Raw genomic sequence first — 139,018 nt, 5'->3', positions numbered from 1 at the left:
TATTGACTCTGCATTGAAGTTGTTGGGGGAAATTTTACATTTCCTCACCACAGAGGTAACTGGAAGTTCATGCTCCTGTGGCTGCTCCCTGGAAGCATCGGGTCTACCTTATGCTCCAGGAGACGTATCAGCAGACAACACCGTTTTGACTCCAGCTTCCCATGAATAGTTTTTACTTTCCTTGGAGATGGGGTGCACTGAGGCGTGGAGCAGCTCCTCCAAGTGCTCAGCTCTCCCTCCTGCCAGGCCACCTTTCAGGTAAAGATTCAGGTTCTGGGACGAATCACAGAAAATTCTCTTTTGGTCTTCTGTACCACCTTTCTACTAATGTCGTGTGTGACTTTAAGCACTGGACTCAGACTCGTACCATCAAAAATGTCACATGTTTCAATCTTATTGGTTTTAAAGGGAGCCAGGCATCTAAGGCACTCAAAGGATCTGGATTAGAGCTCCGTGCCTCAGTTTCCCCATCTGCTTTCCAACCTCCCAGGGCAGATTGGACAGTGAAGGCAATGGGAAATGCATCAATATGGCCACAATGGACCACATCAGGTACACCAGCAGCTTTTCTCCTCAGCTTCTTCATTCACTTGGTCATCAGCATTTTTAACTCAGATTTAGGCAATCATGCAGTGCTGATTCCACACATGCCAGAATTTCACCACAGCAAAAAATCTGGCTGGAGGTTCACCCTGAAGTTACCTTCACTATTGCCTTTCCAGAGATCATTGAGGGCTTTGATTCATTTGGAAAGGCCCTTCTGAAACCGGGGTCCCTTCCAGGTCATCTGGGGTTGGGGTAGCTGCAGCACCAGGGCTGGGAAGGCATCGGGAGCCTATGCAAGAGAGCGCAGCGCTGACACTTGAGAGCAGAAAAGAGAAGACCGAGGTGGCAGAATTTATTTTATGACAAATCCTAAAAGGAAATTATGCAAAGTAATAAAATAAAGAAGAATTATAAATGAGGACAAGAAATGGGTGAAATATAGAATAAATTATAGGGAGACAGGAAGGTGCAGGAGGAGAATTGAAGGCAGAAGTGCTGAGTTAAAGGATAATTATTAGAAACTGGCTGGTAGACCGAAGGGAAGAGGGGGTTTGGGCAGTGGGTTGGCACCAGAGGAATTAGGTGCTGTACAGCAGTTGTGTGCTTTTGTGCATGGTGGCATCAGCAAGCCCTGCTAGGTGCACTTTGGGGGTGGTGTGGGGCAACAGACAGTGCTTGTTATTGGGGTGTGAGCCCAGAAATCTGGGCAGGAGGTCGCTCTGGCTTCATCCCACTGCCAGAACAAGCCCAAATCCAGGGAAAGAAGGACTGGGTGCCGCGGCTCAGGCAGCACCGCCGTCCTGCGGGGGGCGGCCTGCAAGGCCTCAGCCACCTCCCCGCCTTCTCATTAGCCTCCTCCAGCCCCAGGGGGCCTGGGAGGGAGGTGTTCCCCCCCAGCCTCCCCAGGTGGCTCCCCAGCGAGCCGGGCTGCTCCTGATTTTGTCTCGGGAATCCTTCAGAGAGTTCACGAGCCCCAGGTGCGGGAGGGGGGCGAGGGAAGCCCTCGCACAGGGCAGGGACCCTCCCTGGGTGCAGCCGATGGCAGGAGGAGCTGGTCCCAGGCCCGCGGCCCCAGCTGTCAGTCTGAGCGATGAATTACATGCTATAAGAAGGTGTTGACAGGAGCAGCTGGACATCAGAGAGTGATGAAAAGGGAACAAAATTCATTCCGAGTTCAGACAGACTGGCTCGTTAGGGGCACCGGCGGCAGAGGCCACAGAAACACTGCTCCATCTCCTGGACATCCAAAGAACCGGCTCCCGAAAACGCTGCGAGCCCCAAAAGCACCCAGAGCCCTTCCTCGTGCAGGAGCAACCTCCCCATCCCCATCCCTATTCCCATCCCTGTACCTATCCCCATCCCCATCCCGGGGTGCTCCAGGGGGGACCCTACACATCCCAGGCCAAAACCCACAACACCTCAGTGGAGGTGTCCCCAGCCACCAACGTGCAGGATTTCATTTAGATATCTTCAAAAGAAACCAAATCAAAGCAGTTTTTATCCCTCTTGTTTAAGGATGTAATTTGTATAAACTGTATGAAGAGCACTGGGGGGGCGGGGGGAGAGGGGGGAACGGGACCATTTGGCATCAAAACAATTATCTCCATTTTAATGCAAACTAAACGACATGCTAAAGGGGAATTGTTTCGTACATATGTACAGCAAGTGAACATTAAACCATACGGCTAATAATTAACTGGCTCGACATTACCCTTGCTGCGTTAAATACAGGGGTGTCCCCTTACATTTAATGTACGGAGAAGTTTGAGGACGCGGAGGTCCCGTATGAGATTATTCCTAAAGCTGTGAAAATAACAAAGAGATTTTTTTTAAGCCAAGCTACTTCTTGGCATTCAGAGAAGTTGGCAGAGAGAAAAAAGTGTGGGTCCTTCTCCCACCCCCTTCTTCCCACTCTCCCTCCTTTCCTCTGCCTTTCCTCCCTTCCCTCACTTCCACTTCTTTCTGCTGCCATGGAAAGAGAATAGCAAATTCAGAGAAAATTTCATTGAGGTTATTCAAAGAGTTTTTCATGGATTATTTACACAAGTGCTGTTCAAACAGCCTTTGTCTGAACATCCCTTGAAATCTGCACCCAATCCTTTCAGATTCAAAGCAATAGCTCAGGGGAGACAAAGGGGAGCGGCTGACATGGGTTTCCTCTGCAAGTGAATGAGAGGTCTGGCTAAACACAGAAGGGCTTTGGGATCACAAGCTTCCTTTCAGCCTGGAAAATAAACACTAAGCTGAAGCCGGGCAGCTGTACCTCTGACCAGCCTGCCCCATTCACCACCAAGCCAGGAGGATGGGGATGCTCACCGGCGGGCAGTGCGGCACTCTGTCCTGCACCCTGTGCCCCAGCACCCCAGCCAAGGGACATGCTGAAGTCCCCCTTAGCCTTCCTGGCCAGTGGTAACCCTGAACCAGTGGTGGGCAGGGTGGGCTCCCAGAAACGTTTTAAATATAAAGAACCAGATTCTGCAAGCAGAGAATGGAAGAGGCATGGTGGAGGGAAAGGGTGGGTGAACCAAGGCAGGCAAAGCAGTTGTAGAAATATTACAAGGTCTTCCCATATTCAACACCATTTCATGGCCCTCTCTCCATACAAAACTCACGCACCTACAACTTGCCCATTCCCGGCAGCAGGGGTAAAGCGCTCTCCTCCCTCTGATCTGGGACGCCAGGCACCACAGGCAGATGAAACACCTAAAATGCACAGAAACGGATGAATTAAAATCAAAACAAAAATCAAAGAAGTAATGAAATCTTTAAGAAAGGCCAAATTCTGCTTTAAATTATATGCCTGGCAATGACTAGCCATGGGATGGGGAGGGCAGCATGGTCCTGTGAGTCAGCAGTGCCTGCTCCTGCCACTTGTCCCTTTCTGGACTTGAAGGAAACCCACTGGCAGGTATGTCCTCTTTGAGTTTCCACAGCTTTTTGTTGTCACCTCTTTCAAAGTAAAATGTGAAAAACACCCTACACACACAGTTTGTGTAGACCAGTACCCCTAAGTGCTCTCTTTTGCTTACACATTTTTTTTTCCAACTCTTTCCCTGCACCTCTCCCTCACAGCTCATATTTGCCTGTTTCTTGTTTCGTAGCTCACCCACCATCCCTGTATCAAGCACCAACTTTGTTCAAGATATTCAAAAGTATTTCCCCGAGTAACTGCTGTTGGATTTCAGTGATGAAATCCATCTCCTAGCATTGGCCTTTAAAATCCTACCACTCCCTGGAGAAATCATTCTTCCTCTCCCACCTGTTTCTTCGTCCTTTCAGGTCTCCCCCATCATCCCCACTGGCTTTCCCACTGCCACTGCAAGCCCAGTCTTTTCCTCCTCTGCCTTACTCTGTTCTTCTCCCACCTCCACCTTTCTCACTTTGGTCTGGAAGCCCCCACAGATGTATGCATGAACAGAAATGCACCGCTCAAGTGCAAACTGGACACTACAGCCCCATTTCCAGGTGCCTCAGAGGTTTCAGCTCCACCACTGGATGCCCCAGAAGCTGGTGCAAGAAACCACATTTTGGGAGTAACTTAGCACTGCAGGAAGCTTCTTCCTAATTTTGACAACAGAGGGTTAGGCAAGTGCTGGGTACAGGCACGCAGAGATACTCTCCAGACCTCTTCAGCGGGTGGTGTTATTGTTTGTTCTTTCTATTTTAATATTGATTCCTACAATTTTGGATGTAGCTATCCATACAAATGCTGAACCTCTTGAACCCTGTTCAGCTCTCAGACTTCATGGCATCATGGGGCAGCAAATTCCAGCCTACCTGAGTGCTCACAAAGAGGTGATGGTGTTTTATTTTTCGTCAGCTCTGAACTGACCAGGTTTTCCAGCTTCATTCATCACTAGGAGACAGCCCCCTGCAAAAGGCTCGTTTAGCCCTCCTCGAGTCCCACATAATCCTTGAGTCTTACTGAATTATCATTTTTAACTTTCCTGGAGTGATGCTGCTTGTGAGTCACCTTTAGTGCTGAAGAAGTAGCCTCTCCTAGCAAGAAGATTAAAATCCCATTACTTGTTATTCATGTGTTATTTAATGATATTTTTTTCCATTATGTATTTATTTATTTTTAAGTTGCTTGCTTTGAATCTTGAGTTGCTGTTTTTAATACTAAGTGTAGTTTCTAGTTTGTTTTCCTAATTGGAATGAAATAAAAATAGAATGGAATTCTTTAGTGAGTATTTTTACATTTATTACAGGAATGACAAAAAGCAAACCCCAACAGCCAAACCCCAGTAGTGCACCTGTGGAGGCTAACAGCAAAAAGGCAGCGCCTTTACTGCCTGGAGCAGAGGAAATGAGATTAAAGACAGCCCTGCAGTTCAACAACAACAACAAAAACCCCCTCAGACTGCAAAGTGTCCCTTGCAGAAGCCCATTACCTCTCTCGTAATGATTTGGCAGCCAAGTGGTGACTGTACTTGACCACATCTTGAGGACAGGTTCCTCTGCTTACACAGTTGTCTCTCCGTCCATGGGGAAGATGGGATGAAAGGAGACCTGCATGTTCCGCGAGATTTTTGGTGATGGCCATCTCCTCTTTGAGGGAGGACGTATCTCCTTGGTGACCGGACAGCTCTGAAGATGCACTGCCACGTCCTCATCCAACTGAGGTCTCACAGCAGGGAGAAGATTCCTCTAAACAGTAGGATCAGGACCTGCAAGGAAACCTGAGAAAAATGGCTGCTATTGGTGAGATGGAAACCAAAATGGAAGGTGGAAGAAAGGGCAAGAAGGATGGAGGGGGAAGAGAGAAATGAAGGAGAAGTTTAGAGAAGGAAGATAAATGATGGAGATACTGTAAAGATAGATCCAGGCAGAGGCAGAGAAGTGGGAGGGATTCACATGGAAGAGCCAGAAGGGAAAGTGCTGCAGAAAAGAGCAGACAGGTATGGGAGGAGAAGGAGAAGGATGACAGGGAGGGAGCAGCTGGAGAGGGTGGGAAAAGGCATGGAGAGATGAAGAAAGCAGGGAGGAGAGAGGACAAAACTTTCCACAGACTGTAGTGCAGCAGCCCTCCTGCATCTCTTGGATGCATATAACGGGGCTTGGAAGAATCTTCATTTATCAGGAATTCAATTAAGTGGAATAGTCGTTATTAATTTTATAGGGATTATTTGTACAGGAGAGCCTGGAGTGAAGAAAGGCCTCCTGGAGCCATTTCTCCTGTCAATGCCCCGGGTCAGGTAGGCACTGGCAGCGCAGTCTCACCAGTTGAGATATTAATGAGATGCCTCTAGGTGCAAATGATAGTTTAATAGGTGTTACTTAACGGGAGCGCCCCTCGCCTGCGCACGTTGGCGCGCGCAGCTCCTGACGAGGCTGCCTCCTTGTTAGAATAAGTAATTAGAATGTAGGAACACTCACTTTGACACTTTAATAAAGTGTCAGCCATCATCAATTTAGTATTTAATAAAAATAAAATTAAATATTTACTACGTTTTTATAGCATCATATTTAAAATATATATTCCTCAAATTTAGGTGATTTAAAATGAGGTCCTGCTAGGACTTTGGCCCCAGAAAATAAGTCCCACTATTTCTTCCTTGGGCTTTGTCTGCCATGGGAGGGAGGGACTTTGTTAGGGACACCAAAACCCAGCAGCACAAGGAGGGACGTGCTGTTGTATGGGGTGGAGAAGAGGTTTTCTCTCTGTCTTTTGGGCCTCCCCGTGCTGTCTGGAGGCTGAGGATGAACGAAGTTGAGCAAGTCCACCCCCAGCATCCCTGGGGCTGGCGGGGCACAGGGAGGCAGCTCGAAGGGGGGGCTGATGGAGCAGGTCCCTCCCTGCTTGGCACGGACAAGCAGTGCCAACCCAAAGGCAGGAAAACCTGCAGCATCTCAGCAGAAAGGCAAACCTCCTCTTTGGCAGACCCTCCCTGGGATGCGGGACTCGGGCTGGGGAGAGCTGCCACCGCCGATGGCAGGCAGCCAATGCCAAGGTGTAGGGGAAAACGCAGCTCTGTTCCTACTCCGCTGGAAAAACAGCTTTCCAAACCAGATGTTGGAAAGAAAACAGAAGAAAATCCTGAAGATTAAAGCATGCTTTAAGCCTGGAGGGAATTTGAAAGCTAAAATAGCTTGAGTGAGTTTGCTCCCCTCCTGTCTCAACATCCCAAGTTCGCCCTTCCTCAAGGTGCCCACCTGGCCAAGGACAGTCTGCCGTGCTGGGACCTCGGGATGCCGGTGACACCCCGCTGGCAAAGAAGCCGGACCTGATCCCCAAGACTCTTGGTGGTCCAGCAAAATATCTGAGTGCGGATCTTTCTCACACTCTCCTATCTCTTAAAAGAAAGCAAAGACACAGGAGCCTGACGGCTGTGCCAAAGCAGAGCCCTTTTGGGGTGCACACAGCTCTCGCCCTATGCACATGCACCCCGACTGCACTGGGGCGAGTGTTTTGGAAAACAAATGAAAGAGCAGAAGGAGGTGCAGGTCCCTCTGGTCGAGATGCCTTGGCAACACGGGGTTGGTGTTCCCCAGATAGCCCCCTGCTAACAAGGGATCCTGTCTCGGAGACTATGAGTCACCGCTGAAACCCTGGCAACAATTATTTAAATCCGAGCTGCAACCCTCATGCTCCAGAGCCCTGCTGACGTCTGCTTTTTGGGGGGTCCCGGCGGGGCTGCGTGCAGGCTGCTTTCACCCACGACATTGCTCCTGGGGGGCTGTGAGAGTTGTTGGACCCACCTGAAAGCACCACGAGACTTGTCCAACGTCACCAGCCACCTGGGGCCAAGCCCAGCCCAGCTCCTCAGGTTTTTCTAGGCTAAGAAATCTCTTCTCCCTGGGCAGCAGACCGGTTTTCCCCAGGTGGTGTTTCCTGGAGGGGGTGGCTCTGTGGATTCAGCCCCCAGTGCAGACCCACCTCCTGGACCTTCAGCTATCACTTGGGGGTCCTCATCCAGATTAGGGCCACATCCCCTCTGAAAGAGCAGGTTATATCCCCCCAAAACAAGGCAAACCGACACCACCTCCAAGACACATCTGCACAATTCTCCCAGGATTAAAAATGAAAATTTTACCCCTCTGGAAACTATTTTCTGGCAGCTCTATCTCCAAAACACTTGTGGTTTATCGATGCACACATCCTGATACGCACTCCGAGCATCCTCCGAGCACTTCCCCGAGGCAAACCCCTGGCATTGCTCTGGCGGCTGCCGGCCGGAGCCGAGATGCTCAGCAAGGCACCGGCTTTGGAGGAGATAAATCAGCTGGGGGGGCTGGAGTAGGGCATGCAGGGGGTGAGCGGGGCTGGGTGAGCCCCGGGGTGGCTGCGGCTGCGGCTGCTGGCGGGGACGGGGACGCCGGCGGGCTCCCACGGGTGCTGGGCACGGTGCTCTGGAAAAGAGTGCCACGCTGTGTCCGTGCCGGGCCTTACAGCAGCCAGGCAGCCGGCAGCGATCCCTGAGGCTGCAGCAAAATTCCTGCCCGAGGGGGCTGCAGCAGCAGTGGGGTATCCCAAAGCTGCACCTGCTGCTTGCTGCCAGACCTGGGTACGGTCCCATCGCATGTACCCCTGGCAAGGTCCGGGTGGGCAGAGCAGAGCTGGGCAGCGATCCTCCAAGAGCTGAAGGCACGGATGGCTGGCAGGGCTGGTGCTCTCCTTGAGGCTCTGGAAAGAAAACTTTAAGTTATTGCTGGGGAAAATTGGGCGTGACACAAGAACGGGATAGAAACAAGTGTAACCCAGACCTCTTCCCTTCCTGGGCTTGTCCCAGCAAAATACATTAACTGGCTGAGGGCAGGGCAGGTATGTCAGGAGGAGCACTGAGCACCCAAAGCACAGCTCTGGTGGGACCAGGAGCTGCCACGAGCGAGCAGCTCAGCAGCGACCTGACGAAAAAACAGGATCCCTGGCTGCATGAACACAGGCGTGCCGGCAGAAACAGCACCTTTCTGCTCAAAGCACTAAAAGCAAAAATAAAAGAAAAAACAGCCATCAACAAACTCTCCTGTTACCTTGTTCTCCCTGATGCACACAGCTCCAAGCAGGCACCCACCTCGGCCGTGCCCTGCTCGAGGCTTCCTGCGCTGGTTTTGCTTTCAGCCTGCCTGCCCACGCACCCAGTTATCCCATCCACAGGGGCTGCCTGTCGCTTCCTGGGCTCTTGATGACCGCAGCCTGCCCCTACCCACGTTAAAAGAACCAAATATGTCTTTTAGGGACTCGGCAAGCCCTGTCCCACTGGCAGCACCCATCACCTGGCAGCAGACGAGGCCACTCTGGTCCCTCAGATGCTTTCAGAGCAGTTCACTGATGGAGGGGGGACAATTAGGGACAGCCTGGAGCTCAGCCTGATTTCACACTCCACCATTTCATACTCCTCATGCAAAGCTCGGCCAAAAAAGCTCTGCACCAAAGCATCTCAGCAGCTGCCCACGCTCCGTTCCCAAACTAACACGGCGCCACTTGTCACCACAAACAGAACCCAGCTCTGCAATGGGTAACGCTGGCAGCCTCGCCTCGATGTTTTCACAAGGAAATTCATACGCTGACCTCCTTGGCGAAACACATGGCAAGTGCCTTCAGTCTGGTTTACATCTGCCATGGGATCCTGTTACATTCAGAACAACCCCTGTCAACGCTGAATCTGTAACAATCAATAAAGAGAGAGGTTTTGTTTATTCGTTGTTGTTTTTTTATAAAACGTTTTCTCATTCCTAATTGTGTTATTTTGCTACTCCAAGTTTTGCAAGTTTTGCCATTGTCCCCCCCCTCCCCTTCTTGTTTTCTTTTAGGACAAGCTGTCATCTTTTCGCATCTTTTCACCAGGCCATTGCAAATGTAAAACTGTAAATTGCAGGATTGTGCAAATAGCACTAATAGCATTTGCATAAAAATTGGTTGCAAAGAGCAATTAGCACTTCATTAATAATCAATGAAGGGCCAATTTACACATTGCCCAAAAGCAAATTGTAAATTCAATTTTGTCTATAATTGAGCATTTGGTGCTGGGTAACTATACAATGGTGCCAGAAGAGACGGGCGCAGCAGTTTCAGAGTCAAATCTCCAGTGAGTTCAGGTTTCAAGTAATTCCCAGCCTGGCTCTTTTTGAGGCCAAGCCAGCACCTCCTTCACAATGGAAGGAGACTCCAGGAGGTCCGTTTGTTTCAGCTTAGACAGAAAGCTCACATCTCTGCCTGCTACCATCCCTGCTCACATACAACCCTATTGCAAGGAACATGGATGCTCCTTATACAGCAGAGGTCTTTGACCAAACGCACCTTGCACTGATGCTGTGGGGAAGGGGAGATGCATGAAGGCCATGGGAGAAGTCATCACCAGTACTTAGACCTGCACATCATCCTATTTCAGTGTCAGCTCATGCCCTACAAGTGACACCAGAACCTCCTTTACTTCGGTAGAGGTCCAACATGAGCCTGGTGGGCGAAATGTTCCTATTGAGCCAGTTCATCCAGTCTCCCCTTCGCCACCTACAGCCACACAGGACCTTTCTGGGATATCCCAAATGTCTTCAGCCATTAGGATCAAAAAAAAAAAAACAACACCCAAAACCCAAAACCAAAACCCAACCAAGCAGCCCTGCTTTACCACTCTGATTTCAGCATCAGAGAATTGTTCCTGGGTCCGGATTTGGCCATGAGGAGATGTAGCCCCCTGGCTTACCCTCTAGGTGAACGGCGGCATCCAAAAACCCCAGCCAGCTTAACCAGGGTGACAAATTCCCAAGTCCCAAATTCTTCCCTATCTCATCCTCCACTTAAAAGACACAGCCAGCTCCGTTTCATGAGAGAGTCTGACTCTAAACCACTTGACATCTGAGGTTTTCTTATCGCATTCTATGTGGATCTCATGAATCTGGTGAAAAGCTAGACGATCATTTAGCAGGGGTTGGTCGCTTTATCTATTTTCCATAATAATTTGAATATTATTACAATGGCACCTTTCATCTGGGGATATACATGCACTTTACATATGTTACATTAATTTCACCGATGAGCTGGGGAAGCACTCTTTATCCCTATTGTGCGGATGAGGAAATGGAAGCACAGAGCTGATATACCGCTTGCCCAGTCTCACACAGGAAGTCTCTGACAGAGCCAGGAATAGAAATCACATCTCCCATGTCTTATGCAGAAGAATATCTTCATGTCCCTGCCCAGTAGCTGAGCCCTTAATCCAGCCTAAGACACCTACACAGGACCGCTTTGCAAGAATGGCGCAGACACCCAGTGGCGGTGATGCCCTGCTCCGGGAGGAGACTTCCTAAATTGCTCCTACCTTGAAGGTTGGACGTGCCCTCTGCTCTGGGTGCCCAAGGGGAGGGAGGCCAGCTCTGGGAGCAGTTTCCATCCAAAGTGGATGTTATTACTTGGTGTAACAGGATGCTCGGCATGGGATGCCTGGGACTTCTCAGCTTTCACCCAGCAATGTCCCAGCTCCCTTTTTCCTTGCCTGTTCAAACCACCTTTACCAAGAGATTGAATTTACAATGGACTCGAACACATTTAAATCCATTTATTGCAAAATTACTTTTCAATAATTACATCACTGTGCTGACTGTGTTGCATAATGAAATTAGCATGAGAGATATTAGAAAGAATATAAAATTATAAGAAATATTGAAATACCTCTTTCCCCGTCTGCCTTAGCACAGCCCATAGCTTAACTGGAAAACGAGCACTGCTCCTGGATGGGATTTAAATGCATCAAGTGTAATTTTATAATGTCTTTTATATAAATTAATTATAATGGTTATTGCTGCTTTACATTATTAGATTGAAATTTGCCTCCACTTCAGTGCATTAAAAGAAAGCTGCACCCATTTTGTTCAGCAGTGCCCAGGAAGTTCTAGTGGCATGGAGCCATCCTCCCCGTGTCAGCACCACCGACACGCCTGAAGTTTAGCGCTTCGGGCTCATGTTGGCATTGCAGTGACCACCCATGGGTCCCAAAATCTCCCCTAGAGCCTTGGGGTCAGGCACTGGCACCCCATGGAGATCTTTGGCTGGCATGGGACTTTGCAGCCTACCAAAATTTGGTTTTCTGCATAATCTCTGTAGCAACAGTAGAGGTGCCCAAGCTGATTTAAGCAATCCCGCCCCCATTTTCTACCTGCAAAGAACTAGAGGTGGTAGAGGAGGCTCATTTTGTGCATCCCCACTTTTACATGCACAGTTGATGCTTTTCTAATTTTCTCTTCTGGGTTATTATACACACACACACACAAAAAAAAAAAAACAGTCCAGGAAAGAAGGCAGCAAGCTCTCAGGTAGCTAACTAGGCGCTTGCTATGCTGGACAAACCACAGTCGTGCAATGCAGGATGAAGACACAGCAATATGCTTTTACTGCCGCTTAATCCTCAATAGAAGTCTAGTAATATTCAATTTGTGACATTATTTGCACATTGAATTAATCCAGAAACTAAAGGGCTAATGAGTTACGGAAAGTAGTGCATGGCTTAATTGTAACAACAAGGGCCTGCCGGGCTCCATTTGGTCCTGGTTAAAAATAAAAAACTGCATCCACTGTTCCACACCAGGTAAGCTCTAAAGAAGCTGAGAACAGGCATGCAGCAAACTAAACAATGCAAACTATCTGAAAAGCTGTTCTTTAAATACCCAGCCAGACTTGTCCTTATTTCCATCCTTGCTCCTCCTGCAACACCACAACTTATGTTAAACAAAGCACAGAAAAGCCAGGATAACCAGTGGAAAACAAAACAAAACAAAGCAAACAGTTACCTCTAGAACTATTCTCCATGAAAATAATTGCACGGCTTCCTTATAGAAAGGCTGGTGGAAAAAAAAAGGGGAGGAAAAGGAGAGGAGCAGCCCTTCATCCCACCCCACTGGTTCCCAGTGCAGGTGACTGCTGGTGGCACCACTCTCTGCTCATTTCAGAGGTTGCAAAGTTCTCCCCAAGCCCTTTCCTGGGAAGAAAAGCCCTATCTTCTGCATGGTCTCATAGATCCTGCCCCTTGCCAAGGCCCCTGCATGGCAGAAACTCAATCCTTTCTGTAATGTTCCCAGTGTGGACAGCAGGTCCTTCCAAAGATCTCCTGGAAATCTGACCGAGGCAGGGAAAACAAACATGGAAAGTGGCATATATCCAGCAAACCCGTCCCAAATGTCACCATTGCCCCATCAGAGCCATGCTGATGGTCAGTCCAGGCCAGCAGGTCCTCATCATCTGCTTTCTCCAGACAACAAGACTCAGACTGAGCTGCCAGTGAAGAGGGTTGGAGCCCTCAGCCTTGGATGGAGCTGGCTCAGGAGCTCAGGGGTTTGCACCGTGTAATAGAAAAAGTGAATAAATCTAAACAGCACTTAATTTATTGATGAAGTAAGAAAGACCGTTTAATGTGGAAAACATAAGCAAGATCAATAGCAGAGAGCACAAATAACTAAAGCTATTGACACATAAGTATTTTAAGCCTAATTGCAGGCATATGCACTTTCTAAGGGTATCTCACCTTCTAATAGCACCCTCGAGATTATGGGGTTAATTGATGCAGCTGTTTACTACTGGCTCACGTGGTCCAGATTGGGATTCCCTGGAGGATGCTATTAAACTAAAGTGTTTAATGAAGTACTAAAGAGTGGAGTTTCTAATATTCTCTCCTTGAGTAAGATTGAATGGAAACTGGAGCAAACTTCCCTTCCCCAGGTGGGAACTGCAGCGTGGCATTGCTGTAAATCAACCTGTGCTCCTTGTGGGGACAGGCTTGCCATGCAGGGGACAAAAGGTTGTTTGGGTTCACTTGTTAGACTGAGGGTGTTGGGATATTTCTGCTTTTTTTCCTCCCACGTCAAAGTTAAAACAGACCTACAGAGGCATTCCATGTTTCAGGGCATTTCAACATGATAGTGGTGGGGAAAATCAAGATTGCCAGAAAATAGGCTCTTAAAACCAGCCTCCCCCTTTCATATTTTGGTACCCTAGAGAACCAGGTAGATACCTACATAGGACACAAGTTTCCAAGATGGACAACCCTGGCCACAGCGCACAGCCTCCCTACACCCATCACAGCTTGATTTCGTCCTGCAACGGGAAGGTCTCGGCTCCGCATCCACCACCACCTCCTAGGAGTGGTCCAAACCCAGTGAAGAAACATGTGAAGTAGTTCTGGGGTCTGTTTCTCCTGTTTCTGTACCCGTTGTCATAGGGAATGTGGGATACGAAGAGGTTGGATGGGGATTATCGATGGGATGAAGCTGTAATTGACCACAAGCCGTATCTGTGTCTGCTCCCTGCTCCCCTCGTGTCTGGGACCTCTGTAATTTTGGGAGGATGCTCTTGGAGCTGCAGAAGGGACACTCAGCTCCCAGGGACACGGTTCTGCACAGTGTGGGTCCCACCTGCAGGACCTGCAGCTCCTGGGCCAGGGCATGGTGTTACCGTGCGTGTCCTCACCGAGGCTGTCCAGCAGGAGCAGCACGCCAGAGCTCCTCTAACCCCATACGACATTTCTCCTCCACCAGGCAGGTTTAAGCTGAGCACTTTTATTTCAGCAGGGCCAGCAAACAGCCAGATAGCATGGCTCTGCCGGTATGTGCTAACTCATTAAACAACAACAATAAATGGCTTGCACTGCTCTGTCCCCCCCCAAACTCCACGCTTGCTGCAGCACAGGGCATGGCCAGTGTCCCCTCTGCAGCCACCCCACAGCTGCAGGGGGGACAGCATGGGGACACCGAAGCCCCCGGCACCAGCATTGCAAACTGTGTGCAGAGCTGAGAAAATAAAAGCAGCCAAAAGGCCACGATGGAAAACCAGGGAGAGAGGAAAATTAGCTAAGAAATATGCAGCCTGGATGTCGATTCGCTAAAGAATAATTATTGTCCTCTCACGCGTCTTGCTTGCCCTCCTAACAAATATAATATTTTGGAGAGGACGTGTCTCCCTTTACCACCGCTGTCTCTCTCACGCCCTTTCTCTGTCTCGCTAGCTCTGTCTCTGCCTCTCTGATACCAACTCTGCCAAACCGTGCGATTCTGATGGAAAATTCATTAGTCGTCCTTTTTTTTTTTTTCCTTCCCCGTTTTCCCAGTCAGCTTCGCGCCTGATCTGTCAGCCTCTTCCATCCTGATTATCTGGAGACGCCAATTTCAAAGAGACATCTTAATAGTGATGTCAACGAATTAATTAGATGTGTTAATGAGCTAAAAGCAACCCAAATTAAATTAATGCAGTAATAAGCACAGACAGCAAAATTAGCTCCAATTTCTGTAAATGATTCTGAACTGTACACAACATCTCATCCTGCTAGAACATTACCATCCCCCAAAGCTAATCAAGAACTCCAGTGCAATTAACTGCTTAATTACAAAACACACACACAGCTCATAGATCCAGCAGCAGGAGGGGTGCGCCGTGCTACCGAGTGAGAGGGGAAATTCTCTGCAACAAACGCCGCGCATCGGCCCCGCAGGAAAGGCTGCGTCCCGGCCAAAAGCACCCCCAAGGAGCCAAAAAATGGGGTTCTCCGGAGCGAGGGCAGGAGATGGGGCAGGCGGGGGGGCCAGGAGCACCCCGTGCACCGGGTACCTCCGGGGGATGATGTGTGGAGCCAAGGATGCTCGCGGGCCGTGCCCAGCGTGGTTCCCACATCTCCGCGTTGTTTATTGTGTTTATCAGAGTGGGGGCTGCATGGAAAAGCCTAATTGTCCAGCTCTGCTCGTCTCCCCCGGGGATGAGGGGGAAGCCACTAATAGCTTTGTGGATCTGCTCAGGTATCTGATTAGCGCTAATTGCAGGCGAGAAGAGAGAGGGAAGGAGCAGGACAGGGCGGTGATGGAGGGAAGGGGAAGAGGCTGGTGGAAACGGGAAGGGCGAAAGGGCTGGGGGGGGGACAGAGGGAAATCCTCGGGATGGGGTGGGGGCAAAGGGAGAGGTGAGCAAGGGAATGATGGAAGCAAACAGAAAAAAAAAAAAAAAAAAAAAAAGGGAAAAAGCAGGCAAACAAAGAACTGGAGCCAGAAACAAAGGGAAGGAAGGCGAGACAAAAGGGCTGCACGCTGCCAGGCCCTGCGGAGCAGCCGGGGCAGGAAGGCCGGTGGGGACAACGCGAGCGGCCCTGTCCCAGCCCCGCCGAGCTGGGTGGCACTGGGGGTGGTGAGAACGCGTGGCAGGGTGACACCGCTGAAGCAGAGGTTGTGGAGTCATTAGTCCGCCGAGCAAATGAAAAATATTTGCGATAAAGATGAGGGCAGAGATTCGCTGTGACAAATAGCATCTCTGTGTTTGTCTCTTTTTTTTTTTCCACCTTTTATTGCAATTAGTTCGGTCTGTTAATAAGCAAAGGATATTTTTAGTTAATTTCAGTTCCAGTTAATTGATTCAAAAGCGAAACCCAGCAACTGAGTTAATTGATCCATGCGTCTTATGCCGGAGCGGCGAGGTATTCTCCGGGCAGCTGCTGTTGCAGGGGCTCATGGCGGCACAGGAGGGACGGGGAGCGGGGCTGTGACAGTGGCAGGGGTCAGTGGGGACAGCAGTGTCCCCTGCCCCGGGGACATGCGATGGCCTTCACACACCCTGCTGCCTTCAGGATTTCCTAACCCTCAGCCAAATCACCCCTTTCTGCCTCTCCTGCCCGTGTCGCGTGTCTGCATCTTGTCACAAAATCTTCTTTTTAATGGGAAGACTGGATCCCCATGCTGGTTGGTTTAACACATGGGTCTCCTGTCCCTGCCCTGCTGGAGACCTGCTGCTCCACAGCCAAGGGTACCCGACACAGAGCTGCAGTTGGGTTCAGATTTACATGGTCTGCCCTTCTTTTTGGGAGCTTTGGTCTCATCACAAAGGGCACAGGCAGTCCCTCGAGTCACTCAGGACGAGGTCTGCACAGAGCAAGCTGCCCGGCCACACAGCTACCGTGGGCATGCGTGCATGTCTGGATCATACACAATTTTATAAACTGCAATAAAGTCCGCTGGCAATCAGGCTGATGGCTTTGCAAGTTGTTTCCCTTAGCAAGTGCTGAGCACATCTCCCCAAACACCTTTCAGAAATACCTGTTGATATGTCTCCTGTGTTTTCTGCAGGGCGTTAATGTTCCTCTTGCTTATTCCTTTTGATAGCGCCTCATGCCATTCCACAGCAACCTCATCATTTCCAGGGAAAAAAAAATCTCCCGGGGCAGATGAACCAGAACTGTCACAGACATGAAGAGCACAAGCCAAAAATTGGATCTCACCCTCGTAGGTGCCACGCAAACAGAAGAACACCTGGGCTGTGATCTACGCAAGCAGGTTGGAAAGGAGATGTGAACTGCGACAGTGATAAATGAAGAGGCCCTTGGCTCTCTCTGAGCCGTCCTGGGGACCAAAGAGCAAGTGTGCAGGATCAGACCATCATCATCAGGCAGTTCGGCATCCCTCAGAGTACGCAATGGCCTTCCCATGCACAAGTGCTCTGCAACCCCTCACTTTAAATAGCCCAAGTATTGCTGGCAGCTTCAGGAAGGGAGAAAAGCATGAAGCAACACACCATGAAGGCTACAGAGGAGGTTTTCTAAGCACAAATTTCTTAGGGCACAAAAAAACACGGCTAGCAAAGCACAAGCAGGCATCATGCTCTCAAGGTGGCCCTGCTCCTGACCTGTGCACCAGTCTCCCCAGCTTGTACCAGTGCTGCTGGGGGTCCCATGGTGACCATGAACTGGATGACCCCATGCAAGAGGGCCACCCCCCTGCTCTTACCCCATTACCCTTCCCATGCGATGGTGGGATTTTCCACCCAGCTGTGCTTTGCCACAACTGCCACGTACCTTCAGGTCTCGGAGAAGAAACTCAGAACAGTTGGTTTTGCTGCTGATGAGGAGAGCTAAAGTTGGGCTAAAAATGGCACATAATTGAACATGCTCTGACAATTGTATACCTGGCCACTTCCATACTGCTCTCACTTTGATTTTAATAATAGGAGTTAGTTTTTAAGGCAAATAATGCACTTTCAAGGGGATGTTAAGGATGTTATTTCAGTCTCTGGAGGCTACATAGCTTGGCAATGAGAACTAGTGAGAGACGGACAGACAAATTGCTTGCTCTCTGCAACTGCAGCATAGCTAAGGACCTACCTAATGAAAGAGCCTAATAAAAATAAGATGTTTCAGAAAGCGCACGCTGAAACGATCTTCTGGAATTGGGCCTAATAGCGAGCCCTCTGTGCCAGGAATACGTAGCTCATCTTCATGCCGCTTCCTCTTTTCCCAAGTTTATAAATGGGATATTACGATGCACTATCCGCCTAGAAAACTCAAATAGATGTGAAGTTGGACGAGGAGCTGAGCAGCTCCAAAGCGGTGGCTCCGAGAGCACTCAGCACCCCTCGGCCCCGGCTGCACGGCTGCCTGCCAAGAGCAGCGGGCGCTCGGAGGGGACGGAGATGACTGGGAAAATCTGGAAGGGGGGATACTCTTCGATAACACCACAAATTAACCACACTTCAAAACGTTGGTCCTTGATTTGTCAGCGTATTTTTGAATAATTTAGTGGGTTTGGCAGGTGGCTGTGATATATCATGTAATAAGAAGGGGGAAGACTTTTGAAACAGAAGTTAATACTTTCTGGGAGAATAAGGAAATAATTGTGTCAAAACAAGCCCTAATCACTGAAGTTTACCTGTTTCTCAATGCACACGAGTTTGCAAACATGATTCCCATTAAAGCAAATGAGAAACACATGTATCAATGTGTGTGCCTTGAGAAGAAAATATTCTTCACAAGTGCCTTTCTTGGTGTTGTCTGATCAATCCACCATCTGGTTTTATTTATTCATGATTTCTCAGACTACTACAACAATATTGACATTAAATACAGCTTTGGCTTATTAATTTTTTTTTCATTCATATGTATTTTAAGTCGATTTTATCGACTTTCCCTTGGCTTGCTCTTTTAGCTGTTTGCTCGTGTTCCTGGCCTGCTACTTCATGCCTACCTTTACAAACATTGCCCACGTTTCCTTGCCAGCTCCTTGCTTCTGCTCCAGGTAGCTGGAGCAGAGTAATTTCCTGCTCCAGCTCCTTGCTTCTGCTCCAGGTAGCTGGAGCAGAGTAATTTCCAGCTCCAGGTGCAGTGGATGAGCTGATTTAAGACCCCGTTGACCAGACTGGGGTGGTTCTGCTTGCCCTGGGATCTCTAAGGCCCCATGATGCTGCCCCCAGACCCTGTAGCTCTGCCAAGGGGATGGGGACAGCACATTGACGCCCCAAGGAGACCATCAATCTCCCTAACCCTGGGCATAAGCAGGCAGGTCACTTGTTCCCAGTATATTGTGAAACTCAAGACAGGCAAAGGTTAACTGTATCTGTACCCCCTTTTCTACCTCGTTGCCCCCCAAGGTGCCAGGCCCAGCTGGGACTGCACATTTTCCTGCAACCACCTCTAACTTTGACCATCACTTTTTGAACTGCCAGCTCATCAGGAGCAGGTCTGGGCTTTCAGGAGGTTTCCAAAGCCCCTTCCTTCACCTTGTCTCTGCCTCATCCCAGTTTCAGGCAACGCCGACCACACCAACCAGCAAATACAAGAGAAGGCTCCCAGCTACCGACCACGTCTTCACTCAGACTATAGCCATTAATTTGGAGGAAGATTTTGCCTATAAATAGGTTTTGAGATTTTGGTTCTCACTCTTAATATGCCATCCCTCTGAAAGAGAGCAAACCCTGTCCTACTTCACAGTCCTATAGCCCCAAAAATCTCTGTGTCCATTTAGAGCCTGCCCCTGTTTCCTGTACAGTGTTTTCCCTGCCTCTCCAGTAATCTTTTTTCTTTGTTTCTGCAGCTTTATCTTCCCCATATCCCTCGTGAGTTCGTACTCCTTCCTCCTTGTGCTTCGCTCCCTGATCACCACATCCCCCTCTTGTCATATTCTTCACAGGCAGGGTAACAACCTGTCACATCCATAACCTCTTTGCACCAAAAATGTTCTTTGATCTGTGTAAACTACATTTGATGCTGAAATCCTTGATATTAATATCTTTTGTTTGTGTGTCAATGTTCTCTAGAATCTAATTAAGCAATGTTTTGAGAGCATTATATATGTTTGAACAATTTGGCAGAGCAGACAATATGAGCTATTGACCTGCAAGGATAAACTGTGCTTGCAGATTCTAAGAATTCACACGTGCCTGCTCCTTTATGCTATTTCTTCTGAAATATGTGCATTCAGAAAGAGGCCTTCTTTTGCAATAATCTCTGCGAGGCTTAATCAAGTAACTTCTCACACTCCTCACCGTAATTGCAGCGCCAGTTAGAGCAGGGCAGAACAGAAGCAGATTTCAGCTGGCCAACAAAAACAATAATAAAATAAAACAAAGAGCAAGTTCCACCCCAATGCTAATAACAGAGATTATTCAATCAATAGGCTCTTGTTATGAATGAATAGGCTAAATTGCCTTTGAATGATGTAAAGATTGACAAGGTATAGGTCAGCCTGATAAAACCACTTACCCTAATTTGACTTCAGCAATTTGGAAGGCAGTGAGGGCTGGCAGCGGGGTCGCAGCAGCAGGGCGCAGCGCGGCGATGCTGAGCACGTCCTCGCAGCACCCTGCAGCAAGTGCCACGTGCTTGCACTGGATTGGGCCCGGAGGGGCACTGAGAAGAGGGGAGGGAGGGAGGAAGAAGAGCAGCAGCACATCACAGCAAGGTGATACAGGAGGGAGAAGGGATCTGGGCATGCAAGCCTTGGCCCTTCGTTAAGGAGCTGGACAGAAGGGAGCCCGGCGCATTGGTGATGGTGATGGGAGGCACCCTGCCGGCAGGGCTGGGAGCTGTGGGTTCTGCAGGACTTCGGATGCTGGACTGGGCATGTGTTAGAGATGCAGCCTGAAGAACAGGCATGTTTTGAGCTGTGGGTATAACTCACCCCAAATCACCCTCCCATCCCTCCTACAAGGCACAAACCCATGGCTGGAGCTGTCAGCGAGTCTCTGCTTTCAGCAAGTGCAGAGATCCAGGACAGATAAAATAAAGGGCACGCTTGTACTGGGGAAGCTGATGGACATCTTTTTTCCTGATTTTTTTTTTTAATTTGCTTTTTGGAATTTTTTTTTTGCAAATGGAGAACATTTTGCAAACAAACCCAGCATTGGCAGCCACAGCAGAGGGACTGAGGAATGCTGCCTTGAATTTTCCACCTGCAAACGCAGGTATCACTGCTGTGCCCCTCCACACCACGGGAGTGAGCCCAGGCTTCATTAGCTAATACCTGCAAATGCACTTGGAGGGCACAAAGTGCTCCTTAAATGTTAACCACTACTATTCTTGCATCAAGGTAAGAAATGAAAGAGACAGGGATAGAGTTCAGCCCAAGGACTCTAATTATAGATAAAATATTGTCTTGAAGAACGTATGGATGGAAAGAATAAAAACATACTTACCACCTGGAGTAGTCTGGGTTACAAGGAGCTGATGTGTCCAGAACCAGCACGTTTGGCCTGCAGGAGGCCCAAGCAGCTGAAAGTGATGAAGATGGCACCATGGTGTCCCCACCTGCATCTGTCTGACCCAGCATCTGGGAGGTGGGTTTTTGGGAGCAGGTCTTTGCTGGTCCCCACCCCAAAGCGGTGTTTTTTCCCTGTAAAAAGGGGGATTTGGGAGATCCCAGTGCTGCGGCACTGAGTTATTTACTAAGAGCGGGAGCGAGTGTGGAGCTAAGGACAGATCTGGAGTTTCCTTAATAATTTTGTGAACCACAGTGACCCAAATTAAAAAAAAATCCTTTTTTAATTTGCTGCTTCATCATTACTAAAGCCTCAACTATTTTAGAAGCAGAGGAAGGGCAGTGGCATCCAGTGGTTCCAGCCATGTTTTGGGAGCAAGGAATTTGCACACCAGGATAAGCCTCGGCAAGGCAGCGGCCAAATCTGTGCCTCGGTTTCCCTACACACAAGATCTGTCAAACAGCTACTGTCTTGTGCACAAAATGCTTTCTAAACAGTTCATGAAAGGCCTTACACAAGTAGTTATTAATATTAATAATAATAATTGTTGTTGTTACTAAGCCAACTACAAAAATAATTTTTCAGAGAAACAAAGTGCCCTGTCTCCCGGTGATAGATGGCAGCGATGTTGGAAATTACTCACAGTGTGAATCTGGTTTCCAGTCTGGTTCCTTTCAATAAATTACAGACCCGAGCCCAGAGTGTGCACAGTTTACCGAAGTAAATACAAAGTAGGCAGGAAGTATAGTCCCCCATCAATTTTGCTCATGGTCATTTGGGGTTTTCTCCAAAGTAAATATCCCCAAGCAGTTCCTCAGCATCTTTAGCTGGGGATGGTGTGCAGGGCAGGGCAGCTGGCCCTGGGGCTGTGCATGGGGAAATGGGGGTCCTGGTGTAAATGTGGACATGCCCCATCCACTCCAGCCCACGCACCGCTGCGCCCTTACCCGTCTGGCTGCGTCTCCTGCGTGCTCTTCAATTTTTGTTTTGTTTTGTTTTTTTTCTCCATTTTTTGGGGGGTTTCGCTGCTGTTGTTTATCCGTTAAATTCCTTCCAGATGGGGCTGCGATTTTCCTCCTTCCTTCAAGCCGGCGGCGCGCAGCGGCTGCCCACCGGCAGGTGTAGGGCCGAGCACAGCATATGCCGCGGGTTTGGCAGCGCCGGCTGCGGCGGCAGCTCCCGCGCGCGTCTCGCCGGGCAGCGCTCAGCTGGGACCTGGCGCCGCTCGCAAACACCATCTGGCCTTGGCAGGCCCAAGGAGCCCTTCCCGCACCGGCAGCCTGGATGGACGGATGGATGGACGGATGGACGGACAGCGACAGCCCCGCTCGGCACGTGGAGATGCCGCAGTGCTGCTGGGAGAAGGGGCGCAGGGCAGAGTAAAAGGGGAGGGGGTTGTGCAGCAACCCCTTCCGCTGCTTCCTCGGTGAGTACCGGCACTGGAACCATTTCTGGATGTCTGGATTAATGTCAAGGAAAAATAAAAGATTAAAAAAAAATAAGACGCCTGAAGCCTGTGTGGCAGTCCAACAAACTCCATCGTGCAGATCCTGCGGCTGCTGCAAACAGCTGTGGGGTACGGCCTGCCCCAGGCGCCGGGAATTCGGGATGAACGCCAGCCCCGTGGGTTTGCCTTCCGTGATGCTTGCACGTTTTGCCAGCACCTTGGCCACAGCCCCATCTCCTGTGTGCCCCGCAAAAAAAGCCCTGATCCTTGGGACAGCAATTCTGGCAGGGGGTGACCAGGGAAAGGCTTGCAGCAGCAAGTTGAGCACCCTGCCGGCCCCGCACCAGCGTGGAACCGCCCGAGCTACACAGGGCAAGCAGCACGTTGGTGCCTGCTGAGCTGCCCGGTGCCCCCAGCTCCCTGCCAAAGGGTGCTCGCACCCTCCCTGTGCAGGGGCAGAGGATGGTGGAGGTTTCATTTCCCACCTCGCCTGACCTATAGCCTGGTCAGGAAAAGCGGCTGCTGTGACTCAGCAGGGTGATGCACATCTGGGCTCCCTGCGGGACTCTCCCCAACTTGCTTGCCCACGTGCAGACGCCCTGAGCCCCGCTTGCCCACAGCTGTTGGCCTCCTGCTTGCCCGGGGCATGCAGCCCACGCAATGAGGGCTTGGCGCATGTGCCTGGCTCTATGTCTCCCCGGAGGAGCTGCTCACGATGCTCTGCTCCATCTTCACCAAGCTGTGGGCTCCCCTGCCCATCCCAGCTGTGTGGGAGCTGCTTTGCTCTCACCTCCCGAAGCTCTCCACGGGCCCAGCCAGAATTGCAACTGATACCACCGGGCACCACCTGAGCCACGTGCCTGCAGGCAGCAGATCCCTGAGGTTACCAAAAGATCCAGTTTTACCTCATTTCTGCAGATGAGGTGTTCCAGACCACATGTAAGCAGACGTGGTGGCCTGGTGTCCTCCCCCCCCCCCCGTCAAAACCTCCTGCCCTTTTGCTGGCAGCTGCTCCTGGCCCTTCTCCACCTCCCTCCTGCAGCAGCTGCCCAGTGTTACCTGCCCAGCCCTACAGCTGGCCCAGCGAGGGAGAGCACGCTGCCCTCTGGGGTGAAATGTGGCTTTGAGGTGATGGAGCATCCTAAGAGGGCCCAAGACTAGAAGGTGGTAAAAAAAAAAAAAAATGCTGTGAACCAATAAAGTCTTGCAAATCTCTGAGAAGAACAAGCAAAGGCAAAGCCAACACGGTGTCCCAAAACCGACGCCCCAAGAGATGCGACCACTGAAGCTGCTCTCACCTACTGCCCTCCTGAGGCCCAGCAGTGAGGGGAAGCTCTGAAACTTGGTCTGTCTGTCTGTCTGTCTGGAGAACACGAGCGGGCTGCAGCACCCACCACAGAGGCCTGACGGTTAACTCAGCTGCAGCGAGGTGGCTGCAGAGCCCTGGTGCTCCGTGGTGCCGGCGCTGGGTGCTGCCAATGAGGGCAACACATGAGCACTGCTGCCTTAGAGCAGACGACTGTATGCAGCAGGGCTGGATGTATTTCACCATGTATATCTCCATGCTACAAAACCCAGCTCTTTTACACGCAGAGCAGCTTAAAGATGGGCTGTCCTCCAACTTCACTGCGCCTGGCCGTCCCCTGGGCTCCGGCCAGCCTGGGAGGCACCGACAAAGGAGGAGGGATGACAGATGCTCCCCATGCATGGAGGCAAATAGAGATGGGACGAGGGGAGAAAGAGAGCCTAAAGGGAAAGAAAATGAGCGTGCACACCCACCCGTGCACACAAAGGCAGGCAAGACAAAGAGAGGGGGGCGAGCGAAAGGCCGGGGCTGGAGGAGAGGACCCGAGGCGGCAGGCGAGGGCCGTTCACAGCAGCATCGCGTGCTGCTCCAGAGAGCTGCCCGTTCCGGAGCTGCATCTGCGAACCAGCATCCTCACACCAGCCCCTTGGATAAATATTTATCGTGCCAGGCTCTCTATCACTTCGGTTTCCACCAGATTAACCTCGATTCTTGCAACAAAAAGCGCCCCGATGCCCTGCCTGCCGCGCATGCTGCTCTGACCGTCCTCCTGACTCCCCACGGCCCTCGCTCCTGCTCAGTGAAGGACAGAATTTCCTCTCATCAATCAGGACCGGATTTCTCCCATGCCATGTAAATAATTTAGAAGCACAAGCATCCATGGCACTGCTTATGTGCAACCCAAACCCAGTGCCAGGAATCTTGGGAAAAGGGCCCAATAATATTGTACCAGTCCAAAGTAATTAAAGTGCATCATTACATATAAATTTGTAATTAAACACTTTAACGTAATCATCCCGCACAGCACGATTCCTGATGAATTAATTAAAAGAACTCCAGAAATTAATGTTTTACTTGTCACCATTGTTGTGCTAGCTGTAGCCATCTCCCTGACTATTCCTGCAGCATGTTGTGAAGTAATTATATCATTACTGGGGAAGGGAAAGGCCCAAAGTCCCAAAAGAGGAGAAACCTGAAACAAAGTGGAGACAGCAACCACAAAAGGCAGAAGCAGAGCGAGTCTCCCCACCTTCAGCGCCAGCAAAAGGGGGGTTGTGAGAGGAAGGTGAGGATGTTGGGAACGTCTTGCTGGCACCCACGTGTGTTTGCACGCTCGCCCAGGGTGGGTCACTCACCTCTGCTTGGCCTTCCTCACCCGTGCAGGTGTCCCTCACCCAGTCCCCATTCCTGTCCCCATTCCTGTTCTGCAGGAGCAGGGCAGCCACACAAAAAAACCACCCTGCCCCGTGTATGTCCACCCATTCCCTGACTATTCCCCCCACTGCCTGCACCCCCCACCTGCCCCTCTTTCCATCTGACACCTCTTCCACCCAGACCTCCCCAGCTCCCTCCCTCGTACCCTCCATCCCTCTGTGTTTCATGTTCTCTTCCCCGTCCCCACCTCCAGGCACAATTTGGTGCCCCTGGGTCCAGCCACATCCCCCCATCCCCACCAAGGCACCACCAGCAGCATGCTGCCCTATCCCGGTGGATCCCCAGCCCTCATCTGCTAGGGTGAAGGGGTTAAAGCTGAGCCTAAATTGAATCATTAGATGCAGCGGGCATCGCTGGCCGTCTGTCTGTCCATGCGTGTGTGCACGCATACATCTACATGCAGTGTGCAGCCCCCCATGCCAAAAATCCTGCCGGGGGCTGTGCAGCGCGATGCACGTGGGATGCTCCCCACAGCTAGAGCCTGGGCTCTAATTTCCACTGCAAGGAAAATGTGCAGATAAATGCATGTATAGGACGGGCGCCCATCAGCAGGCACACCAGGACGGGCTGCTCAGTGGTGGGTCACCCACGGGTGGTGTACGTGGATGGAGCCCCCCTCGTGGCTCCTCAGTGGGATGCCCGTGTCCCCGCAGCACTTCCAGCACTGTCCAGACATGCAGCTCCACAACCCTCTGTCGCCAGCGCTGGAAAATCTCCCTAACCTATGGCTGCAGCACTCGTGGTCTGTATTTAAAAGCCACCAGTAAGTAAGGAACTCTCCCGTGGTGTGTTTTCCATGAATGATATTCCCAGTGCTGGTTGAGGAGCTGGTTACTGCTCCGTGTCCCCCAGGAGCATCCCGAGCACCACCTTGGGTCTCACCCAGATGCACCAACGCTGCCACATCAGCAAGCCCGCCCTGGACCCGGGGGCTGCTTGCTCATGCAAAGAGGAAAGCAGGAGCAGACAAAGAGATGCCACTCATCTGCCGTGCCAAGCCCCGGCTGTGTCTCCACCAGCTGTGCAGGGGCCACAGAGCCACCTCCCTGCTGCCTCCCCCAGCCCCAGCTTCACCTTCACTGTGGTTGTTGGCTTTGGAATTTTTCTTCCCCTGATTTTCTCGGGAGCTGCTGCAAGGCCCAGGATGGTGAGGGTGCTTTCCACACGAGGCATGGACAGGCACCCAGCAGCTCCCTCTCCCAGGCTTGTACCACGTGTGACTCGGTTTCCCCACCCAGACAGTACATGTAACCAGGGCTGTATTAGTTAATTTGTACAGGTCTTTGAAAAAGAAAAGTGTTTGAGGCTTTACACACTGCCAGTGGGAACAGATCAACAAGATTTCTAACCCTTCTGAAAAATTAAAGCTTTTGCCAATTAAGCTGGCTAACACATGGATGTGAATCTAAAAACCTCTTGAGTTTGAGACCACGACCAAAGCCTCCTGAGAACAGCCTCTCCTGCTGCTCCTCGGGCTCATCTGGGTCAGAAACGTGTCACAGAACCCAGCTATAGCCGTCCCAGCAGACACATGCCTGAAATGTAACTGGGCTGCAAACAGGACTGCAGCAGGGCCACGGCTCAGGACATCTATCCAGGCAGTGCTAAAGTGCAGATAACGTCGTCTCCTCAATTGCTTGAACTGGTATTGCAGAAATGTCGCTGCAAAGCGTAATTCCCTTTAATTTTGCAATTAGCCCTCTAATTTGAGTTGCAGCTCTGATGCCACCAGCTATCAGCGATCTCCACATGCAGAGCTGTGCCAGCGGATGCATTGCCTACATTCGGGCAACGTCTATGGCTCCAGTGATTAAATCCCCACTTCTTCTCCTGCTCTGGGCTGCACCTCCACTGACACTCGCTTGGATGAAGCCGGGATTCGAGTGCAAAGTTTTACACGCCGTAAAGCAACCTGCACACCCTGCCCATACACCCCTGTTGGGCAGGCTGAGCTGACCAGGAGCAGCAGCAGCACCCAGACAAAGATGCTGGCACCAACCACAGCTCACCTGAGGGGAAAGGCATCCATGCACAAAGACTTGCAGAAGTCCCCGGGCTCCCCTGGAGCCATGCAGACTATTGGAAGCTGCAGGAAAACAATGCCACGGCGCAGAGACAAAGCAGCCCGAACAACACCATGATGGATGGCAAAGCAAATCGCTTGATACCTGAACGTCGCCATCCTTTCCGGGCTAACGTCCACCCTGGCACGGCCCCGCTGACTTCTGCTCAGCCACGTGCAGCTCGTTGTGGTTCACCTGCAGAAAGCAAACCCATCCCCTGTGCTCGGGATGCAGCCCTGCGCCGGTCCCTCGGTGCTGTCACCGACATGTGGCACAAACACCGCTCTGTAGGCATGGGGATGAAGGTGCTAAGGACACACTGAAAAGGATAAAAGTCATGTGTGAGCACATAAAGCACGTGGGCTTAACCCCATTGCACAGCCCTGGGCTAGCGGACGAGGGCAGACACCCGAATTATTGCATAAATTGCGGAAACTAGGAGCTACTCAGCACCCCCATGTGCGTGCAGTTGCACTGATGGATACAAGCAACAGGCAGGCGCGCTGCGATGCACAAACCCACATCAGACCTGGGCACCCGCTGCTGATGGAGCCGTTTAGCCCCGCCAGTGCCTGCCCGAGAGGGTGGCACTCTGCACGGGAGCCTGGGGATGCCAATTAAAACCGTCACTCTCCAACAAACCGTGCAAGCTGTGGTCAGCCACTCGGTCCCTTGGTGCCACCGTGGGGATGGGAACAACCCTGACACCGCTCCCCATGCGTGGTGGGTGCAGCCTGGGGGGGCCACCCCGTCCCCTTGTACACACGTACCCTGGGAAGGGTCTGGCTCATGGGGCTGGGGACCCCTTCTTCACCCTTCCCCGGTCCCCAGTGGAAAAATTTACCTTTCGGAGCAAGTCCAAGATATTAATTAAGATAAATCTACCTCAATTTTGAGATTCTCTTATCATGTAATTTATCAAAATTATGTTAATTATTTCTGTAGGGCAGCAAAATTATTACCTCTTCCGTGTCTGATTTGTATTAATATTCATAATTTAATAATTCAGCATCCAAGCCATCTGGTTTGGGGAGCCACGCTCCTTCCCCTCCCTCCGCCAGAGCCAAATCGCCCCAGCCTCTCCGCTCCTGCGCCGCTCCCCGACGGCTCCCAGCCCAAACTGTGCCACCAGCTCTGGCACTGGCATCCCCCCAGTGCCACCAGGGGGGCCGTGGAGGGGTCCCGTGCCCCTGGGGACGGGGAGCAGCCCCTGCCCCTGTGCCGGGCTGAGCCTCTGTCACCGGTGCTGTCTCAGCCCGGCAGGTGAGCGCAGCTGAATTGACATTTTCCACACTTTGTGATTTTTACACTGTAATTTGACATAATTAATGCCTACATTACTGCTGATAATTTAGCTAGTTAATTAAACTCGGAGGAGATAATTAAGGAGAGGCTACTGCTTGGACTGCTAATTGTTTTTGTCATTATTTTAGGGGCCCGACAGCTGCCGGCTGAGTCATCCTCCCCATCAGCTGATGGCCGCACGTGGCCGCGGTGCCGTGGGCGCAGGGCTCGGGGCGAAGCAGCCCGGGGGCTGCCGCGGCTCGGCCCACGCAGATGGTGAGCGGGGGCTCTGTGAGCGCACGGTGCCCAGTTCGGCGCTGGAAAACAAGAGGACAGATGTCAGGAGGTGTTTGCCGAGGAAAATCTGCGTGGTGGACGCAGGGGAGAGGCATTGAGCATACCCAAGGTCTTCTTCCTCCGGGTCATCAGGCCGTGATGCAGCCCACGTGCCTGGGGGGAACGCCAGGATATTTGGGGTGACATGGAACAGAGACACCCACTGCCTGGCCAGATGGAGAGCAGGGCTGAGACCTGCAGTTCCCAACGCATCAGGGCCACGTGCTGCAGGGAAGGTCCATCCACCCATCCTCGTCCCCATGCACGGCATCGCTCACACCGCCGGCTGCATCCTCCCGTGCAAGTGGCACCGTGCAGTGCAGCAGCGGCACCTGCTTCCTTCTTCTTGGGTGCTCTGGCCTCATCTTCAACTGCAGCTAAATCCCAACGCTCACTGAAAGCGCCAGCAGATGGGCGATGGCCCCATCTGGTCCCTGAAGAGAAAAGCGCATCGTCGGAGCTGAGCCCCTGCTCCCCGCTGCATTTCTCGTCTTGCAGAGCTCCTGGCAGCGCGTTCCCACCTCATTGCCCCAAGCACCCCATTGCCCCGTTTGCTCTTCAGAAAGACTTTGACAAAAGCCCCGGCCCCTCTGAGCACATGACACCAGCACGGAGATCGAAATTTGCATCTTTTCCTTGCCAGGCTGCTTGTTGCCCCATGCTGCTCAGCAAAGACCAAAAATCTCCAGGTGGGAGCAGAGCCCACACCCTGGGGATGGTCAGGAGCTGCAGGAGCACAGCACAGCCCCACAGCCCACAGGGAGGAAGGCACAACCATTCCTTCTCCATGGCCGAAGGCCAGCTTGACATCTCCATCCAGAGATTAGGAAGGAGACCAGTCACTTCCCAGTTCTGGCAAATGCCCTTCAAATAATTTGATTAATCATCTTAGCCCCACTCGGCGCAGTTGGCATCCTCCAGAATCGAAGCCTCTCCTGCAATGCTGTGTCGAAAAACCATGAAGCTGCTGTAAAGGCTCAACCAAGCATGGCCCAAGGCAGGAGCTGGTATTCCAGAGGCTGTGCACTGGGTTGGCTAAATATTCCCTCTAAATATCTCTCCAGCTAGCAGTCAGAGACATGAGATGTGTAACAAATCACACAGGAACTGCTTGCCTTCTCTCACTGTTAGGAAGAGGCACTTCTTTTTTTTCCTTCTGCATTTCTATTTATCACAATGAAAAAAAAGTGTCAAAAGGGCTTTATATTCTCGCTTTGAGCAACAGCATTTGGACAGCCCCAAGGATAACAAACTCAGCAATCATGAAACAGTAAATACTCTGTGCTTCTGTAGGCCCTTTTGTCCAAGCATCTCACAGCACTTTGCAAGTGTTGGCCCCAGTCCTGCAAGGGGCCATGCACATGGATCATCCCATACAGGAATTTATTCGCTGGGCCCAGCAAACCCCATCCATGCAGCTCTGCAGGGCTCTGGAGTCATTCACCTCCACATGCTCCAAGTCAGCTGCTCCACCTGCACTCGCAAGCGCATCAAGAGCTATTTGTTGGTGTCCAAGTCTGAGCTCCTGGGGTTGTGTTTCCATTCTGCAGAGCTCTCTTCTTTGTCATTGCGATGCCATCCCTACCACAGGAGCCCTCAAAGCCCAGAAAGCAAAAGAAAAATAAGATAAACCAAACATGCTCTCTTTACAGCGTGGTGCTTTTTCACAGGCTCGTGCCTCTTTGGAGTCATGCTTCAGGATTTCTATACTTATTTTCACCAGAAGAGAGCCATTCCAGCACTACAGCACTCAGAACAGAATAAACCCAGCTGATCTCAAACTGCTCCAGGAAAACTGTGGCAGGGAGAGCAATTTGCCAAAGTCTGCAGCAGCGCAAAGAATAACCCTCAAACATCCTTGCTCCCAGTGCCAGAGGGACAACCACGGCCCATGCCAGAAACCATATCCGTGCTGTGGACAACGTGGTCCAAACAGCCTGGGGTGGGGTTGGAGTTTCTGCTGTCATTGTTTTCTTTCTTACAATCAAGAAGTTTTATTGCCTCCTATACTGCAGGACAGCAACACCGAGAGCAAGTCCAACCCTGCTATTCCCCATCAGCCAAATTCTGGTAGTTCCTAAAGCTCCTCAGTACTAGGGACACCAACACCATCACAGAGAGCCACATCCCAAAGCCATAGTCCAGTTAGGCAACATATTCCATGTTGGCCAACGGGGAGTTACAGCTGGGCGATAGGAGAGTCACTTTTCTTTGAGGCACGAGCCTGACCTTGTTGAGACACCAGGTTCATCACCAGTTTAGGGACAAAGGAGGCTACACGAAGAGCCCTGGGCAGCTCAACTGAGCAGGAATCTGTCCCCAGAGGTGCCCAGGGGTTTGCTGGCAACTTGAAGGCATCCACGGTGCCCCTTCCTCCGCGAGGAAGGACGCATTCAATGCACTCGGTGTTCTATAGCTGAGCAGCACAGCAGCCTGCAGGTAAAATCCTGCCGGATTTCAAGCCACCCTTTAACTTCTCACTTCCATGCTCTCTTACAAGGAAATGAATATCTCAGCTCAGTCTGGTCCGGCATCCTCGTCTCAGCAGGGACAGCCTCAGCCCGGCCTCCCCTGGCCCCTTTTCCTCCAGCAGACACAGACACGGGGAGAGTGCCCTTAGTACTGGAGCGGAGCGAGACGCAAAGCAAGAGCATTAGGGGGAATGAGAGATAGCAAAAGCACAGCCGTATCAGACATCTCCAGGCAAGATAACACGATAAATAATCAATCAATCCCTACAAAATCCTTAAGTGCTTGATGTATCCTCCTGCAAATTGAATCACTTCTCCTACCAGGAAGTTCTCTCTTGTAAATAAATGAGAGCAGAAATGGCCCATATTGAAAAATAATGTTGTTAAAACCACTGATTAAGTTTTACACAAGCATATGAGAGCAAACTAAAAGGTTTTAGCTTTTTAATTTAAGAAATGAGGAATATGATATAATTTCAATTTGTGATGAGATAAGATGTTCTCGATATTGTGGCTTCAATTGGATTATATCCTAATGTACTTTTATAAAGTGTCAGGCTAGCTGCAGATTAAGGTATGTGTGTAATATTCTTTATTAACAATTTAATGGACTTGCTTTCACTCTATCCATCTTAATCAGTGTTTCCAGTCCACCTGGGAGATCTAGTTAGTGCAGAACCTGAAACTCCAACCTGATGAAAGAGGGAACTCAGTGATCCGTCAGTGTCAAAAACAAGAGGGAAGCACTGATAAAAGACTGCCGAGGATCATCTTTAACCTCCTGTCATCAGCACCACTCCAAAAGCTCTCAACAACCACTCTTGGAGTCACTCAATGAGACATATGCCCTCCTCAGATCTGCATCCTTCCCCTGCCAGGATCTTAAAGGGGCTTTTGGCAAGGCAGGACTTCCCGAACCACAGCACGCAGTTGCCTGATCCTGAGGGACCCGCTCCTGTAATCCTATTTTACAGTCCAACACCAGTGCAAGCGCAGCCTGGTTGTGCAGGCTCCCCACAACTCTCCAGTGCTTGTCCACAGCCTCTGCTTTGGCGGTTAGACGCTTCCATCTCATTTCCCTCTGAAATTTATTCATGACCAGCTTCTATCTGCATGTTCTGGTATCAATATTGGCCTTTAGCTTAACCAGCTCTTCTCCCTCCCTCGTGTTTATCTGCCTGTGCAATCACATCAGCCCTCAGCCTTCGTTCTGTTAGGCTAAATAAGCTCTGCTTGTTTCGTTGCCTTTCACAATGGGACTTTCCGATACGTTCTCCGCTCTCATGACCCCTCTCTGCACCTCTTGCCGTTTTCCCAAAAAGCCATCTCTCCAGGTAGCTCCTAGCCCCTTCAACCCCTTTATTTCAGCAGCTACTCATGCTGGCTGGCTCAGCACCATGCTGGGAGGCAAGTCAAAGCCAGGACAGCCCCATGAGCATCCCCCTCTTCTCAGCAGTCCCTGATAACTCAGGATTTCGGCACACGCTGGCTTTCATTCAGGGCTGTAACACAACAACAGGAGCACCCTGGTTATGAGGACACCAGAGCTGCCACCAGCCCCGTGCAGCCCCTGCTCTGCAAGCACCCACCTCTCCCACCCACAGCTCGTTGGGACACCCCAGGAGGGGTAAGCCCTCCACTCTGATCAGCCCTTCCAGCAGCAGCTCTTGGTGAGAAATTGCTATTTCTCTGGCACGCTGACCCACCACAGGGCGGGCAGGACAGCTCATGATGCTCTGCACGAGATCTCGCCACCAGCCGGAGCCGCCTCCCCCTTCCCTGCCGCTCTGACTGCCATGTGCATGCACAAACAGCGACTTGATGCGCGAAACCAGGAGCAGCAGCCTGGTAAATAATGGCCAATCAGGAAAAAAATGTATATACATCTCATCTCCTTTAATTCCCTTGCAATGCAATGATTCGGCAAGGGTGGGTCGGTCGTAGCTGCAGGTGCTCCCGGACTGGGGAGGAGCACAAAAATGAAGTTGTTTGCGGCTTTTGATTCCATCCCTGGAATTATTTACAGCTGCAGGCAATATTAAACTATGTAGAGCAAGTGTCCTCATTTACATGCTAATTCATTTATACCCTCTGGATTGATTTCTCCAATTCATTTTCAGCCCACTAACTCTTCTGATATGAATTATATTATCACCTCCAGAACGGCAGCAGGGAAATGTGACGAAGCCACCCCAGCTCTTCTGATCTCTAATTGCCCTCGCAGTTCAGAGCCAGCATGGCCAGCTGCAGCTTCGCCTCCTGGCTATGAGCACCCATCTCCCCTCCTCGCCTGGGGAAAAAAACAGCATGTGGCTTGGAGTGCAAATATTCCCACCTCCAGTGCTCAGTCCTGTGCTGGGGAAGACCCCAGGGAGCAGACCTGAGGCTTGCTGTCATTGGAAATCATTCCCTCTGTCTGCCCACAAGGAGGATCTACCTCATTTCCAAGAGCAAAACCAAAGTCTGTCCATGTTCTCCAGCAGAAGGTCCTGGAGCCATGAGGAAATCGAATTAATTCTAGACTTCCCAAGGGCCTTTCTGAGGTTCTCAGCTTTTTACAGCAGCCTCCACCATAACCTGGCAGACAAGACACGCCCCCAGTACTCCTTGCCTTGGGAACGAGGTACCCACCCGTGGAAGGACTTGGTGCCCAGGGAGTGGAGAGAGCAGAGAAATCTGCCCATGGGTAGCAGCAGCTGGAAGCAGTAGGACTTTTCTTCCATCACTGTCCCTGATGGGTGACTGAGGTTTAGACATCCTTTTCCAGGAGGTGTATCCAAACACACGGACTCAGCTCTCTGGAAGACTTGGTCGAGGTCTGCCAAGGTGACAGTGAAGAAAGCAACCCTCTCCTGCAGCGACTCTGGCTGAGCAAACGAGTGAGTCTGCAGGGCACCAGCTGGACACCAAGAAGGGGACAGAATCCAGCAGCCAGGAGGAGGGCATGACCATTAAGGTCCCTTCCAACCTAAACCATTCTGGGATGCTACGTGCAATGATGCAGCAGGGTGTGGTGCAGGCTTTCCCCTCTCCCTTAAAATAGCTGTGAAGTTCTGCAGAAGGTTAAACCTCAGCTTCCGTAACTGGGTGGATTTCATCAGACAAACGTCTCATTGAGTAGCCATGACATCATTTTTAATCCTAGACCAAATACACAGGCCTGATTTTGTTCAGGAGGTCCAGTAAAACCCTGCCCCTCTGCAGAACAGGCCTCGCACTGTTATCCCCCGTGATGTTTGGCCTGTGGTTTATTATTGCACGGAAGAGTGCGTTTTACACACTGGATGGGGGCAACAGGCTGTACTTGTAGTGCTGTCTTGGAGGCTAATCCTTACAGAAAGGTGCCAACCGAAAGCACTAAGCTACATACGGTTTAAAACATGGGTGATCATCGCCTTCCCATTTACTAAAAGCAAGGGGAAAGCTGGATTTGAACACCTTGGTGTCAAGCAGAGAAGCATTAAATGCTCAGGGGCAGGTGACTCAGAGACGAGCATCATCTATTTGGCCGTCAGGAAAATTGTATCAAGAGCTGGGGTTCTGACATGGCCTACAGATCGCAGGACAGCATCCTTTCACCATTTGTTATCTGTCTTCAAAAATATTTTTTATTTACAAACATGGACAAAATAAAGAAACGTGGGACTTACTGTAACGCTTTGTTCTGGGATTGTTTGTACCTTCATCTGGAGCATGCGTTAGTGTCCCCTTAGCACAGCATTTTTTTGCTCCCAGCATTTCAGCATTGCCTTCATTGTTGGTTATGAGTGGATTTAAAGTAAGGAACTGGTCATGTTCTTATCCCAAACAGCACTTGCACATCCTTCTTCCTTGCAGACAGAGTTGTTTGCATTAGTCCTGTACCAGGAGGAACCCATCTCCTGTAGCTTGAGTGAGCTGTGGTGGGACACCTGCACATATATCTTCCAGAGACTATTTCAGTGCTCTGTAGGTGCTAATTAATCACGTTGGAAACCTGACTCAGTACCTGTGCAAGTCAGCAGCTGAGGAATCCATCAAGAAGACGTCACTCAGCTGGACAAACTGGCTGTGTTTGGATGGCAGGCCAGACACCCGTCTCTCCCTTTGGCCCAAAGAGTCATTCTGCACAGTCAACGTAAGGGATAGATGCCAAACACTACGGCAATACAGACACATCTGAACTGCACACGTGGCATTTGGTATTTTAAAGACTTCCAGAAGCCTTCTTTCAACAGCCTCTTTCCTTGCTCTCATACCCAGCATCTTGTATGAGCAGCACACAGTCTCTCTGCTGCAGCTGAGCAGGTGTGCCAGAGGGACCAAAACCAAAAGGTCCAGGCTTGTTGAAAGTTAAACAGAACCACTTTCCCTCCAAATTCCAGAGCATTATGAAAGCTATAGGGAAATTAAGACATTTCTGCTGGCTGGCAGAGAAAGGACAGCGCTTTGTTCCTGATTTACACCATCTGAAATAATTAACTTGTGAGAGCCGAGATACTGTTCCCCTTGGCATCCCCTGTTTGTTATGCCTCAGACCATTTCAAATGAGCACTTGAAGAAGGAGAGAGACCCTCTGCATCCCGATCACTTGAGGGAGGGGGAAAGTTGTCCTAAGTGGAACAATAGCCTGTCCCTTCTTAATGCAACTTCAAAGCTCCCTGGACAGGAAAATTGATAATTGCGTCAAGTACAGTTTTTCTAAACTTCATCATTTAGTGCTGAAAACTGGGCTATTGAATTCATATAGTTCTTTGATCAAGACCACTTAATTAAGTTATTCCCTTGATATGACTCTTATCATTTTAATGCCAGACCTACATCACACTTATGCAATTCCCACACTGGCTTTGATATGCATCGTATAAGCTTCCCAGACCATAATCACTGGACGTCTACAGACTCACTGCTACCTTACCACTTTCACCTAGTGCACAGGATGGGCTATTGGAGGTCAGCTTCCAAACCACTAAAAGAGCGATTACGCAGCCCAAAACTCCTGGCCAGGCTGTGCCAAGGGAAGTTCTGTATGGACTGAAACCAGAGCAGCGATTTCTCCCAGAGCTTGCAATTTCCAATTAGTGCTTTGGGTTCAAAACTCTCACTGCCTCCCATCTCCTTTTTGAAAAATGCACAGCAATATTGATAAAAAGCGTGTAACTAAACATTTATTTTACCCTCATCAGTAAGATGATTGAACTTGAACTAACCTTTTGCAACAACATCACAAAGTACGAAAAGGCGTCAAAGCTGAGCATGAACTCTGAAATACGGCGGACATTTCACTGCCCTGCACAGCACTAAGTTGCAGGCAATCTCTGTTTAAGCAGGTTTTCCTCTGCTCTCTCTCATCTGTTCCTTTTCCCCTCACCCCTTAAATATTTTAGGTGCAATATTATTTAACAACCCGAAGTCTCAGTCAGTTAGGAGGAGATTGCTGGCATCTGAGCTGACGACAGATTTACGTGCTCCGCAGCCAGCGTCTCCTGCCCTGGCCACCCCTCGCTGAGGATGTCCCACGGACTCTCCTTGCCCCAGGGAGAGGTTCCTCCACTCAGACCAAGCCCCTGTGTGGGTTTTGGTGATTCCTCTCATTCCTTCCCACCTGATACCTCCTGACCCTTCATCTTCACAGCACTCCTCCAGCCTCCCTCTGTTCCTGACCAGCCATCCAGGGGCTCTTTCAGCAAATCCTCCTCCTCCTCCTCCACACTCCTGCTTTCCATGGAAGAGTGACAAGCTCCAGTTTAGGTCTCCACAGTTTTTCTTGGGCTTATCCCCTTAAACCGGATTAGCTAACATCTTAATGCCAGCGACACCAGTCACAGCTCGCCATCTGATCCTGCCTTTCAGGATTTGCTGTATCTACGCACTTTCCACTGCTAAACTAGATCCTGTGATCTTCCGTCCCAAGGCCTCCAACTCCTCGTCACCATCAGCCTGCCACCCTGGCCTGCCAGTTGTACTCTTCACAGCTAGGAGATGCCCAGATCTCCTCGTTTTCTTACCTGGCCTCACTTCAGGGTCTCTTTAGACACCCCAAAAGCCTTTGTGCTTTCCCTGTTTTGATACCTCCAGGTTTCTCTTCCAGGCCTTCTTCTCCAACATAGAGCCCGCTGGAAAATTCACAGCACTCCTTCCTTGCGCCTCCTTTTTCTTCAGTATCAGATGGAAAACACTTCAAACAATTCAAGGCCTTGTTCCTGCTCATCTGATCCATTCCCAAAGTGAACCTGCCCGTGGCCTCCACACCACCAGGCTGGCAAGGCTCAGCTCCTCACACCCCTGTCTTCTGGACTCTTCCCAGCTCAGAGCTTCCTTCCCCACTACCTTTCGCACACAAACCAGCCCACATGGTGACTCCTGCCTCCCTTAAATCCCCCCTACAAACACGTGTCCTTCCCAAGCCTGCTGCTCATGCTCTTCATTCTCCATCGATCTCCGTCGCACGATGAAGGTGCCGTTGCCACAGAACTCTCCACTAAGCAGCACCAAGCAGCTCCATCAGGAAGCCATTTTCCTCCCTCCTCCATCCCTCTGCCCAGAGCCAGCTCACCAACACCCTGGGACCAAACCAGGTGCTCCACCAAACTTTCCCGATCACTTCTGCGCTCATGACTTTCCGCCTTCCCTCCTGGGTGGAGGCGAGGGCCCAAACAAGCATGACAGGGCAAGGACCAGCCGGCAGCTCCTGGGGATGTTCTGTACCTGGTACTGACTTGGAGCAAAGGGGAAAAGAGGGAGCAAGCTGCAGCTTCTCCTTATGGCCTGTCCTTGCTAGGATGGGACTGAGAAACCTGAGAGCAGGGTGGAGGGCAGCAGGCCAGGGTGGGCTCCAGCTTTGGCCTGCTCACTCCCCTCGCGCCCTGGCGTGCTCCCCAGCATCCCCGCCGTGCCTGGCGCTGCTCCCCAGCTCATTGCTCACTGCAAAAAAAAGTTACAGCCTCTTTATCGATCCCCTCCTTCCCCACACATGTTCTCTTTGTCCCCTCCCAAAATAAAACCCCAACTGAGAGGAGTCACCAGCTGGAGTTTAATTTCAGACTCCAAGGCGTATCTGGAGCCAATTTGCAAGGCGCTTACTCCGAAAATCGCCCTCCCCTGTGACGCGTGACAGCTCCAGACCACAGTCCTGCTCTCGGCTCCGAAGGAAAAATGTTTTAATTTGTCACAAACCAATTATAGCGTCTCATCTATCCCTGAATTACTCATCTTGGCTACAGCATAGGACAAAGGGCCCCTCTGAGAGAAGATTAGACATGGATATTAACAAGAGAAAAAGTGTCCACTGTCTCACCTTGCTGGGGACGCGGCTTCCAGCGAGACAGGAAAAGGAAACCCCTCCTGAGTGACAGCTGGAGGGAGGGCTGCCATCCCACCGCAAATCCCTCGTTTCACGTGGAAGAATAGTCACGACAAACTCCGTATTCAAATGATATTCATGCACGGCAGATAACAGAGTCGTGGCTGGCAGAGCCGCAACATGAATATAAATAACCTCTGCTCGCTTCGTTGCTGCCGGAGGGGCCCCGCCACCGTGCCGAGGGAAGGTTGGTGTGTGGGTGCTCACAAGGTGCACTGGCCTCGTGCCACCACTTTAATGGCATGAGAGTTCCACGAGCCACCCCTTTAATGAAGCCCCTTTCCCCCTGAGCCCTGCACTAGACTGAAATGTCCAGACCTAGCTCCTGAGGACCCACATCCTGCCATAGCAGCGCTCCATCCATCCCTTCCCAACATCGTGGCTCTCAGGCATTACCCTTCATCCTGACAGCCAAGGACCAGGCTGTCACCTTCCGAGCTGAGCCCCAGCCTTGCAGATGGCTTTGGTCTCTTCCTGAGCAGCTGGGGTATGGATTTATCCAGGTGAAAACAGGAGGCAAACACTGAAAAGTAGCACCTAAAGCTCTTGTAAGCAAAAGGCGCTTTGCATTTACAGCACCGACTGTGACAAGCCCTGGCCACTTAGCTCTGCAGTAGGGACAAAAAGCTGCCGGCAGTGCTGCCCTCGCAGTCAGTGGGATAAATGGGGCTGTTTGCTGCTCTGTCTCGTCAACTCGAAGCATCCGAGTGCAGCCACAGGGCTCCCCTCCTCTCCGTGCCTATTCCAGATCATCTTCTTCCTTGGTGAAGAGGGAGCTGATGAAAGCCAATTTCCCTTTGTGCTCATGGCAAATAATTTGGAGAATTCCCCTTGTTTACTCAGAACTGTTAATGATGCGTCAGAAATTACCTCTGAGATTGTAATTAAAGAAAACGGCAGAAGAGAGACACACACACACACACACACACGCACACACACAGAGCCTAGTCACAGCTTCATCTGCAAGTCATGAAGTGCTGGAGCTGGCAGCTGCCTCCACTTCACCCCAAAGCCCACAGGAGGACCCCAAGACCCTCCTAAATGGCAGAGGTTCAGGGCTGCAGCCCCCAGACCCTATGCAGCCTCCCACACGCCTCCATTTCAGCTACGAACAAAGCAGCCGCAGCACTCCGGGTATCTAGGAGCTGGGGAGGCCACGAACCCGAACAGGAAATGAGTGGGAAGCTCAGCCCTCCTGAAACCATTTTGGAAGTGGAGAGGCTGACCTGGAAGAGCAATTAAGCTCTCAGTCATCACCAAAACGCAGACACCCACATGCACACAGCGACGGAGCAGCCAACCCCCTGCCAGCCTGACCTCGGGGCTCAGTGTCTGGTGGGGTTTGAGTGGAGCAAAACCAGTCCCCTCCTGCGGAGAAAGGAGAGGAATTTGATTCCTGTTCGATTGCAGGAAGGTGCCCGAATTGCCTCATTACTCAGGGGTGACCACTGTTGGGGGAGAGGCAGCACGAATTAGTTTCCCAACTCCTCCCTCCCGCTCAGTCCCAATTAGTGAGTGCCTGCTTTCTGGCAGCAGTAGACATTCTCACAAAACCAAACCCTACAGGAGGCCGTAGGGTTGTAATTTAAACACCTTGGGATCATGTTCCTGTGTAGACCCAGCTCCTGATTGCCTTCAAGATAGGTGAAGGTTGAACTGCCCTGTATTTCCCAGAGAGGGAAGGCTTGGATAAGTTTGGATGGTGCTGTCACCTCCAAACCTGTACAGACTAAATTTCTTGAGGCTGGAGAATCTGAGCCTAAAAAGATAAAAGCCTAGCAATCGTGACAGTCCTAGTTGACACACCAACAGGAAAGGAAGAGCTTCCCAAAAAGCAGACCAGGATATCAAGGCATTGCACACCAGTCCCTGTGGTCAGCATGTCCCGCAAGCCCAGCTTCCTCTCTAGGTGAGCACAGGCCACCACCGAGCACAGAGCACAGTGACAGTGCTTCCATCGGTGTTTTGCATGATGAAACTGCTGTTCAGCCAGTCAGGTCACCGGGATGACAGTTCTACCATGGCAGAGCCAGCTGGAGCTTGTCTTCTCCCTCAGACTGCCGGCTATGCTGGGGTCCTGCAAGTCTTGGGGATGCGTGTGATGCTAAAGCAGCGAGGGAGAAAATAAATGCACTTACCCATCTGAGAGCCAGGGGGAGTTTAACACAGGAAAATCATGGAGAAACCCCTTGGCTCTACTGATGTCCCAGGACCTGTGGCTGGTCTGTGAGCTCCGGGTGGTGAAGCTTCTCTATTACGGGTGTGCAAAGCCAGGCCAGCTCTCCCCTGCATCCCCTGCTACCACCTAGGGTCACTCTTGTCTGCAGAGGGACTGTCAGTGTTCGCAGCAAGCAGGACAGCCCACACCCAGTAACCCATGCCTAAACTCGTTCTGGGAGCCTGAGACTTGCACCAGCAATTCTTTATTGGACAAAAACATACATAGGTACACGGTGTCCCATATACGTGGCATACTGTGGGCACCACGAAACCCCTCGAGCACTTGGTACCTCACTGAGCTCACCCCTGCGGTGCCAAGGGTGGGCTGCCTCGGACAGAGAGTCCCACTGCCACCTCGTGGGTAAGGCACGCATCGCCTCCACTTTGCCACAGGGCACAGCGGGCAGCAAACCTCCTCCCAGCAAAATCCCAGGCCCCGCTGGAGAACGGGACCTGGAGAAATCTCAGAGTACTCTGGCGTGGAGGGAGGAAGGAAGTGCAAGGGAGTCTACCTTTACCAGCACTTGAGGCAACATTCATTATTCCGATCTTTCCCTGCCCATGTCCACCCCTGTTGCCAAGGTTGACTGGGGAGAGAGGATATCGCCACCCAGGGCAGCTGCCTGGCTGCAGTCACTCTGGAGTGAGGATGGAGGGGAAAGACTCACTGCCTGCATCCCAGCACCTATCCTGTCCTGCTCCTACTGTCCTGGTCTCAGGCTGAACCATGGCAAACCCTGAGGGTGCTGGCTGTCCAGGGACAGAGGCTCAGGAGATGAATGTTCATCCCACAAAGAAAACTGGTGGGTGAGACAAACTCAGTTATCCCTTTCTGCTCCCAGTTAGCATCAGGCTGTTAAAAGAATACTTCTGTTTGTCTTCAGTATGGTGGGCCACAGGCAACAAAGACCCTCCTTCATTGTGCAGTTAGGGAAACAAGGAAGCTAAAAATCTCCCCCACAGAGGGAATGAAGCAGTGAGTAACCCCTCATGGCTTTGAGAAAACAGCCTACATCAGCTCTCAGAGAGGTCTGGAAACAGAGCACTATTGCTGAAATGTCTCTGGGTCTAGGACATCCCATCCCATAGTTCAGGAGGTGGTTCTGCTCTCTGCTTCCCCTGGCTGTGGGGCCTGCAGCTACAGCTTGCACTGGTGTAAAAAGGGGGAGGCCCTCAATCTATCTAATGCCCCATAGCACCTCTCTGTGCCAAAGCACACACAGAGAGGGAGCAAGAACTGCCCTGTCAGAAACCAGCTCAGCATCCTTGGCACAGCCCTGGCGGAGATGAGGGGGGCACTGCGGGGTGACATGCAGTGCCATGCTCCGGCACTCAGGTCTGCAGTGACCTGAGCAGTGGATGTGCAAATTGAGTTCTACCCTCCCGAGCTGCCAACAAAGTTGAAGCCAGCTCTGAGCTAGCTTCAAAGAAGGAAAAAATGCTCTTAAAGTCTGTCTTCTGGGAAAGGTGCACCCCACACCAGTGAGAGGGGACTTGCACTGTCCCTTCGGTCTGCAAACCTGCAGTCTTCATATCAGAGAGGAGAGAAGCCTCATCACAGTCCTGCACAACTCCAGGAAAGCAGCAGTGAGGAAAGAACATCCCTTTGACAGCCCTTGCTGTGCCACTGGGCCGGGGAACATCCTTCCTGAGTTTAACTCTTATTTTTCTGCTTCCATATTTTGGACAAACGGAACTTGTTCTTCTTCTTCTCTGGCTCCTGGTTCTCAAGAGATCCATCTGCAGGAGAGGGAGCAGATGCAAAGAAGGTTGAAACCCACAGCCCCGCTGCTACTCAGTGCTGCTCTCTAACAGCAGAAAAGGTCCTTACCCAACTTCTGGATCATGTTTGCCAACATCTCATCCTCCTCTTGCTCTCTGTAATGGAAGAGCATGGCATTAGAAAACTGTGCTCTGTTTCACAACAAGGTGGTAGACGCTGCAAAACGTGCAAAAAAACACGGCTACGGTCCTTCCCCCAGTCAGAAGTGACCAATCCCCACAGCACACCCCAAAAAGGGGATGGGAAAAAAACAGTTAAAGTCCTAGACATTAGCAAATTACATCTGCTTTTACACCCCCCTTCAAAGCAATGGCCTGCGTGGGGATTTCCAGATCATGGCGGTCCAGTGCTACAGCAGCAGAGCCTTTCCCCAGTTGGCCTATGAATCATCTGAGTTTACCCTGCTGTGAGGCAACGCCACACCCCAGGAGAGCAATAAAGATTGAGACACCAGTAGCCTCGGGTGCTGCAGAGCTGCTCACATCACAGTCACCCTAGGGCTTGGGCAAGGCCAGAGCCAAAAGCCTGGGCATTACTGGAACCTTCGAGGTGGAGTTGCTGCCCTGAGGGCAAGAAATGGATGTTGTTCTCAGTGACCAGAGGCACGTATCCAACTACTTGACGCAGCAGTATTCCTTTGAACTTGGGGAAGATCCAGCTCTCAGCACAATGGCTGTGGCTGTTCTTTTGCTGTAGCTGACAAACAAACATGTGGCTTCATGCTCCCAGAGTCCTCCTGGGGTTCACATGCTGCCTCCAACTCCCCTTCTCCAGCTTCTCCCTTTCTTGCTCCTGCTTTATACATTTTCATAGTCCTTGTCCTCAGAGCAACGTTACCCTGAAAGAGCACTGAACATGGCTGCAGACCTGATTTCAGTTTCTAACAGGTGCCAAGGAAGCAAAAGTAGCAGCATTTAAGACAAGATGGTTGGTGACAGGTCAACACCCACCTCTCGTGGAACAGAAGTCTGGATTACAGCCACTTGTCCACCCCTAGAGCCTGGGCAGCAGAGGAATTACAATGCAAACCACCCCTTCTGTTGGCTCATCCCCTACCACCCGCAGGCCCTCACCTGATTCTGTCCTCATCCAGGCACTCCACGATATTATTCCGATCATTGACTGTGTTCAGGTATGACTCCAGCAGTTCCTTCTCACGCTCCTTCTCTCTGTGTGTCTTCAGTTCCTCTGCACAAGACAAGAGAGGCCCCTCTTACAGCTACAGGTCAGTACCTCCCCACTGGCGCTTCTGCCTTCACCCTGCTCCAGCAAGTCCCTCTCACAGGCCTGAATTTGATTATCCTCACACTCAGGGGTACATCTCACATCCCTCAGAAAACACCTGGCAGCTTAGTCAGGAGAGTTCCCCAGTGAAACCATAATCCCTGGCAGGCAGACAGCATCATTCAGATCTGAAGGACATCTTGGGGCTGGTGCGCAGAGCGTAGGTCTCTGCACAGCCAGGGACCAGCAGAAATCTCGGTGTAGCTGGTCCTCACCTGGCTTGTTCATGAGGTGTCGCAGCTCCATCTCAATGTTCCACTGCTGCTCCTCCAGCTTCTGCTGCTTCATCCTGGAAGAGACCACAGAAGTGATGAGTTATGCCCCACCATGATCCAGGGCTGAATTTTTCTCATGTCACGCTAAAGTCTCATCTCCGCATGGCCCACCACTTGGGCAGGAGCTGGCAGGCTGTGAGAAATTTGCCCCCATCACATTTACAAGGTTTCCCTCACCACAGGCTCATCACAGACCTTAGGGGCTCATCTGTCCATTCAGTGCTCAAAGGCCTATTAGCTGGATGGGCCAGCATCCCTCAGGATGCTGGCAGTTCTCCCACAGACTTCCTAAAGTCCTCCCTCATCCCACCAGTCGGCAAATCATTTCTGGGGCTGCCACACTTCCTCTCCTTCACTGCTTACTGCTCACAAGTGAAGTGTGTGGACAGACAGGTGAATTTCTGGTTCTACTTACTTGTACATCAGCTCCGATTCCTGTCTCAGCAGCAGCTGTTTCTCATGGATGAGTTTGAACCAATCCACCATGAGGGCATCCTCAGACTCATCTGCAAAGACCACAAAAGAGCAAAACACCTCCAAAAGCTGCATCAGTTTGGTTCTTCCTGGCTCAAACACACTCTCACTTGAAGGAGAGCCCAGGATAACTCGTGTGAGCCATAAGCAACCTCAAGTGAAAACAGCTTGTCTTTGGTACTCTGAGATGCAAAGGAAAGGAAGCAGACCACTCCCTGCAGAAGAACGCTGCTCACAGATACCCTATCACAGGGCACCCTGCTCATTTTCCATGTGGCTGGCTCAGCTCTGCCATTCTGAATGCCCACTAATCCCTGTGGAATCGGAGCTAGCCATGACAGCCAGTCTGGCTTGGGATTCAACCACCAGATAAATAGCAGCCTTTGACTCCCAAACTCCTTGATCCTCAGCCAAATAAACACAAGCACCTTGCTCAAATAATAGGTTAGGATACAGCGTAGAGTGGGTTCCAAATTCCCAGGGCTTTATTTTGCTGTACTAGCTACCTTTGGTAACTTGGTGTCTCACACGTAGCATGAGCTCCTAGAAACAGAGCCAAGAATGCCCAGGGGTAGGACGTGAGCCTCACACCTTCCTACAGTAACAGAGCCCCCTGGTTTTCTTTACCTCCCTCGCAGCCACGCAGCTGCTTCTCCAGATCCACTCCTTTCGATTCCAGCTCATCCAGCTGCTTCTCGATATCACGTACCTTCTCCTGGATTTCCTCCTCAGGGAGGTAGTCTGGGTGCAGCTAGGAAAACAAATGTAGGAATGAATACATCTCAGTGCCCTAAGACTGCTTCCTGAAGGCACAGCCCCAACAGAAATGGGAAATGACACAAGGAACTCAACTGGAGAGCCATGCCCTGGAAGGGCCAAGTCAGCAGAGACGCAGAGCTGGCTGTTCACACCAGAGTGGTGGTCATGGCAATGTTACAGCTCTGTTATACATTCACTAGGGTGATAATATCTACCCACACTTCTCAGTCCACAGACATTCCCCCTCCTTTGTTGGAACAGACTGTGTCCACCAGGATTTTGTTATCTATGGCTCTGTCTCATTCCAGCCTCTACTGTCCCCTTGCCCAGGAGATAAATGGCAGTACCTCCTTCTTGCCTCTGCTCCAAAGCCTTTTACCCCTTCCCTGAGAATTCAAGTAAACCCTCCAAATAAGATAACCTGAGATGTATCTGGGCAAACACTTCCGCAGAATAACCAGCAACCCCAGTCTGTGCCCATTACACCCCTTTCCCAGCCATACCTTGGTTGGGGACACTGCTTCACAGTTCTGAATGTTAATCAGAGCAGAAGATTTATCTAGAAGGGAAAAAAATAAACCCCACATCAAACTTTAAACAATTTTGTGCTGTGAGACAGTGCTTACACCACTGACAGCACAAGAAGTCCGTGTCACCCAACACAGGGCACTGACAATACACGTGCATTGGCAGGCCCAGACTAAGGTGAGAGATACGTCCTTGGGAAACATCACAGCCTGGTTTACTCCTTGCTGCTGGACACTCAGATACTCCCAGATCACGGGGTGCTGCTTGCCTCCTCTAAGCACAGGCTGTCCCCTAACTGTGGTGTGGCCTGGGGGCTTGCACCTGAGAATAGTGACTTCTGTGTTCATTTGTTATCTTGTTAAAATTAAAATATATTTATCGTGGCAAAAAGCACTGCTTATTGAGCTTCCAAAGGACAGAACAGAAGTATTGGGTTACTGTCACAAGAAACATCAAGTTACAGTTAAAAATGCCCCTCTAGTGCTCTTGTACAAAGAAGAATCAGTAAATACTGATGAAACAAAGATGGTCTAGGGGACCTTAGCATAGGCCTCAGGAAACTAAGGTTCAATTCCTTCCACAAAACACTTCCTAGGTGAGAAGTCCCTTTGGCCCAGCTACACAGCATTATTTAAGCCCTGGACACCTATTAAAATCAATCCTTAAGCAATGTGTTTGTTCCACTGCGCCTCAGCTTCCTCTGCCCACCTGTGCTGCGAGGATAACTACAGGAGCGTGTGAGGTATTCGGATACCCGAGGGGCTGGGCTGGATAATTACCACAGTGAGAGCAGAGAAGCACACGTGGATGATGTGATAGGAAGGAAGACTCTAGTATTAAAAGAGCAGAGCTGTAAGAAAGACAGCAGTGATGCAGGCTCGGCACACACAAGGAGAAAGACAGGACAGACAGACCAGGGAGCCCCCCGAGAATCTCTTGCTACTGTGCTGACTTGCTGATGAGAAACTCAAGGAAGAGCTCAAGGACATCTCTCAGATTGCCCAGTCCTTGTTCTAACAGGATTTCTAGAAGAATGCAAAAGGATCAAAAGATGCTGGGTACTGGATTTGGTAATCACCTGTGTTGTCTCTGCATGGCTGGCCTCCATCAGGTCACTCTTCCCTTTGGATGTAGCTGGCTTGCTGCCCCGTATGCTACCTGCAACTCACACTTCTCTTAAAGGTTCCTCCAACATGGACCTGGCCTGCCATGGGCAGCCTGCCACTGCCTGAGCATCACCTCCCTCTCCCAGCTCAGCGCTGCGTTTCCAGGCTCCTTCTGGGTGACCTCTGCAGCATCTCTAAGCAGGGCAGAAAGCTGCATCACTGATCATGAAAAAACCAGGTCACTGGAGAACAGCTAGCAAAGTCACTCTCTGCTGACCAGCCCGAAGTCTGGTGTCCCCTGATATCCTCAAGTTCTGTCTTGACACGAGATGGGCAAACTGGAAATAGAACAGGGGGCAAGAAAAACCCAGTCTCCTTTTTCAACAGAAAACATTATCTACACCAAAGAAAACTAATGATCTACAGAAATGCTCATCATCTACAGTCCTGTGAAACACACACAGTATTAAGGGCATAACTGTTCACAAAGGCTCTCTGCTGAGGTAGAAACCTATACAGAGGAGCAACAAGTCTGTCCTTAACCCACAGGCTGCCTAGAGACAGCAGCAAGGAAGCAGCCTTTCAGATACCAGGCTTGCATATGTGAAAACTGGGGGCAAACTGCTGGGAAAGTTGCCCCCAGGAGGCACTCCCACCAGCAATCACTAAGCTTTAAAAAGAGATATAAAACCAGCCTCCGTTATCTTAACAGCTCACTTCCTGGGGAATGATGTAATGGTGAGCCTCGTGACTGAGTCTGATAAAAAATAAGATGGAAAGTTTGGGGAAAATGATGGCAATAGAGGCTTGCTAAAACAGACAACGTAATTGCCATTTGAATGCTTCTCAGCTGTCAGACCTGAAGGCTAAGGACAGTGCTGTAGCCAGCTAAGAAGTAAAGCATGAGACCACCAAGCCATGGGGACCCATCCTACTTGCTCCAAGACAAACATCAGAGTCAGAGCTGAGCCCTGCTCTGAGGATCTTCTAGTTCAAACAGATAAGACAGAGCCAGACAGGGTAAGGAAAGGGGAAAACACACAAGCTGAGCACACAGAACAGCAGCAAACATCAGGTTAGGTCCGTGAAATTTCATTGTGGTAGGATATGTAAGAGGGAAAGTAGCAAGGACAACTGGGCAAAAAAGAGGTACACAGTGACATCGAGGTTGAACAGACAAGAATAAGAAACTGGATTAGGAGCAGGGACAAGCTGGTCAGAACTGGCTGGGACATCTTTGAATGTCCAAGAAGCAGCAGCCTTGGCTGGAGCTTCAGTGTGTTCCGCCAGCTGGAGTCTCTTGCTGACAATTCTCTGCATTCCTTTCATTTCCCAAAGCCACTCAACTGGAGAGGAACAGAGGCATCAGCTAGACCCCCATTCCTCAAATCAGGAGATGTCCTCTTCGTAGCTTTGAGCCTGAAGAATGACAGAACAGTGACCCTGAAAAATCCGTATTTTCATTTCTTCACTTCCCACTGAATTCCTTGGCCTGGCTGGCTCCTGGTTAGCCCAAGATGGTTAATAAAAATTAATGACACACATTTTTCCCCTGTGACAACAGCCACAGAAAACTCTGGGACGTGCCTCCCACACTGACCACTCCGGCCATCCCCGACAGTGCAGAGGAGAGAGTGGCTTTAGGCAGGCAGAAGAGATCTTACATGTGGTAGTGCTTTGATTCAACTGGTGGTTGCCCTCTTCCTTCTTCTTGACAGAACCCCCATGGTCTTCCCAGCCTTGTTTTGAATTCTGACAGCTCCTGATAAGATCTGAGCTGGGGATCAACTTCTTCTTAACGACTCCACCAGATGAAGCTGAATTAGGAAGCATAGACAGGTCTTGGGTAAGAAATTTCATGCCTTGTCTCACAAAAATCCCTGTATCGCCCAGAGTCTCTGGCATTCATCACTAGCTGCCTTCATTTCTAGTCCTAGCACTCCTCTCTTGATGACACTGAGGAGCATGAGTCTGAAGAAAACAGAGAGAAACCACCAGTCACAAGGCCACAGTATGAGAGAAGGGTGGAGGAGAAGAAGGAAAGGTCAGGAACCATCATCAAGATTTCTCAGCAATACTTATTTGTTCAAGAGAGAGTAAGTGAAATCTTGCTAGCTCTCTTGCAGAAGAGGGGCACACTGTGAGGACCAAGACCCTCTCCTTGGGGAATGACAGCTCTGCAAATAAAGGCACTGCAGGGCCAAAGCAGGTTTAGAGAGAGCAAGAATCCCTGCAAACAAGGCACCATCTCCACCAGCATGTTTCTCACTCTGTGCCTTGCAGCACTAATGCCTGTCCCCTGCCTGACCAGCAAAACGAAGGCAAAGCTTATATCCTTCATACCGGAGTCCTGCTTTGCTGATGGCACAACTAACGGACTTGGCTTTGTCTCCTTCTGTGTTGGGCTCCCTGTTCCCACCTGAGAGTTATCAGTAGGCTTCTTAGAGCCACCTTGGTCTCTGCAAAGAAGAAAGACAAAGGTAGGAAACCATCCCTCTAGCAGACTGGTCCACAGAAAGAGCTCTGGACATCCTGGGCTGGGATCTCCAGCCATGACAGTCACACTTCTAATCAGAGTTCAACCATTTGAAATGTGCTCTCCCTTCCCAGAAATGAAAGCCTTTGACTTTTCCTTCAAATAGTTGAAAAAAGAAGCACTGAAAGGTAAGAGCTCTTCCCTCCAACATGCACACAGACCTGCAGCAACAAACACAGCTGCAGACATGGACATCCCCACTCACTTGTCATGAAGACCCACTTGCCTGAAAAAAAACTTACTTGTTGGCCACAGGCTTCAACCGAGATCTCCACTCTGCTGGGCTCTCAGACTTGTCTTCACCAACATTCATGGTTTCTAAAGGAAGGGATGTAGAAAGATAATATCAGATCCAATAGAAAGACACAAGCCAGATTTGTGTCTCAGGAGGAAGAGAGAAGCCATGCACAGAGGTAGATGTCATCACGTTACTGCAGCAAGCCAGCACCAACTCAAGTTTAACACGGGCAGATTCACATACAGTAGGTAATAAATAACCTTGGTGGCATTTTGCCCCTTTCAACTCAAACGTTTTAAAACCTGTGCAGCTACAGAAACACAGCCACAGCAGAAATGAAGACATATTTGACAGCAATACAACAAAAACGGCTTAGATCTTAGAGAGCAAAGGATGGTGGAGGAGAGGGAAGACAAAAAAACCCACAAGCTCACAACAAACTCCGCACAGATACTGTTCTCAGCCCCCCAAAAAACATAAGGAAGTGGTTGAGCACTCCCAGAACATCAGACCCTAGCCCACTGGACAGTCACTGGGGAGGAAACTCAGTTCAAAATAGACAAGAAGGCTGGGTAGCTGGGTAAGCCCCAGTTGTGGCCACAAAATCATCCTGAAGTTATGACAAGGCCTCCAGCCTGGGAAAGAGTACCTAAACCTCTGTAATCCATCATGATCGCAACACTTGATGACAGCTACTACAACTTCAAATACCTGGAGATCCTCAGAGAAGAAAAACTCACCCTGCTAGAGGCAGCAGTTGCACAAGGACAAATGGAAGTGTGTTGATCCCCAGAACCCAGAAAACACATACGTACTGGTACAGATAGGAAGTATGTGAGCCACTGACGTATTCATTGTGCTGGCCCAAGAGGAGGGCGTAAAGTTGTCAGAGCTGTATGCAAACCAGTCATCCTCACCTTTGAGGCCTTTTGACTCCGGCTTGTGCACAGAATCAACAGGTTTGCTGGCAGCCTGACTCTTGGGCAGAGGCTCTGTGATCTTTTCCTGTTTTGGTGCTGTGTACCCCGTTTTGCTGGACTGTGCTTTTGGTGCTGGACTCTGCCATTGAGAACTGGAGGGAGAAAAGTTGCCACTGCAAAAAAGAACAATCTAATGAGTTTTGAAAGTCTGTCCTTTTTCAAAGGATGGAGCTTTATACTGAACGGTGTTCCAAAGATTTGAATGAGTCACTCTATTTGTCTTTAAATCCCATCAGAAACATCAGTCAGGGAAAAAGAAGAAAGATGCAGAGACTTCTCCAAGTTATGCCAAAGTCATCCTGGGAATAAAGAGGGAAAGGGAAATAGCACCTACCTAGTGGATGCTGAGGAGCCACTGAAACTGAGTCTTCCTGGCCTGCTTGGAGAGATTTTTGACCCAGCCAGAGCCTGCATAATATGGTTACGTGCCTGATTCTTCTCAGTATTCTCTGGACTGGCTGCCGCTTCAGTTCTGCCAGAGGTAATTTTACCAGAGCCGTGAGAAGGGACATGTTTTGTAGTGTCAGAGGTTTTATTGCTGAAGGAGTCTAAAGACTGAAAAAAATTTTCTCGAGCTTGCTGTGTTTTTGTTTTTGAGGTTGTCCGAAGTGGATCTGACGGGGTACCTTCACGAAGATCTGTTTTATTTCCCAGCAGGGTACCTTTGCAGTCATCGGATTTATTTACAGCTGAAGAAGACCATGGAGTATTTAGACTTTTGAAGCCAGAGCTTCCAGAAGATGAAACAGATGGCGTGTTTGAATTAGCGAGGCCTTCCTGGCTCGGTTTCTTCAACACCTGCTCCAGTTTCTTGGGTTCTGCTGCTTTCTGGAATGGCCTGACAGTGGCAGGGGCTGGGCTGCTCTCAGGTTTGTTCCCGGTGCTGCGGAGTCCAGAGATCTGGACACTGTCTGGCTGTTGGTGGCTGTTACAGATGAACGTACCGGGCTCAGGCCCAGCTTTGTAGCTTCCAGGAAGAAGCACGTTCCAACACTGCCTGCACCTGTGGGTAAAGAAGTCTCAGAACACATCCTCTAGAGCTCTGGGGCCATTGACACACAGCTGAGAGTGCAGGCACAATTCCACTGCCAACGCAGGGAGGGCGAAGGTACCACACTGGCAGAGAGCAGACCCTGTGTGCGTTTCGTTAGGCACCAAAACAGGAACTGCTAACAGCATGGCCTGGGGTAGGAAAGGCATGGATGAAAACAGACCTGTGCTAAGAGTTTCCCTTACGCACAGGTCAAGAGACTGGCTGCCTCCACTCTGTCAGAAATGTCCTCCAACACCATGAATGCTTCACACCTCTCTCTCCAGTCCCAAAGGAACCAGACTGCCCCCTGAGACCCACAGGTTTGTGCCCCCCCTTCAAAGAGCTGTACCTGAAGCAGTTTCTGTGGTAGAGCTTCCCATCAACCAAGTGGCGCTGCACCAGGTGGACGTGGTTCCCGCAGATACCACAGCTGCTGCTGCGGATATTCCCACTCTCTGCCAGGACCCCTTTCTGTGGGAAGAAGCAGTGGTGAGCAGGCAGCGCTGTGGCCTGTGTACAGCTTAAGAATCTCCCAGATAAGCATTTGACATGCACAGCCAGTTGCTAGGACAGGGAAGGGATATGCAGGAAATACTTGCTGTGGCTAACCCCTAGTTTACACAAAGTGGAAGAGGATAGTGTAAAGGGGACTTAATTCCACATGGCCAGAGGGCCAGGGTGTTTTGCCTGCAACTGGGAAATTGAAGTTCAAAGGTCTCTGAATTGAACTAGCTCGTGAGCTAATCACCCCAGTGAGAGAGCAGCTTCCCTTCTTTCCACCCTGTTTTCATCCCTGTTCTGCTTTGAAACCGTTTCCGATAAATTAATCCATGTTTTCTATCAAAAACAAAAACCCTTCTGTTAGAAATCTCCATCCCCAAGATCTACTGGCTAGGAACAACATAGCCATATCCTGAGACACCCATGGCCTGTTCACCACTAGATGAATCCCAGCTGGCTGATGGCTTTCCGGTGACTCCCATCTGAATCTGTGCAGTAATCAGATTTCTGGATTAAATCCGAAGCAATAAGCAGAAAGTTTAGAGACTGAGGCCCCATCGCTAGCAGCCCTGAACTAGGATAATACTCCCTAGCTCACTGAACAGATTAAAGGTATAATGAACAGCCCCAAACCCATTTCTTACTGTGGTGACCGGGGAGGTTTCTTTTGGCTTAGCTTTGGCTGGTGGGTGTGCAGGAGGCAGTTTTGGAGACACCGGCTTGGGAGGCTCTGAAACCACCTTCTTCCCAACAGGCTGCTCCTGAGGTTCAGAGGAAGGACGCTTGATTCCAGCCATGCCTCCAACTGGAAGAAAGGAAAAAGGGAAGATTCTAAGGGAGCATAAGGAAAGTTCATGGGTTTAGGAGCTATTTACAATATAAGAAGATCCAGGGTGCCTGATGGATAACCTGCAAAGCATACAAGGAGACTCAGGCTTCCTTCACAAGCAGTTGTGTAGTGGAGCGAGGGGGAAGAGGCAACAAGCGAGTTTCACCAACATATGCAGGAATCATCTGGCAGCTGAAACCGCTATTTTTTTTTCTTCTCAGGGAAATTCCCCAGAAGGGGATGAAAAAGTGGAAAAATACAAAACATAGATGGTGTGAACAAAACAAGAATCACCACAAAAAGCCTGAAAATGGCCAACCCTCTCTTCGTTGCAGATGAAAGACAACCCCTCTAAATTCACAGCAAGTTGAGAAAAGAGAAACACTGGGCTCCTGACTGAAGGTGATGGGAGTGCCCTATGTCCTGGGAAATGGAGGTAGACTTCCCAGGGAAATAAGGCTTTATGTACAACTGTGACAGACAGGACTCCTCATCTGTCTCGCAGAGATGTTATTTTCGTGTCACTTCCTATTCTGAATGTCTCTGCACTCCTTATGGGAATTCAGCAGTTATCTGAGCCGTAGCTTTGTTTTAAGAGCAACCAGCTAAATGACCACCCATCTGAAAAGAGATTATACCCTTCTGAGTAAATACAGGGGATATCTGAGCAGGCTGCAGGGAGCAGAGAGGAAGCCCAGTTCCTAGTGGTCTTCTCTCAAGAAGGCCAGCTCTCCAAATCAACACCCAGGGCTCTTTTACCACAGAGCCCAGTGGAATGGTGACACCAGACTCAGCAAACTCAGGCTGAGCCCTCACTGCCTGCTAGTTCCATATATTGAGCTCCCAAAGCCCGGCACAAAGCTTCAGCTCTACTCTTCTGTAAAATCCTGACCTCAATAAAATATTGGCTGCTCGCCCTCTCTGGCCTTCTGCGTCCTGCTTATTTCATGGTCCTGCTGGAGCCCATTCAAAGGGCACGGCGATAGTATTAGGAGTCCGCTTGGAGTCAGAGGGCACATTCCTGGCTGGACTCATTTTCAGACACACACATTCACCCCAGCAACAGGAATGCGACCAGAGCATTTTGTGGGACACTAGAGAGTATAAAAATGTGCCGTGCCTGATGATGTGGTAGGCGAGAAGCTGGGGAGGGGGGAGGAAGGACCCCAAACTGACCCAGATTCCCACCACTTGGCACAAGCATGATGGAATTTGTTTCAGCAGGGTTTTAAAACAAGAAATAAAAAAACAAAGTGGGGGAGGGAAGAGGTTATGGAGAGAAAGAGAAAGCATACGTAAATGAGTGAAGAGGTGGAGGAGGGGGAAGAATTCAGATATTAAAGGCAGCCCTCTGGTGTGGCAAGGACTGGGGCAGGGATGGAGGCACAAAAGAAAGGAATGCTGAAGTGTGGACCACAGAAGTGAACCTTCTGTGCTCCTACCTGGCTGGGCCATAATAAATTTTAGATTATATTTTAAATTCTAAGGCACTTTAAAGATGAAGCACAGCCCTTGTGCCCTTCCAAAAGCACTGGTGCTGCTGCAGTAAGTGAAGAGGTCAGATCCCCCACTGAAATGGTTTTGGTACCCAAAGGCCTCCATGACGTCTATTTTGCCCTTTGCTTGTTAATGGGCAAGAAAAAGCACAAAACTAAGCCTCAATCTTGCCCACCCCTCCAGGGAACGTGGCACTTACTTGGAGACCGTCCGTGGAAGTAGTTATAATACTGGGAAACATAGGTGATGATGCTCAGCCTGTCTGGTACCCTCAGAGCAACCATATCCTCTGCATCCAGCAAGGCTGGGATTCCCAGCTCCTCTGCTGCCACTTGAAACGCCTGGGGAAGAAAGAAAACAAAAAAAATGAGGGGTCTCGTCCAGCCCAGGCAGCAGAGCCGCTCCTCATCAGGCAAAACTGCACCGCAAACTCAGATAATAATTCTACTGGGGAACAGCTGCACCCGTTTAACTCCGACATCGTCCAGCCCTTACAGGAACCAACGGAGTTGTGGCTTCCAGCCACCGCGTTGAGAAACTCAGGCAGGGAGCCAAAAATCTGGCCTGGCAAGCTGGCCGTAGCTCAGTGCACGGGAACTCACCTGGGTTTCCCCTGCTCTTCCTCGAGCCTGCCTCTATCTGGATGCGCACAGCTGCGGAGAGCGAGGCCTGGCAGAAGGGTTTGTGGCAGCCTGGGCTGGCAGGCTGGCGTGCAGGCTTCCAGCCCAACCCGGAGCGCTCCCCAGCTAGCGGTGCGCTGGTAGGTGTTTGCAGGCAGCCTTCTATCTCTGAGCGCCGTGCAAATGTTAACGCTACCTGCCTACTGCCTGTTCTTCCCCATCTGAAAAAGGGGAAACCTCGGGCTGAGAAGGAAACCATTTCTCCCAGGCTAGAAAGCAGGAATAGAGGAATAACGCAGAAGAATTCCTGATACCTAACTCCCTTCCAGCTTAACCACTTCCATGCTAACGTAACGTGTTTGGGGCAAATATACCTCTTTGTGGTGCCCTTTGCTCTGACACTGCAGGATCAAAGCCAGATAAAGGACAGAAAAGCCACTTTGTTTTGCCACTACGCAAGAGGACAAAAGAAAAAAGCAACATCCCTAAAACAACTTTGCCTTTGCTCAACTCACCATAGGACTTTTGCTACGGATTTTCTGCAGCCCTCTCCCATCCTCGCCTACAGGAAAAAATCCTTTCCTTCCCCCTTTGGGGCATCACCTTCAAAAAGAGCAACAGAAAACGGCACCTCAAGGAGCAGAGACACAAGGAAGGCTCCTGCTGAAACCCACAGTTAAATGGTTAAAGAAAGACTCGCACACATTAAAACCCTCCACATCTGACCTCTGGCGCAGACACACAACAGGGCTGGTGTACAAGCTCACTATTCCTGCTTAGAAGAAACAAACAGCCACTATGCTTTAGCAAGATAATTACCATTTTTTTCCATTGGGTATCCCAGTAAAAATGTAACCGAGCTGACATTACGCACGCGCTCAGCCAGTTACCTCTGGCTGCATCATCCCGGCTGCCAGCCCAGCCTGGCACCTCCCTGTCTTCTAACCTCATACTTAATATGGTTTTTGGGGTGTTCCCCATCCCGCCAGCTGCACGACTGGTCTGACCAGTGGGGTTTTCTTGCTGGGCATTCCCAGAGCCATGCCACCTCCTGCTACACGGTGCCGTTGGTCAGACCTGTGCAATGGGCACACAACAAGCGTGAGGAGCTGCCTGGACCACCAAGAGGAGGGTACTTACTCTATGCACACACCTAGTTTGGCCAGGACGAGGTGAGCAATGCGAAGGGCAGCGTGAGGATGTAGTGTCTGTCCCCTTTGCCTTCTGCGTCCTCCCGTTCCTGGGAACTGCTCTTCCTGGAGATTAACAAGCCCACCGCCTCACCTGGCCCAGTTGCTTTGCCCTCCCTGCCTGCCCAGGCTGGCCTTTAAAGAAGTAACGTGACATTTGTCAGCAGTGCGGCTCCAAGGGCTTTACAAAGGAGGTAAGCACCGCTGCTCCCGTTTTGCAAAGCCTGCATAGAGGAGGCAAAGAGGTTTGAGGACATCTGATATGGCCAGGCACAGCTCTTCCCTGCTGTACCCACGACACCACGCCACCATACATTAGCACTGAAGAAACTGGATGCAAGGTCTCCAGAAACCTCTCTCTTATTTATACATATTTTGAAATCTTTAGCAAAAAAAGACACCAACAGCAATTTCTCTCTTTTTTTTTTTTTCTCTTTTTCTTTTTGGCACTTGACGAGTGACACATTCTTTCTTGGCAAAAAGACCTCATGTGGCAAGTCGCAGCCTGGACAAGATTTTTTTTGTTGAGTAATACAGCCTCTTTTCAGAGTTACTGAATAGTGAGGCATGAAGGAGGGTCTGAACAATAGCCGAGGAGCAGCACTGGGAGAAATCAGACCACTTGTATCCCGAGAGCAGCCAGAGGAAGAAAGCCTGTGATGGAGAGCGGTCCGAGGAGGGAGGCCAGCCCAGGAACCCAGTGCCACGGGGAGATGGAGGGGACAATCCCACCCATGGCAGAGCCAGGCCAGCAGGATACCAGCAGTAAAAGGGCACCAAGAACAGATGCAGTAAAGAAAAGAAAGCAAAATAAAGGGCAAACTAAGAAACAGAGGAAAGGGAGGGAGGGAAACACAGGCTGACATAGGAGAGTGGAGCAACTGTTTTTATGAGAGGCACAAAGAAGCTTTTCATTAGGAAAAGCACTGGAGGTCAGTTGTACAGCTCATTTCCCAGGGAAAAACAAAGTTGTGAGCAGGACAGACACCCTCAGCCAGACCTGGGGAAGGAGCAGTACTCGGGGCTTCACAGCACTCTGGCCAGGATGACCGTCCACGGCAAAGAGGCCCTCGTGCCTGCCAAATACCAAAGCTCCCAGGCAAAAACACTCAGCCTGAATCTCACCTGCAAGAGGGAAACACGCAGGGCTGAACCCCGCAGCCCGGGTAACTGCTCATATACCACAGCCCCAGCTCGGGGAGATGGTGCTGCCCCAGGGCAGCAGAAATTCGGGAGCACACGGAGGTGAGGAACACACAGGATCCCAGCTTTTAGCTCTCCTGGAGGGAACACCACTTCAGATAGCTCACTGTGTCAGAAGATGCTGTTCCTCCAGTCCGGACAAGAGTAAGCTGCAGTGGTGTGTTCACTGCCTGAGCTCCGGCCAAGCAGCCACAAAACTGTGTGGAGCAGTGCCAAGGGGAAGAGAAGCCTTATAATCTGCCGCCTCTCTCTTTGCAAAGGGGAGAGGGAGAGAAAAAATCCTTCCTCGGAGCACTAAGCCCATGCTTGAATCCAGAGCAGGAGGGGCTGGCCTGTCCAGCTTCTACTTTCTTTGTGAAGAGAACAGGAGAAATTGAAGCCTTGTCCTGGAGCGATGTGCCCAGGCAAGACGAGGCTTTAGGACCTCTCCACCTTCCAGCAGCTCTCATCCCCTGTTCTGAGAGCAGGCAGAAGTGGTGCAAGCAGAACCCTGAGTTTCTGTTCTTGCGCCAGTACCTCCCAGCTCCTGCTCCATCCCTCTGCAGCACCAGGTACACACCATGCCCGTGCCTGTGCCTTGACCTCCAGCATCTGCTGCTGCTTCCAGCCAGGCAGAGGGGTGGCAGAGACCACGCTCATTGCCTGCAGCCAGCTGCCTTCTCCTTCTCCTTGCTGACAGCAATTCTTTCAACACCATTTCCCATCACCCTCAGCTACCAAAACTACCTCCCCTTCCTCCGCCATCTCCATTGCTGAGGTCCGGTCAGGCTGGGGCATGAGAGCATCAACCATCCTGCCTAACTCCTGCTCTAGCTGACCAAGGCACCGAGCACTGCTCAAAATCAGAGCAGTGGGGGGAAGCAACCTTCCCCTCTAAAGCACCAGGCTGCCCAGCTCTCCCTTTATAACATCCCAAGCTTTGCCTTCATGAAAAGCCTGCGTTCGCTTTGAGATGATCAACCATTTCCAAAGTACCTTTCATTCAGATTGCGATGTGCTATGTAGGGTGATCAGAGATGCAAGAAGCACATGGGGGTCGCGGCTCTCTGTGAGACAAGAGCTGGCAGAGTGAGCAGAGCTGTACACAGCAGAGACGGTGACACAGTGAGTTCCAGGGGAAAATGGACACACTAAAGACAGGCATCACGATGCAGCCAGTGAAGAAACGTGAGCAGTCTGAGGGTGCTTTCAAACAGCCAGCGAGCCTGGACATTACTGTTCAAACGAGAAGGTTGGATGCATGCAGAATAAGCCAAAGGATCTGAATAAGGCACTGTCAGGCCACGGCACCTGCAGGGTTTCTGTTGGTAAAGCACATAAGCAAGGTGCCAGGCCATAGACTAGACCAAGAGAAAACATTAAAAGCCACTTACCAACTTGTTGTTCTCATACACATTTTCTTTACTGAGGGAGTTGAAGTTTCTGAAACACAGAAAGAAGAGAAAAACCTCAGGCTGGTGTTGTTGAGCAACCTGCTTCGCTTCCAGCTTCTCAAACCTCTCCGAGCCCCGCTGGTCTGGGGGACAGAGCATCTCCTCCCTCCCTGCCTTTTCAGGGATGCTCCGGAGGGAGCAGCCTGGCAGATCCCGTCTGAGCCTCCAGACGGCCGCAGACCTGCTGCTCCTCCTGGGACAGGAGCGGCCAGGAGGCCCAGCAGGCGCAGCCATCTGCCCACGGGTAGCACAACACATTTTTGGCACATCCACCCTTGCAGGGCTGACTTCCGCAGCCTCCCGCGGACAGGACATGCCGGTGCCAAAACAACCCGGGCAGGTTCAGGGGCTTTGCTGAGACAGCCAGGAGCAAATTCTAACTCATGTTTTTTTGGGTTTTTTGTTGTTTTATTTTTTTTATTTTTTTTCCTCCAAAAAGCCTCGCTTCTCTCCCATCCCGAGGAGAAACCCATGGCTGCCAGCCAGACTTGCAACACTCTTTCCCTGGAAACATTTTCCAAGCAGACACATCCATCTCTGCCCTTCCTCCAAGTCATCTCCACGAAGAGAGACCACAGAACTCGGAGAAGGGCTGGACACCTCCAACGCTGTGTGTATCTCATGCTTCTCCATAAATCCATGCCCTCTGATCTCGGATGCTTCTGCTTCCACCTGTTCACAAGTTCTGGTTTCAAAACCCCCTTCTTTCTCTAGCACTGCTGTACAAAACCAGGAGCAAGAGCCTGCACGAGAAATACCTTTGCCCACAACACAATCCCGTGACTGATAACACCGAAGTTGCCTGTAAAAATCTCGTTCTCCTTTCCCTGGGGCTGTCACTTTTGATTTGTAATCTAAACCAATAACTGAAAAGGAAGAGACAATTACTGCTTGCAGTTACAAGCCAAAGTCAACAACCCTTCTTCATTTTCTATTGTCCCTGGACATCACTTCCCTCCTCCCCTCTCCACGGCTTGCTCTCCCCTCCCCAGATTTGCTCTCCCCTCTCTGGTCCAGCCCAAATGCCACCTCTGCATGGGGCTAGGCTGGGAACTCACAAACCGGGAGTGGAAGACAGGCAGGAAAGCACAGGGGGGAGTGAGCCTGTGCCACTGGAAGCAGAGCCCCGGTACGGCATGCTTTTCCCACGCCCAGAGCGTGTGCCTTGCTGAGGAAACCTTCACCGCCAGCCTGTGTGAAACTGACCATCGCTTGCTAAGGTGGGAATATGAAACTGGCTGCTGGCTGGCAGCCTCGCTCTCCAGCACTGCTTCCTCCTGCCCAGGCAAGCGCGCAGGGTCAACTCCTTGCCGATAAGGCAGTTTCACTTTACAGTCCTTGTGCTTCTTGGCACGAAGCTCAGTGAGAGGCTTTCATCAGCAAGGAAACTCTCACTGGCAAGCAAAAAACACTACACCACCAACGCTGCGTTTTTGTAGGTAGCACCTTTATAACCGATGCAGCTTTACCCCTGTCGGCCTCACCTTTAAAAGGAGCAAGGGTAGCGGTGTGAAAGCCAGGGCAAAGCCGGCTCACAGTGATCTACTCATGAGACAAACACATGATCCGCACCGCAGCGGGGGAACTTTTTCCATGACTTGTAAGAGCAAGGAGCAGGCCGGGTCCTTTGTCTGCTTCGCAGAGAAAGCAGCGCGTTGCATTATAAATAAGAAAGGCACCCAAAACCGGGGGTGTCCAGCACGCCGCAGCCTGGGCTGCCCCCCGTTTCCCACATCTGTGGCTGTTGTGCTGGATAACAAGAGAATGAACAGGAAGCAACCACGAAGACCCAAAGGTCAAACTCCCCCACGAAGCACGTCAAGCCACGGCACATCCCACCTTTAAATCTTATCCCCCTTCCTGCGCAATCTGAAGGGACTCGCAGAGGTTTTTCTCCAAGTGGTGCTCCTGCCCAGGCACTTCCCTTCCCTGAGACAATGGATTAGAAAGAGCGATGAAAATAACTACAAGACAAAAAGTTTCAGTGGAACAACAGATGTAATCATCCTGTTCTGGGTCAGGCAAGAAAACCAGCTTTTGTAAGAGCCAGCTGAGGGAGGTGGTTGCAGCCCTCTGCCTCACTGCCGGTTCTGCCCCTGCGGACATCCTGAACACAGGAAAACACCTGCAGGAGACCAGGGGAGCTCCGGCTTCCTCGGCCATGCAGAGCAGTAACACAGCACCAGGGAGAGCTGGGAACAGCAGGAACAGTGCCCGCTCACACGGTGAGCCCAGTGAAACCTGGCTGAGCGCTGGAAACACAACGCTGTGAGTCCAGGCTTTGCTTTGCATCAGTACATCAAAATGCAGACGCAGGAGGTACCTGCAGCAGATCCATGCCGGCCTCAGTAACACCGGAGTGACCTATTTCTTGTCAGCCCGTGCCTTTTACTCCCACCTTGCTGAGTGCTGTTTGCTGTGGTATCATCTGTACAGCTTCCCACTTGTGTGGCACGGAACAGAGGCATAAAACCTGCATCTCTGAAGGTGAATATCTGAAATCCCCTTCTGTTCCCCAGGGAGAGTGCAAACAGCCAGATCACCTGGTCGTTTCAGGAGCTCCCTGCCCTCTCAGCATCACTGTTTCCTGGCTAGCCAGGTGAGCAGTTTGCATACAGTATTTCTTTTGAAAGCTGGTGCATCTCCTATCTTGGAATATCAAAGCTCTCTGGACCAATGTAATCCTAAGAAAGCAAAGCTAATACTAAATGGAGAAGTAGGAGTTCTCCGCTGAGAAAACACAGGCAACTGAATTAATTGGAAGAGGTGAGAAACATAAATCTCACCCAAGAGAGCGCTTCCAGAGCTGGAAACAAATCAGAATGGAGTTTGCTAGCAAAGGAATAGAAGTGAAGTTTTTAGCTCTGCAGAAAGTCCTTCTCTTAGCCAAAAGCGGCCGAGCATTTGCCGTGCCCAGAAATCTCCGTGACCACCCACTGCTCCAGCTGCACAGACCCAGCGCACACAGCACACCACGCTCCTTTGCAAGCACACGTGCTTCCCCCTCTGCTGCTGCTGCAGGTGCTAACTCAGCTGGAAACCTCACCTCGGAGCACACGGAGGTAAAAAAGTCCCAGAGACTGCGGGCCGTGAGGGTTCCAGAGAACCTCCTGTCTGTAGGCACTTCTGTCCTATTTCGCCTGGAGACAGTGAGGTCTGTGCAGTCACGAGGATCACTGGAAGAGAGAGAAGCACCCTTTGCCTGCACGCAGACCTCAGACAGAGGGTTCGAGCCCAGCATGCTGTGCCGGGAATGGGATCTTCCAGCAGTGCTCTATCTGGAGGTACAAACCACCTGGGACAGGGCTGGGAACCCCACGTGGAAGATGTCCCCCACGCACCCCTCCTCCACTCCGCAATGCCTGCTCCACATTCCTCTCAACCCACTGGCGAGCTGCAACTAATAAAAGATGAGGCTGAGGACGAGTAATAAAAGAGGAGACTCCCTGACCCCAGGGCCACCCACCTGTCACGCAAACCGCAGCCCCGCAGAGGCCAAGCAGGCAGCAGCTCTGCTTCGCCCCAGCCCTTTGCTGAGGAGATGGAAACCACAAGCAGCTCTCCCTGTCCATGTCAGAGGCTCACAGCCTCGTCCCGTCTGGCTGAGCTGACGGCGACCCCAAGAACAGGGCTGGAGGAACGGGTGCACGCAGCTGCTCAGCGCCGGCCACCAAACACGCGCGTCCCAGCAGCGCACGGCTGCCAAGGGGGATTTCACAACTGGTCCCTTCCCAGAACGCTGTTAAACACCCGCCAGCAGGCTGGGAAAGCAGGATCCAGGACGAAGAGAAGGAGTTTAATCAAAAGCTTTCCTCGACATCTGGCATTAATATCGGAGCGAGTGTGCACGGCTCCCCCGCTGCTTCTAACCCACGTATCGGACTGAGACCACAAAACCCCCGGCTGGAGCTCGCACCGCCAGCACCGTCACAGCCAGCAGCTGCAGAGCAGAGCCCACATCACACTGCCGCGAGGCTTCACGTTCTCTGACACGAGGAACTTCAGGGCTCTGCTTTCATCCCAGAAAATGGGCTCGGACCTGCCTGATGATGTATCCGTGCCCGGCTGGGACTAGGTACCAAACATGCTTCAGCTGGAATGAAAGAAGTGAATTTCCATGGTAATTCAGCGTGTGCCTCCACGCCCCCAGAACCCAGTCTGTCTGCGCATCCTCGGGTGAGTGGGAAGTGAGCTGGAAATGCGTTTCTAATTTTACACAGCCTGCCCTGTTCACTGATAACATACAAGCTGACATCAGGCAAGTTTGAGAGGAGTTATCACATTCCCCATATGTTTTTTGGCAAGAAAGTGAGAAGGAGCAAGAGACCTGCACCAGCCTGTCCTCTGACCCATGTAACTCTCGAGAGAAGCACATGATTATTACCAGGTTTTGTAATTGCTTGAAGTTTTCCTGTGAATTTCTCAGACTCCTCCAAGGAAAAATCCCCTCTCCATACCATGTACTCTTCAGTCCAAGAATGTAAACCAAGAAGGAAAACATGCTGTTGCAAAACTCTGCTGCAGTGACTGAATCATGTTCTGCAAGTGATTTATACACAAGAGCTGCAGCAAACACACCGGGTTCTCCAAACACCAATTATCGTATTCTAGTTTTACTTTCTGTATGATGCTTTTAATCTTCAGCTAGGATCTTTGCTAGAAGCAAGGGGAGGAGCTCAGGATAAATCACTTCAAGCCCCTGAGAAGCAGGAGTCACAGCCACATGTGCACCCAGTCACTCTTTCCTGTCAGTGGCTCCTGAAACGCCAAAAGGATTTTTGTACATTCACAGGGAATTTGCACAAGTATTCAGCCCCAGGAGCTGAGGTACATGTGACACCTGGCAACCCTGGACACCAACCACTTGAAAGTATAATTTACTTCCAGCAGGACTTTGCCCGGTGCAGCTGGTGTTTTCCTGTATTATACCACTGACAGCAAGGAGGGAGGTCACAGATAAATGCTTCTCTTTGACCTTCAGGCAGTCTTGCTGAGCTGGTGCAAGTCAGAAAGACTTTCTGTAAGGTTCTGCATAAAGTCAGGCAGGATTTCCATCAGAAGAGGAATTCAGCGGGAACACAGAGACGCCACAAGGGTTGTTTCCTCTCTGCAGCACAGGAGCATTTACTTAAGATATGTCTATCCACAACTCGTGGTGCACAGTTCAAGGATTATAAACAACTCACTAAACTCACTTAGAGGAGTTTCTGAGCCTCTGCTCACACCCATGCTCCGGATGGGCTAGCAATGGAATCGGCCAGGAAGCGGTCCCAGGCCATCCACGAGCACCTCCCAGACACACCAACCTTTCTGTCCTGGTATTTCATACTTATGGGACTGTGAATGAAAGGAAGGAAAGGGAATATCTGGAGTCACATGGATGCGACAGCAAGCCAGGAAGCCATGCACTGCAACACCATGGTGACTGCCAAAGCACCGGCAAGGAGGGGACATCAGAAAGGGTGCGCCTGAAGTTCCTGCATGACCTCCTGCTGCCCAAGGCTGCTCTGACCGCTTCAACTGAGAGGAGAGAGAGCAAAAGGTTATCTTCTCGGGCTTCCACCAGAAGCAAGACACCTGCAAGAGAGATCTCTGCACACAGACACGAGTGGTAGGCTGTCCTGGGAGTCCAAGGCAAAGGCAGAATTCAGGAAACAGCAGGAAAACCACAGCACAGAAAACGCACCCCAGTCCTCCACATCTGGCTGGGAGTGACCTCATGCTTAAATCAATACTCCTGGGCGATCTTTGTGCTGCTCCCTTACCTTGAGAAACTTGCCTAGTTTTTTTTTTTTTTTTTTAAATATATATAGCTTTTTTCTTTTTTTTTTCTTCTTCCTTTGGCAATTTACATACCCAGAGGTTACATTTGGGCAGAGACGGGTCAAAACCCACGGGACAACAGCAAAGAAACCAGCAAGGACTGGAAAGCACTCTGCCTCCCACGGACGGAGCTCTGGATGTGAAAACAAGTAACTTGCAGGAATGCAGCAGCTACCAGGCACCAACAAGGGGCTCCCTGAGACGAGGGCACTTGCCCAGCACCCAGGGCCCTGCGAGTGGGCTGGGAGAAGATGCAAGCTCTCTTCTCCACAGCTCCTCCAGAAAACTGCCCACTTTCCTATTGTATTTCGTTCAGACAGCGCTCGCTTCTTAACTAATAACCCACGGAATTGCCATTTGGCCGAGCAGGGAAAGCCAAGCCTAAACAAACACAAACAGCGAAGAAGGAAACATTTTCCAAAACAGTGCCTGAACTTGTTTTGCAACAGAAAAGGACATATTTTAAATGTTTATCTTTCAGCCACAGCCTGCCACAGCTCCCCGAAGGAGGAGGAAAGGGGAAAAAAGGAAAAAGCAAGAGGGCAAAGCTCTGCTCAGAGACTTTCGCTGGCACTAGCAGAGCTCGCACGAGGAACGCAGCATCTCCTGAGGAGAAGACAACGGGAGAAGACAATGGGACGGGTCCCTTTCTGTCAACTTTTTGTCCCTTTCCCCTTTTCTTGTGGGGCAAGCGAGCGCCCACGGAGTGCCCAAATGGCGGGTCCTGGCTTCACCAAGCGGGCGGCCCATGTGCCGGCCTCGACGCCCGAGGTACTCACATGAGGTCAGGGCGGTGGCGGTGCAGGATAGCGCAGAAGGCCAGGCCGTCGCGGAACGAGGTGGTCATGTTGGTGATGCTGACATCGCGGTAGCCCTCGCACTGCTGCTTGCACCACAGCTGCAGGTTCTGGATGGCCGCCATGGCGCAGGCACAGGGCAGGGGAGGCGGAGGTGGCGATGCACGCCCCGGGGGGATCGGTGAGGGCCACGAGGAGCCCTCAGCTCTGTCAAGCCGAGCCGAGCCGTGCCGGGAGGGAAGGAGGGAAGGAGGCAGGGAGGCTGCCGGCCCTGTGGGCGGCAGCGGGGCCGGCTCGGAGGCGGGGAAAGGGGCGGGCGGTGGCGGCCCCTCACGGCCGCCCTCCGGCGGACCCGCGGGACGGGCTTCGTGGCGTGCGGGGTGGCGAAAGGGCCAAGAAAAGTTGGGTTTTCGACGAAAAGTGCCTCTCACGCTGCGGCTGAGCGTCGTGTGTGTGTGGTAGCGGGGCGGCCGCCTGCTCCACAGCGGCTGAGGGGAGCCCCGCGCCCCCCTCGCAGCACAGCGCACCAAGATGGGGGCTCCACACAAACACAAGGGAAATTTCCTCCGTGCAAAGTCAGAAAGCAAGTTTCCCTCCCTCTCGTTATTGAGGGGCAGACAGGGTCGGTTTCTGCAGCCTTTCCTCAGGCTGGAGGCTGCAGGGGAAGACCCACGCTCGAGGCTCCAGCTTCCCCATTTTTGCAGCTCACCTCAGAGAGGTGCTGAGGGGATGCGAGGCAACCTTGTGTGTCCCAGCGTGAGGACAAAATACAAGCAAGGACAAAGTACAGCTGCTGACAGCCATGTGAAACGACCTGAGGCTGTGGCTTACAGAGAGCAGGGGGTCAGGGCCAGGCAGCCAAAAAACTGTAAGTGTGCGGAGACGGTCACTTGAAGCCACCTCCACTGTGCCAAGCCCTCGTCGAACTGAGGAGCTGCCCAGCCTTCGAAAGAGCAAAATCCAACAAGTGCATGGAAAGCACACGGAGATCTGGGGGTGGATGAACTTAGGCTGCTTTCCCTGCGGAGAGGTAGGAGCAGGGTAACTTGGTGAGGAGCCAAAAATCAGCCCGTCAGCTGTGGACCTGCCCCAGGTGGCCTAGCCACAGCTGGGGAAAGCACAATGATGGCTAATTTACACAATTGCCCCGCAGCATGCACATCACGAAAAATAACTCACCAGATAGGCTCTCATATGGCTGACAAAACTGCAGAAGAGACAAGGTAACACTTTAGGAGCTGCCTGTAAATTAGGTAAAAATAATTAATAATACATATAATATAATGTATTAATGGCATTTCTATGACATGATATGGATAATATACATTAATATATAAATACCTTACGAATAATTCAGTGTGTTTCCATTTCATCAACAGTCACTGGCCAATGTATTTACTTTATGGTAAGGATTATACATTTCATTATAAATGGCTTGCTGGGCATGTCAGCAACTTTTACATCTCCATTCACTTTATTATTAATGGTTTCCTGAACAGTAACGGCATAATAATGCACACAATGCAGCATGAATATTTGATGTGGCATCTATAGTCTCCCATTTATCATTTATAACAGGCTACAAAAACATTATAAAACATTTATTACAAATTTATAGATCACTTTATACTAAAACAAAGTTGTGTTATAAATACATTATTAATCCTTTATGCCATTTATAGGAATCCCTTGTAATAAGGCCTTAGCATATGTTGCTGCACGACCGTAACAATAACAGAACAGTGTGGCAAGTAGGAAATATGGCACAGAGAGCTTGCTCTCAAGTACTGGCTGTATTCTGTGAAGGAAGGGATAAACATCTGCACTCAGAATTAATCAGATTACCAAGGGATCAATCAAAAGAAATGCTGGATTCACTCAAAGTTGTTCTGTGTGTGTGTATGTGTGTCCCCAGTTCAAAAAAGATGCCTGCTTTCTTGCAATTCAGAAATATACATCATAGCAGTGCTGGAACTCTGAAAACTGAGCTGTGCTGGTTTGTTTCCACACCACCTTTTCGTGAGATTGAGGAAACTTGCAGAATTTATGAAAAGCAAACTGGCTAACGATGGGCAGTCCTTCCCTCCTCTGTCATCAGGTCACTCAGGGAAGGGGCCTTGTGAGAAATACAAAGGATGTAGCGGGCTTCAGAAACACATTTGTGGGGTTTCTTTTCTTAAGTCCCAAAGACTGTTTTGTTTAGCAGTGTGTCCCCCTGCCGTGCTTGCAATCTAAATAGTGTAGCACTGGGAAATGAGGAGACAAAAATGATGTTTGAAAATGGAGTTGTTGCCAATCAGTAGTGGAAAGCTAGCGAGCCTCGCTTTGACACAGCTGTAGTTGCCCCTTTCAGATTTAACGGCCCAGATGGGGCACAGCACAGGGAATGATATTTAGTTTTTTAAAAATATATTTGTTTAACATGACAATCTGTCTTCTAACAAACCCAGCTTAATGAGTCAGTGTGGTTAGTCCGTTCTCATTACCTTGCACTTCGGGAAGGGGCAGCTGGGGCTGGGCAGCAGGGGACACAGAGCCACGGAGCAGAAAGCCAGGCTGGACTATGAGAGCAGCTGCTGCTTTCTGTATATCACAGATCGCTACATTTCACCTCGTTCCTCCCCGCACTGAGCCCGGTCAGGTGTGTTTGACCGAGGCGATCCTATCAGAAAGGCATCCAGGCTTGCAGACACCAGAAGAAGAATCTGTTAGTCGTTGGCTCCAAGCTGTGCATCCCAAGAGAGGGTAAGGTTGGAGACACAGCCATTGGTATACCATTAGAAACAGGTCCACATTATACGCTAGGGTGATTAAAATGACATTGCTGAACAAGTTAGCTAATGCAGTAACAGTATTACTACTGGCCCAATAATGGCTTTTCAAAATACAGACATCAGCGACTTGTGCAGCGTTCTTAGTTGGTGATTAAAGAGAGCTCTGCGGGAGTTTACAGCCATGATGAGTCTTTAATACACCAACAGGTAAACTAACAAGCACTAGAGGGAGGAACTGGGGAGGAAAAGAGCAGAGCTGTCTGTGCAGCTGCTTACCCATTACCAACAACTGCTGTTCCCACAGGACGTTCCTCATGGGATAAAGCTTACAAACCCTCGCTCTGGATTGTGTTTTTCCCTTTTACATCTTTTCCTTGGAGGAGCTTTATACGTCTTTATTCCCATTTTGTGCTGTTTGCCCTCCTGCCTCCCGCGGCGCGTTCAGAAGCTTGTTGGAGAACAGCAGGCCACAGACATGGAGTGATTTATTCTTCTGCACTTAGACACTTCCCTTTTTCTTCCTTCCCAGTCCTTTTCAGTTCTCTTCGTAGACAGCAGACTGTAATGGGGAAATGCTGAGTGCTTTCTGATGGTTGCTATGACTAGCGGGGACCATTCTCTGCCATCACCTCTTAAATTTATCCTGGTTCTCATATGCAGTATTCCTGGGTTTTACCATTAGCAGAGAAAAACTTAAATATACGTCTAGGACTACTCTAAAGCCCAAAGAAAAACAAGCCAATGTCTGTTATTTTGAAGACGTGAGGAAGAGGGAAAGGGTTGATTCCTCATATCAGCCAGCGTGGGGCCTCATGAAGCTGAGAATCAACTAACGTTTTTTTTCATAAGAGTGCGCAACAATGTAGACTGGAAAATCACATCTTTTAACTATTGTGGGAAATCAGTAGATCAAATTGAGCTACTTCATAATTTTGCTGCAGGCTGTATGCAGGGCTGTTCACTCCCAACAATAGGAAGTGTGTGTTGTAGCCAAGAGCTCTCATATATTCCCCTGCCAATGGCTTGTATTAAATTGAGGGATTCAAAACAAGAAGGAGAAAGTACGCGTCTCATCAGTAACATGCCTCATCAGCTCTCTCTTCCCAGAAGGCAGCCAGGCTGACTCCACCGAGACAGCAAGGCCCAAGCCAGAGAATAGAATGCCCCAACTATTTCACAGCTACTCACACAGAAATGCTTCTGCGTGATACCCGCCTCTCCTTGGAGTCTGGCTAGTTTGACCTGTAAAGCAGCAGAAAAAAAGTTATTACAAAATTCAAGCCTGAACATGAATTTCCACTGAAAGAAGATGAAAGCAAAAAGTGAAGTTACAGAGAGAGGCACTTCGGTAAATCTCTCCACAACACGTGCCTCCGAGAAGCTCATAAATGGTAAATCCGTTACCCTAAAACCTCAAAGGACCAAGAACAGTGAGCATTGGGGTAAAGTGTGACCTGTCACCCAGGTATAAGAGAATGTATGACTGGAAAAAAAAGTCTCTGTCCCCTGTTGCCCCGCTGGCAAGGTGGCCTGTTGGTTCTCCTGTCCCCAAAACAGTGAGGTGGGGGATCAATGTCAGGAAGTCATTTCCAAGCAGCAAGGATGGGAGACAGCTCACGTGCTGCAGCCTACACACCAGGTGAGAAGGAAAAACGAAGAGGCCATGAACGGCTGCTTGGTGGGGCACCAGAGAACCTCAGGGAGTTCAAAGTAGCACTCTGAGGGAAACGGGGATGGTGCTTGTCAGAAGGTGACCTCCCCTCCTCTTCCAAGAAGACCGATACGGACCAGTGGTGATCTCTGATCTCTGCACAGCCCTGGCAAAATGCAGCTCTCCAAGAGCCACAAACTTCACTGCTGTTATCGGAAGGAGAAAGTGAAAGGTGTGTTTTGCTGATCAAAACCTCTCTGGATCATGAGATTGGGTGAGGTGACCCATATCTATCACAGCATCACCATGGGAGCAGGACCCGCCCCGGAGCAGGAGCTGGCTGGGCTGCTTTGAAATGCTCTCTTATCAGCGGGGCGCAATTTAAAGCCTGGAAACACAATAACATTTGTTAGTGATTAACATTGTTAGCGCTCTTAGCAAAGAAGCCTATTTCCTCTTCCAACCTTCTTGGGGACACAAATAAATGAAGTCTCCTTTCCGTGGTGGCGTGGCTAAACGAGGCTTTATTCTCCTTACACTGGAAGGCAAGGCTGTTTTTTTTGGCATTCCCTCAGAGCTGAACTCTGAAGTCCATCTGGTTCCTTACCAGGAAGAGAGGCCAGCTCTTACCTCGGGTTACTAACAAGATAAGTGAAGATAAAATCCTTGAAATAAAATAATTTAAAGGCCAGGACTTTCCCCTTTCCCTCTGAATTGATGTAAAAACCACCAACTCGATTCCACCCAGACCAAACCTATAGCCCCACGTATTGTATCTGGGGGAGTGCAGGTGACGCAAAGCCTGACATGCTGCAGGAAGCCCCTGATAATGCGGAATTCAAGCTCTCACCAGTCCTGGTCTAGCACCGTGACCACCACGTAGCCCCCCAAAGCCCTCAGCGCCTGCATGCCCCCACGTTGCTGCCTGTGGTGGGCGTAGAACAGGGGACAGCCTGGGGTGGTGGCACTACAAGCCCCCCAAGAAGACTCACAGTAGATGTGGCTGAAGATGTCCTGCTCCCCCTGCGCTGAGTGCCATTGGGGGTCTGGCTCCAAAGACAGTGGGAGGCAAAAAACGTCTCCCAGTAAACCCCGGAGAGCAAAACCATAAGCATCACTTTAGATTTTAAATCTCATTATTGGTTTAAAAAGAGAGGTAATTTTATTACTTTTATGGTATGTTTTCCATTATTTGCATAATTGTTTAATGCTAATAAGACAATTAGCAATTCTTACAGCTTAATAATTACCCAGCAATGACTGGCCTATTGTAGCTTAATGAATTTTTTAATTGTTGCTGGGGGTCCTGACGTTCTTTCGCCCAATATCTTCTTCAGTTAGAGATGCTGTTCACGCAAACAGGGCAAGGCCAAAGGCAAGACGACACCAGCTACACAGGGCAGGCAGATTATTATTATTAAGATCTCTTGAATTTAAAAGGGAGAGAAAATGCAAGCTCTATTTTCTGCTGCTTGAGGGCCAAATTATCTAAGTACAGGGAGAGGCAATGCAGAGGTTTAAAAATCAGCCCACCTTAGGCAAATGCTACCTCTATGGAAGCCAGGCTAAGGAGCTGGTGTGGGGCTGGCTTCGACATACCCAAAGCTAACAAAAGTCTTAACATTTTTAGCTTTTAGTGAATAACTCCCTGACTTAAGCGTGAATCATACTGTCCTGAACCATGGTATGGCCAGAGGGAAGTTAATTGAGGTCAGGCAGGGCCAGAATTGTATTTGTCACTGACCGAGGTCACAGATGGAATTGGCTGAAGAGGATGGAAGGGCCCTGGGGAGCGGTCTCTGCGTAGACTCCACGGCCCCCAATTTACACATACACGGTAAGTAATGGAGATGGAGCTCTCCTCTCCCTTTCTTGCGTGAGGCTTCTCGCATGGTGCTGCCTGCAGAGCGAGGCTTTTCTTTCTCTTTCCTTCCTCATTTCTACTAGCAAAACGTCGGTGCCTCTACCCATGAAAACCAGTTCGTTAGCAGTTACCTGCAGAGCCCCAACCTTGCGCTGCCTTTCTGCTGCCGAGAGCAGCTTGGGCAGATTTACCTCTGAGGTCAGTGCTGGGCCTCTTCCAGCTCCCCAATGTCACGCACGTCCCCCAGGCAGCTGCCACTGAGTCAGGAGCAGGCAGGCACCTCCTCCCTTAGTCATGCCCTGCTCACAGCCACGCCAGCACCACTGCCCCTGCCCTGGGGCACCAGCACGCACCAGTGCTGCTGCCACAGCAGTCTCCGTCCAGTTCAGCTGCTGAGAAATTCCTGACAGCCACCGAGTGCCCTGATGGCTAGGAGCTTGGAGCCGGCCACTCTCACTTCTGCAAGCATGGCACGTGCCGTGCAGCATGGTGTGTGTGTGGTGAGGCCTCGCCTTGAGTGAGCGCATGGACTGGAGATGAGAGGCACCACCTCCCTCCCTCCCCTTCCCAGAGATGGCTCTACCCCACACCTCCTGCTGTATTTGCAGTGCCATGTGTCGTCCGACCAGAAAACAGAGAGCTGGAAGGGCACTGCGATTCCCACGTCCCTTCCCCATCCTGGAGGGGCCCTGCAGCTGCTCAGCTCCTCCTGGACTCCCTTTGCTCCTCAGCCCTCTTCCACCTCTGAGCCTGCTGCAGCCGCAGGACGCACAACAACGCTGCAGCCAGTGTCCCCTTCCCCTCCTGCCTCCTCTAGAGCTGGATGGGATTCCCAGGCTGGCCTAGGAGACCGAAAGCATTGAGCACGTTCCCCAGCCCGTTAGACACCACCAGACACCGGCTCTGGCAGCCCACAACTCTCCTAGGAAGCTCTGCCAGTGGCAGGGGAGCATCCAAGCAGCGATTCTGCACCACTTTGGAGGGAAGCCTCTGGCGCGCACACAGACACTCACGGGGCCCCCACGGGCTCAGCCAGGAACAACCCTGCAAGCCTCCTCCCCGCTCCTCTTCCGAGCGAGTCAGCAGCTCTCCTCCAAGACAGAGGACGCGGCCCCGGCCCCCAGGAGGAGCCCAGCAGCCCTGTGAAGGATAACGCTGTCAGCTCAGCGGGGATGGGAGGAGAGAAGGTGCTCAGCCAGGCGGAGATGAAAGTTACAGCGTGCTGATTAAAAGGCGGGCGAGTGTCAGGGCATCAGTAATGTCGTCGCTAACCGTTTCCGAGCTGTCACAGCTGCCTCTGCAGACAGGAGGGATGGGCTCCCGTGGCACTCCTGCCCCGAGCTGTCTCTGCACATCCAGACACCCCTCGGCAGCCCTCTTCTCAGCCATGATCTGGTTTCAGTGGTGTGCTCCAAGCCAGGGCAGCGCGCTCAGCTCCACTGCATTCAAGCGGAGGATGGTAGCATGACAAATACATAGGGGAAACCTTCTACTTAGCAGAAAACAGAGAAAAAATAGATAATTATTATATTTAGAGATCTATGGAAATGCCCTGCTAATGAGCAACTTCCACCCACTCTGTAGCCTCGAATGAGTTTCCCGTCTCCCAAAAGACGGTTTCTGTTGATGACAGAGATGCTGTTTCCACCTCTTTTCCCCCTGCTCTGCAAAGCCCGGCCATGCTGCAGTGAGGGGTGGTTAAATAGTTTTGCCACCACACGAGCAGCCCCTGCTCCCCCAAACCAGGCTTCCTGGAGCTGGTCTGCTCGGACGAGATCAGCCAGATATCACAGAATTTCCCATTTACCCATAAATTACCATTCCCCTTTACCCATAAATGTTTCTTGTTGCAGCCCTGGAGTGGGATTTTGGAAAGCCCTGTCCCCTGTCCACAGGGAGGCTTTTCACCAAAGAACCACTACGTTGTTTGACTCTGTCTTTGCTGTGATAACAACAATCTTTGGACATTTTCCTTTCTCCACGGTTCAAAGTCCTGTGAAAAGCCCTTTCCCAGCCAATCCCACGTTTCCAGTGGCTCTAGGCCCAGAGCAGCACTGAGAGAAACACCAACCTGCTCTGACAAACTGAGCAGTGTTTTAATGATGTCTGATAAGGGACTAAGACAAGAGGAGTCAGTAATCTCACCGGGAACCCTTTAGACAGGCGTTAATCCTGCTGTCACTGAGCCCCTCAGGAAAACCATTTCACTGACTTGATCTTCTTCAGCTGTTCTTCCACATAATTTATATCTAGCTAATTGCCACAGTAGTGGCTTCGGATGTGAAGCAGATGCTGCTGAGGAAAAAAGCATGTTGCTTCCTTAAGCAATAGCTCTAATCTCTTTAGTTAGAGGCAAGGCAAGGCTACTTGCAGTTGTTGGGAGGTTATCTCCCCCTTTTCTTCTCCAGCTCCGTGAAGCCAGCTACAGCCACTCATATTTTGACACATCAGCCAAAGCGTTCATTTGTAGCATTTCTTGTTTGTAAGAACAGACAATATTTCTCCAGCTGGCCCTCCATGAGCTCCCAACTGTCCCTGCCACCAGTAAGGAGACTTATTTACAACCGTCCATAAAATTCCTCCAGGATCTTTATCTTTAGGGTATTAGAAAGATTCTCTACTAGCAAGGGGAGTGTGAGACAAAGAGACAAATGATGTGAAAACAAAACAGTGAGTAGAATAAGACTGTAGAATGAGCATCTACAGCAATAATTTCTCTGGAGCAGAGGGAGGGAAGACACCTCCTCTTCTGTCCTCATATGACAGTTGACAGGCAAACCATCACACCTCCCAGCAGATAAGGGCCAGAAAAAGCAGGGTCTAGGAGAAGAATCACAGGAGAAACAGGCAGATCCCAAAGAGGAAATCCAGCTGCTCACTCAAAGACCCCACTGTGACAAGGGCCAGCTGGTGGGATGTTTGCAGATGTAGCAAGAAGCCTGATTTGTTTTTAAAGAAAAGATTTCTAAGGAACCTCTTAAAAGTTTTCTAGTCAGGAGTTGGTGCTACCAAGACCCTGCCACCAAATTCATCTCCTGTATGCCACTGACCTTTCTAAAGCTCCTCCCGCATAAAGGCCAAAATGGCTCTGCACACATTTAGCCACAGACAGGTCGTCCACAGGAGCTTTGTTTAGAATAACAAGAGGATGAAGAACAGGGAGAGAGGGATGTCCAGCTACACTCACGGCAGCATGGAGCAGAGAAAGGCACGGTGGAAACAAAGATAATTTTAATTGGAAAAAAAAAACAAACTACTCTCCCCCCAAAACACAAAATGGTCTCTTCCCCTGCACGTGTCCACGTTTCCTCCAACACAGACTTCAAGTGCAAGGGCCAATGCTCCCTTCTGCTCTCCCAAGCAGCTCTGCCCTCTTAGAGAAAAAAATAAAAGGAGTGACAGCCACTGCTCTAAGACCCCATGACAGGACTGGTCCCTGTTTGGCACAATATTCAGGAGATTTTCCTCCCACAGCAATGGCATCTTAGCCAGACAGTTCTGTCCTTGCCCGTTCTGATCTTCGGTCAGCACGCTCTCCTCTTCCAGCAGAGTCTGGCCTGCTACATCATCTGTGATCCTCCAGCACGTGGGATGAAATAAAGTGCCTTCTTACAGGGCCTCAATGCAGCTGATGAGTCCAGTTAAATTAATTCCTCTGGAAGCAAAGCTCCCAGAACCACGTGCTCATATCGTTGCCTCCATGTGCAGAACCTTCAAGGCCTCTGAAATTTGAGAGCTGGTGTCGATCTGGCCATACATCCCCACCAGGAAAGCCCTGTGCAGTAACACTGCAGCGTGCTCTGTGAAAGGGAGAGACACCATGAGGACAGAGAGCTCCAACATATGGAAAGAGCAATCCAGCAGCGAACACCTGGATGAACGTTTGTAGCTGTGCAAGAAGTTCTCTCCTGTAAGAACGGGGCATAATCCACCACCATCTAACAGCCCTGTGGATATGTGGTTAGGTGAGGGATCACAACTCAGAGAGGAAAATCCCAAGGGAGCAAATCAAGGAAGCATTCCTTGTCTCTTTGGCAAATCTCTGTGATGCTCAGACCAAAGCTATTACTGATATATAGCACCCGCATGTTTGATGGACTGGTCTAAGCAATGCCGACTCCTAGCAGCTTCCCAGAGAGGCTGCTTTCAGAACAGGAGCTCAGCCTTGACCCCTGCGAGGCCACTACGCAAATACCAGAGAGGGCAGATGCCAACATACCTTGGCAAAGGAGGGTATATTCAGGCAGGTTCCTCAACGCTGTCTGCACCACCTCAAAGTCTCGGCTGCCAAGGCAGTACATGAAGGTAGGAAGGAAGTCTGCAGCAATGCTGGGATTAAAACATCACAACGTCAGCACAGTCCAGATCGCCATCAACAGGCACGGAGCGGGCAGCCAGCGCCCATCAGTGACTCAGGGTAGCCAGGTCCCCGCGGTCCTCACCTGGGGTTGTTCTGAATGGAGCGCAAAGCTAGGCTGAAGGCCAGATTTCGGCAGGACTCCTCCGATGAGCTCATCAGCTTCTGTAGGTTTGTCTGAGAGCAGATGCACAAATAAGGATTACAAGGCCATCCAGGGATCAAAACTGTGCAGACTTGTGTTACTGCCCCTTCAGCATCCACCCAGCCCTACGCACATCCAGCAGGTACTAGCTGAGACAGGAAATCCCTCTGTGTAATAGGGATCATCTTGTTTTGAATGCTTTAGAACACCCTCCTGTAAACTTATGGCACATGGGACAGCTGAAATTTACCTATATTTCAGTATTTGTTTTTTTTTTGTTTTTTTCTTTGTTTTTTAAAACAGAGCTGTTCTGCTCTCTTCTTGCTCCATTACTGGGAAGGGAACAGAAGATTACTTCTTCCTCTGATATACAGAAAAGCTAAAGCGGATGATGATGGACCCAGCACGCGACAGACAGAAGACAGTAGGGAGGTAAATATTGTCTGCTGTCAGAAAGCCCAACTGAAGTTGCAGCATCTTCGGAGAAATGTAACAACCTCCCAAAAAGCAGAGAAAGGATAGCACTTAGGCTGGCCATGCAACACAGACTGTGGTGAAAAGAATCTTCTATTTCTAGTGGCGGTTTGTGACACCATACTCACAGAAAAAAAGGAGAGAATTTCTGGCCTCCGCCTGGACATCTCATCGATGTCTGTCAGCACCTCCAAGATGTCTAGTGGAAGACACAGATTGAGAGGGGTGACTGAAATTTACTGATCCAGCAAAAGAGCTATAAATCCACGTCTCCAATCAGTCAATTTTTACTACCTGCACACACAGCTAGAGTAATAAAGGCAGCTCTTCAAAAAGGATGAGAACAACCTGCCCAAGGTGGGGCCACCAAGCACTGTCATGGCATGGGCAAGGGAAGGAGTGGTGTGGGGTGTGAGGTTTCAATTCCAGTGTACCACCTTCTGTAACTGAAAGGTCCTTACAGAAAGCCTCTTTTAAGAACAGTGCTCAGACAGGATTTCTTCCCCGTTTCTAGGAAAACTGTCACCCCAATACCACAACTTAAGTCTGATGTGAACACTGGACACCTGTGATTTCAGAAGACCTTTGGAAAAGAAGCGTGTTGTTCCCACATGCCAGGTTAACATGATTTTCTTTCATGAAGGTCATTTGAGAAGTTTGTTAGAAATCCCATCTCTAATCAGTTTGGTATTTTTATAGCACTAAAAAATGGTGCTCCTATCAGCACTCCAGAGCTGGGACACCATCAGTGCTGGCTGAACACGAACTGTAGCGTGCCCTGAATTACTCCTATCACCTGCCAGAGTAAGATCCCCGAAAAGCTCCAAAGCAGAGGCAGTCGCAGTATTGCCACGCTAAGTGACAACAGCATCATGGGAAGCCTCTGTCACAGAATCACAGAAGGTTATGGACAAGTCCATCCAAAACAAAACCCCAGCTTAACTGCTGGAGACTTCCAAACAAGACAAACTGGAAACTGGCCCGCAGCTGTCATTTAAGTAACAGGGCTGGCACCTGTCTGCACATGCCTTATGTTCTTGTCCAGCTCTGCAGGTCCTCACTTACCCTCAACTGTTTGGCCTCGAGACAGCCTCTTCATATATGGGGCCATTTCAGTCGGTGTGAGAGGAGTGAAGAGAGACACGTTGACAAGGGGGAGAGAGCCAGCTGCTGCTTCCTCTGGGGCAGAGAGAGAACAGTCACTTCTACGTAGTTTTAACAGGGAGACAGGTCCAGTGTTCCCTACCAGCCATCAGCTGACCAGCAATACCTTAACAGACTTCCTGGCTCTCGGCCTCTAGCCCCACTGCACCTTCTGGTACCCCTCTGCTGATGCAAAGAAAGCAAACCTTCCTGACCTGTCTTAATACTGGATAGTTTTCCCATGCAAGTTGTAAAGAGAAGAGTGGAGAAGTCAAGGTAACTTTAGGGTTTCCTGACAGGTTGACCCTGACGTGAGGCTGAGGAAGGTAAAAAATCCACAGCGAAGAAACTCACTCTAAAAGCTATTCCACACCAGTAGCAATACCAGTGACAGGGAAAACAATCTATCACCCGTCCCAGATACTGGGTTCAAACTGTTGAGTATACAAGTGCTATTCTGCCTTCTAAATACCTTTTCACTGGAAGTAAGGACTTGATGAATCCCTGTGGGTCCCTTCCAACTTGGAATATTCTGTGATTTTATGAAAAGCATCTGCACTTCAAAACATACTGCATTTTCACTAGCTGGAATAGCTTTCCAACACTCAGACTCACCATCCTTCTCTTCTTCAGAGCCCCTGTCCAAGATACCACTCCTACTAGGAAGACTCAGCCCAGCCAGGAGGGACTTCAACATTGCGAGGTCACTGTTGTCTGATGACAGGTCACTAGAGGAACAGACGGCATGTTTAACTTTAAATAACAATAAGGGTGTGAAGACAACTAACAGCACATATATGTACATTGAAATAGGGTAGAAACAAACTTCTTAGAAGCAGAAACAAGATTTCTCCTTTCAGCATAAATTCAAACCCATTTGTACCTACATCTGCAGGTGGGATCCTGCACCCACTGCTCAGGGAATAGCCCCTCCTACTGGCTCTCTGGAAATGACTGCAGGGCACCGCAGTGCCTTCCAGGGGCATTAAGGCATTATGTGAGTTGGAATTGTCACCTGACTTCCTTGGGCTTAGCTTTCACCTATAAAACGGGAGACTGCTCATCTTAACAGACATTTCAGTGACCTGAGGATGAAAAAGTGCCACATTAACAGCTATCGTTACATCCTCTTGCTGTCTCCTGTCCAATTATCTCATGGCAGCCTGCCTGACCAAGCCCTCCATTGGGCTAACCGGAGTAAGGAAGCTTACTGGAGTGGATCGGAGTGCTTCTGCAAGAAGGAAACAGCTGCTTGAGCATTGCATGTGATGTACTTCTGGATAAACTGCACAAACTTGCTGATGAAAGCAGCCAGGTGCCTCGAGGATTTCCTGTAGTTCTGAGAAAGGGTAGGGAAGATAAGAGTTAACAACAAAACAGCAGTGATGCAGTGCCCCATGCTGCACCTCTGGGCTCCAAGGATTAGATTCCCGATCTCAGGCCTCCCCTTTAAGCTCCCCCAAGTACTTGACACACATTTTAGCTCTAAGTTATGCAAAGGCTCTCCCTCTAGCGGCTGGCAGCCCACACACGGATGCAGAGCAGGGACTTTTCCTACCAACAGCAGCCGGATAAAGGACAGCAGACAGTCCCATAGTGCCGCCTGGTGCTCGTTCTGGAAGACCTGTGGCTGAAGCAGCTCCAGGATCCCCAGGATGTGGATGAAGAAGGTCAAGTGGTTCTGTTGCCTGAACTCCTGGAAATTGAGGTGAACACGGCCATGCAGCAGAGCTGCAATCATTGGCAAGTGCCTGAAACACCAAACAGAACAACACCCAGCTCTAGCCTCTTCCTAGATACAGTTACAGGTTGTTACACCTCAGTTCTTGTTAGCATCCCTCATCCTCTCCCAGAGTTCTGGGTTTAATCCCTGTATCCATGGAATCAGCAAGCACCATTTCCCATTTTTGCTGCTCTTAACTTTCACACATGAATGCAGATTCTGTCACAACCATCACGATTACTCCAAACTCGCTCCCCTTCTAGGGTAACGGTGGATGCTTTTCAGTGAACCCAGCCACACAGAGGGTGAAAGGGGAGAGTGGTACCTAAGAAGTAGGATAGGATGAGCCACAGCTAGCTTCCTGCAGGCCATGTTGGCATCCCACACGCGGCTTTCTGATGACTTGGAGTCACTGGTGTCTGCAAGGAGGTTAATGAATCTGTGAACCAGGGCATCAAGCTAGAAAGAAAAGTAGTGAGTGAACGGTTAAGTTGAAAGCAAAAGCAAGCCCCTGGCTCTTCAGCAGTGTTTCCCAAATACATTCCAACTACAGATGAGGTTAACAGAAATTATTTTCAGCTAGAACCTGTGAGCAGATGCAGCGTTCCAGCTGGCACAGGATCTGAAGTCCACAGTCCCTACAGACATCAAAGCAGGATCAGACGCCTGCACACTTGTGCTTTACAGAAGCCTTTGGCACACAAAAATTTATATAAGCAGAGCTTCACATATTTTATAGTCAGACCTTGCAAAATAAACTACACCTCAACTCCCTGCTCCTGAGAGTGTGGGCAGGGAAGGGGCAACTGAAGAGCAAGGTAAAGAAACCAAAATGACCCAGCCAGCATTTGACAGTCCTCTCCTTTTAGTCCGGGCATCACGGTAGCATTCAATCTGGGTGCACAACTGGAGAGGGGCTTTCCTGTGTCTGTAAATTTACCTTGCAAGTGCTGCTGTCTCTGGCTCCTTCACTGCTCAGAAGCACCTCAGGCATAGACACAAGTTGCTCAGGTAGTTGCAGGTACATCTGAAGCAGAAGGTCCTGGCAGCATTTTCCCACAGAGCTAAAGAAAAAATGGGAAATGTCACCCTCTGGTTACTGCTTTAGTTCAACCAAAAAACATCCCAGACCCATCAGATTCAGAACAACTTTCTTGCATTTGGCAAAAAGCTCGTGTAAGAGTGCAGCCACCACTAATCTGAATCAGTGTGGGTTTTTTTTCAGTCAGAATCAGTGTTTTTTCAGTCTGTGCTTCTTTTAACTACTTTCAAATCATGCACAGTCCACAGGGATCCACATACAATCTACACGGATCTACAGCACTATGGTACTTCCAATGCTGGAAAAAAAGTTACATCAAGCATTTTATCCTGTATTCCTGAAAGCAAAAGTGCCCTGCAATTTCATTTAAGGTCACCTTCCTGGTTCCAGTAGCACTTAAAATGGCATCTTATTTCCCCCAAATCTCTGGGAGAATATTGTGTGTAAGCAGTTGTCATATGGGCTGTGGAACACTATTATTAACGGAGATATACTGGCAAGTTTCCGCATTACCTGGCTGCCTGTGCCCAAATAACTACAATTAGAGTAGACAGTGCTGTCCATTTGCAACCCCACCTGCTTCCCCACTGCTGGATGCAGCTGGTCAAATACTCTGTTACTTTTTTGATGCTCTCAAGGTCCCCATGAGAACAACTGAGCAACAGAGGCAGTCGAGACTGGATGAGTGTGCAGGAGGCCTCCTCTGTGTTCTGGTATCTGGTTTCTGCTTCAGCCAGGATCAACTCCACCATGCTGATCAACTCCGATGCCTTTAGGTGGAGCACAAATTCCTCACGGCGCTTCTGTAATGCAAGACAACACTCAAAATGAATCCCTAGATCCTTAGTCCCTTCTAGTTATGCCTTCCCCGCATAGAAAGGAGCATCTCTTACGAGCAGACTTAAGAACAGCCTTGTATCCAAAGTCTGAAAGCACGTATCCCAGCCCCCCAAAGAAACCTCTTTACCCCTCTACTATTTCTGAACTCATTTACTTCCAACCCAGCATGCATGATGGGACAGAAGCCATAACTGAATCATCAAACCAAAAAAATTCCTCTGTGGAAAAGAGATGCAGTCCCCTACTCTCGGTGCGGTGGGAATTATCCCACACTGTGTTTTAGCTTGCTCACAGCTGTAGCCTTGTGACTAGATCTTTAATGGATATTGTGGCAACTCTGCAGGAGCTGCAGAGGAGATGTCAAGTGGGCAAACTTATGTGTGTTCATATGAGCTTTTTGGACCCCAAATTGCCACTGCAATATTTAGCAGAGCAGAGCAGCTAAGCAACCAGCTGAGGTACAGGCAGCAAACTTGGCATGCTGCACCCTTATCACTTCAGCCACCTTTTGGCCATGGAAAGCCAGGCAATGTGAAAACATCACCTCTCACCCCCTCTGGAGAGGAATCTTGGAAGAACTGAGCCACTACCTGAGGAGTTCTTTGGTCCCTTCCCTGCCAGATCCGAGGGATATGAATACAGGCCCACAAGAAATCCAAGGATGCAGTTGGGTCAAACCTGCCAGAAGACAAAAGAAGACAGATTTGCCATTAGAGTCAAAGCAGCCCTCAGGCAGCACACAAACACATGGTATCGTCTCTAAACATCACAAATACTGTGAAGAAAAACATCTGCAAATGTAAAAATAGGATCCATTAAGTCCCAAGAAGGGGTTTGGTTCTGTTCCCAGATTGTGACTAAATATTTCTTGAAGTAAGCACAGCACAGGGTATGCAGCTGAACAAATGGCATTCACTGAGAGTACGGTGGCTACAGAATCTTGCACCACAAAGCCAGAAGTCTGTCATAAACATAAACAACTGGTACAAGCAGACCAGTGACCATACTGCCCCAGAGTCCAGAACATCCTATCTGTTATCCTGGATTGCAGAAATTAATGCAATTGTTAGCGAGCAGGAAATCAACAATAAAATAGTGAGAAACAAATACTGCCAGCTTTAGACACACTGCTAGTTAAATCATGGCCTGACTTGCTACCAGTGTTAGTGTTTCCTAGTCTGTAAGTTTAACAAATTTAAACATGGTACTACGCTACTGCTGTAGAGCTTCATTGTTTGAGAGCAACATATAGGAGCTGAGAGCTGGGGCTGCTCCAGAGATCAGAACTGGGGGCCCGATGCCAGGAAGGGGGATAGAGAAAGACTGGTAACAGAGTTTAGTACAAGCAAAAGATCCAGCAGAGCCTGCCCAGGTACAGAGACTCCCATCAGTTCGCTATCCAAGCCATCTTTCAAACCCCATGTTCATAAAGATTATCAACAAGGGCAATGCTAGATAGATTGCCCAGCGATTAGCACTTCCTGTTTAAAACAAAGCCAAATCTTTATGTGCTCCTTCCATCAAACAGCAGGTAATATTTATATTGAGGTACACAAATCAGCATGACTGAAATCAGCATCCCTCTCACAAAGCCTTTTTTTGGCTAGGTGACATCTCCTGGCAGACGCACCGTGGAACGCAGCAGCTCTTGTTCTCAGCTTCTGTTTGCTCTCTCAGACATAACGTTTTAAGTTGGGCGATTTGCTTGGCCCGAAAAACAACTCACCTCTGCTCCCGGTTTCTGCACAGCAAAAGTCTGATGCACTGGTGCAGAGTGGTCCAGCTGGACTGGTGAGTGAGGAGAGCCAGGAGGTATGGACGGAAGGAGGGCACCTGGGACCCTGCCTGAAAGTACAAAACGAGGAAGATTTGTATAAAGAGACCATTACTGTGAGGTGGATGTAGGAGATACCTCGTATTTTACAGAAGGTTGACAATACAAGCAAGCAGATAGCAGAGAAGACAACAGATGGATTTAGGATATGAACTGCAGTACTGTCTAAAAGACCATGGCAGAATCCATGAAATTCAGTTTTAGTCTTAGCTTTGGCATTGCACTTCTGGACAGGCTATTTATCCGCCCGCAAAAATACCAATGAAAACACAGCTGGCTGATCTATTACGGGACTACGCTGTGTCTGTAAGGCTCTGAAGTCCTGAAAAGAACAGGCCTGAAGAAATATAAAGATCAGATGAAACATGCCTTGATCTGATGTACCAGAATCCCCCTCTTAGTAAGCATGTATGGCTTTGGAACTGACATAGCAATGTGGAAAAACACAGAACTCTCCCTTGCCCTGTTTCCAGGTGCAGGTCAACACCCCAGAAATGCGGCTTCAGCACAGCAGTCCCTCTGCCCAACAACTCTTACTTTGTTCCAGGAGAACAGTAGCTTCTGCTGGAGATCCGGGCAGCTGCTTATCACCTCTGGGTCCAACATCTCCAGCCAGTCATTGAGAAGGCCAGAGGAGGGCCCCAGCCAAGCGGCTTCAGTGCTGAGGAGAAAAAGCCAGTATCAGTGGTGATGCCATGAAACCAGGCCTATCAGTGAGTTCCCAACATTGCCTGGGCTCACCTGCAACTGTCCAGCTCCTTCTTCACTGGTGTCTCTTCTTTGTCCTGGAGCAACAAGGAGCTCACCACAGCAATTGGTTTCATGGCAGGAAATCTGGCAGTGGTCTCAACAGTAGCTGAGAAGAGGACCGTCAGGAGCTCCTCCAAGTACGGAGAGTGAGTTTCAATCAGACCTTGAAGGGCTAGCAGAGGCAGAAACGTGTCAGTAACTACAAGATGTGGTGAAAGCTATGGAACATCATAAGGATATCACAAAGGCAATGAGTCCCGAATTTCCCAGAGCATGGCTCAATAAGGAGGACAGAAGCCATTTGTATCTTGGACAGTAGGCTTCTATTTCTCATGGGGTTACTGGAAACCAGCAGTTTGCTGAAAGACTTAACCCCAGACACAGGTCGCAGTTTATAAACCCACATACCAGTGCAGGGGAAGGAGGTGATACAAGACAGGACCAAGTTCAGATCAGTTTGCATTTTCTGATCCAGGAAGAAGGCAGCTTGCCACTGCCTACACACGAAGCGCTCCCTTGAAGGGCTGGAAGTCCAGCCTGCTGCAGCTGTGGGGAAGTAGAGAGGACAGACACACCTTTGCTGATGAGCTCCGGCTCCACGTTACACTTCTCTCCTGATTTCAGTGTCGCAATGATGGCACGTACTGTGGAGCTGATCAAGTCAGGGTCGCGACGGAAAGTCAGAGCTTCTGTGAGGTGCAAGAAGCCACCTCGAACTGCAAAGAAATTACAGCATTGGCATCACAGGGACAAAGCCACATTAGGCTTCTCTTCTAGAGATGCACCAGGTGGTTGCAGGGCACAACTAACCAAACACACACACACCTACTATGCTCTACTATCATTTTACTCCTAGTGTAGCTCTGGACAGCTCTTCTGCATGTTACAGGGACACATGGCTTAAGAGAATACTCTATAACCACAAACCCATTTCCATGCATAAGCTCTTGGTCTCCCCTCTACAGATGGCAGATGACAGTAACTCTACAAGTCATGATGTGACCTTGTTTCACACGCATTCTTGTGTGCTTATCTTCCAGGACAACAGCAAGCACAGAATTCCTGGCCTGAGCAATTGGAATTTCTCCCTGAGATCCACTCTGCTTGGTGAGACGCTAGTAGGTGTCTACTCCAAACCCCTGGAGCCATATTACTTGTTTGCATCCTTACGGAGTTTTATACCACAGTACAAAACTGATTTTTCCATCTCTTCACTACTCAGCATACCTCTACAAAAAGCAGCCCACCCGACTTTCTGCTCTGGGTGCAGTTTCATTTCTTTCCCTTTCTTGTCCCATTTGGTCCACTCTGAATCCCACAATCTACCCAATGCCAGTACCGTCACTGATCCTGTGCCTTGAGGAGTACTGCACAGCAAAGGCCTTCAGCTGAGCACGGAGAGGACCATCTTCCACTGCGGGGTTCTCCAACCACTGCAGCATCTGCATGAGGACTTTGAAGAAGAGCGAGGAGAAGGCAGTGTCTTGTGGCATGCAGCGCTGGGGAGAGCAGCAAAAGAGACCTGCTTATACACACTTCAAGCATACAGCAAAAATAGCAGGAGAGGCAGACAGCGGCATGTACTGCCAAGAATACACAGAGCACACCTCCTCTGTTGGACCATAGCTCACAGCAGCCTCTAATGTACAAAGCAGAAAACTCTGTCACACCCAGACTACATCTCCAAGCATAACTAAGGGTAACTTTGTGCCTTCCTCCATCATGATGAAAAGAATGAGATATTTCACTGGATAACTCTCAGCCTGCTCCAAAGCTCTCTAAGGAATTACAGACTTCGACCCTCAAATTGTCTGCAAATGCCTTGGCTTGCAAGACGTGTCCATGCTGCACAACAGCACAAATTGGAACTTCCAAAACCAACAGTGACCCACAGCTGCCAACCCCCAGTGCCACGGAGTTACCAGATTGGTTAACGTACACCTAACCCTGCACATAAGCTCTCAGCGCTGCTAGACTAACGAGGCCAGCCTGTATCCATGTGTCCGTGAGACAGCTCGACTCCCTCTATGCCATGCTCCCCAGGCTGTATGTACAGCGCTACACGGGTAGAGGGTCTGTGCACAGCAGAGTGGATGCACTGCAGATTTTCCTTTCCTCCTCACCCCTCTTTGTTCAATGAGACAAAGATTCTCGTCCTATGCTGCTCACCTGATACTGGTACAGCTGGCGCATCAGCGGGCAGGAGATGAAGTGGTTACGATGCATCGCCATCACCAGCGCTCCGCTGTGCGGTGAGTTTATCAGCGCAGCTACTGCCTGGAGAAGTCGCGCGGTGATCCCGGTCACTTGTGTGTTCCCCTGGCGGATACGAGCCAGTTCCTGTCCCAGGGCCTGCTGCAACGCCAGGGCAAGCGGGCGCAGGTTTGAGTTCTGCCACCGTGGGTCTGGATTTAGTGGGAAAAGCTGGAAGGATACAGAGAAGAGCGCATTTATGAGAAAAAAAATGAAAGGACTTGCTATACCATAAACATCCCTGAGGCAGAGGATTGATTTACCTTGTACAATCATACTGACTGTGGACTAACTAGAACCTTCAAAGAGCTTGTTCAGTTTTTTAGTGCCTGGTACAGGAAAAGGCACAGCATCTATGCAACGCCAATATAACTGTCAACACTAACACTGCGGGGGATCACCACACCGCCCAAACACAAGCAACCAACTTGGCCAATTAGCTCCCCGTAGGTTTGTCCTGAAGTCAATAGAGAGAGTGAGGCTCTGCTAGCAGACATGCCAGGGTACAAAAGCTGTTTACATATAGCTTTGCTGCCAAGGCCCTGTGAGCATTTCACAAATCCTCCATGCACTGCAGAGAAAAAAGGCACTACACACAGAACAAACAATGTGCAGAGATGGCAACAAGCTAGTAAGCACTGACAGCATTAGGCATGATCAAAAGCCACATCATGTTCAAATTACAAGAAAAAAATCCATCCAGTATCAACTCCACCAGGCTGTAATGGTGCAGCCTTATTTTATGCAGGGTTTTCTTACTTGCTGCCTGCAAATGCTGAAGGAGGAACAGGGCAAAAAGATGCAAGTATAAGGGATATGGTTTGTGCAAAGGTGCCGCAGGAAAGCAGTTGAGGGACAATCAGCTTGATGTTACACCAGTACCTGCAGAAAGATGCCTGCTAGGTCATCTTCTGGGCCCAGAACCCGAACCTGGCTTAAAGTTCGGATCCGGCTCTGGCCTTGATTGTTCTCAGGGCTAGATTTTGACCTCGCAGTCTCAGCACTGTCTGTAATAACAATAAAAGAAAGAAAAATGCTGTTATGCTGACTAACATCTGGAACCCTAGCACTGGATCACCTTCAGCTTTACTGTCTCTACTGAGGAATTCAGTAGCTTTTCTTTCAAGGCCAAGCAAGACCTTCTTTTCCGTAACTGCTCAGAACAAATCATTATAGTAAACTCCAAGAATACCGGAATTTCTCCCCTTAACAGGAGTGAAAAACTCTAGGAAGGACTAGTGTCTAGCTGTAGTTTGCTAATGCATTTCATCACAACCACTTCTGAAACAGTTTTTCCTGGTCCAAACATCTTTCCTCTACAGCCACTGAGAGCAAGAAGACTGACATTCAGAAGTTTAGGCTATGCTGGGCAGTACCTCGGCGGGCTGGTAAGGAGGCTGTGAGCAGGGAGTGGAAAGTCTGGCCTCCTGTCGCTCCTCTTTCATGCTGAACCTCCACAAGGTGAGCCATGTAGTCTGAAAAAGGACAAAATACAAACGTGTTGTCTCACCCTCTTTAGTAAAGCAGTACAGAATTGGTTGCTGTTCGTGTAGCTACCAGATGAAGAAAATTTGCTGTTACTATGAACTTTGTAAACATGTAGCAAGTCAGCCCTATTTCTTTTACAAGTTAGCCTCCAGATTATCTCTAGACTCTTTACAATCCCATCCAGAATAATCCTTCTCTACTTCAAGAAATACGGCCAAGAGCCATCTAGACAAGCGCCAGGGAGAGACGACAGGCTGCAAAAGCAGAGTTTGCAGAACTAGATTGGATTTTTTCAAGGAAGTCACGGGATGTGACTGTAAGAAAAATTAAAATGAGTAATTTCATATGGAGCTCTTACTCTTGTCCATGATGTTCTGCTCCAGTGTCTGTGGGTCATGAGATACCGCCTGATCCAGGTACTGCAGAAGTTTGCTCATGCTGGAAACGGGGATTCCGAAGGACTGAACAAAGAGAAGTAGCTGCTGCGGCTCCAGGTCCTGCAGAGCTGAAATGCACAAACACCAAAGTCCTCAGACCTCCAAATTGCTTATACAGGGTCATCTTTATTACCCGGTACTTGTACTTTTGGCTGGCCCAAGTGGCACATTAATGACAGGGACGCAGAGAGCCTAAAGCCAGAAGTCTGACAGCTGCCTACTATGTTTTCACTGCTCTGCAAATCATTACCTTCTTATTGCATCTTTCAGTTAATTCACTCACTGACTAATTTGATCTTCCGTTTAATTTGATCAAAACCTCAGGAACCCAACCATCCATATTAAAAAATAACTTCCACCCTATCTGTTAATGGCTCCAGGCAGGAATTATTGAATAATTCAATCACTGGCTATAGAGAGCTGTCATTTAATTAGTAAGAAAGGGACAAAGCTCTGAACACCAAGAAGACAGACAGCACTGACAAGCTGTGCAAGGATACAAGTAACTACAGATATAGCTCACAGCCTTCAGCCACTGCTCTCCACATTGCAAGCATGCTATGTCCTGTGGAAGCAGTGCTTTGTCTTTGACTGTGTAGCTTAATTCAATCTGAACTGTTGTAACAGAGATGGCATCCAATTCACAGTCCTTTATTTCCTTTAAATACACAGAAAGCACAGTAGTCATACAGACTCTCCCATGCTTTAAAAGTAATAGACACTGCTTATAAAAGCCACCGAGATTCAGCACTTGGATCAGAGTGGGAAGACCTGCCTTCAACACTGCAGTAAGGAGCTCTGTTATAGGCACTAACCTCCTCCTTCAGCCTCAGCTTTCACCGAGTTCTGCTCTTAACGCAGTGGGGATTAACCTGAGGGGTGTGATAGTTCAGCAAGGTTGTAGTCATTCTCAAACCCATGGTACGTGGGCTACAAATCATGGCTGAGGAATAAACATCAGGACAACCCCTAACAGAACCAGAATCAACTCATATTCTGTGTATCTGTTTGACAGCCCTAAAGGACACAGTGAAGAATCTACTGCACGCTCAGATTGCAACTGTCACAAAATCCAGGGACAATGCCTTTTAAATACCAGCTCTCTGTTCAGCTGCAGGATCTGCAGTGGCTGATGGCCCCGCCAAAGGCATCCAAGTAGGACAGTTGGGCGCACAGAGGGCTTGAGCAGGGAAGACTCTCCCTTTCCTACGGGAGGGTCTGAAAGGCCAAACATCCCACAAGCTCACCTGCATCCACAAGACGTGGGACCTCGGAGCGGATCATGCGCAGCTTTAGCCAGTCAGGAAGCAGCAAAGCCTCCTCTGAGGTGTCAACCAGAAAAGCAGTAGGAAGAGGCTTTTTCTCCGGGAACCATATATCCAGTAACGTGTAAAAATCACCATCCCCTGCTTAAGAGCAGACACAAAAATCTCTTATGTTCAGAAGCACTTAAAACATTCTATGCTTCTCTGTACAAGTCAATGCACCAGAATACCTTCTTGCTCAAAGGCTAGAAACAACTTGGGAATAAATACTAACAACTGGAAACATGATCCATGTATCTGAGTGCCCAGTTCTCACCCTACAACAACCCTCTGCATCCTTCTTGTTCAGCAGGAGGGGACACACCATCATTTTAATATTTCCTGCTGTCTGCGCAAGGCAGCAAATAAGCCTGCAAATGCTTCACTCCGTGTAGCACTATTCTGACATTCCTACTGCTACAAGCAAATGTTGCAAAGGAGAAGCCTGTGAGCAGAAGAATTAACACCAGCCTAATTTGTTACACAGACAGAGGAAAGGCTCTCTGTCCAGTCCACAACCACTTGAACACATCTGAGCATACTTCACTCACCTTGAGGTGGCCCTAGTGTCAGGAGAATAACCATGGCATGAACCACGAGGATGTGCATAGTGGCTGTTTCACCACTAGTCCAGCGAAGGAACACTTGATCCTGGGACTCTGACTGGAAAAAAAAAGCAGAAGAAAACCACATGAACAATGGTGGGGAAAGAACAGAAAGTGAGATCTGTGAGAAGCAGGTGAAAGGACAACACAAGAATAGACAGGTTTGGTTTGGTCAGACTTTGACCTAGCCCCAGCATCTCCAACAGTGGAAAAAGAAGATACAAAAGGAAAAGAAAATGCTTTCTACGTGTACACACACACTTGGCTCTGACACTATGCCAACTCCCAATTATTTTCAGATCAGGGATCCTTGAACTAGACATGGTTTCTACATACTCAGTAACCCACAACGGGCATCTCTTGTATTAAACTCACCCTTTCTTCTTCTACCTGCTTAAGAAAGGCAGAGAGGCACTCACCCAGCTGTACACCTCCTCGCCTTCCTTACTCTGGCGCATGCGTTTGATGTAGCGAGAGAAGATGGAGAGGAGAGCTACAAGCACCGCATCCGACTCAGCGCAGTATGAGAGCTTGGAGAAGAGGTGAGACATGATGGTAGAGCGCTCCACTATGAGCCGGGCCACATCCTGCAAAGGAAAAATTTCCATGGGATCTTTACTAAGCAACATACACGGGTCCTCCTGCCTTATTCCGCCACATCTTCCGGTTTCCATCTTCAGCCCAGTTAACACTGGAGATCAACATGTAAGAGTCAAGAGCGAAACTGTCAAATCGGGAAGAACTCAAGTGCTTTGCATGCATCTTGTGATACCTCACAGCGTCCCCAGTTGTAGTACAGCTGCATTCTGATGCATCCCGTTGCAAAGGGAGCATTTACCAGTATTTATGAAGTAAAAAAGGCATTCCTCTGAAGAAACAGTATTATTTAGCAATCTCCACATGCTTAAACAGATCTATGCAGACAGAAAGAACCTGTGAGCCTCTAGTTCCATACAACTGAATCTCAAAGAGTGTTACAAAGGATGTTGGTCAGTGAACTTAAAAGCAATGAAAAGAGCACCCAAGAGTGAGAACGATGAATAATCATCGCATATGAGCCAAACATCCAAAATCACCAAAGCCTTAAAAAAAAAAAGAATCAGAAATCCAATTTCGGTTACAGAAGAATGCATATCCCACCACTACGGTTCCTGGCCTCCCACTCTCACCCGATGTATGTGACTGCAGGTTTAGCACCTGCTTACTTGAGAAACACTACCAGATGGTGGCATTGCCTTCAAACCACTATGCAGTCCTGCATTCCCCATGCCATCCGAGATGGGCTGCTGGACTGGAAGTTGTTACTGATTTTCTGTTTGAATGATATTAAACCAAAGACACAGGTTGCTTTCCAACACATACCCAGAAACACGACCACGCAGTTATCAAATTCACATGCTCCTAAAAACCTCATCCTGCTGGTACAGCAAGTCACATGCCTACCACTGCCACGGGCAAGGAGTTCAACACGTCAGGTATCCCTCATGCAACCTTTCTGCCCCTGCACCCCGCCTTCTCACCAGAGCGAGGTCGTTGTGCTGTCCCTGCTCCTCCACTGGGGCGTGCTGGGAGAGGTACACCAGGTAAGCACTGATGGTCTGCGGATCTGTCTCCATGTGGATGGCCTAGAAGGACAATTCCGTTCATTAGGGATCAGGAGGTAATGAAACCAAGCACCAGCAAAACATTCTTCTGTATGCACATAAACATACCGATACCACAGCCACATGCAGTTTGCTCAGATTTGTTTTAGCATGAATAAAACAAAGAATAATTTGCCCCACAGCTGGCTACTTATCCCTTCCAGCAAGGGCCTACCTGTTGCAAGGCAAGAGCTGTTGTTGCTCTAACACTGTCAAACAGTGGCAGCCTCGGGAGGTCTCTCAGCAGCCACTGATACCCCTGCAGCAGTTCAGAATCCCCAGAGTCTTCTTCCATGGGGTGATCTTTCTCCTCTCCATCACGCAGTCCCCCTTCTGACAGCACCAAGGACAGGCCCTGCAGAAATCAAAGCCCATGCATATGAAGCCACAGTTGGACCACTCGTTTCATACTAGTGAACAGAACAGAATCAAGCTTCAAATGTCATGGAGTGATGCAAATGCAGCGCACACAGCCTACAACAGGTCTCACAACATATAACTTGTTTGCTTGACAGCTGCCGTGCCTAAAAGTTTCAGTCCTCTGTAAGCACAATCTTTTGAACTCTGCAATTCTGCCTGCCTTGACTATGCTCTAGAGCTCCAGGCATTTACTGATATACATTCCCCACTGGCCACAGCTGCTGCCAATTACTCCTCATACTACATGATGTGCTGAGTCTACACCTGAACTTCGCAGGAAACATAGCAGAATCCAGATCTATCTTAAGAAAAGTACTACTTGGCTGTTGAACAGAGAAGGCTTCTGAGCAGCAGGAAGCAGAAGTGCATTTGATGGGCCTTGGAGACTGAGATGAGTTACTAGAGAAAATTGACATGAAAATTTCACTGCACAGCAGTCACAAGAATATAGGAATCTGCCCTTAGCTTCTGATAAACCCTAGTCAAGATATTTATTTTACTCACCTTCATGGCCAGGACCCGTGAGGCCACCTGGGAGGAACTCAGGCGTCGCAGGAAATAGTCAAGCACCTCACAGGTTGTCTGTTCATCTGCTTTGGGACCCAACAGCAAGTCTTGCAACCGTCCAAGCAACTGCCTTTGTTTCTGTTGTCTCTGCAGAACAAGAAGTTGGCCTTTCCAGTGAAATAAAATCCAGGATGCACAGAAAGTAGGTAACAGAACTGATCTCCAAGAGACCACTCACCTGGCGTTTCTTGGCACGCTGCTCTTTACTCTCACCCTCTTCCTCCTCTTCACCTGAGGTTGACTCATCAGCAGCATCATGAAGCAGGAATTCACAAAGGCACTGCACGGGCAGGACGTCCAAGGAGCCCTCACTGGACTGAACCAGATCTGCCAGCCACGGCATTGACTGTGACGAGGCCTAAGAAACAGAAGAATGACAATGCAGTATCAGCAGAACACAGATGCAGCACACTGATCATTTAACTCTTGACCAGTAAACCACCTTTCCCTGTGTCTCACTCAGCTCCCTTCTGTCCCTCGCTCTGCTCAAGTTTTAGAGATGAGGGATCAGATCCTAACTTAGCCAACCCACCAGGAGAGCCTACCTGTCTTTGAATGATGTTGAGAAGAAAGTCAGGATGACGGCTGCGACAAAGGAGGTGGCCCAAGCGAAGCGACTGGTTCAGGCTTTTCACCTGCTCCAGGACATGCGGCGGAGGTCTGCGTGGGGGCCCCCTGTCAACAAGAAGTGAAACTTCTTGTGAAACAAGAAGTTATTCACAGACAAGGCACACTTTCACTCTGGTATTGATGAGGACTAATCAGGTCAGCAGTGTGTGACGGCCACATGCAGGTTACAACAGAAGGACAAGGACTAAATGCAACACATATCCCACATGCAACCAACTTTTGGGGCTCTTCTTGCCCACACCAACCACCCTATCAGCAGTAGAATTTCTGGATTAGCATTAACTGGGTTTTCCTGATAGCACCAGACTGCAGAAGGCTACTTACTGAGGATCCAGACTTGTCAGCTGGGATAGCAAGAGGCTGCTACTCTCTGTAATAGTTTGTTTTGTGGACGCAGCAGCCAGATGACCCTCAAATGCAAGAATCTCCTGTTTTTCTCTCTGGGAGATTTGAAGCTCGCGGTTAATCATCTCTGTGCGCGTCTCCTCATCCGTCAAGGTACATTGAGGATAGGAATAATTGCTGAGAAAACAAGTCAAAAACAGTTATCTTGTCCTATTCAGAATTTATGAAAGTCATAATGTCTCTATGGCCTCATTTCCATTAGGGAACACAGAAAATGCAAGGCAGCTTCCCAACAGAGCCAGGAAGACTGAGACCTTTTCAGTAAATCTCATAACAATCATGCTCTGAGTTTTATTCCCATGTTAATAATATTTCTGTTGGGGTAAGGCTTCTTTCCCACTCAAACCATAGTGTTGCTGCCAGCCTGCTTATTTTACAAGTCCCACTAGAAACGAAGAAGCCAATTGGCACAAACCTCATTCAGAAATACACGCTTGGTGCCCTTATTTGATTTATGGGGGGATTTAGACAATACTAACTTGGTCATGACCATTTCCATGAGCATCTTTAGAGAGGGGTACTCCTCCCACGCAGCCAGACCTGCAGCACAGAAGAGAAGGGTAGTAAGGAATACAGGAAACAAGTCAGGGTGTTATTGAGATCCTATTGCAATCCACGATAGGAAGACACACACTCACTTTGGAACATCTTGCCACACTCAGGGCATGGAAACTGTAATCCCAGCCACATGCTGGTCCAAACTACCCCACTGTGCATTTTTGCACACACAAGGAATATGCATTACAGCACAGTTAGCTAACAGCAGTTATCTTGCCATCCCAGCATATGACTTCAACACAGGTAACTACACTTCAGCCAGCACCTTCGCCAATTTTTGCAGCAGAACCAGAATCCTGAGAAATGTCCACACTCACCGATGTTCTCAGGATTGAACGCAGCCACTACAAGCAGGAGAGGCCAGGCTTTCCAGTACAGGGTAGAAATAGCTAGATTTGGAGGCTGGTACCTGCAAGAGACATCAACAGATACAAGTGATTGGATTTGGTTACTGGAGGGCATCCCAAGCCGCCTCTTCTTAATCATGCACTTAATCAGCCACACCAGCTCAGTGGTTTTCAGGAAGGAAAAAAAGAAAAAGTCTCTCATGGGTGGGACAACAGAGTTCAGTTGAAAATTTCTAAAGCAGAAAGGTCAGAGTTCTTGCAGAGGAAATTCCATTTCATGACTCAGAACTTTCTTGCCCTGGAGAAATTTCCACCAGAACATGACTTTGAAAAGGTTTCCTGCTGATTTTGTTATTAAAAATTCTAATGGGAAAAAGCATCCTGAAGTCTGTGAGCTAGTGCTGTTAGTCACAAGGTGAAAGTGAGCTAGGTCACAACAAGGTGAAAATGAGCTAGGTCACACAGCGATTATCTACTTGACAAGCCTTACCCTGGGGGCAGCTGGATATTCTCTGGATGATGATAAGTGCACAAATTTAAGACAGCATCGATCAGCTGGATTCTCTCTACCCTCAAGACTTCAACATCTGGAAGAGGAGAAAAGACTAAACAAGTTATTGACTGGCCCACCTGGCAGAAAGTCCTCCAAGAAAAGCAACACTAACAGAAATTCAACTTGAAGCGACTATGCTGTTGTGGTCTTGCCCTCATGATATTCCAGAATTAGAAACAACAACAAAAAAACACCACTACACAACTCTTAAAAAGCAGCAATATTTAAAAAAAGACTCAATATCCTTATGACTTGTGTTTTCAGCTGCAATTTGGTTTAAATTCTTCATAAGGACATTTTTTTTGCCCCTGCAATGAATCCAACCTGCTATCCACATCTTTTTCAAAACTCAAGTGTATTCCTTCAGGTAAGCAGTGAGTCTGCTCAGAACTTCTGGGGCTCAGAAGATAAAAACCCATTTCAACTTTGTTGCAAGTTTTCTAACTCACTGTATCTTAACTCTGAGTCTGCAAAGGCTCTTTGGAACAGGGTAGGAGCTGTCTCAGCCCTGGGCGGCCGTAAGTGGACACACAGAGTTACCATTGGAGCTTTATGCAGTCTTACCATCAGCTTGCACAGCTGCAGCCCGCTTCACCAAGTGGTCAGCAAGCTCCATGGCATCCGCAGGGCCAAGAGGGAGGTCCCGTGACAAACCAATCACAAGGATCCGCATCAGCGTGTCTTCAAGGATGGGCACCTCAGAGCAGAGGCGAAGGAAGAAGCTGCATGAGAAAACAGACATCAATCATGCTTCCCTTGACAGCAGCATGAACATTGCCAAAACCCTCCACAGACCCTACAGCTCATCTGAGCAGAAAATAACCCACAGCTTAGTTTACAACCTTTTCCCTGGTCTGCAGCTCCGAGTGCAGCTGCTGGAAACAAATTGTTTGCATTGCTTTGTACCTCTGCACTTCAGCCTGCTTGAGTCTGAGTTCCCTAGCGTTACACCAGTACAAACCATACAGCGCAGGCCTGCCCTTCTTGCAGTTACAGCATTAAGATATAGAGCAGCTTGCCACAGGGAACGAGAATCAAGAATAGGAACTGAGAGAGACTGAAAGAACATTCACCAATTTTAAGGCACTGTAGCAGAGGATGAAAAAATCAGGCACAGTTCCAAGCTTTTCCAACAAAGAGCTACATAAAGAGCACCAGAAAACACTAATTCCTTTGCCTCCAGCTACAGCTCTGGTCCATGTTCCCAGCCATGGGTGGAGCACGCACTCACTTGCGGTCACTCTCGGGGGGCCAGTTGTCCCATTTGTAGTACGTCTCTGGCTGTTCTGTGAAGAGCACCTTGTGGAGGCTGTCAAGATGAAGAGAACAGTAAACGTTACCTGTGTGAAGCTCACGAACACATTCAGCAGTCCACTCTGCCCAAACTCCTTCTAACGCTACCCATTCTACACATGCAAGAGCCTCCTTAGATAAACTAGTCTAATAAAACTGACAGTGCTAATCATAGCCAAGAGGACTATGTGGTATAGACATTGGACTTTTATACTTCCCAGTGAACACACCTCATACGCTATTAGTTCTGGCTTGACCTGCCTCAGTAATGTCTGAACCACACCCTAAGATACAACCTCATCTCCAGAGGCAGGCAGAGAAGACAATATTATCTATGGGGCCCTCAACTATACAGCCTGAAAAAGGATGTCAGGCAGGACAACAAGGGGTCCACAGGAATCATTCCTGACCAGGTAACTGGAAACTCCCTATTGAGCCAAAAGGGTAAACCCAAATAATACAAATCAGAAGTTTTCCATTATCATGTATTTCCAGTGAGAGGATGCATTTGCAGGCATTCTTGAGGGGGAGACAGTCCCAACCTGAACCCTTCTAAAACATTATTTCTGCTCCCTGTCTCTTAAGGGGAAGAGAGATCTAACCAAACCCTGGCACATGCATGGGTCTTCCTAACATGTCGTAAACCACTGGAAAACAGACTGGATAAATCAGCAGATGCCCAAGCATCTTACCAGTGCACGTAGTCCTTCGGAGCCAGCTTGCTGATAGATGGAACAACTGTATGAAGCCACCAGACAGCATCGCGTTGGATAGCGGCGATTTGGTTCTGGAAAGAGCGCAGAACTTCCAGGTCTGAAAGACAGTCAGGTTACAAACCACTCACATATCAGAGCCTCATACAGAGCAAAGCAGGAGAAAGCAGTCATTTCAAGACCAGACGGTAACCAGGACTCTGAGCATAAACAGTCAGTAAACTGGGGAGAGAAATCAGACAGCCTTTAGCAAGCCAGCACTGACAGCACATGCAGATGTGTCAAAGTGAAGCACAACAAAACACTGAGATGTAGCACAAATGAATTAGGGTTGTGAGAAGACATCTGGGCAGTCACTTCAATGCCCCCCAAAGCTCTGCCCTCTCAGCAATAAGTCCTTGGTAATCCTTACAGCTGCCCCTTCAAACACGACCCCGTCTCGAGTCCCCTCTCCCCAGTCTCTCATCCATGTTTTCCACAGATAAAAAAAGTGCCTGTATCCTCACCCAGCCACACAGATGCCACATCTCCCAACTCTGTTAGGCTCAGGATAATAGCAAGCGACCCCATACCTTTACTTCGAATGGAGACTTACAGCCCCCTTTCTAATCCTATCTGCAATGTTCCCCCAGTTCCAACGCTGCCAGGAGATATTTAACAAGCTATCCATCTTCAAATGGAATCTAGGCTGTCTGCTTACTTTTTTTCTCTCCTTTGTCCCAGGCAATTCCAGCCTCCTTCACCTGGGCTGTGATACCAAGCATCATGGAGACAGCTAGCAGATCAGTTATGTGGATGACAAACCGCTCCTAAAAAACAGGAGTGAGTCAAATCAAAGCTGCCTTCTGGAAAAGTGTTTTGTCATCAAAATGGGATGTAGAAGAGCTGCTGTGAATTGTAAGACACAAATACCAAGGTACTCAGATAACAAGAGGTGTGGGGAGGGACAAGGTCTGCCAAAAAAAGAGATATAGAAGAGTCTGTAACACCACTGGTACCATCCAGCAGGCACATGGGTCAAACAAAGTGGTACCTTGAATTCCATTTCTGCGTACTGGGCCTCCTTTCGTTCCTGCATAAGGCCCAGGCAGAAGGCCTGGAAGTTGATTTCATGTTTTGTCTGTTTAATGATCTCTCGCAGCAGTGCCCGTGAAGCCCGCAGGTAATCATCCTTAGTAGTCAACAGGTCCTGGAACACCATTGCTAGGTACTGAGACCATACAGAAAAAGAAAGCTTTTAGTGCATTGTAAAATATCTGCGACCACAGAATGAAATGACACACGGAAACAATGCTGGTAATATGCTTGTCCTTCAGACCCCAGGGAGCTATAACACTTTTCTCATGAAGTTTTGTTACCACAGGGCTGGTCACACTGAATGTGGGAGTTAGAAAATGCCCATCACGTTTACTCCTAACAAGTGCAACAACGTAATTCCAAACGAGTATGATGCAGATCCCACAGCCCTCTGAGGGAAGATTTTGTTTGAGCCTCGGTTCAGCTAAAACTCTCAAGCAGGGGTCTGGCCCCACCAGCAGTCACACCAGACACTACACCTACCTTTGGAGCTTGCTCTGAGCTATGCTGAAGAACAGTGTACAGGATCTGCATGTTGTTGGGATTTCTTGCATTTGAAAGCTCATTGAAAATCACAAACTTAATTGTCGTGCCCAGGTTATCCCTGTGTGCATTCAGCAGCTCTCTGCAAGGGAAGACCAGAGGTATCAGAGCCATGATTTCATTTCAGCTAGGTCCATTGTTCTGCTTTTTCTCTAAAGTATTTAACACAAAAAGTGAAGATGGTGGGGCAGCACCTACGTTCAGCAATGCCAAAGGATTACTGAAAGACTTCCAGACCAATGAAATTCATTTGAACGTGACACAGAACACCCCACAGCCACACCCGGTATTTAAAAACACCTCTTAGAGACAGGACCCCGAGTACATCTTCCAGAGTGCTCTCTTCCCATTACAGACCCAGTTGCTCACTCACCTGACACACAGCATGTAGTGGTTCAGAAGGACTTTTGGCTTGAGACGAATTTTGATCAGGTTAGAGATCACTTCCATGTCCTCTGAGCTGTGGGTGTTGCAGTTCATGCAGACTGACATCAGCAAGTCCTGAGCTGGCTTGGTCAACTGCAGAGGAAGAACAGAACTACTGCAGCCACCTACCATCACAGACCAGAGATGGAACTGGACCTCCAGGCTGGATTTCAGACCAGGCCCAGAAAAGGCACGGTTCATTCTCTATCCTTACCTTGGGATTCTGCAACCACATCTCCAGCCGCTGCACAGCCATCTGTCGCACCTCTTTGTAGCCACAGGTTGCTGTCAGCAGACGGAGGAGGTTCCTGGAGACGTTATCCATGGGCTGGCGCCGGTTGAGCTGGTCCCGCAGCATGTCCAGGACGTACTCCTCCACACTCTCTGCAAGGTCATCGTACCTGGGCCATACAAACTGCATTTTACTCACTTCTGCACAAACTAGCCTGGTCACGCTGTGTCCAGAGATCAGCATTCTTTCTTGTTTGTGATAAAGGTTACAAAATAAATAAATAAATAAATAAATAATCGCTCTCTATTCATTTCTCCTGATGTTCAACATTCTCTAGCAGGTGCCACGGGACAGCTATTGCAAAGCTATTGCTGCAGCACTGCAAGGGGGGTGAGCACAGACAGATCTGCCACATGGCTACACCAGGAGAAGAACGCACTTTACCTGGGCATGAGCTGGCCCTCCTGCTCCGGGCTCATTTTCTCCTCTGCAATCAGCAGCTCGCTCTGACTGTCTTCCTCCTCTGTCATGGAAGGGTGAGGGCTACTCCCTACAAGAGGCCAACGTGCTTTGTGAGACAATTTCTCTTTCCAGAGATCAATCACTCACATCCTTACGCATTCAGCTTCTTCCAAGGACCCACATTAGCAACACTGAAGGAGGCCACAGCTGGTCACCTTCTCACATCACAATGCACTCAGGCACTTTACTCAAGTCTTTTTAACTGCTTGCCCTCAAACATCTACTAGAAATGAAGTGACACTAAAGAAGGGAAAAGCAATGCTGGAAACTCCAAGCCTAGTCTACAGGACTTGGCTCCTGTTTCCTAAACACATTCTTACCGGCGCTAAGATCCCCACTGCTACGGCCAACTTCTCCATGCAAGAGCATGCTCTTAGGAGGCATCTTGGTATTAAAAGCTGTTTGGATGTTATCCACGAAGGTCTTGCAGTGAGGGCTGTCCACCCAGATGCGCTCCCCAAGGGAGTCCTCAATGTAAACCTAAAAGAAAAAAAAGCCACAGAGAACACAAACCGTGCTCAAGCTTTTCTGTACTAGTTTATTGCAGGAATATTTGAGTTTCCCAAGTTATCGTTTATTTTCAACATGCAGCTGTGAAGTAGGAAACTACCATAACCATGCATATATGAAAAAACTATGACCAGATGACTGCAGGCAAGTCACATGAGAGCAGAGCAACAAACCACCGCATCCTAAGCTCTACGGGCGCTATCCCTTTCCATCAGGGAATCAGATTAAGCTCTAATAAAGATTTAACCATAACTCCTACCTCCAAGATATAGAATCTTGCCCTTCAAAAACCTTTATCCTTGCAGATAAACTAGAGAGCACAAAGTCTCTGAGACGCTTATGTTATCAAACGCTGTCAACAGCATCCCAGAAGACAGCAGAGAAAGGCAAACAAGACCACAGCACTTCAACAGCCTGTGGAGGTTTTCCTTGGTAAAAACAAGGACTGGGTTTTTCTTCCCTTGTCCATACAGCATCAGCCCAGTCCCCATTTACTGCTTCCTCCATGCTGAGGGATAGATCATGGGACACCCCCTTGCTGTGCAGCGATAATAAATCCTCTTGCCCCCAACACAAGCCACTTCCCAACCCTGGCTGGTTTTACCCGTGCGCCCACCACTGCCTCAGCCCTGCAGGAGCACCCTGGGTTCAACAACCTTGACAAAGATCTCTGGCCAGTTCTCGTCCTCTTCGTAAGCTGCCATGAGAAGGTTGCAGGCCAGGACAGACACAAGGCTATTCCCTTTGGCTTTGAAATTGATGGAGGCATCTCTTCGGAGCAGGCTGCATAGTGCCTGGAAGATTATTAAAAAAATACAATAAAATTAAGCCATCTACCAAGAAAGAAATACAAATCTCAGTAATTACCACAGAGCTGTGGTATTTACAAATACATGCTGGTTACATTCTGGCTGGAGGGCAGCTGCAACTATGCTTACGACTGGCAGGAATTTCAGAAAAGTACTTCAGAAACACACAGAAAGGTTCCTCAGAGAGCCCAGGAGTCCCCACACAGCACAGCCCTCACCTCAATAACCCCTTCGGTGGCAAAGATGTTCGGTTTGATTTTTGCCAGGTACATGAGGCTGAGGTACAGCGTGGTGTCGGGCTTGGCTCTGTTCATTTTCAGCTGCTTCACCGCTCCGCACAGCACCCCCTCGATGCGGTCATCGTTACCTTCTGCCTCCGCTGCCTCGATTTCCTCCAGCAGCACCGTGGGGCCAACTGCAACAACCAACACAGGCGTGAGTTTGTTACCATCGGGCAAAATATCCTGCCCCAGGATGCTGCCAGCACCAGCCACGTGGAAAGCAAAGAATGGATCTGCTTACCTTGGTCCCCTGCAATGGCATTTTCCCTATCCACACCCTATTAAAAATCCCGTTTTGCGCCTGACAACACCCCCTTGATTACTTTTCGGTTGGTCCATGCTAAAATGCTCCTCTGCAAACATATCTAATGCCAGAAAACGGGATGACACTTCAAGAAACAAGCAGTGGGATCCACAGTCTGCAGGAGACAGATGTGAGTAAAACACCACAACGCGGCCAATGATTTTCTCAGTAAGTTTTTCATGTAGTGCCATCAAACAGGGTGAGCACGACCCCACTTAGAGAGGGAAGAAGAGGAGACAAGACTATGACATTAGCCACACAACCAGCGGAGGAAACCCTCGAGGACAGTGCACGAATGGCACTGCGGGGGCTTATAGAAAAGGCTGTTGGGCAGCCAGGCTTACAACCCTGCCCCGACCACCACGGGAGCGCAACGCAGGCCTTACCTTCGATGGGGATGACGGAGGGCTCCTTGATGGAGGGCGAGATGGCCCGCTTCTCCGCCACCGCCGCCTCCGCCAGGCGGCCCAGGGCGCTGAGGGGCGGCGTGGAGGCGAGCTTGGGGCGCTTGGCCAGCCCGCCCAGCCCGGGGGGCCCCGCCAGCGCCGCGGCCGCGTCCCGCTTGCGCTCGGAGGGCAGCCCGGCGGGGGCCGGCTTCAGCAGCGAGCCGGCGGCCTTGCCCTCGCCGCCCTGCCCCTTGGAGCCCAGCGCGATGAAGTCCCCGGGCGGCGGGTGCGCTGCAACGGGAGGCACGGCCGTGAGGTGAGGGCAGCGCTCGCAGCACCGCCGCAACCCCCCCCCAGCCCGCCCCACCGCCGCCATCCCGCGGCCCCCAGCACTCACCGGAGGGCTTGGGCACGGCCCCCGGCCGCCGCACAGCCGCCGCCTTCGGCCGGTTCATGGCGCCGCCGCCGCCGCCGCCTCAGCACGGCCGCCGCTGCCCGCCGCGGCCCCCGGGAGGAAGCGGGGGGGAGCGCGGCGGAACCAGCGAGAGGAGGCGGCGCCTCCCGAGGGCACAGCGCCACACAGCGCCCTCGTGGCAGCGGGAGGGTGCGGGGAGAGGGGGAGAGGGGGGGAACGGGGTGCGGGGGGAAAGGGGCGGCTGGGGGGCAGGAGGGGGGGGTTGGGGATGGGGTGGAATGGGGGTGCTTGGGGGGATAGGGGGATGAGGGGCTGGGTTTGGGGGGCAGGAAGGGGGCGTTATGGGGGCGCTATGGGGGGACGCTGCGGGGGACGTTATGGGGAGACATCATGGGGGACGTTATGGGGCACAGCATGGGGGGCACTGTGGGGACATTATGGGGGACATGATGGGGAGACATCATGGGGGGACATTATGGGGGGTGTTATGGGGGGACATTATGGGGGGACGTTATGTGGGACTTCGTGAGGGTCATCACGGGGGACATCATGCGGTGACATTATGGGGGGACATTAGGGGGGAACATCATGGGGGGATATTATATGGGGGCATCATGGGGGCATCATGGGGGCACACCATGGTGGGACATTATTAGTGCTGGCAGCAGGGTCAGGGTGGCTGAGCTCTGTCCGTGGTCACCCCACACACACCCCCCACCCCACATCACAGCCCCACACCAAGCTCACCTCACTCCTTTATTGCAGACAGGGCCGCCAGCACCCAGCCCTCACCCCACACCGACAGCATGGCGTGGGGGCACCCGACAGCCGTCCCCCCCCATGTCCCCATCCCAGTGCCCCCCATCCCCATCTGCGGCAGCAGGTGACAGTCCCCAGCGCCTCCACACGGTGACATCCACATCCCATCCCGGCCTTGGGACCGCGGCCACGGACGGGTGGTCTCGGCGGGGTGGGGGCAGCCCCAGCTCCCCATCACAGCCACTGCAGGGAGAAGGCCTGGTCCAGCCCCAGGCCCAGTCCGCTCACGGTGAGGACCTGCAGGACAAGAGGGGACGTCCTGGGATGGCAGCGGGCAGAGATCCTTCCCTCACCGCCCTAAAAACCCTCCCTGAGCAGCACCCTCAGCCCCCTGCCAGGGCTGGGGCCCCCCCCTCCAGGACGGGGCACCCCAAACAGGGCCGCACCTGGTTGTCCAGGTAGGAGAAGGGCTTCTCCTGGCCGTTCAGGAGGACCTTGTGGGGTGGCTCCCACACCCCGTAGATGCTCAGGGTGCCGATGGTGGCAGAGGCAGCCTCGGTGCTGGTGTGGAGGACGCTGGAGGTGAGGACGTTCTGTGGGAGGGGACAATGTGAGCACAAGGCGGCCAAGGCTCCCCCCATGCCCCCTCCCCACCATGTCCCACCTCCGTGGCGTTGAACACCAGGTAGGAGTAGCTGCCCTGCTTGAAGGTGTCCAGGCTCTCGCCGTCATCCCAGAAGAGGTCCCCCCAGGCGGTGGCACCCGGGGCTAGGGCCACGATGAGGCGCAGGGGGTTCCCTCGGCTGGCCTCGCTGGTGGGCCCGGGTTTCTGGGGTTCAAACACATGTGCACTGTAGGGTTGGGACAGCCCAGAATAGGGCGGGGAGGGCTGCGACCTGCACGGGGGACCAGGACTTGAGGCACTGGGGGGCACACGCCGTGCAGCAGGTGTCTCCCCGGGGACAGTCCCCAGCCCAGGGAGGCGGCGGGTGGGAGCTCACCTGGGTGGGCAGGATGGAGCCCTCGCGGAGATGCAGGTTGAGGTGCTCCAGGGGGGCCGGCAGCTTCAGCATCTCCCCGCTGCTGTTCACGGAGGAGCCCTGGGCAGGTGGTGAAAGCCAAGTGGGGTCAGAGATACCATGGGGGACTCAGGAAAAGGGCCAGGAAGCAGGCACTTTGATGCCAAGCCCCACGGCCGGCACCGACACCGCAATGCTCTAACCCTTCTGCAGCCCCCCGGAGCCTCCCCTGCTGAGCAGGGACCACCCAAAACCCGATCGAGCACCGTGGCGGCACTCCTCACCGTGTAGAAGTCGTACCACACGCCTCGGGGGAAATAGCCCGTCACCGAGTCCACCCCGGGCTCCAGCACCGGCGTCACCAGCAGGCTGCGGCCCCACAGGAACTGCCTGTCCAGCCCGTACGTGGCCGTGTCCCGGGGAAACCTGCAGTGGGACGGAGACAACGCTCGCATCGGCTGCTATCTGCCATCCAGGTGAATCCAGCGTCTCGCCAGCTCCGTCAGGGATGGTCTTACTCAAAGAACAAGGGCCGGGCGACGGTTTCCCCGTGCAGGTGGGCACGGTGGAAAAGCGTGTAGAGGAAGGGCAGGAGGGAGTAGCGGGTCAGCAGCACATCCTTCATAGCTGTCCTTGCCACGGGGCTGAACGCCGTCGGGTCCTGGGCCTGGGGGAGATGTGGGGAATCAGCGACTGCCCCAGCCCCAGCCCTGCCAGGCATCCCCCTGCATCCCCCATCCCGTATTCCACATCCCAAATCCCGCATCCCGCCCGTGACCTTCTCATTCTGGGAGTTGTGGTTGCGGGAGAAGGGGTAGAAGGCCCCGAGCTGCATCCAGCGGGTGCACAGCTCCTCCGAGGTGCTGCCGGAGAAGCCGCAGATGTCGGCCCCCACCAGCGGGATCCCGAAGAGGCTGAAGCTCAGCATCCCTGCGGACACATGGCCAGGGATGCTCAGCAACATGCAGGGAGTTTTGGGGTCTCTGCCACCTCCCAAATGCAGGATGGGGCGGTGCTGGGGGTCTACGTGTGCTGTGGGGAAGGACAGGGCTGTAAGTCGGTGCCACCCACCCGGGATGGAGTAATACATGTCCTTCCACTGGCTGCGGTTGTCACCCAGCCAGTGACCCGAGTACCGGCCCTGGCTGGGGAAGGTGGAGCGGGAGATGACGAAGGGGCGCTTCCCCCGGATCTGGATCAAGGCACTGGAAGGCAATGTGGAAACCCAGGGCAGCAGGTGAGAGCAGCCCCCTTAACCCTCAGAGGTCGAGGGACAGCTCTGGGGGTACAAGCAGCACGGTCCCTCTCTCCCTGGGCTCAACACCAGGACCAGCCTCACCCACCCAGCCCTCCCCGCAGCCACGCACACTCCCCTGCCCTGCTGGGTTACTCCTGTGCCCGAGGCTGTGAGCAGCCAGAGTGTCTCCCTTCGGGCCGGGCACTCAAACCCCAGTCCTTTTCCTACACCGTGCCAGCCCCGAGCAGCAGGATTTCACCCCGTCCCCTCCCCAGGGTGCTCGGGTACCTCGCCGTCGCTTCGGCCTCCATCAGCCCGTAGAGGTTGTGCAGGTTGTAGTGCACCGAGGCGCTCTGCTTCGCCGAGGCACACACCGTCTTTGCAGACAGGGAATCGCCCAGCACGGCTGCCGGGAGGGACAGTCACCGTTGGCACGTGGCGGGGGGCGTGGGGACACGCAGCCCCCCGTGCTGAACGAAGTGCCCTGCTGCTGGTGCAAACTGAGCGCTGAAAGCTCCCACAGCCATTCCCATCCCCAGTACGGCCACAAGCATGCAGTGCTCGGGTACCAGCACACGAAAGCAGGGATGGACACGTTCGGGGGTTGAAACGGAGATGTGATGTCTCTTAAAAATGGTTTTCACTCGGTTTTCAGCAACTTGAGAGCGCGCAGTACCTACCAGCACAGCCTGCATTTCAGCGCCCTCCTTACCCGGCGTGTACGGGGGGCTGTCGAGCTCTCCTGGCGGGCAGCCCTCCTCAGACCCATCCATGAAGTTGGACGGCTCGTTCATGTCCTAAGCAAAGAAAATCACAGAGCAGTTTGCAGGGCGAGTTTTTAGGGATCAGCAGCATCCAGCACTAACACCCAGGGGGTCGGGGCTCCCTCCCACACCAGAAGCACTGGCGGCAGCACCGAGCCCCTTTGCCCAGTGTGTACAAGGGTGAGCACATCTGTGGGGCAGGCGTCCTCCCAGTACCCAGTGTTTGCAAAACACAATAAAGCTGCAAAACCTTTAAAAGACAGACAGACAAAGCTCCAGGACCGGGCACCATCCAACGCGGAGCCACCCAGGGCGAGGGGGCACTTACGATCCAGACACCATCAAAGGGCACGTGGGCATGGAAGCGCTGCAGGTTCTCCAGCCACCACCGGCGCGTGTCCATGTTGGAGAAGTCGGCGAAGGCCGTGTAGCCGGGCCAGACCTGCGGCGAAGGCGCAGAGCAGAGGGTTCAGCATAGGGGGAACACTGCGGGGAAGTGGTGCCAGGGGGCTGTGAGCACGCTGAAGGAGCAGGGACAATAAAAACAATGATAAAATCCAAGCTGAGTGCTTTGAGCGCTGGATGCTGTATGTGCAGCATCCCCCTGGGCACCTCGGGGTGCTGGGACCCCCCATGGCTGGGCGAGGGATGGCTGCTGGAGCCCAGCATCTGCGGGCTGGGCTCGCTCTGCCTCCTCTTGCATGAGCCCTTGCACCAGCCAACAGTGGGGAGGATTTGTGATTTCCCTGTGCTTTGCCTCACTCCAGGAATTACAGCGTGAACAGCTGGGCCATTTTTCTCCCTGTTTTTAGACTTCTAAAAGTTACAGGTGTGAGGAAGGGCCAGGAGGAGTGAGTGGCTGGGAAGGAGGGGATAAACTGGGAAGGAACCGCTGCAGGTCCAGAGCAGATCTGGAGGCACAACCTTGCCTCACCCCAAAAACAGGAAGGGAGAGAAATCAGATGACCGGCCTCAGGCAGAACCACCGACTCCGTTGCACTCATATGACTTCCCCGGGTGCCTCTGCCAGGGCAGGAGCTGGCTCCGGAGGTTGGTGGAGATGCCACGAGGTAAAACGCGGAGAGCTGGGAGGGCTGAGAGCAGAGCCAGGCTCTGGCCATCAGCCACCTGGCTTTTCCTGCAGCAGGAGGGAAGAAATCCTGGCCCTGCTCCTGCAAACCCCCCAGGGCTGGGATTTCCCCTGGTTCCTTACCTGCCCGATCAGCGGCTGCCCTTGGGTGGTGTTTATGAACAAACCCCGTCTCAAGCCTTCGTCGAAAGGCCAGTAGGAGCCCCGCGGGCTGGTGCTGCTGATGCCGGGGTCCTGGGAATGCAGCAGAGGGTTAGTGTGTTTCCCAGCACGGCACGGCCCCTTCCCCCTGCGATGCCAGCATGATTCAGAGGAGAAGACAACCAAGACAGGGTCAGCCGGAGCCCACACACGGTGGCTGTTTTGTCCAAGAGGAACAGAAACTTGCTTCAACACTTCCAGGCATGTTTTCTAACAAGTCACTTCTGCAAGTCCCAAGGACCCGTTACAGGGTTTTGGGGAGTTGGGGGATAAATATAAGTAATCATGTGCTTATGCAAGAAACTTCAGGTCACGGCAAGGCTGCAAAAAGGACTTCAGCCAGCTGGGGGAACCCAACCTTCCCCTCCCAGGGACAGTTTCCAGCCGAGGACCTCCAGAACCCACATCTCGTGTCCTGGCAGCAGGATGAGGGGACATCACAGCTGGGTCACGAGAGCCCAGCAGCACCAGAAGGGAAGCGGGGCTTCCCACATCAGGCAGCCACCAGCTGAGCAGCCTGACCCCGGCTCTGGTCACCGGTCCCTTTGCCCGCGGGGGACAAGGACCCCAGCACCCTTGGGCTCCCGCAGCAGGCAGGAGCACAGCGTGACAACCTGGCCCGTGTCTCAGCAGTCCCTGCCCTTACAGGGGATTTCCAATGGCAGTTTGCAGACACTGGTAAAAATCCCCAGTCCCGGCGCTGGCTAACACCCTGCAGAGACCACCCGGGGCCACCAACTGTCCCTGTGTCCCTGCCCTGCAGCCTGGCCACAAGCCCACGAGCGAGACAAGCCGAGTACCAAGATCATAACGTAGTGCTGCCCATGCTTGTGGAGATCCTCCACCAGCGAGGGGAGGGAGGCGAATTTCTGGGGATCGAAGGTGAAGTCCCGGTACCCATCCATGTAATCGATGTCGTTCCACTGCGCGTCCTGCGGGGAAATGGCTCAGAGGCGTGCGGCAGCCCCTGGCCCCCATCCCTCCTCCCTCTGCGGGGCCGGGGGGTACCTGTGGGATCTGGAAGTTCCTCATGGCCCTCACAGTCTGCCAGGTCTCATTGCTGGAGCCGTAGCCCCAGCGGCAGAGGTGGAAGCCGAGCGCCCAGAGGGGCGGCATGGCCGGGAAACCTGCAGGAGGAGACGTGGCACATCCGAAAGCAACGGCAGCATCGCAGAGGGATGGGGAGGAAGGGGAGAGGGGGAACAGAGGTGGCCACTTGGTGTCCTGGGGGCTGGGGATGGGCTGGGGTGATGGTGGGGAAGCAGGGGTGATGCAGGGATGGGGACAAGTGGGAGACCACGTCGCGGTGCAGACACTCACCTATCACCTCCTGGTACTGCTGGATGACCGTGTTGGGGTCAGGCCCCAGGAAGATGTAAAAATCCAGCACCCCCCCGATGGTCCTCCAAGTCAGGGCCGGAGCGGGCTGCAGGGCCACCTCTGTGCAGAGCGGGGACAAAACCACAGCAGGACGTGGGGAGCAGCCCCGGGACCCCAATCCCCACTGCGGGGCGAGGCAGCGCTGCTGTGACACTCAGCCTCTGGCAGAGGAGAGGAGAAATCCCTGCCTTGCCCTGATCGAACACTGAGCGGGTGTCAGGAGGCTTAAACCATCACGGACTGGGGAGATCACTGGTTTATACTGGGAGGAAGCTCTCTTTTCAAAACGTGCTCTGTAAGCTGAAGCAGCTCTGTGCTGCTCCCCCAGCTCCCACTTAAAGAGTGAGCGCACACATCCCTCGCATCCTCCCCCAAACCTCCTCGTAGGCGAATAATGAATCGAGAGCTACTCGTACGGGCGAGCACACAGGACCTAGGGCTTTTCACAGGGCTGAGCCCTCAAACCTCAGCCGCAGCATTTCCCCGCGCTCATCCTGGGGAGGGAGCATCGCTGCAACGAAGCGCAGCTGGAGCCCTGGTGCGAGCAGCGCCGTCCCAGCTGGCTGCTGGAGGGGACGGGTGGCCACTGGTGCCATCCCCGGCACGGCAGGACCCCCGGGGAGTTATCAGCAGGAGGATGCCGCAGGGCACAGCTGGCACAGCGGGCACAGCTGGGGACAGCGCGGGCAGCAGGCGGCATCCCCGTCCGTGCCGGGGTCACCCCCGCTGCCAGCCTCGGGGCGAGGCTGTTTCGGGCAGACGAGGAACAGGCACGGAGCTGCACGCAAGGGACTTGCTTTTCCGACGGCAATTCAGCAGCTGGGCGTGTGGTTAAACTGCTCGGCAGTTGCTAAAGAGCCTCGCTTTAGCCAGGAAACAGATGGCTAAGCTCAATAACGGAGCCAGCAAACCACATCTTGTCCCTTTTATGGCTTCCTCCTGCCCCGAGTTCCTGAAGCTGCCCCGGGCACCTACCCATGGCGTTGCTGTTGAGGAGGAAAACCCCGTGAGCATCCCCGCCCTCCTCCAGCAGCAGGTAGAAGGGGTGAGCGCCGTACAGGTTGAACAATTCCTGCAAGCAGAGGTTGCCCGGTGAGCAGGGGAGCCCGGAGCCGTGACACGCGGGCTAACCAGCGTCCCCAAGCCACTTCTGCTGCCCGGTGCCAGCCACCACCAGCCTGGCATCTGTCACCCCATGGACAAGGACGGTTTTGGAGCTGGCAGCCACAGGAGAGCGCTCGGGGCCATCGGCACGTGCGTGTTTTGCAGTCGCACCGAAATCCTCCCCGGCATCTCCCCGTGACCACCTCCTGTCCCCGCCGGCTCCAAGGCTCCCACCAGCAGCCCCCTGCCCCGGGGGTACCGTGGGGGAGACGTCGCGGGCCCAGAGGGTGAGGGTGCTCCAGTCCAGGCTGTGCAGCAGGGTGCTGCGGTGCTCCCCCAGCCCGTACAGGAACCTGGAGGGCAGCGCCGTGGAGATCTGCAGGAACTGGTCAGCGAAGATCAAGGGGGCCACGGTGGTGTTGAGCCTGCCGGGGTGACACAGAGGGGACATTAATCCTCTTGCCTATCAGGGATGCTCCCTTCCCTCTAGAAGCATCCCTGGGGAGCCAAAGTGGCGTGCCCCATCCTACATCCACGCCCCAAATGTCTTTGGCAGGTGGCAAATTGGGGTGTGGGTGAAGGCGAGGCACAGCCTGCCCCCCCTCTGCCCCCCAGCACGGCGCAGCCGTTCATTTGACACCAGCAGCTTCCACCGAGGTTATTATTAACCATCGAGGCAATGCAGCTGGGGGGTTCTCCGCCTGCTGCCTCTGATAAGCGGCTCCCAAGGAAAGGACAGACCACAGGGCCTGGCGGATGGGAGCGAGGAGGAAAGGACACGGTCCCCAGGGGCTGCTGGAGCTCACCAATGGGGCTCAGCGTGGGCAAAGCCACGGAGGGGACTGGAGCAGCACGGCAAAGCCACCAGCGGTCCTTTTCCCCTAAATCCCTGAGCCCAGAGCTTGCTGGGGGTTCCCACAGCTTGGCCAGCTCTCTACAGACACCCAAAACCAAGGCCAAGCAGGCAAAGCTGCTGCCCTTTGGTGGCCCTTTCCCCGAGCCACCAAGTTCCTTACTAGTGGTGCTTCGAGGACCCGCACCCATGGCTGTGCCTTACTTGAGACAGGATTTTGGGCTTCTGCATCACCCTGGTGAGGATTTGGGGCACCGTGCAGCTTTGGGGAGAGGTGCTGATGCCACCCAGCCCTGCGTGGCCACGTTTCCATCCCAAGTGGCCAGGCTGTGTCCCCATGTGAGCACCACTGTCCGTGGCAAGGCTGGAGGCGATGAGTAACCATCAGCTGGAGATGCCACGACATGTTTTTCCCTAAGGAAAACCCCCAGGGGGGCACGCAGGAGCCCACTGGGAGAGAGCAGGGCTTTCCCCGTGCCCAGCGTGCAGGAGGTGGCTCTTACAGCACTGTCCCCGTGTCTCGGCGCCGCAGCAGCAGCCCGAAGGGGTCCTTGGAGAAGTCCAGGCTGTAGATGGGGTTTTCTGCTCTCTTCTCTGCCCGGGGAACCTCCAGAGGAACCTCGTACCGAGGGTTGGCTGCATCGGTTATCTGTGGGGAGGAGAGAAGATGCTCTGAAGACCAGCTTAGCAAGAGGACAAAGGGTTGGAGATGCTCTCTGAGGCCACGCACGGCCATGCCAGGAGCAAAGCAGCTGCTGGTCCCACTCTGAGCAGGGGACGGCCGCCTACAGACATGGCACAGAGGGTGCAAGGGGACAGCAGCGTGGTCACAGGCCCTGGCAGGGAACCAGAGGCACGCTCACCTTGACGTGCAGCCGCGTGTCCGTCTCCAACTCCACATCCAGCCGCAGCACCTCGATGTCCCGCGGGTAATAAGCCTTCTCCCTGCGCACCAGCAGCCCCACCATGCCCAGCGCCGTCTGGTTGAGGCTCTGCAGCGCGTAGCTGGGGAAGTCGGGGGGGTAGAAGCACCAGGGCACCCCCCTCTCGCCCCCCGCTGCCGGGGGGGTCTCGACGAAGCAGCACCCCCGGCCCTCGCAGAGCTCCTGGGTCACCACCACGCGCCGCTCCGGGTAGCAGTCGAAGCGGTGGCTCTCGGGGACCTGGTGGCACTGGGAGGGCGGCGCGGGGCCGTGCCAGCCCCCGGACACTTGTCGCAGCACCCAGACGGTGACGGTGCTCAGCAGCACGGCGGTCAGCAGCAGCCCGCTGCCCACCCACCACGGGGCCAGCCTGCTGTGGCCGGTGGGTGTCGGGGTGTCCACATCCTCCTCCTCCTCCTCCTCCTCCTCCTGGCTCACCACCAGCCGCGGCACTGCTGTCCTCAGCTTCTGGTACAACTTCATCGTCCTGGGGCTGCAGGGGAGAAGGACGGAGGCACGGGTGAAGGAGCCAGCCAGGGGAAGCTCGCCAGGATGGGTTCTCTGTGCCCGATGCCCCCATTTCAGGCAGAGCATCCTGCAGCGGCTTAAATGGCACCTGGCAAACTGACGGCACCAAGAATGGCTTTGCCTGGAGCTGCCCATGCCAGGCTGGTTCTGGCCCCACCAGAGCACAAGGAGACCCTGCCACAAGGCTCCCCTGGAGACCAAGCCCCACTAGACCGAACCCCACCTTGGCTGGTGTCAGAGCATCCCCTCGAGGAGTTTTGCTCAGGCCTGGATTTATGGGCTGCAGCGTTTCCAGAAGCTGCAAGCAAAACCAAGCCCCCTTCACCCATCGGAGCAGAGCCGTGGTGCTGGGAGCAGTAAAGTGCAGAGCATCCTCTGCTCCGAGCCTCCTCTGTCGTGAGCCTCCTCTGCTCCAAGCATCCTCTCCTCTGAGCATCCCCTGCTCACGCCCAAAGCCCTGAGTCAGACGTTTTAGCCTGGGGAGGGCTGGACAAGGGCTGGCAGGGAATATGCTGTCAATCTTTGCCTCCCACTGATAAAATATGATTTCAGAAACCTCTCAGGCAAGCATTTTCCAGCCTGGAAGCGAAGGAGAAACCCCCCTTCGTGCTGCCTGCAGGGAGCGGTCCCAGCCCTATAAATAAGGACACAACTTTTTTTTTTTTTCCCCTCCGCCTTCTGCCAAAGCGCTGGGACCCCCCTCACCTCCACCGTGCAATCTCAAAAGCTCAGCAGAAGGGATTTCGTTGGCAAGCAGGTCTCGTTCCCCATTAACCCTGCCCTGTCTCCAACACCAAAACAACTCAACCTGCCGGGCCCTGGCTGCGAGCCCCGCAGCGGCAGCGCCCACCCCGCAGCGCCCCAGCCTCGTGCGACGGGCGTTTTGTCCCCACCCCGGGGGCGACAGCAGGGCCAGGACCCTGCGCTCACCCTTGCACCCCGCAGGCACCCCCAGGCCCCCCAGCACGCCACCGGCCCCTGCACCGCCCTCGCACCAGGCCGCCCGCGATGCCACCGTGCGGCGGTGGCGTTTTGGGGACAAGGCGGGGGACACGGCCAGCCCTGCCAAAACGCATGGAGGGTGGGGGGCCCCCAGCCCTGCCCGGGGAGGCAGCGCTCCGGCCGTGCCAGGAGCTTACGTACACGTGTCTCCTCTTGACATTGGGGCTGCGTGTGGGCAGAGCGGGCGGGCAGGGCTCCCAGCGCTGCGGCTCTGCCCGCCGCGCCGTAAAACCCCGACAAGGCGCCCGGCGCCTACCGCTCACCTCTAGTAGCAGCGCCAGCACGCGCCTCGCGGCTGCCTCCTCGGCTGCTTTGTGCTCTTTTTATGTATAGTTATATCCATACGTCCGCACCCAACGCTGTTCTGAAGCCCCGTGGTGGAGGATATGGGAGACGAGCGGTTCTATCGGTGTTCCTGTATGGCCGCAGGGTCTCCAGACCCAGCACATGCCTCCAACCCCCCCGCCTCATCCTCAGGGTTTAGCCAAAGCAGAGGGTGGAAGGGACGCCTGTGCTGACTCTTGCATCGGGGAATCTCAGTGCCTGAGCTGTTATGAGCACACAGCGAGGGGGTTAGACCCACAGCTCCCCACGACCCCAAAGCAAGCCCCGTTTTCTGCCCTGGATTTCACCAAATGCCCGTTCTCCCACACTCATCTGGCTGCCGAGCACGTGGAAGTGCACGCTCCTGCCCAGGGCTCCCCGCTCTCAGGGGACTGGGGAGCTGCTCGCTGTTTACTGTTGAAGGCCACCGCGGTCTAAAGGTCAGCAGCGAAGGCCAACAGACCTTTGGAGCAGAGCTGCTTCCTCCGGGGAACGAAAATCAAAAGTAGGAGCGGGCGTGGGCAGGTCAGCTGCCCCAGAAGCAGAATCTCGAGCAATCCCCCGTGGCGTAGGGGACCGGCAAACCCCGTCCTTGCCAAGGGAGGGGGAACAACCCCCGGTCTGCTGGGAGGCGTCCCTGCCACGGCAGCGGGGTTGGAACCGGGTGGGCTTTGAGGTTCCGTCCTACCCAACCCATCCTGTGATCCTGTGACGTGCTCGAGCGAGGATGTTTGGGGCTGGGAGCACGAAGCGCCCCGTGACGGCGCTGGCTTTGCAATGAACTTGTGACAGCCTCGCACACAAAAAAAAAGGGAGGTCAGGTTCGATGGAGGCTGTGGTTTTGGTCGGCCACCTGCCTTGATTCATCCCCTGGGCATTTGCACCTCCCCTGGGTTGCCACCAAAGGACGAGGCGTTGCTTGTGCCGCCGGGATGATGCCATGGCAGCAAGCCGGACTCACAAAAAGTGTGGGTTTGGTGCAGCTGAGGCCTGGCAACACCCTGCTGGCCTCCGGGGCGGCGAGTTGTGACAGCGGGGACCATCTCGGTGCCCCGCAGAGGATGGGAGGCCCTGCCAGGAGCTGCCCAGCCGGGCACCAAAATAGCCTCTAATCATCCTCGCCAGCCTCATGACTCCCAGCACACGTCCCGGGGGCTCAGCAAAGCAGCACCGTGACCGCCCCGTGACCGGGCCCACGCGCCGCAAACCCCACGGCCTCCACCGCGCCGCACCCCTCCACGGGGTGGGAGCCTCCACGGGGTGGGAGCCTCCATGGGGTGGGACCTCCACGGGGGGGGGGGGGAACCTCCACTGGGGGGGGTGGGGGTGGCCTTCACGAGGGGGGTGGGAAGCTCCACTGGAGGGGGGAACTTCCATGGAGGGGGGGGGGAAGTTCTACAGGGGGAGACCTCCACTAGGGGAGACCTCCACTTGGGGGGGAGAACCTCCACCGGAGGAAGCCTCCACTTGAGGGGAGATCTCCACTTGGGGGGGAGAACCTCCACCGGGGGAGACCTCCACAGGGGAGGAGCCTCCACTTGGGGGGCAGCCTCCACAAGGGGGGAGAGGCCTCCACTTGGGGGGAGCCTCCACTGGGGAGGAGAACCTCCACTCGGGGGAAGACCTCCACTGGAGGGGAGCCTCCATTTGAGGGGAGCCTCCACTTGGGGGTAGACCTCCATTTGGAGGGGAGCCTCCACTGGGGAGGGGAACCTCCACTGTGGGGAGCCTCCACCGGGGGGGAGACCTCCACCGGGGAGACCCTCCACGGGGGCAGAGGCCCCCACTTGGAGGTAGCCTCCACCGGCGGGGACAACTCCACTGGGGGGGGGGGAAAATTCCACCGGGGGGCGGCCTCCACCGGGTGCCAGCCTCCCCCGAGTCCAGCCTCCCCCGGGGCGCGGCTCCCCGTGACCCCGCCCCCTCGCCGTGACCCCGCCCCCTCCCCGTAGCCCCGCCCCCTCCGCCCGCCCCCTCCCGCCGCCCTTCGCCATGAATGAACCCGCGTGGGCGTGGCCGGCGGGGCGCTGACGTCACGGGGCGGGCGGTGATTGACGCGCGGCGGTGACGCGGCCGGGCCGGAAGCGGCGGCGCCTTCTGATTGGTCCGGGCGGGGCGCGGCGGGGCGCGGGGCGGGGGGGGGGGGGGAGGGGGCGGCCCCGCGCTTGTTGTTGTCCGCGGGACTGGCTCGGAGCGAGCCCCAGCAGCGCCCCCGCCGCCGCCCCCCCCCCCCCCCCCGCTCCGGCCGCCCCGGGAGCGCGCGCGCGCTCCCGCCGGCACTGCAGGTGAGCACCCGCGGCGGGCACGGCGGGGTCGGCACCGGGCCGGGCGGGGGGGTGGGGGGGGGTGGGTTATAAGGGCGGGGGGGCGCCGCTAGGGGGGGTATAGGGGGGGTATAGGGGTGGGGGGTGGGGGGTCGGAGCGGCCCGGTTGGGCTCGGCTCGGCGCTGCCCCCCGGCGCCCGTAGCGCAGTGTCCGGGTGGGGTCGCGCCCGCCGCGGTGGCTGGGCTCGAAGTGCTGAGTCACCACCGCGCCGGGCACGTGGGGCCGCCGCCCCGCGCCCAGCAGGGCCGGCAGCACGTGGAGGGGGGGGCGCCGGGGGGGCTCCGGCAACCGGGGGGAACCGGGGGGGGGGCGGCTCCGGGAAGCTGGGGGGTGCCGCGACGCCGCTGCCGTTCGCGGCTGTCGCCGTTCTCACCCGCCCCGCCCCGCTCAGTCCCGCCGCCCCCCCCCCCCCCCCCTTTCTTACCCCCTCCCCATTTTTTTTGGACTCCCCCCCACCCCCCCCCCACCCCCCCGGGCCGGTTCCGCTGCGTGGCCCGATGGAAAAGTTGCCTGAAGTTGTGGGGGAGCACGGTGATGCTCGCACGGCTCCGCTTTGGGGTTTTCAACACCCCCCCGTCATGTCCCGGGCCATCCTGTGCCCCCCCCCCCCCCCCCGGGACAGCCTGTGCCTGGATTTTTAACGGTGTTTAAAATACACCCTATTAAAGCTGGTGTGGTGCTGGGGGTCCAAAGCCAGGAGGCTTTGTGGGGCCGGGGATTTTCCTATCAGTGGGGTCGGGGGGGGCTGTGAGTGCCCCACGCGTGGCTCCTTAACGGGTGGGCGCAGCCGTGGGCAGGGGCTGCCGGGACCCCCCGGCTGCGGGCACGGCCGCCACGTGGGCGCGGGTCGGTGGGGAGTTTTGGTGCTGGTATTTTGGGGTTTGCTCCGAAACGGGGGTGGGGAAAGCCCGTCCGTGGTGGGGACGGGGAAGAAAAGTGGCGTGAGCTGGAGAAACAGCCGGGAGGGGAACTGAGACCTCTGGACTCGCCAAGTGCCCGACGAGGGCCTCCTTCCTCCTCCTCCTCCTCCTCCTGCTGTTGCTGCTGCTCCTGGCGGGGCTGCTCGCCTCCCTTGTGGGCTGTTTCACCGGCCGTGCCGAAAGCAGGCCACGAGGTCTGAAATTAGGAACGAGCCCCCGCTGGGCAGCGTGCCGCCGCGGGAAGCGGCGAGGTCTCCATTTTCGCTTTCACCTGCCTGCCCCTGGCGTCGGGGGGGCTGCGAAGAGGAGGTGAGCCCGGAGGCGTCGGGACAGGAGCCGAGAGCCGTCAGGACGGCTGCGGGACGGGGGCCACGCGTGCCATCGCTGCCTTCCAAGCCCTGGCCGTCGAGACGCTTAACCCTGCACCCCAGCCCGGTGCTGCCGTGCTTTAGCGGCGAGTTAATTTACCTTGGGCTTTGCTCGCTGCTGCGAGCGGTGCGTGCTCGGCGCCTCTTGCCCTCTCCTTCCGTGTACACACTGGCGCAGAGCAGCCTTCCCCGCGCAGTCACTTCCGAGGCGTGATGGATGCCGCCGCTGTCCAATGGCGCCGCGCAGGGCCGGGCGGCAGGAGAGTTAACTCTGCTGGTACCTGACGGAGGTGCCGGACGCTGTTAATTAATCGTAATTAATGCTGGCCGTGAGGTTGGGGCATGGCGGCTGTCCTTAGCAGGACACGCTGCCGGCCTCTTGGCTCACCAGGGCTCTGCGCCGGAGCCGCGGTGCGTCGCGTGTCCCTGGCTATATTAGGGCACGCTCGTGCCCTGCTTCAAAAGTGTTCCTAAACCAGCCGGTGGTTTTCTGCCTTTTATTTTTCGCTTTCCCCTCGAGGACAGCGCGCTTTGTCACGTTTCACCTCATTCCTGCGCCCACCTGGGCAATCTGGGGACGTATCGGCGCGACGCTCTCCCGATTCCATCAGCCTCGAGCGGTGACTGATGGCCGGAGCGCGCTGCGGGGCTGGGCGCTGAAAACCTCGAGCTGGGGAGCCAGGAGAGGACAGCTGGGAGTGCTGGCCCCGCGGCACTTGGGGTTTGTGGGATAAGCTCGCTCGCTGATGGTTTCTGTAAACATCCAGCTGTGAAACACTTGAGCAGCGCTAGCACTTTCAATTATCAGGAAGTTTCAGGCTCAGCACCCTGTCGAGATGAGCAGGCAGTTTCCACTTCTGTCTGAGCTATTGTTTCAGGCTATCTTCAAACTCGGGCAGAGCCTTCCAAGCATGAAGCAAGCGCAAAGCCACGCGGCACCGCGACCATAAACACAAGGACCGGGGGGAAGAGAGGCAGCACCGCGAAGCTCCCGGGCGGGGGGACGGATCGCGTAGCAAATCCCCTCGCTTTGCATGGCAGCAGGACCCCAAATAGCCACACCACTGCCTTCCTGTGTCACAGCTGGTGAAGATGTCCAAACTGATGTCTGGCCATGTGCATGGGATCTGATCGGATCCTGTGTGAGTGAGCCGAGCCGTTTGCTGCTCGGTGCCTCGGCTCCTCTGCATGGGAGAGGGGTGTCTTTGGGCTCACGATGCTGGGACGTGATTCGGGTGCAGCTCTGCCACCACCTTTGTGAGCGCACGGTGGGAAGAGCGCCCTGCGCTGTGGCTTGTGAGGACCGGCAGTGTCTTCTGTGTACCTGTCCCCTTCGGCCACCTCGTGTCCCCCGAGGTCCTGGGTTCCAGCTGTGGCAGGCGTACCCTCCTGGTACCCTCGTGGTGCTCCGCTCCCTCGCCACAGGCTCTCTGCAGCATCTGACGGGGTTGTTTACCAAAGCAGCGCAGCCCGTCTGATCTCTGTCCAGGCTTCCCCAGAGAGCGCCCCAGAGAGCCATGTCCTGGCAGCCCTCGCGTTTGCTCCAAAGGTTCCCGAATCTCCCCTTTGCTGCTGGATGCTGGTTCCGATCCATAAGGGAAATGGAAAGCTGGCCAGCTGGGCGAGGGCTGCGCGGAGAACAGTAAACAGTGACTCACCCCTCCTGGTGTCTTCTCCCTGCTCGTGTCAAATATATTGCCTCGCATACGCTCCCGGATTCACGCCGGCAGCCCGGCCCTCCCCTCTCCTGTTCCGAGTGAATGACAGGCGTCAGTCTGCCTCGCGGGCTGTGTGAAGGTTGTCAGAGCAGGGGAAGGGCTTTCTGAATGACGGGCGAGGGATGGTGCTCGGCGTGCCGTGCTGCAGCCTGTCAGAGACCCGCGTCGTGCCTCCGAGCGGCGGGGGCACGGAGATGAAGATTGAAGCGTCTGTGGTTCCCTTCGCCTGTTGGATCCGGCGGTGTCCTTGGGAAGCGCGTCCCTCCAGCTAGCCTCCTGGAGCTGGGAGGGATTTGGGGATAAACGGGAGATTTGGGTAACTTGCTACAGCAGCTGCCCGGGAATTAAATCCCTGAGTTTGGGAACGAGCAGAGAATTCCCCTCGGTGCTCAACTGAGGCTCGCCGGCAGAGATCCCCGCCGCCGCTTGAACGTTTCGCTGTTTTTCTGCCCTCTGGAAGTCGGCGCTGGCCTGGCTGGAGGTGAGGGTTGCGTGTTTTCAGTTTGCTGTACTTGTGTGAGGATGGGAGCTGAGCACCAGCGGGGCTGTCTGCCAGGCGCTCGTGTTCTGGCCGGGGCTGTCTTTCGGCGCAGAAAGAGTTTGAAAACTCGAGTTCATCCGCAGTTGTCGGGTGTCGGCGGAGCCTTTGTAGTAATTCCTTAACGCGGAACGCGCTCTGAAAGCTCCGTAGCGTGGAAAGTCCAAAATCGCGTTCTGGCTTCTCTTCTTTCTCTTAATTACCGACCTCTCGTGGAAGGCTCTGCCTCACCTCGGCACGGCCGGGCTGTCTCCAACAGCCAGAGCCGGGGGTCACCGGGAGCTCCAGGCTGCGACCCTCAGCCTCGAGGTGCCAGGGGTGGGTTTTGGGGAAGGTATTGGGGAGGGCGCTGCGAGCGGCACAGGAGCCCTCTGTGAGGGAGAGAGAGGGCGTTGGTGAGGCTGCCGGTGGGTAACTTCATTGCGGAATTACCAGGGCTTTTTATGCAACACCCAGTCAAAACACTCGCTTTAGATACGAGCGTGGAGCCGAGCTGTAAAAGCCTTAGCCCGTACGGCTGGTGTCTTACTACTCGCTGTTTTATTTATGTAGCGTCCTAAGTGTGTCACGCTGCTTACAGAATAAAGATGTAATGCGCTCCTCGTTCCAAAAAGCCGAGCTCCTAATTTTAGACGTGATGCAGCAAATGCAATTAAGGAAAGAAGGGCAGCAGGAGGGTGCAGACTGGAAGGGCTGGAGTAATCAAATCGCGGGTGGGGTCCCCGCAGACCCCAGAGCAGTGCGTTTGGGGGATGCCATGGGTTCGGCATGTTTGCGGGACAATTTACTATTCCGTCCTGGGGTTTTTGCCTCTAACTTTGGGAATGCCCTGGCACTGGGAGCCGAGTAACCCAACGTGGTGCCGAGGGGCAGGATTTGGCCGGTGGGGGTCTGTGGTTCAGGTGACATGCCCGTGCCACTGGTGGGGATCGCAAGCGATGCTGTGTGGGCATCGAGAGCGTGGGCGGGGTGATGGGGAGCTCGTGTGCTCCTCCTGGAGCTGTTTGGGCACGTCCCCATCCTTGTCCCCGTCCCGTGTGCCACCAGCGGCCGTGACATGGCCCCACCACGTAACAGGACTGACCGCAGCCCGACCAGAGCACTTGGGTGTGCGGCGCGGCCGGAGGAAGGTGTGGGGTCGGGAGATGCTGCACAGGGTGACAGGTGACCGGGGGGGGCCGTCACCACACCGAGCCGCCTCGCACCCGTGCGCTGACCCCCGCCGGAGGCAACCTCAACCCTCGCCGCATGTTTTCCGCGCTCTTTTACGTTTCTTTCCGTCCCCGCGCGGCCAAGCGGCCTGTTCAGTTTTTCCATCGGCTGGCGCAGAAGGCGCTTTGAAGACACGTTGGGTGAGGATCAAAAGGCTTTTTGTGCAACCGGTGGGTGTCACCGCCCTGCCGTGTCGCGCTCCCCCCCCACCTCCTTCTCGCCTTTCCTTTTCCGGCCGCCCCGCGCCGTGCGTTGCGTCGCGTTGGGTGCCGCCAACGGGGCCGGCATCGCGCCCCTTTCCTTGTAGGGCCGGGGGGGGGCGGCGAGGGAAGAACAGGGGGGGGGTGATGCCGAGGGGAGGAAGAGTTCCTGATGCTGTGGGAATGCGAGCTCTCCAAGTCTGTAAACAGCTGGTGACTCACTGCATAGCTATGGCACCAACTGCCTGCGCGGCCGCGGCTCCCCGCGTGCGCAGGGAGGGGGCTGCCGGCCGCTTCCTTTACGCACTGGCAGCGCTCCGCTCCCCTCAGCTCGCCGGGACCGTTGGGCCGAGGCGAGGAGCTTTTCCTTCCTCCTTCGTGCTAGCGCGCGCGCCTCCGGCCTGGAGGTAGGGGTGGGCGGCCGAGGGGAAGCGATGAGGAGGAGGAGGAGGAGGAGGACGGCGAAGGCAAGAGCCGGCCCTCGCGCCCGACGCAGCTCGGGGAAGTTGGCTTGGGGGGGACCCCGGGCTAGTGGCGAGTAAGGGGCAGCGGGAGCCGTGCCCGGGGCGGGGTGGGTGCTGGAGGAGAGCAGGGCAGGGCTGTGGGATGCTCTGGCAGAAGCAGCACCAGTTGCTCGGAGCGGTCCATTCATCACCCAGCGTCTCGGCCTCGTCCCTCCTCCGGCGGGCGTGCGGAGCCGCGCTGCCTCGGGCTGGAAAATAAGAGGAGGCGCCTGAACGCGCACCCTGATGTCTGGGATAGTACCTCTGCACTTACGGGAGTATTATTATTATTATTACTTTTTTTTTTTTCAACCCTCCACCCCCAGCTCTTCGTCTCGCTTTGTACGTCAGCCGTGTGACAGTGAGGTGTCTCGCCTGACAAAGCGCAGGTGACAGCAGCACGGGCAGCACCCACGCGGCTCCCTCGTGTCCCCGCAGCCCACCTTTGCACCCCCGGGTCCCTCCACCCGCTGTTCGCAGATATGAATGAGTTTGTTTACTCGCCGACGACCTCGTGATGTCTTTGCACAGACATGACCTGAAGTCGTTATCGCTTTTGGGCTTCTCGGTTTCCATGGCGACTGTCTCGGGGTTGGCTACTTTCCCAAGGTCACCATGGCAACTATCGGAAGGGAATCATGCTTGGGATGCTTCGGCTGGATTTTTCATGAATGATTAGGATGTGTGACACGACGCAGACGTGGAAACGGGGAGGGTTTGGGCTGGGCCGGGTCCGGGGAGTGGGGGGGGGGGGTAGAAGGGGAGCGGGCTGCCGCCAGACGGGCGCGGTGCCGCCGGCTGCGCAGCCCCTCGGAGCCGGGTGGCGTGGCGGGGGGGACCGGCGCGCCGCGGGAGCCCTCCCCGCCGGGGGAGCGACAGGCGGAGGCTGTGATGGTGGCACGGCTGCGCTCGCCTCGCCAAGGGTAAGGTCCCCGTGGCTGCTACCGAAACCCGAGGTTTCGGGTGGCTCGTCGCCGAAAGGCTGGGGGGATGTATTTAAGCCCCCCCGGGGAGGTGGGAGCGAAGGGTGCCGCCGGGGGGACCTGCCAGCTCCTCGCCAGACATCGCCGGGGGGTCAGTGCGCAGCGGCGAGCATCGTCAGGTCTCGGTGTGCTTGGAGAGGCAAAGTCCTGCCTTGCTTTGTCATTATTGGAGGGGGGGGGGGGGGCTTTTGTTCCTGGCGTTTGGGTTTTCCAGTAGCGTCGCCTTTGGGTGGGGACGGCGCTGGAAGCAGGTGACGAACCAGGCAGCCTATTTCTGGGCTGCTGATTCAATGTCAAGCCGTGTTAATAATCGTCAAAAGGAGGATGAAGGGAGTTGTTGTCTTGTGGCTTTGCAGAGCCTTTTATGAGCGGAGGTGACTCTCTGGTCGGTCCCTAAGGGGGTGTCCGGAGCGTTTGGGTTGCCTCTGGAGGGAGATGAGCAGGGGAAGGGGCCCGGGTGGCTGCGCTTGGTGATCCCCCAGCAAAGAGGTGGCAGTGCATGGCCGCTCGCATCGCATCGCTGTTGTTTACAGGCGGGTGGGTGTCCTTCCCTCACTCCCTGCCTCGTCACGGTGTGCTTAAAAGCAAAAGATGAGGTCTTCAGCATCAGGAAGCAATGAGCTTGTCCATACAAATGTCTCTTCCTCACGTCTGTACAGGGCAGGCGGATCTCTGAACCCTTCCCAGGGTTTTAAGCAATGGTGCGGTTTTTTTCAGGGGTGGTTTGGACTGGGGTTTCGGGCTGTGTATTGGGTGTCTTTTCCCTTAACCTGCCTTCATGTCTGAGATTGGCGTAACCTGAAAACCTTGTTTTGTTTTTTTCCAGTTGCAATTTCTGAGCAGTTTTGTCCAGAAGACTGTGCTCAGGTTATGACGACTAATCCCAAACCGAACAAGGCGTTAAAGGTAGGGGAGGCCGAGCGGGTGCTGCTGGGTGGCAGGGGAGGCCGTGGCAGAGCCGTGCTCCGTGCAGCACCCATCGCACGTGGCTCATCTTTTCTTCTGAGAGACTCTTACAAATGGGTGCTGATATAATTTCCCGTTATCTATGGGAAAGATCTCTAAGAGAGATAGGGTAGAAGAATGCTAGTTGTACCTAGAAATATGGCTGAAGTCTCTGGGGTTGCGGGCTCAAGCATCCCAGCTGCTATCCAAGAGACCTTGGGGTAGGGCACGTGCTGGCAGCACCCTGAAAGCAGCGCTCCCAGGCCTGGCGATGCAGTACTTCTGCTCTCAGGGGTGAGGTGCAGTGAGGAGAGGCAGCTTCCACCTGTTCTCGTGCAGATCCACAAGGCAGTAAATGCCTCGGGTATACCTGCTGCGCGGTGGACCAGGCGTGCGTGGTTCATGCTCTGGTGCAGCTTTTCTGGTGTCCTGGCTCTTTGTTCCAGGTGTCTGTAGCGTCAGAAGAGCCAGAAGAATGATGTCTCGGAGGTTCTGGGCGTAGTTGTGGCAGCAGACCTGCTCGAGAGAGAGGCACACGCCCTCGGTGTCTCTCTGGTGCAGGAAAACCCAATCAGGCCGTGCTCCTTGAAGCCACGCAGGGCTGGTTTTGGTCAGTGCTCCGACGAGCAGCCTTTGATGAAAAGCCACAGCGTGCCAAATTAAACCCTGCGCACAAGTGGCTGTTCTGCTTGGAGCCTGCTGCACGGGTGTCCCAGCGTGATGTGGTGAAGGGTGTCATCGTCAGGGCTCGGCCCCGAGTCCTGGCCGAGGACGAATTCAGTCTCCTTTTATTTCCTTGAGCTCCCCGCGGTGCCTCGGGGTGTGCTGCTGGCAGGGGGCAGCTCCTCCGCCGCCCGCGGGGCCGCTGCTACCCCTGTGCTGTTGGTGTTTGCAGGTAAAGGAGGAGTCGGGAGAGAATGCCCCCGTGCTGAGCGACGATGAGCTCGTGTCAATGTCCGTACGGGAGCTGAACCAGCACCTGAGGGGTCTCACCAAGGAGGAGGTCATCCGGCTGAAGCAGCGGAGGCGCACGCTGAAGAACCGGGGCTACGCTGCCAGCTGCCGCATCAAGCGCGTGACTCAGAAAGAGGAGCTCGAGAGGCAGCGGGTTGAGTTGCAGCAAGAGGTGGAGAAGCTGGCCAGAGAAAACAGCAGCATGAAGCTCGAGCTGGACGCCTTGCGCTCCAAGTACGAAGCACTCCAGACCTTTGCTCGTACTGTGGCGCGAGGGCCTATTACCCCGGCCAAAGTTGCCACCACCAGTGTCATCACCATTGTGAAATCTGCCGAAATCTCATCCAGTTCTGTGCCGTTCTCAGCAGCGTCCTAGTGCCCTCGGGGGGGGGAACTAGCAGCCTTTCGGAGGGAGGGGAGAAGGCTCTTATGCATTGTTCCGGAGTCCTTGGTCACGTCAAGAATTGGCATCTTAACGATTCTCTTCCAAAAGCGCAAAAAAAAAAAAGAAGAAAAGGAAAACAAAACAAACAAAAAAAACCAAACCCCAAACCTATAAAGGGAACTTAACTGGCTGCTTCTCTCTGGACTCGGTGGCTCCACCAACCCCTCGTGTCCAGGATTGAGCTCTGTATGCAGTACAAGTTGCTTCCTCCTTCCCCCTGCCTCCCCCGGCCCCCTCCCCGCCGTGGGCAGCTTTCCAGCTGGGAGAAGATACCCGAGGAGCCTCCGGAGTCTTCGTGAACGATGCTCAAGAGCCAGGAAACAGATGGACCGTAGAAATCGTCACGTGAGATGAATGTATGGAAAAGAGTTTCCTTTAGTGGCATCCTGCTCCCTGTCAGAAGGGTCTCCCCTACCCTCCCCGCTTCCATCTGCTGTCGCGAGGGCAGGGAAATAGGCATTTCGGTTTGGGCTTCATCCTGCCAAGAGTGGATGGGAGTGGGAGGATGATGGAGACTAATGCTTGGGTGTGACCTCACACATTAGGAACAACCTTTTGTTTTCAATCCATGCTGTTAAAATATGGAAAAATATATATTTTACATATTTTAATACGCCCCACTACCTGTGTGGCCTATAAAAAATATTACATTGCAGCCTCCTTTATTCCAACCCCAAGTTTCCTAATAGCTCCTTCCCTAAGGTGTGCCTGTGAATTGGGTATATTTATGCAGTGTATTTCTTCCAAATGATCCGCGGTTTTGAAATAGCGGCTTTTTTTTTGTTTTATTTTCATGGATTCCCTGAAGCTTAGGGGAAGGAGGCACAGTAAATGCTGTGAAGAGCTGTGTGATGGGGAGGAGAGGGGGAGACGAGGAGGAACGATGCTGGAAGTATTACCAGGTGGAGGCTGCGAGATGGCGGGGCGGTTCTGCTGGGCTCAGCGCTCTGAGAAGGGGTTTGCGTGGAGTATTTGGGACATTTTTAAAGCACTGAAGTGTAACCAGAGGGACACGGGCAGAAGGAGAGACGTTAGAGCCTCGTCTTTGGTGGAAGTGGTGGGTAGGCAGTGATGGTCCCAGCTGCAGAGCTGGGCTCTTTGATGGCCGTAGGAGGGCTGTGGGGAGGTCAGATGGGAGCCGTGCAAGGCTTTTCCTCTCTGTCTCGTGTCAGTCAGGATCCAAAGAGTACAGCCTACAACCCTCAGTGTTCAGACAACCTGTGTGAATGTGACCCTGAAACTTGACGCTTCCTCTCGGGAATCTGTGAATTGCCCCGGGAGACGCACGGAGGGCAGGACGAAGATGGTCGCGTGTAGGGGAAGGAAGAGTTGGGACCGCGAAGTCGTGCGTGTGGCTCTGAGCAGTGGTTGGGGAGAGGGATTTCTGGCTCGGCAGTGGGCAGGAAGCCAAGAGGAGGGATTCTGCTGTCGCGCGGCAGCGCCGAAAGGACGAGTGTTTCCAGGTCACTGTAAAAAATAGCTATGTTGGTGTTTGTGCGTTTCGTTGTCTTTTTTATTTTCTTTTTGAAGTAGGAAAGAAAAGGGACTGTGAGTTTGGCAGGGCAGAGACTTGTGGAATGGACGATGCCTGTTGTCACGCAGGTGAGAAATGAGGTTTCTGAAGGTGAAGCTGAGGGGAAGAGCTATGGGGATTTGGGCTCTGGAGTAGAAGCCAGAGATCACGGAGAGTTGACCAGTGTTTTGGACTGAAGGAGAAGTAATGGAGCGCCATGTAAAGGGGGCAGGAGGCTGGCATCCACCACCCAGTACGACTTGTTGTTCGGGGCTCTGTCTTGTCTTGAATGGCAGTAAGTTTGCAGAGTTTCAGCCCTCTTTGTCTTTGGAAGAAGTCATTAGCTTGCTTTTCCTTTTTTATTTTTTCACCTTGTCATTGGAGTCTCTGCATTTCCCAAGAGGGCCCTCTGTGAAATAGGTTAATGAAAAGAGAAGCCTTAGCCTCGGTTCTCGTTCAGTCCTCAACACCTACCTTCGTGACCTTACTGAGCCAGGAAGGGTGCGAGCAAAATGCTTCCTGCAGGCTTGTCGCCCCCGCCGGATCCACGTGTCATGGAGGGGAGCAGGGAGTTTCCTACAAGTGGTTTTCCAACCCGTGGAGTTTGGATGACACTTGGCGTTACCTCATTTCTCCTCCACTCCCTCCCTATCTCCTAACAGGCAGATCGATGTCCTGTGTATCAGTACCAGTTATTGACTCCCACAGCAGAAGCTGAGGAAGAGAAAGATGTTACTGTCATTTCCTGGTCCTCTCATGTTCTCCAGCTCGCAAACGTTGGAAACTTTCCCAGACCTTTACAGGTGCCTCCGAAAACAGGCAAAATGGAGACTCCTGGCACTGTTGGGGCTTTAAATGAAAACTTTAACGAAAAAGGCCAGTTGACTTGAAAATGCCCAAATGCTTCCAGTCTTTAAAACAGCTCCAGAGCTCCATAACATTCCTGGCTAGATAGGAACACCCTCTGGCTGCCCTTGACCTCCTGTCAGTGAAAGCAGACCAGTCGCACGGAGGGGGACGGAGGTTGAACTTTGTTCCTTGGGGAGGGTCTTCTTGCTGTTGGAATGAGTTGAGAAACATATCTTTTATGTGGCACTTCCCTTGCGGCCAAGTATTTCTTTTTTCCAGTTCTTGGAAGGGTGCCAAAGGCTTGTCCAAGCGATTGCTAGTTTAGTGCTGGTAGGCACTTAAATCTCTGGTCACTCGATAAAGAACAAGAGGCCTGGGTGTTGTTAAAGCTGTTGATACCATAGCCATGGTAGGTAATCCATATTGGATATCCATAAGGACCACGTGGAAATATTTAAAGAGAGAGAAATATATATATAAATATATAATTATATACATTTTATCGTACAGATTTTTCGTAAAAAAAAAAATAATTTTTTTTCCAAGTTTGATACTGTAAATCTTTATTAAAAGAAATTGCCAGTCCAGGGCTCCCTGGGTGGTGACCTGGAGGGGAATGAAATGTCCTGGCTAAACTTCCACAGGGGGATCAGAATTGCAAGGTAACGTGGAGGGAGGAATGACCCGAAAGCTGTTGACCACGTTGGAGACCCAGCTCCTCCACCCTCCGTCCCGGAGGGCCCTCCAGCTTGGGGTTGTCACATTGCATTCCTCTGGGGTTTGGTTTGTTTCTGTTTGATTTTTTTTTCTTTTTTTTTTTTTTTTTTCCTCTCCGTCCTGCACTTGCAAGCCTGACACCCAGGGCAAGCATGGCGCGGGGAGCTGGCTGCCGCTGCAGAGTCCCCAGGGTGCTCCCTCGCCGCAGTACCTCTCGCTCATCTCTTGCTGCAGTAGTTGGGGTGCTGGGGCTCCCTTCTCTGCCCCTCTTCGCTTGCCAAGGAGTGGTGGGCTCTGAGTTTGAGTGCTGGGAGTGCTCTCCCGGGCCTGGCCTTCCTTGCCCCTCCGCAACGTGGGCACAGCGGGATGCTGGAACAGCCTGCAGCATCCACACAGGTACCGGGAGGGAGTCCCTGGTCTCGTAGGCGCCTTTGCTGGTCTCTCCATTGGCAGTGGGGAAATCTTTTTCCCTCCAGGGCACCTCCAGACCCTCGAAGCAAGTCAGCATCTCAGCTCTTGCCCACCCCTACCGCCTGCAGGAGCCCTGGGTGCCACCACAGCTGTGGGGAGGGACAGGTGCTGGTGGGCGAGGGCACAATGCCATGGACGCGTGGCACGGTCGGGCTTCTGCACGGCTCAGACCCCGGGGAGGAGGAGAAGGTGGCATTTTGGTTTTTCTTTTTTTTTTTTCTTCTCTCTCGAATCATTTAAACTTCATTGTCATGATTGTTTTTATTTAAAAAAAAGAAAAAAAGAAAACAAAGAAAAACAAAACGAAAACGAAAAACTTTTGTAACGTGGATTTGTTTTCCTTCGTCTGTATTTCAGTCTGCTGGGGTGTTTCCGTAGATGGTGGATACTTGCTTTCATTTTTTTAATGATAGAAGTCTTCTGTTTTAAGTTGTTTTTTATCACCAGCTCATTCTATCCTCTGTGGTTACTCAGTAATTTCATTTCAATATTTATTTTTGTGCTGCTTTTTTATTATAAAATAAATTATTGATATACCAAGCAATGTGGATTCCTGTTTGTAAGGCGAGTAGCCCTGTGTATGTGTCCATTACTTTCTCTTGACAGCCACAACGTAATTTATTGCTGTAAATTTAGCTGCAGTGACTGGTTTTTTTGTACCTTTCCAATAAAGCATTTTCTGGTTTCAGACTTGCCCTGGTGTATGGTCAGCGTTTTGGAGCTTGCATTGATTTTCAGGGACGTGTTTCCCTCGGCTGTCGCCTGAGCAGCGTGCAGCTGGATGCAGTGCTGCGGGTGAGCTCTATATTTTCGGGAGGAAGCCTCTTGTGTCTGAGCCAGTCGGGTACGTGTGGAGCCACCAGCTCGCCCAGGTCCCAGCCATGACGTGTGAGACATGGTTCCTGTCCGTGAGCATCGGGGGCGTTTTGTGGTGGTGGCTTCGCAGAGCATTTGGGGACTGGCGGCCTGGTCACGGTGCTGGGGGCACGCTGCGGGGCTTGGCGTGGAGAGCTTGGAAGGTGAGACAGGTCCTGGGGTGGGGAGAGCTGCTCCCCTCCCTCTGGGGTTGTGAAAGAGCCCTGCGTTGCTTCCTATGCAACTGCTTGTGGAGAAACAACTTTAACCCCTTAAATCAATACTTTGTTTTTCCCTGTTTGTTCCTCTGGGATTTGAAGCAGTGAGTGGTGCCTCTGACAGAGAGCTCCTGGGAGCCACGTTAGCTTTGGTCCCCTGCTACAAGTCCCAGTTTTTAGGGATGGCTGAAGGGGGGAAACATGGGGTCTGTGCTGGGCCAAGGCAGCGTGTTGGAGGCGGGTGGGTGCCTCGGCCAAGGACAGAGCGAGCGGTAGGGTTATTTGTTGGCAAACAGCGGCAGGACTGGGGAGGCTGTGCATGCCAGCAGCTAAGGGACAGCCATCAGGTGCCAGAGGTGGGCCAGGCTCGGCTGAGCAGGGACATAGGGGAGGCCTGCGGGTGGTCATGGTCACTGGTGAGCGGTTGGAGGAGGCCCCCATCGTCTGCTTCAGCTCCTGTCGGCAGGGAAGGCAGTGAGGAAGGTGGGACGTTGTGTCTGTCAGGGATGGAAGATCAGGAGCTGAGGTGGAAGAGGGTGTCGGGACTCAGCCAGGTGGAAGTTCAGGGGAGAAAGGAGACCCGGCCCTCACCGTGCTTAGGGCAGGAGGAAGGAAGGCCTAGAGCCGGGGGAAGTCTCGGTACGTGGGGCTGGCACCGCATGAGTCCCGCTGGCAGGTCTTGTGACCTGCTGCCTGTGGAGGTCTGGGGCCTCGCTGGTGGGTGCCACCACCCCAAAAAAGAAATGCTTCTGCCTTGCAGTGCACGGTCTGAGGGCAGCATGGTCAGCCCCTGCTCTTGTGGGTGCTGAGGGCAGGATGGGCACCGAGAGGACCGGGTACCCCAGCCCAGCCGTGTCCATGGAAAACAGCCGTGCTGACCACCAGAGCCTGCTGCTGGCAGGGCCCATCTTTGCCTCCAGCTTTCTCCACGCTCCTGTTGTAGAGGAAGAGGAGAAGAGGAGGCATCCTGCCAGAGGAGCACAGCAGCATGGCTGCTAGACGACTCATGCCACCTAAGGCGCCTTGGGTATTTCGGCTCTATGCAGATGCATTTCGTCATTGCAGGGGTTTGAGGGCAGGGGCAGAGCCCAGGAGGAGCTGTGAGCCTCTCTCCCCTCTCGGAGAGGCTCTGGAGGAGCAGGAGGCCGAGCCTGCTGGAGGAAGCCGCGTTGCCTGCTGCTGCACAGCACGGCCACCAGCTGGGGTCCAGCCCAGCACGGCTCCTTCGGGTTGGCATTGCGCTGCTGACTCGGATGAGTCACAGCTGGTTTTTTATTATTTTTTTTTCTCTCCGTGTTTTGCTTGCAAGAAAGACCTGTTTTACATATAATACAGTAATCAGGGCTTGACATAAATAGGCAATTGTTACCGTCTGCAGTGGGAATTGCACCTGCTGGCAAAAGCAATGAATGCAGCCCATTATGTGCTGGAGTCAATCATTTGTGCAATGAAGTACAACTACGCTCCTCGCTGTGTTCTTGTGCGAGTCTGTATCTCAGCGGCTGCGAGCCCGCTGGCAGATGCCCCATCGTCACCTCTGCAGTCTGTCCTCGCCCCGGGAGGTGAAGCAGCCTCTGTTCTGCAGCTGCAGCAGGCTCCATCCCGGAGGGGCAGCGCAGACCAAGATGTTTGCTGAGAGATGGTCCTGCTTTGGTGACGGCTACGCGACAGAGCCAGGCAGCCTTGTTGACGCTGCTCTTCATAGGCAGCGGGGTCCTGCTCCGGCACCTGGACGTGTCAAGCACGTGGCCCTTGTTTACAGACCTGGTGACACCAAACGTGGCAGCGGTCTCACCGGCTGGGCAGGTACGAGCAGCGGAGCTCCAGAGCAGAGGACTTGCAAGACTGGCTCAGCCGTAGCCTGCTCATGTTGACTCCAGGCTTCCAGCACGATAAGATTTTCTCTGATAATAATAAATAGATTTTGCGCTGTTGCTGCCGAAGTCTGGGCTTGGCTCAGCGGATGAGGACTCGGCAGCTCTGAACTGCTGCATCTGCAGCTTAGGAGAGGCTTGGAAGAGGTGCAGCGCAAGCAGGGGGGCACACACCGCTTGTGGAGTGAAAAAGATGAGCACAAACCCTGCGGGAATGCCAGAGTGTGGAGGATGCTGCGTGTGCAGGTATTTCTGCTGGGCCAGCATCGAGGGGCAGGGAAGATGCGGAGCTTGAGAACATCAGCATTAGAGCAGGAATGGGCAGAGTTTGGGCTTTGCTCGCTGACCTAAGTGAAAACACTTGTTCAATCCATGGTAGAAATTGCTGTTTATTAGAAAAAAAATCATAAATAAAATAATTTCATCTTGCAATTTACATTTTGCAGCTCAGGAGCAGGTGGAAAAAAAAAACAACAACAACAAAACACTAGGAGCTCTAAAATGGCTATAAGCCTTACCCAGAGGTTTGTTTGCCATGCAAATCGAAAGCTCCAGATTTGCCCCTGTCCTTCCACTACTCAGCTCCCACCCCAAACAACAGCCCAAGTAAGTTTCCAGGGACCATCTGATGAACAGCAAGGGAACAGAAATTGGAAAAAATAAAATCAGAGAGGAAGTTTAACAGAAGGAGGCGCGCTCTCCATCATGGATACAGAGAAAATCCTCCCTGTGAGCACTCCTGCCCCGAGCACAACCCTGCCACCGCCACCCTGGCTGGGCTCAGCCCCGCGTGCCTCTCTGCAGCTTGACAAGGGTGCAATGAGTTTGTCAGATCTGGGAAATGGCTCACGTAGCCCTCACCCTGCTGAGCTCCCCAGGTCCCCCGGCATCCAGTGTCTGGTCCAGCCTGGCCGCAGCACTTGTTTCCTGCAAGCAGGGGTAGGGATATGGAATAGAGGGGTTAGGAGGAACAGACAGTTCCCAGTCAGTGCGTTCCTACCACCACCAGTCACAGTCTGGTTCCCTAATAATGCCTCTGATAAGGAAGCTGGAATCCCTTTTAACTGCTGATCCCCTTAGAGATAAGTCGGTTTAAACATAAACAAGTGCCTCTGTCACCAGCAGCTCTCAGAAACGCAGCTGCGAGACCTCGTGGTGAAGTCCGAGTGAGGTCCCACTGCTGCTCCCGGGGGACTTGCTCAGGCAGCTGCATCCCCATCTGGAGGGAGAGGAGGATGAGTTACTTTTCCTCCCCTGTAAAGGTCTCCTGCATGACTCCATAGGCTTTCTGGGGGGGAGGAGAGAGGAAAACATGTAAAAATAAGGCATGATGTCTTTCAGACATTACCGGGTTTTGAGGTGAAGTGAAGTCACCTTCCTGCTCTGCTTTTCTCCACGGGGCCCTTGAGATCATGTTTTTACCCAAATCAGGCGAAACTAGAGCAGAACCGTGCTGAGAAAAGCATTTCTCTCAGGCCTGGGCGCAGCTTGAAGATGGGAGGAGGGTGAGGGCAGCGAGTCCATCCAATGGCACAGGCGGGGTGCCCGGGTCGCTGGGGACCCCAGCCAGGGTACAGGCACGGGGCTGGCACCCAAACCCTGGCAGCAAAGCACTGAGCTCAGCACATGGCTGCTCGGCCACAGAGCAAAGAGCCCGGTCCCTAACACCAGCAGAGACAGGATGGCAGGAGCTGGCACTGTTTGATTTAACCTTTCCCTGGGTTATTGCATATTCCCTTCGAGGGACTGCCCTTTGAGTAGAGTTCCTGGCTTCCCTCTCCTCCTCTCAGCACTCCAATTAGACCAGGTTGTCTCAGCCTTCAGACAGTCCCCCTTCCATGGGTTTAAGCCTCTCCGGTGTCACTGTCCCCTCTGACTTCTCCTACAGCTCCTCATCTGACAGGATCAGAACTCTCTTCTCGATGTTTTTGCTCTTTCTGCCGCTCGTTCCTTCCGCCTTGGAGGCCACGTGCCCGTTCTCGCCTGGTGCTTTGTGCTCTGCCTCCTGCATGGACTGCTGGGTGTACTGCTGGTACGTGGGCGAGAAGTTGTGGATGGCATCCTGCACGATGTCCTGGGGGCTCATGGTCTCCTTCAGCCCGCTCGAGATGCTCTGCATCGGGGCGAGGTTTGCTGAAAAACAGGGAGAGCAGGAGGGTGATGGGACAGCAGATGAGCAACAGCCCGAGTGCTCTGAGACTGCAGTGTTGCTTTTCCTTAAGAAAAAAAGAAGAAATGAAAGAAGAGGAGAGGAAGAGCTACCTGTTGTGTTTTCTTTCTTCTCCCTGTACACCTGGCAGGTAAACGCGTAGCGCAGGGCAATGGAAGCAAAGAGCATCTCAATGCAGATGATGAAGTTCTGGTAGCCAGCAGCCACTGTCCCAGCTCCCACCTCCTTCCCGTCTATGATCTGAACTTCGGGGATCACCCCGCATTTCTCCAGGATTGCCAGCAGCGTCCCTGCGCAGGGGAAGGGAGAGGGATCAGCTCTGGTCCCGCATCCCTGGGCTGCGTGGTGCTGCGAGAGGAGGAGGATGGGGGGCCCACCTTGCCAGAAGGAGAGGAAGATGACGGCCTTGATGGTGATGAACTTGAGGACCGGCTCAAACGGGCGCAGCAGGTCCATGGTGGCAAAGTAGAAGAGGAAGAGGGCGTAAAGCGCCAGGCTGACGGAGAAGTTGTAGATGATGGTGATGTAGAGGTAGCCGCTTCGGACACTGCGGGGAGAGAGCAGGCTGCTGGAGCGAGTGCAGCCAGAGGCACAGGGGGAAGAAGGGGAGCAGGGGGTGGGAGGTGTGTGTGGCTTTGCCGTGGGGGCAGCCCAGCTGCGGAAGGAGAATGGGAAGTGGGGGAGCAGGGGCTGCTGACACTTTTTCTCTCTTGTGTGACTGTATGATGGCCCCTGAGCGTTTCATCCCCATCTCATCTGTGGTCAGTGAGTCTCCGTTCCTGGGCGCTTTGGGCTCCTTGTGGCCTTGCTGCCTGGGGAGGGCTGGCAGGTCACCCCGTCCCCTCTGTCCCCTGCGATGGAGCAGGGACCCAGCCTGTTCCCTTTCCCCAGCAGAGGCCGGTGCCTCCTCCCCAGCCCCACCAAGAATCCTCACTTGAAGTCCCCGTCGTGGTACTTCCCGAACGCCTGCAGGATGATGGTGACGATGGCCATGAGAGGTTTCACAATGCAGAACTGCAGCGTGGCCTGCACAGGGGAGAGACACCGTGCTCTCAGGGCCATCCTGCCCCCCCAGCCCCACCACAGCCAAGCCCCCTGCTCCCAGGACACAGGGGTGAGCAATTCTCCATCTCTGGAGCGACCAGCGCTGCGGGCTGAGATCAGGACCAGCAGACAGGACGGAGCAGGGCTGTGCCCCCGAGTGCTCACAAAAAGCAGTGTAGCCACGCCGAGGCAGACGACTGGCTGGCTCAGGGACAGACTATTGCCAGGATTTATCCCTGCAGCGCAGCCCTGGGCAGTGAGGGAGCCGTCCAGCTAACCTGGGACTGGACAGAGATAAAAATCTCAGCTCTGCAGTGGGAGGAGACCCTGACTCAGCAGTGAGTCAGAGGCAAGGACAGTGAGCGCTGCGCTCTGCTGCTGGCCAGGTGCCGGCAGAGCTGCTCCCTCGGAGGAAAAAAATGAGCATCTCGGGTAAGATTTCTCCTTGGGTAAGGAACCCACTGAGACGCAGCCGGGAGAGCCCTCGTCCCTTGCTGCAGAGGGGAGCGGAGGCGATGCTCCCCGCTGGGTACCCACCTGCTTGCAGAAGCGCAGGAACCCGATGGAGTAGGACATGCCCTGAAGGCAGCAGGTCCCGTAGAAGCAGCTGGACCTGGAAGTAGAAGCCGAGGAGATGCCGTTGGGGTAGCTGGGTGGGGAAAGTGGGTGAGGAAAGGCTGAGGAGCTCGTGGTGCGCCACCACTTACGCAATGGGCTTCCCTCGGATCTCCGTCATGATGGTGCTCTCCCCACCGAGGTACTCAAAGCACAGGCTTAGGAAGCTGTAAATCACGAAAGCTGGCAAGGCAAGGGCAGGCACGATCAGCAGGGCTGGTGGAGGTGCAGGGGGTTCTTACACTTCCCATCCCTCCCTGCTCAGATGTCCTCTCATCCACCCTGGCACAGCACCAGGGTTTGTGACTCTGGTCCAGGTGGGTGGGAGGCCACCAGGAGGTCAAATCCTTCTGAGCCAGACGCACCGTGCCACGTGTACAGGGTAAGTGTGTTTTGCTGCAGACGCAGCAGCTCTGCTGTGTACACACAGCCCCTGCATGCAGAGCACGTGGTGGCACTTGTGTGTCCCAGCAGTGCCCCAAGAGCCGGCCCTTGTGCACACCCAGACAAGCCCAGGAGCCTTGCAATGGCCGGAGCCCTTCACGGAAGGACCTCAACAATGCCAAGGGGTAGCACAAGAAGCTGGTGGGCAGCAAGGAGCAGACCTCTGAACAGTTTTCTTGGACAGCCCCACCACTTCTTGTTTCACGCTCTCTTGCTCCAAACCTGAAGTATTACACATGCCCTGGGGGGAAGCAACCCGGTGCAAGAGCAACCTCAACGCTCAACAGTTCCCCTTGCACCTCAAAACATCCCGACTCCCCAGTTTCTTAGGTAAGTGTACCTTTAGAAAAACTGCATTGCTACCTCAAAGGCAGCCAGAAAACCCTTCCTGGGAACATGACCAGATGCTGGGCTCCCTCTGAGCCTGCAGGTGTCTGCCCGTGGGCCGCCTCACTCCCTGCTGTTGATGGGGAAGGAAGGGGGAAACCTCCACGTGGAGGAAGGAGAGTTGGAAGTGAAAACGGTGGAGATCTGGCACTGCATGCAATCCAGGCTGCTCCAGAGACATGGGTCAGGTGGAAGAGAGTCCTGCTTTGCCGTCAGCATCCCTGCCAAGGTGGCTGCCCTGCGCTCACCTTCGTAGCAGTCGCGCACCGAGTCGAAGTAGACGTAGTACTGGTGGCTGCCGAGGAGGAGGAGGCTGAGCCAGGAGTCGAAGGCATAGATGGGCACGATGAAGAGGATGCGGATGATGTAGCGCTGCTCCTTGGGGACGGTGTAGTTCCGCAGGTGCGTGTAGATCTGCAAAGGAGAGCGTGCCCGTTGCACACAGCGATGGCAGAGCCTGAGCTGAAGCTGGCTCTCAGAGGCAGTGGCTCACCCCAGGGCAGCCCCCAGCAGCACGGATCTAAAATCAGCAGCAGCATCCCAAAACGTGCCTGCTGGCGGGGTGCTGCAAGGCTGCGTGCCCCAAAGGCACAGGCCTGGGGCGCTGGAGGAGACGCGTGCTGGAGCTCCCTGCTGGGAGCTGCCTGCGGGCGCTGCTGATGCCCTGCGCCTCTCCCAGCTCCGGCAGCACGCGGGCAAAGTCCACGCTCCCGAGGCAGAGATATCCCCCGCAGCCCCAGGAGGAAATACCCACCCGGGGCGATGGTTTGCAGCGAGCTTGGTGCCAATCGATAGCTTTGCCCCAGCGTTACCCCAGAGCCGCGGCTCCGTCCCGCCCGTACCTGGTGGAAGGTGATGATGAGCGCCGACCAGACGAAGATGCCGGAGATGACCTGTGCTGCCGTGGTGGTCAGGAAGAGCTGCTGGCCGTCCTGGGAGTCGTTGTGGGCGGTCATCAGCATGGCGAGGGCTGGGGAAGGGGTGGCCGAGGCCAGCCTGGTCACCGTGCTGGGCCCTGGGGAGCCAGGTGGCGTGGGAGAGGGCACGGCCCGGGTGGCATTACTCATCTGCAGGAGGGAGAGGCACGGGGAGTGGCGCAGGATGGAGGTAAGCTGGGGAGGGGGAAGGTCCCAGCACGTTTCCCGGCCCACGCAGCGTGGACAAACTGACTGTGAGTTCTTCTCCTCCCCAGGCCTTTTCCAGCAGGTCCCTCACCCAAGCCAGCCGATTCACCGTGGCCAGGGCTGCTTCCAGCAGGACGATGCAAACGTCCTTCAAGAGCAGACCCTTGTGTCTCCAAGGGGGTGTCTCTGCTCCCTGTGTCCCCTGAAATGTCTGCTTTTCCCCACCTGCCTTGCTCCTTCTGGTTTCCTCAGGGAAAGATCTGCCCATGTTTGTGCTCCTGGGAGCACGCTTGTGGCTCAGGACCTTTTTTCACCAGGCACCAGAGACTTAAGGCCTAAAATCACCCCTATCCAGCCCCTTACCAACAAGCCATCAGGCCCTTGACATCCCTGCAGACAGTGCGTGCACAACATCACCTCCCTGGGAGTCCGGAGAACACCAAGATCCTTGTGGTGTCATTCCCCCCCCCCAAATTTGTCTCCTTTCCTCATGAGTGACATGCTAGGGGCAAACCCCAGGGTTTACCAAGGGGCTGGACATTTGGCATCGCCATCACTTGACGTTCAGCCAGGGAGCAAGCCTCATTCCTTCTGGGATCTTGGGGGTCCTGGTGGAGTTTTGGGGATGCTGGAGCATTCCTGCATCTCCACAGCATCCTCATGGGCAGCTCTGCCCTCCCCGAAGCCGCTCACCCCAAGCACTCCCAGCACAGAGGGTGGCCGGGACACACAGGGCGCTGTGTACCCTGCAGCTCCAAACAGCAAGGACCAACCTAATAATACGCTTTTATTTATAGGGCAGCTTCATATCTCAAGGCCAACAGATGCACAAACTGCCGTGTTTGGCCTCTCTTTGTGCTAATCTATGGAAAGCTGCTTTTTCCCCAAGTATAACAATAGCGGTTTAAAAAACAGCAGCGAGTGGAGCTCTACCAACACAGACACTCCTCGACGCGCTGGTAATAAACAAAGATTTTAGCTGCCCGGTAACTATCACCCAGAGGAAAACCTGTAAGCACGGACTGGCGAGAGGCAGGAAAATATCTGCTCTCGATAAGCCTGCTAGGGAATGACCTCGATCCACTTAAAACACAAAAACCAACCCAAAGTCGGAGCTCGCCTGGCTCGCCCTCTCCCCGAACCCCAAGCTGGTAGGAGAGGAAACCCAGCTGGTGTCAGATCAACAGCCCTAAAAATACCTCCCGCCGCCTGTAAGCGGAGATGCCTGGGGCGGGCTGGGTGGCCGCGGGCTGGCGAGGTCCCAAGGGCTCGTCCCGGCGTACCTGCGGCGGGGCAGCTGGCCGAGGGCTCACGGAGGCGGAGGGAGCCGCGTTTTTTGCTCCGTGCAGCCGTGGTGA

General features: G+C 52.6%; 5 protein-coding genes and 1 long non-coding RNA gene across 20 annotated transcripts; 2 read left to right on the top strand and 4 right to left on the bottom strand.

The window, feature by feature from the left end:
- Positions 1-41,069: 41,069 nt before the first annotated feature.
- On the bottom strand, positions 41,070-66,055 carry MICALL2 (MICAL like 2). The gene is made up of 17 exons (XM_035548865.2): positions 65,749-66,055; positions 59,087-59,135; positions 54,900-55,041; positions 53,019-53,179; positions 52,223-52,344; positions 51,175-51,843; positions 50,778-50,953; positions 49,865-49,940; positions 49,430-49,545; positions 48,751-48,903; positions 45,956-46,011; positions 45,321-45,444; positions 44,635-44,725; positions 44,160-44,233; positions 43,734-43,848; positions 42,709-42,755; positions 41,070-42,617 (listed from the first exon to the last, which is right to left on the bottom strand). Exons 1-17 carry the CDS (start codon positions 65,889-65,891, stop codon positions 42,532-42,534), a joined length of 2,400 nt encoding a protein of 799 aa, XP_035404758.1. The 5' UTR covers positions 65,892-66,055; the 3' UTR covers positions 41,070-42,531.
- Positions 66,056-75,269: 9,214 nt separating this feature from the next.
- On the bottom strand, positions 75,270-103,124 carry INTS1 (integrator complex subunit 1). The gene is made up of 47 exons (XM_035548971.2): positions 103,067-103,124; positions 102,670-102,960; positions 101,917-102,113; positions 101,546-101,683; positions 100,700-100,859; positions 100,302-100,407; positions 99,840-100,026; positions 99,573-99,718; positions 99,140-99,281; positions 98,613-98,789; positions 98,280-98,388; positions 97,559-97,679; positions 96,805-96,882; positions 96,138-96,295; positions 95,511-95,607; positions 94,991-95,082; positions 94,595-94,655; positions 94,035-94,232; positions 93,626-93,755; positions 93,259-93,438; positions 93,018-93,167; positions 92,269-92,448; positions 91,971-92,075; positions 90,870-91,037; positions 90,397-90,508; positions 89,789-89,950; positions 88,463-88,609; positions 87,993-88,091; positions 87,499-87,623; positions 86,533-86,787; positions 85,703-85,862; positions 84,939-85,079; positions 84,355-84,535; positions 84,151-84,274; positions 83,506-83,624; positions 82,370-82,457; positions 81,516-81,742; positions 80,838-80,961; positions 80,223-80,356; positions 79,733-79,925; positions 79,386-79,513; positions 78,790-78,902; positions 78,097-78,210; positions 77,160-77,230; positions 76,498-76,589; positions 76,275-76,384; positions 75,270-75,855 (listed from the first exon to the last, which is right to left on the bottom strand). The coding sequence occupies exons 1-47, from the start codon at positions 103,122-103,124 to the stop codon at positions 75,740-75,742; spliced, it is 6,564 nt and encodes a 2,187-aa protein (XP_035404864.2). The 3' UTR covers positions 75,270-75,739.
- A 702-nt stretch (positions 103,125-103,826) lies between these two features.
- LOC118249044 (lysosomal alpha-glucosidase-like) lies at positions 103,827-118,085 on the bottom strand. Of its 8 annotated transcripts, XM_050713715.1 has the most exons (21): positions 113,938-113,973; positions 113,648-113,727; positions 112,355-112,907; positions 111,995-112,140; positions 110,898-111,063; positions 110,510-110,606; positions 109,475-109,594; positions 109,163-109,281; positions 108,955-109,086; positions 108,077-108,187; positions 107,114-107,305; positions 106,812-106,896; positions 106,388-106,505; positions 105,934-106,067; positions 105,641-105,792; positions 105,381-105,529; positions 105,147-105,288; positions 104,845-104,943; positions 104,508-104,672; positions 104,290-104,436; positions 103,865-104,140 (listed from the first exon to the last, which is right to left on the bottom strand). In XM_050713715.1, the coding sequence occupies exons 3-21, from the start codon at positions 112,895-112,897 to the stop codon at positions 104,078-104,080; spliced, it is 2,880 nt and encodes a 959-aa protein (XP_050569672.1). In that variant the 5' UTR covers positions 112,898-112,907; positions 113,648-113,727; positions 113,938-113,973; the 3' UTR covers positions 103,865-104,077. The 8 variants fall into 8 exon arrangements, with proteins under 8 accessions (XP_035404515.1, XP_050569675.1, XP_050569674.1 ...); XM_035548622.2 differs by lacking the exons at positions 113,648-113,727; positions 113,938-113,973 and adding an exon at positions 117,982-118,085 and having other exon boundaries at positions 103,827-104,140; positions 107,192-107,305; XM_050713718.1 differs by lacking the exons at positions 113,648-113,727; positions 113,938-113,973 and adding an exon at positions 114,208-114,740 and having other exon boundaries at positions 103,827-104,140; positions 107,192-107,305.
- On the top strand, positions 105,205-106,885 carry LOC118249046 (uncharacterized). Its single transcript, XR_004778940.1, has 3 exons — positions 105,205-105,338; positions 105,983-106,099; positions 106,755-106,885. It is a non-coding gene; the product is annotated as an uncharacterized LOC118249046 (long non-coding RNA).
- Positions 116,425-129,621, top strand: MAFK (MAF bZIP transcription factor K). 8 transcript variants are annotated; one of them, XM_035548616.1, is made up of 3 exons: positions 116,425-116,553; positions 123,862-123,941; positions 124,876-129,621. In XM_035548616.1, the coding sequence occupies exons 2-3, from the start codon at positions 123,906-123,908 to the stop codon at positions 125,308-125,310; spliced, it is 471 nt and encodes a 156-aa protein (XP_035404509.1). In that variant the 5' UTR covers positions 116,425-116,553; positions 123,862-123,905; the 3' UTR covers positions 125,311-129,621. The 8 variants fall into 8 exon arrangements, with proteins under 8 accessions (XP_035404509.1, XP_035404503.1, XP_035404511.1 ...); XM_035548610.2 differs by lacking the exon at positions 116,425-116,553 and adding an exon at positions 119,611-120,080; XM_035548618.2 differs by lacking the exon at positions 116,425-116,553 and adding an exon at positions 121,795-121,902.
- A 3,784-nt stretch (positions 129,622-133,405) lies between these two features.
- TMEM184A (transmembrane protein 184A) lies at positions 133,406-137,603 on the bottom strand. Its single transcript, XM_035548609.1, has 8 exons — positions 137,379-137,603; positions 136,785-136,950; positions 135,798-135,888; positions 135,628-135,703; positions 134,981-135,072; positions 134,424-134,593; positions 134,139-134,336; positions 133,406-134,009 (listed from the first exon to the last, which is right to left on the bottom strand). The coding sequence occupies exons 1-8, from the start codon at positions 137,601-137,603 to the stop codon at positions 133,759-133,761; spliced, it is 1,269 nt and encodes a 422-aa protein (XP_035404502.1). The 3' UTR covers positions 133,406-133,758.
- Positions 137,604-139,018: the final 1,415 nt, after the last annotated feature.

This window comes from Cygnus atratus, chromosome 15, assembly GCF_013377495.2.
Source record: "Cygnus atratus isolate AKBS03 ecotype Queensland, Australia chromosome 15, CAtr_DNAZoo_HiC_assembly, whole genome shotgun sequence".
NCBI lineage: Eukaryota > Metazoa > Chordata > Aves > Anseriformes > Anatidae > Cygnus > Cygnus atratus.
The sequence above is the reverse complement of the archived record's forward strand: the minus strand, read 5'-3'. Positions and strand labels throughout refer to the sequence as shown.

Coding starts and splice junctions, on each gene's coding strand:
- MAFK (XM_035548616.1), top strand. CDS start 123,906: ATGACGACTAATCCCAAACCGAACAAGGCGTTAAAG. Junction 123,942..124,875: donor AACCGAACAAGGCGTTAAAG/GTAGGGGAGGCC, acceptor TGGTGTTTGCAG/GTAAAGGAGGAGTCGGGAGA.
- MICALL2 (XM_035548865.2), bottom strand. CDS start 65,891: ATGGCGGCCATCCAGAACCTGCAGCTGTGGTGCAAGCAGCAGTGCGAG. Junction 59,136..65,748: donor CGCCACCGCCCTGACCTCAT/GTGAGTACCTCG, acceptor TCTGTGTTTCAG/AAACTTCAACTCCCTCAGTA. Junction 48,904..49,429: donor ATCAGCAAAGCAGGACTCCG/GTATGAAGGATA, acceptor TTCCTAATTCAG/CTTCATCTGGTGGAGTCGTT.
- LOC118249044 (XM_035548621.2), bottom strand. CDS start 112,897: ATGAAGTTGTACCAGAAGCTGAGGACAGCAGTGCCGCGGCTGGTGGTG. Junction 110,607..110,897: donor CCCGCGACGTCTCCCCCACG/GTACCCCCGGGG, acceptor CTCTGCTTGCAG/GAATTGTTCAACCTGTACGG. Junction 106,506..106,811: donor CAGCCCCCCGTACACGCCGG/GTAAGGAGGGCG, acceptor CCCTCCCGGCAG/CCGTGCTGGGCGATTCCCTG.
- INTS1 (XM_035548971.2), bottom strand. CDS start 103,124: ATGAACCGGCCGAAGGCGGCGGCTGTGCGGCGGCCGGGGGCCGTGCCC. Junction 94,656..94,990: donor GTTCAATCCTGAGAACATCG/GTGAGTGTGGAC, acceptor TCTGTGCTGCAG/GTCTGGCTGCGTGGGAGGAG. Junction 82,458..83,505: donor TGCAGAAACCGGGAGCAGAG/GTGAGTTGTTTT, acceptor GTCTTCTGGCAG/GTTTGACCCAACTGCATCCT.
- TMEM184A (XM_035548609.1), bottom strand. CDS start 137,603: ATGAGTAATGCCACCCGGGCCGTGCCCTCTCCCACGCCACCTGGCTCC. Junction 136,951..137,378: donor TCATCATCACCTTCCACCAG/GTACGGGCGGGA, acceptor TCTCCTTTGCAG/ATCTACACGCACCTGCGGAA. Junction 135,889..136,784: donor GGTGCGCGACTGCTACGAAG/GTGAGCGCAGGG, acceptor TTGCCTTGCCAG/CTTTCGTGATTTACAGCTTC.